Below are 144,179 nucleotides of genomic sequence, written 5' to 3'. Positions count from 1 at the left end.
AGAACTATTGTCGCCAGTGTGTATCACTGACACTCATCTGATACAAGACGTTGTGTCACGTGATTGTAATAATATGTTATCAAGAGTGGCTCTGTTCTAAAATTGCCGTGGCTCAGGGACCTGGTTGTCTCGGGCGAACGAAAAAATGGTGAATATTGCCTAGAGATATCAGCTGATTAAGGAAAAACAACAACTAGTTTCCAAAGGGAGCCATAACTAATGCTTATATATTGAACGAAATTGCCAACAGAGCCATTAATATATTTGCCGACAAGGGAACCGTCATCACTTACTTTCCGTAATCGGAAAAGCTATACACTTACGGTATTAGCTTTTATTCTTTTATTCCTTATTTTCAGTCTGCTCTATCGATCGAAATTCCATACCTGATGAGATACTTGCCGCTACACCATTAGTTGGAATTAGTTACATAATGAGGTACAAATGGCACCAGTGATACGTAATTCGTTTAATACTAAGGTGTAAACGGCATGAGTGGTTTAAATTAGTTTCGTAATGAGTTAATAATTTACCCAGTGGTTAGAATGCGTTTCATATTGAGGTACAGATGGCACAAACGACTAGAATTAGTTTTATACTGAGGTATAGACGCCATCAGCGGTTGAAATAAGTTTCGTAATCAGGTAATAATTTCCCCAGTGGTCAGAAATCCTTTCATAACGAGTAAAAAAAAACTGCACCAGTAGTCAGAATCCCGTACCTAATTAGTAACTGTAAAGACAGCCAGTGTTACTTTTACATCCCTCCTTTTATTAGCGGAATCTACTTGCTCTTTCAACACAAAACAATGTACGTTTCAAAAAATTTGCAATATTTTACTAATTAAATACAATGGTTATTCATAGCTTTCTCTATATCAGTATTATTACGTCGAGAATTGTAGATACGCGTTAATCCGCCATTTTATATATATATATTGTTCCGAGTTAGCGAAAAAGACAGGAGGCCTCGGAAGCGTGCCCCTCCCAAACTCGGAGCAAATCATAAAAAAAACAATCACATGCCACTAGTGGGAAGAGACAAAAACGAGACAAGATTTCGAGTACAAGAAATATAATTAATAGGTGGCAAACATTTCCATGCAAAATACAATTATGCAGCACCACGGTGCACCGCGTAACTTAAAAACTAAATAACAACAATAAATATAATTCCAATAATGACAATAACATAATAAATAAATAATATAATAATAACACAATAAATAGAAATTTGGTCTATAAATAACATATATCAGGTACGGCGGTGGTAAATATAAAATTTTTAACAGGTAAATTTTTTATGAACTGAGGGGAGGAAAAAGGTTGTAGAATTTCTAGGCCCACTATTTTTGAAAAGTAATTTTGTTTCAAGTTTGTAGCCGAAATAAAAAAAAAATATATTTAAAGCCAATTTTCGAAGGAGGCGGGGGCTTAGTTGCCTCCACGAATCCGAATTAAAGATGAAATCCTCCCCTTCAGGTCATGTAACTAACTAAATAAATACTGGCTAGGTACTGGCCCTCCTCCAGATCTAACATCTGGCAGCGCTCCCTGCACCCCAGTCCTCGCAAGTTCAGTATAAGAAGTAAAAAAAACATTTTTAATCCAACCTTGTTCCAGAAGAAATGAATGGGAGCACTACACTCCGGTTGGATGCCGGTCCAATAGCGCTGGCAGGGCGCGGGCATTCAATTTTTCAGTTGTTCGGGCAGACTCGCCGCACCAGTCCCGCTGACGGCACTCACGGGGACCCTGCCGAAAGTAGTCGAGTTAGCCAGCCATGTGGAACGGGACGAGCAGAGAACAGAACGAACACAGTAGCTTCTCCGAACGTGTCTGACCGCTCCGAACAGTAGCCGGTGCCGGTGCCGGTGAACAGCTGGTCGGTAAACTAGTCAAGGTCAACCAGCTGACCTCAACCAAACAGTCCAACCAGGCAGAAAATCAATACTCAGACGGAGTGACTCCCCCACCGACTGACAAGAGTGGCCGAGGTGGGAAAAATAATAGACAAAAATAAATTGTCCAAACTGAGCCCCGGCTCAACCTCCCCTACTAAAAAGGGTACAACCCCAAACAAAACCTCTCCCCCACTGAAAGAAGAACCAACAAGCTCTGGCACAGGAAACGGGAAGTCGAGAACCCTAACAGGAAACGAAGTCCTGAGCAGGAGGCAGACAAAACACGATCCTCCTGAAATTTTGAGAGGCGCCTCTCTTGGAGAAAGAAGAAAATAGAAAGAGAGTAAAACGACACCACAGGGAAAACCAGTGGTGATCAGTCCCCGGACACCCCCGCAGCCGCACCAGTATCCAGAGCATGACCAGAGGTATCACCACGGAAGGCCTTCAGATGAGAAACGTGGGCCTTCCGTCACAACCTCCCCGATACGGGATCAACCAACTCAGCAGTAACTGGGGAGAGAAAACGAAGAATCCGGTGAGGACCTGTCCACCGATAGCAAAGTTTGGCTGCCCGTTTATCCACGGCCGAACTGACCGGATGGGCCTTACAAAAGACAAGATCCCCCACCTGGAAGGGGTTAGCAATACGTCCCTTATTAAATTTTCTCCTCACCCTTTCCCTAGACTGTAGGAGCTTAACCCTGACTGCCTCCCAAGTGTCACTCACATTGGGAGTACCAGGCACTGGAAGAAGACCATCCAGACTCCAGAGATTAGACAAGGGATCAGAAGGAGGACGACTAAACATGACCTGGAAAGGCGTGGAATCATGACTTTCGTGAAGAGCAGAATTGAAGGCTAACTGAAGCCAGCTCAGGTTTTCATCCCAGGTAGTTTGTTCTCAGCGTGATAAGCGATGAGGGCGGCTCTGAGATTGCGGTTGAACCGCTCAGCATGAGAAGGCTCGGGGTAGTAAGGAGATGTCGTAACATGTTTGATTCCATGCCCAAAACAGAAGCGATGAAACTCCCTCGACACGAATTGTGTGCCGTTGTCTGAGACGAAGGTGGCGGGCACTCCAAAATTCTGTAGAAGGCGGGACTTGAGTGCCTTGACGGTGAGCGACGCCGTGGCACTCCTAAGAGGAATCAACCAGCAAAACTTAGAGAAAGCATCCACAGCAACAAGCAGGGAGGTGTTCCCTGACTTGCTACGGGGAAAGGGTCCCACATAGTCAATGAACACTTTCTCAAGAGGCCGCTCCGCCACCTCGGAGGAAAGAAAACCTAATTTGGTATTTTGTGCAGGTTTACTGACCGAGCAAAGATGACAAGCTCGTACTCTACCAGCAATGTCTCTGTCCATACTCTTCCAGATAAACTTATCTCTGATTTTAGCGATGGTCTTGTGAATCCCTAAATGACCGCCCACGGGAGAAACATGGAAATAGGAAAAGACCATCGGTATGAGGGCACTCGGCAGAACAATCTTGGGACCACCTCCGCGTCGGGCACGACAGCAGAGGACACCCTTGGACAAGAAGTAAGGAGAGTGGGCTTCTCCCTCCTGGAGCTCACCAATGATGTTTGACAACTCGGGGTCTTGAAGTTGGTGAGAGCCAAAACTCTCAAAGGCAGCAGGGAAATCCAACATCACAGTCCCACACAACGGTGCTTGAGAATCAACAGGATCGCTGGGTAGATGATACATTCTAGAAAGAGCATCGGCGACGACGTTTTGGGTGCCGCGAATGTGCTGCACCCTGAATTTAAAGGCCGCAATTTTGACAACCCAGCGACCAATCTTCCCGAGTTGTCGAGGATGGGCCAATAGCCAGGAAAGAGCCTGATTGTCAGTTTCCAGCAGAAATTCGGAATGCTCTAGGAACCTCCGAAACTTATCCATGCCGAAAACGACCGCCAGACACTCCAGCTCATAAATAGAAGATTTCTTTTCCTGAAGGGTCAAAGTCCTAGATGCAAAAGCTATAGGTTGCCGAGCACCGTCGAATTCTTGAGAAAGCACAGCTCCTACAGCACAGGATGAGGAGTCAGTCTGCAAGATGAAGAGCCTACTAAAGTCCGGTATTCGCAGCACAGGAGGTTGGATAATTGCCTCCTTAAGCAGTTGAAAAGCACGTTCTTGATCTTCACCCCAAACGAACTTTGCGTCTTTCCTTCTTAAGGCGTTCAGAGGGGCGGCCACCTCGGCAAAGTCAGGAATAAACCTACGGTAGAAATTAACCATGCCTATGAATCTGGCAACACCCTTGGCATCCTTCGGAGGAGGGAAATCCCGAATGCCTTGGGTCCTGGCAGGGTCTATAGATACACCCCTAGACGACACGAGGTGACCGAGAAACGATATTTCAGACTTGGCGTAAGACACCTTCTCCGGATTGACTGTAAGGCCAGCCCTACCCAACCTAACCAAGACCTCCTCAAGATGTTTAACGTGTTCCGTGAAAGACTCACTGTAGACCAGAAGGTCATCAAGATAATTAAAGACATACCTGAACTTCACATCGTGGAAGATGGAGTCGAGCAACCTAGTTAACGTTTGGGCCCCCACAGCTAGCCCCATAGGCACAGATCGGTACTGATACAAATTCCACGGAACACAGAAGGCCGTGAGAGGACGTGATTCCTTCTTCAACGGAATCTGATGATATGCTTGGTTCAAATCAAATATAGTGAAAAATTTGGCCTTACCGAACCAATCAAAAGCAGAATGGAGATCGGGGAGAGGCACTGAGTCTATTTCAATTTTGGCATTAAGTTTTCTTAGGTCAACCACCATACGATGTTTTCCATTAGGCTTTGGAACCAAGAACGCTGGACTGGCATACGATGAGTTTGAGGGCTCAATAACTCCTTGATCCAAGAGATCCTTGATGATACCACGCATAACCTCCATCTTTGGAGGAGCCAACTTGTATGGGTGGGAGCGTACTGGCTGAGTGTCAGTCAGACGAATTTCATATTCAATGAGATGGGTAGAACCGAGCTTGGGTGTGAGGACCTCCGGAAATCTTGAGCAAAGCTCACGGAGAACCCCAGCTTGCTCCTCATCCAAGTGACCGAACGGGTCCCCAGGGGCAGAACCTTCCTCACACTCCACCTCCACAACCTGCGGCGTCGATTTGCATTTATCAGAAAAGGGGACTGACACTCGCCGATTGAATTTGAAATAAGACTGGCCCGCCTGAAGATCCAGCACCAAACCAGTCTTTTGAATAAAATCCGCCCCCAAAATACAATCCATACTCAGGTCCTGGGCCACAAGGAAGCTCCACACCCATGAAAAATATTCAACCTTAAACTTGATTGAAGCCTTCTTCGAAATTGGAAGAGGGGAATTAGAAGCAGTCCAGCAAGTTAAAGAAGACTCCTCGGTGTGCTTCACCAAACCTAACCTTGAAATGGCTTCAAAAAGACGGGAAGAGATGAGGCTACAGGCTGACCCGGAATCAACTAGGGCCTTATGCACTGAGTCTCCCACTAAGATATTGATATAAGGGCACACCGAAGATGCTGTCCTAAGCCGTAGGTTTCCCTTTTCTGCTAGGCTCATAGTGTCCAAACTATTAATCAAATTTTTCGCACAGGTACTATTTTTTTGAAATTTTTTCTTAGACCTCGGGGGAACTTCAGAGAAAACCCCCCTTTGATCTAGTTTTTTGGACCAGTGCGATATCTCCTAGGACACTCCCGACGAGTATGACCTCGTTCACCACAGGCATAGCAGATGGGTGGATGAAGCCCACCAGAGTGATGTGGCCCATCCACGGGATTCTGTACGGCCGTGACAGCCCTGGAGGGCTGGATGGAACGAAGATTGTTCCTCTCCGCCCTCTGCCGGTCAGCAAACTGCACGCTGCGCGAAGCAATGCACAGACGGTCCAGTTCAGAAAAGGTGGAAGGGCGACCAGCAAAAACTAGACGGGACCTCTCTTCAGGATTGAGACCCTCAAGGATGGTGGTGACCACAGTACTTTCGGGGATATTGAGCCTTAAAACCCTATCAGTGTCCCTCACCTCGGCCACAAACTTTGCCAAACTCTCTCCGTTGCCCTGAGGCCTAAAGAATTTCTCCACACGGAGACGTTCCCTCAACTGACCAGGAACAAAGAAATCCAATGCCTCCCTATGAAAATCATCCAGGGTACCACCCCTCTGGAGAACTCGAACCAGACAGTCACCCAAAGGTGGCCTACAAAACGGAGAGATGACATGCAGGAAGCTCGCTCCCTGAAGACCAGGCAAGTCATGCAGTCGCAGGATCTCAGAAAGAAACCGCAGCAAGGCTTCAGTATCTAGACCATCCACCGTTGGTAGTCGCTGCAGCAACGGGGTAAGTGGGTTTGGAAGCTTGTGATACTGAACAAAGGATCCCGTCATCACAGTCCCCAGTCCTCCAGATCCAGCAGGCATTTGGGTCACAGGCCCCCGGGCCCCGTCCACACCAGACACCCCCGACGCCACGCCCACATCAAAATCAGCAACAACTGACCCAGGGATCCGGCATTCACCCTTAACAGCCGCAGCAGAGTCAATCGCAGACAAAGTTTTTTCAGGAGCCTTTGCCCCCTCGTCCCTCTCGAGTACAGTCAGCAGGCCATCAACCAAGGTGACGCGTTCCTCCAACCACTCCTTATCACCAGAACTGGTAAGCTTGGCTCTAAGTAGCGACAGCCTCATATGTAGATGGGTAAGCCGGGACAAATACCTAGCCCTCTCTCGGCCAGTAGGCGGCGACTCCAACCAGTCCTCCTGACTATTCTCAAACGTCTCCAACTTAGCCTCCAAAATAGGCCTCTGCTTCTGGAACGTCAAATCTCTAGGCCAGGTCGTGTCCAGTTCCATATTATCACGCAGTTGCTTCCGCATGGACTCGCAGTCGGAACCCGGAGTAAGCCCACGAGCCAACAACTCAAAATGGAGATCCTCCTTCAACAAGTATTCAGGCACCAAAGAGACAGGCATGATAAATAAATAAATGACACAGACTAACAAGTAACACACACTGACTCGAAGTCAACGACTAACAAAGCAAACAACTAAGGCGACAAGTAAATAACGCAGTGAAACAACACTCTCAGCAGGGTCCCCAGAATTCCTGCCGTCCACGAAACACGGCAGCGAAACCAAAATACCGCAACAAAACACTACGCCGTACCAGAACAAAACCAGAAAAAAAAACAACGATGACAATGTATAACAAAAACACACAAGTAACAATAATCAGGAAATAAATAGGTTCACACACTTCCTGTCGATCGGCGGAAAATAGCACAGCGAGACGGCACAGGCGCAGGAAGTCAAATAACAACTTCAACTCATCCCTCTCACCACCAGTGGCAAAACAAAAACCCCGGGCCCGTAGAGGGTAAAAACACGTAACCACGCTCTGCTACCATTTTGTTCCGAGTTAGCGAAAAAGACAGGAGGCCTCGGAAGCGTGCCCCTCCCAAACTCGGAGCAAATCATAAAAAAAAAACAATCACATGCCACTAGTGGGAAGAGACAAAAACGAGACAAGATTTCGAGTACAAGAAATATAATTAATAGGTGGCAAACATTTCCATGCAAAATACAATTATGCAGCACCACGGTGCACCGCGTAACTTAAAAACTAAATAACAACAATAAATATAATTCCAATAATGACAATAACATAATAAATAAATAATATAATAATAACACAATAAATAGAAATTTGGTCTATAAATAACATATATCAGGTACGGCGGTGGTAAATATAAAATTTTTAACAGGTAAATTTTTTATGAACTGAGGGGAGGAAAAAGTTTGTAGAATTTCTAGGCCCACTATTTTTGAAAAGTAATTTTGTTTCAAGTTTGTAGCCGAAATTAAAAAAAAATATATTTAAAGCCAATTTTCGAAGGAGGCGGGGGCTTAGTTGCCTCCACGAATCCGAATTAAAGATGAAATCCTCCCCTTCAGGTCATGTAACTAACTAAATAAATACTGGCTAGGTACTGGCCCTCCTCCAGATCTAACATCTGGCAGCGCTCCCTGCACCCCAGTCCTCGCAAGTTCAGTATAAGAAGTAAAAAAAACATTTTTAATCCAACCTTGTTCCAGAAGAAATGAATGGGAGCACTACACTCCGGTTGGATGCCGGTCCAATAGCGCTGGCAGGGCGCGGGCATTCAATTTTTCAGTTGTTCGGGCAGACTCGCCGCACCAGTCCCGCTGACGGCACTCACGGGGACCCTGCCGAAAGTAGTCGAGTTAGCCAGCCATGTGGAACGGGACGAGCAGAGAACAGAACGAACACAGTAGCTTCTCCGAACGTGTCTGACCGCTCCGAACAGTAGCCGGTGCCGGTGCCGGTGAACAGCTGGTCGGTAAACTAGTCAAGGTCAACCAGCTGACCTCAACCAAACAGTCCAACCAGGCAGAAAATCAATACTCAGACGGAGTGACTCCCCCACCGACTGACAAGAGTGGCCGAGGTGGGAAAAATAATAGACAAAAATAAATTGTCCAAACTGAGCCCCGGCTCAATATATATATATATATATATATATATATATATATATATATATATATATTATTAGATACTATAAAAGATTAAATATACTATCGAATACAAACCTAATGACCTTGTTATTTTCCAATAAAACAATCGCAATAGTTAGTTTCTACGAATATTATTATACTTTCAAGAAACTAAAAACACAACCTTTCCTGCAATGTTAGGAGTTTTGTATTGCAATTCCTATTGATTGACCCACTAATAACTTATTTGTAACGCCTAGGCGCAGATGTAATTACATCATTATTCGAACTGAACCTTTTAATTTATTGGATAACATCAAGTGCATGTTATCGAATATCACTAAGTACAAAACATTATTACCAGAAAGGTAATAATGTTATCACTATTCAATTCCAGGGATGTGTAAAGTACCGTATAATTCAGTTACATTGAACACTTGGTTTGTACTGCTGTAACTTCCTCCTAACCAGCTCATAACAGACCTGATCTGAGTTATGCCACTACAGTTTCACTTAATATTAACCTGATCAGCTCTCTGTTAATCAATTCAATAGCATGATTTGATACGCTAAAATAGTATAACAACTTGTACAGTGAGTAAACAGTACAGGTGTTTGGAGAAAACATAAAGGTTCTTTAAACAAGTATTCTACAGGTGACTGCTTATGTATTACCAATGTAAATGCTGGTATGTTTCGCACAGAACAAAAATAATTGGCAACAATGTCGACAAGACTCTAGCAAAGAGAGACAATGTTGGTAACACTTCTTGTCCACTTTTCTGCTTAGATGGTCGGTGCAGGTGTTTGGCCTTACTCGTGTTGGCAACAATGTTGACAAGACTACGGGGAATAGCAACAATTTTTTAATATTTCTCTAACACCTTTCCGCTCATATTTTCGGTGCCGGTGTTTAGTCTCAATCGTATCTCATATTTTGACTATGACTGAAAAACTCATAGTATTTTCACACACACACACACACACACACACACACACACACACACACACACACACACACACACACACACACACACACACACACACACACACGATGTTTTTATTTATAAATAATATTATTTGCAAGCGAAAATCATGCTATTGTCTTATACGTCATTACCAAATATAATTTTCTTTAACACTTATTTATACATCGTTTTAAAACATTAATCCCCATGTGTTATGTGCATATTTTTCGAAATTTACCATTTTCGATACAGTATTTATTTGGAACTGGTAACGAAATTTGCCAGAATCCATTAAACAGTTAAATCAAAATGTAAATTTAAATATTTTGATGTTTACTCTCGATACAATCCGCCCAAATTATTTCCTCGAATCTACCGAACGGAGTTTACACTATCTTGCTTCGGAGATATAAGCCTAATTTACTCTATTAATTTATTATTCATTTAACATTCAAAGGCCTGTCACCGACGATAAAATCTGGAGAGAGCCTGGATTTCAGGTACCGAAAAAATATGTGGATGTCAATTTTAAAAATGTTCCTGGAAGCTTTGACTGCAAATTTGCAAACTGATTCGGAATTCAGACCACAATTGTGGTTTTGGAATCGTTTTTTGTAGAACCGCCTCATCACTATCAAATGTTGGAGTACCGACTAGTCGGTTGGTTTGACCTGTCGTAATAATAGAATGATAATAGTAATTCATTGTCATTCTATTATTATAGTCTACTCGTACTAAAGGAACGACTATTGAATTTAGTTGACTGACGACTAGTCATTAATACTTTTTTATATAATAAATTCTTTTCCAAGTAATTCAAACTTAAAATAAAACAGAAAAACCAGCGTTCATGTTTTAGTTTTAGAGTTTCCACAACTCGTTATCACAAACACACTGATTTAGAGTAACAAAGAAATGGAACCAAATCAAGAAATTAGTTTTAACAAATAAATACCATAAACAACAAGGTTCCAATCAGAATATTTGAAATTGTTTACATAGTATTAAACATTTATAGAATTTTACAAAAATACATATATATTTTACAATAATGCGTAAGAAAAGATTTGTATTTAAAAAATAAAGAACAATTTTGGCTCCTGGTTCTTCATAATCATTTTAAATTTATGTAATTGCACAAGAATCTACTCAAAAAACCGTAAAAACAGCCTACAAAGGTTAACAATTGTATTAATTTCCTTATCAAGTCTCCACGAATCATTAATTTAGTTCTTGCAGTTTAACAAATCTGAATTCAAATTAAATTCCTTTTAGAATCTAATTTAAGTTCCTTTAACTGTTTAGCTCGTTACACAAGAGCAATAAAACGTGTCTTTTAAACAGTTTTTTATCTTATTTAAACACATTTATTTCTAAAAAGGTTGTCATTTTGTAAACTATTTTTTTGTTCTTTTATATCGATCCTATTAATGTAATAATGCAAATCGCATGAAATAAATTTGCACAAGAAATTGAACCTTTAAAAATGTAGTCAACCTATCTAATAATTTCTTAGATGTTCCGAAATTGACGAACGGTCATATATAGGTAAATTGATTATAAGCGGATTCACTAAATGCTCTTATAAAAAATTTACTTTATACAAACCTTTACATTAATTTTTCAGAGGAATTTCATAATATAACCTCCATTAAAATCTTTACCTCAAGTGAGTTTTCGTAAAAGAAAAGCATTAACTAATGGACAATTAGCTCTACGGGTCCTCAGCTTTCACAACCGATAAATAAAAGCTATCGTAAAATGAAAAAATATTCGTTTAATCCAATTAAATCGAAATAATTCACAATGTCAGTGAAAAATTTTGACTTCAATATTTCTTAACATTAACTGTAGTATGAGTATTATATTATCTATTATAATATGATTTGGAATATATATGCTTAGATTCTAAATATTCTACATTTTATATGGTTCCGATTTTGAAGTTTGTCATCTGTAAATTGCAGTATGATGTTACGTTCATGTGGTGAGAAACACGAAACGGAGTCACAGAATGATTAACACGAACATGATTCATTTGAAGAGGTCTAATATAAGTATTCTGTATTGTGCTTTACCAGTTCACAATAATCATCACATTGCTTAAATAAAGTAAACAGGTGATAAAATAATAAGCTTTATATCTTAAAATATTGTTTCACCATCAAACGTTTTATTTATCACTTTTCAGAACAAAGGAGTTCTCGGACTTGCTTAAACGTATCTGAAGCTCTCAAAACAATTTGGCGAGAAGGTCAGTTGGTAATGAAACAGATTGTTGACTCAGTAATTCACTCTGTGTTCAAACCCGTCTGCTTAACTGTAATTTGATCTATCCCACCTCTTCTATATAGTTGTTATCAAAGTACGTCAGGGGTTCGTTTATAGCAACTAACTAAAATTAGACGAGTTAAAATTAATACAGAATAAAAGAGACAGATAAATATAATATTAACTCAGTCATATTCATGCTACCACAGCGAATACTGAAAGAAACAAAACTGCCAGATTAAGCAGGCACAGGGAAGGCTAGGGGATGCCTCGAACAGAAAAGCGATAAAAGGACGAACGAAATAATACATTACAAGTTGAAAATTGATTTTATTCCTACCCAAACACTTTTTAGTTTCCTCTAAAACTTGCGTGTTATTACATAAATAGATCGCTTTCATAGTTAACTTGAGGGGGAATTCCATCAAGATATTAATTGAAAGAAGTTGCACTAGCTAACCTACTTGAGCTAACCTTACTTTGAGTTTCCTTATTTATTTATTTTTTTTATTTTTTTTGTATAAAATATAATAATCAAATTCTAATACAGCGGAAAATCCTTTCACATACGTAATGAAACCATTAGCACAGCACAAACATACTATTTTCTCACCAATTTACCAAGGAAATTAAAACGATAACTTACCAATACTACGTCACAGAATGTCACGATATACAAAACCATTACTGAATTACTCGGAAACACTCCCAGCTGCTTTGAACATTCAGAAACACCGTACGTCACTTTGTGTCTGATGCGTCGCGGCGTGCTCGTAGTTCCATGTCGTAAAAGAACACTTTGTATTTGATTCCACAATGCTATGTCACGTTTGTTGTCATATCAATATTTTAAAGCTGTCGTTTCTGTCGCCTTCTTTATATCCTTCCATTTTCCCGTCATGAGATGTCATTCAACCTCACTAATGACTACTTTACAGGAAGTTGCGTTTATAAAGTCTTAGTTTAACTTGAGGGTTTTAAATATCACATTTAATCAAAATAGTTTATCCTACGTTTGTAAAATTATAGCATGTATGTACGTTGCATTTGGACATCAGATGGAGTAAATTTACTTTAAACTAAAACAGAACACCAAATAATGGCAATGTTATTTTAATATTCTATGGAAAAGTACATGGGATAATTATAATTTATCGCCAAGGGAAACATATTTTTTCTTCATTTTATAAATTAAACTATTTATTTCAGAACATACATTGAGCTATACAATAAACTTTCTTTGCTTATTTATTATGCATAGTAACTTCTATGTTAGTAAAGGCACATTAATAAATGTATTTTGCTAAGTTTTATCGAAAGAAAAACTTTTTTTGTAAAACCAAGGCATAAATTTGTTTCTTATAAAACGTTTATTATTGATTTTCGTCGAGATGTGATTTTTGTTCTCACCGGAATTTTCCTTTCACTGTTTTTAGTTGTATAAATATTGGAAGAACTATCGTCCAGCTACAGAAAGCATGGGCATAAATTAAATAGCTGACATTTATTATATTACTTAAACTTCTATATGCTGATGATGTTAACGTTACTAATTTTCTTTGCCACCTGCTCAAGTTGCCTTAATAATAGAAAAATCTTATTTTTAGGTTGGGCTTTGGACTTCACTTGATGTACATCTTACATCACACTTTAAAACAATGTACATCTTGAACTATGCTTAAGTTTATTTTTTCCTGACTCCTTACAGACCATCCTTGGATTAGATTTGAAGAGTCGCTAACTACATTTCAAACCCTTTCAGGTCGTATTTGCGGCATTGCACTCTACTAATAAAGGCTTTTACTTTGATGTACTACTCGAACTACGGTCTCATTTAAGGTATCCTTCTGACTACTTGCAAGCCATCCCCTTGCCAAGACAAAAAATGGTAGTTACTTCAAAAAGTAGATTTGTAGGTGCAGTAATGATGTACCAAGGTTCATTGCGTAACCTCTTATCGTTCGGCAATTACCAAGCCCGTGCAGTAATTTTTTACACCCTGTGTAATTGTTGAGTTTAAAAGACTGAAAGTTGACAATTTAAGAAACTATCTGTGGTTAACTGAAGCTGATATAAAACATATTTATATGTCTGACGGTTCGTCTGATATGTGTCAAGCTAATATGGATGTGGAAAAAATTTCATCTCGTCGTATTTCTATCCCTTTGCTTATCTTAAGGTTTATATCTCCTCCAAAACTAGCGTGTCTGACAATTCATTCCTTCCTTAAGGGAAATTTTCCTATCGTTTTATGTAAAATCAAGTCGTGTGCTTACATAATGCAAATTAGCCCTTGGCTCCTGAATTATTATGTCTTTGGAAGAAACTAATATTAAATAATGCATGAAGGCGAATGATAGAAACCTGCATAGAAATGGTTTTCCTGCTCCCCACCTGAAATTGCCACTGTGTTGTTTGACGTGCTATTGACTTTCAGTCATTAGGTTTAATACGATACGATTGGAACTATCACAGTCCCCTTGTGGAATGATTGAACAAACCCACTCTCTGTTGTATTACCAAATTTTGCACTATGAATGATCGAGTCGATACAATAATCGAATGATGAACCTTAAATTAGTTATAAGTTACAATATTGCAAAAACTATTCGTAAATAAATATCTATCTATCCATCAAAGGAATAAATTAATTAATAAACTTAAAGGGACAAGGTATTTGATAACGACTTTTAAATTACGCTTACCCTCATTCTTGTCTTAAAATGTTAAAGGTTATGATTTTGATGCAGATATACGATTTAATACTAGAACCATGTGGATCTTCTATTATATAAATTTATAGTACCGTAGCTCAATTGGAGGTTGAGGAGATCTGTATTGTGCTAAAACTATTTACTCACTGTAATAAACTGTTTATTAATATTGTGTGAGATCTGCTTATCTCCTGATCGCTTTTGTCGCGTTTTTACAAATTATTATATCGTATATGGGTGTCCAAGTTTCCATTAATATCCCAGAGCAAATAAAAAAGCAGAGAATATATTTTTAATCAACCGGCATATACAAAAATGAACCAGTACTTTTTGTAACTCATGAATGATGTACAGAAGAGTACTGTGAATCCGAAGGAATTGAGACCAATCATCAATACATATTGAAATTAAATGTTAAGGGATAATGTAAATCAATAACAGTTGGGTTATAACAATTATAACACCATGCAGCAAAGAAAGTGTTGATTTGTTACTATACTGAAAAATAAAAGGCAATACAAGTATTTGTGCGTATATATTATTATTTACCGCCATTACTTGTTTAAATAGGAATAGTGAACATTGATGTATTTTAATGATTATCTACAAGTCATTACTTGGTTATTAGGCTAGGGGATAAGCGGAGCGTTGGAAGTAACATTTTTGTTGTTCCTAAGCGACTACTATCTCTTTACTGTTGCTGTGTTTTAAATAATATGTATATATAATTAGAACATGATCTTGTTCTTCCATGAAACATAATAAAACAAAAATACAAGTATTAACATTCTTTTAAACTGAATGTTATTCTTCGTTTGATATTGGCCTGAGCCTTCTAAAATCAGATTATATACATCAAATTATATCAAATACTATCCCTCCACAAAAGTAAATAACATCTGGGAAGACATGGCAAAAATTAGTCACTTGTCTCGGACCAAAAGAACAGCAGACGCTATGACGACTGATCAGACCATCACGCGATGTAATCGGCCAGTGGAGGAAAATCATCTGATTTAACGTCCATGTCCTCAGTTCAACTCTTACTTAATTTGGACAGGGATTACAAATTCAAATTAAATTATTCATATTGTAATAATAATAATTATTATTTCATAATAACGTTTGGTCGCATTTACAGACTAGACGACAACACAATACGACATGGATGACTACGAGCAGACCCTGTCAGAGTTAAACTACTCCCAGTTCAACTCGACCGCCTCGTGGAACCACACCGTACTGCTCCAGTGGCTGAGGAGACACGGTCACTACTACGAGCATGAGCTGGTCCCTGATGAGTGTTTCCCTCTGTTGGACATCCTGGATCTCTTCCACCTCTACTACATCCCCGCTATCATCCTGGTGGGACTGGTGGGGAACCTTCTGTCATGTATCGTGTTCCTCAACACCCATCTCAAGATACAGAGTTCCAGCTACTACTTAGCGGCCCTCGCCACGGCCGACTTTGACTTCCTCGCCACACTCATGATGGTCTGGCTCAACAATAACCTGGGAGTACAGGTGTGTTATTCATTGTTCTAAAATATCTTTATATTGTAGATTTATTCACAAAAGGGCGCTCAGAACAAAGGAATAACGATGACTTGAGGAATTGGTCCAAGACAACAGGATGGTCCTTAGCCGATAACAATAACGTTGAATCCGATTTGTGCTTCTTCTCGCCACAGCATTTCCATCTATTATTAAGATTTTTTGTAATATAATAAAATATTTAATAATTAATAACATTATTACCTTTTCAAAGGAATTAATAACGTGCTACTGTCATTTATGTTAGTGGCATTGTAATGTAAGTGGCAAACTATAAAATACATATAAAATATTACACCATTAACGTTCAGAAGCTCTATTGGTAGAAATTGCATACTAACAGGATGGTCCTAAGCCGATAACAATAACGTTGAATTCGATTTGTGCTTCTTCTCGCCACAGCATTTCCATCTATTATTAAGATTTTTTTGTAATATAATAAAATATTTAATAATTAATAACATTATTACCTTTTCAAAGGAATTAATAACGTGCTACTGTCATTTATGTTAGTGGCATTGTAATGTAAGTGGCAAACTATAAAATACATATAAAATATTACACCATTAACGTTCAGAAGCTCTATTGGTAGAAATTGCATACTAACAGGATGGTCCTAAGCCGATAACAATAACGTTGAATTCGATTTGTGCTTCTTCTCGCCACAGCATTTCCATCTATTATTAAGATTTTTTTGTAATATAATAAAATATTTAATAATTAATAACATTATTACCTTTTCAAAGGAATTAATAACGTGCTACTGTCATTTATGTTAGTGGCATTGTAATGTAAGTGGCAAACTATAAAATACATATTTATAAAATATTACACCATTAACGTTCAGAAGCTCTATTGGTAGAAATTGCATACTATTAAAAGGCAATTAATGCGATAGATATGCTTCAATAGGAAAAGGTTCTAAGTAAAGGTGAATAATAAATGTGTGCCCCGCGTTGATGTGCCAACTGAAAATGTGCCGCATTCCTGGTGTCAAAACGTACCATGTTTTTGCATAAAAGTGTTACTAGATGTATTTCCTCGTTGTTAGTGCCAAATTAAAAGTTTAAGTGAATGTTGGATTATGGGAGTCCTAGGTTTTTGTATGCGAACGGTTATGTTCTGCTTTAAATACTGATAAATTTACATTCCACATTTTGATACCAAAAGATGGTTTTCAACAACTACATTCAAATAAAAAAATATAGAGCAATTTTTAAATATTAAATTTTATGAAATTCAAACATGTGCCACTATGTCAAGTACGTGAGTCACTTGGTCATTATATTTCATGTGAAAAAAAACACTAATTTGGATTGGCCTCAATTATATTTTAATTTATTGTTTCTCACCTTATTTTAGGTTATTCACCTTGGAATAATGGTAAGTCTTTTCAATCAAACCTCAATATGAAATCCTCCTGATGAACGTTACTCACATTGACGAGAATGCCTATTTGCTTTCAATAACTATTTTTTTTTCTTAAAAAATGAAAGTACAACACCAGGAGTATTACAACACTCGCTTTATTAATACATTAAAAAACACATATTTTCGATTTAATTTCTTTTAAAAACGGTAACATTCACAATATTCCATTTTAGATTATACGATTATGTATGATTCTAGTGATCTTCCAAGTGTTAATTAAATTTTCGCTATCAATTAGTAATTTAGTTGATAACACTCAAATATTTTGGGCCTAATACATTTTTATTTAATATCAAAACAAACGTAAATGACAACTACTTTAACTAATAAAAAGGTATCACTGTTAAAATAAATTGCAAGATATACGTGTACTCCTACTATACACCCTACCTGTTCAAGATGCTAACGAAGAAGGAGGCCGAGGAAGGTAGAATAAGCTCCCTTCCCCTTATTATCTGGAACCCATGCCAATATGGTCAAAATCCAACACATCTCATAATAAAATACGAATTTAATTACTTTTAATTTAATTATTTTATTCATTTCAAAATAAATTTATTTAAATTTATAAATTTTCATCTTATTTTTAAGATTTTACGTGGTAGGTACTTTCAACGGTGACTAAGTGTCCATATCTTGTGATTAGACTGAATCCGCCCTCACCTATTTGCTGCAAACATCCACTCGTTCAAATTTCTATTATTGTATTTGTAAAAAATTGTAAACTTAATATTTGTAAATATTGATAACAATGTCGTACAGGTCACACAAAATCGTGTATAGACTCTACGAAACACAGTAAACATAAATAAAAATTAAAATAATTTTAAGTATATCATAAACATTATTATCTGGTTTCGTTCTTGGAAATTCATTTTATAGTTTAAAATTATTTAACTGTTTATAATGTAAATAATTTATAAAGTTAACACAGCTCTCTAGAGTTTCCATCCAGATTTAACGAGGAGCTAAAAATATACAGATTTATTGGAAAATAAAGAAGTTGAAAAATTCCTTTAGAGAATCTTCACAAGAAACAATCCAAGTCCATTTTCATGTATTTTCAATTCCGAGAACAAAGATGTAATAGTTTACCTGCTTAATGTTAGGTAAAGATTAACTGAACAGAATCACAGAGTTTCTGGAGATTTACACAGATTTATTCAAACAATTACGTTTGAGAGTTACTTCTAAAATTTATGTCTTGTATACTAATTTTTTGGATCATTATAAATAGCCTATTACGTCTATGTACTTCCAGATTATTTGTAAGGAATCATAGTGTTTTAGAGTTGTGTCATAAGAAAATTGATGAACAAAATTTATACTTAAGAAAAAAAAAAACAACTTCAAAGTGCTTCAACATTGAGTTTCAGAGTCTTGCAAAAAACAGTGCCGGTTAGATGTGTCGTTTAATAATCGATCAGTTCGTGTGTTTTTGTTGTTGTTGTAAAACTAATAATTCCAAAATAATAAATAATATTAAAACTTTTCATTTAGGGCAATATTGAAACCTTGATATGTGTATATTTCTTCCGATATTACATAATATCGAATACGTATATCGATACCAATAGAAAAATATTTATATTTGTTGAAATTGATAATATCCCAATTCCTTGCACTATAGCTAAAAGCCTATATCTACATATGCGGACAAGGTTTTTATTATCTATGTGTCAAAATATTTTAATTTAAACTTAGTAATTTTTATAAAGCTTTAAAAATTTCAACCGTTGGCCATCTTGAGACGTCATATGGGGGATTTGAGTATGAAATTTTATATTAACATCAAAAAAATGAATTGTACAAAATTTTAATGATGTATAACTACTGGTTTCTGAAGTATAATATTATACAGTAATACAAACAGGCAGATGGTAATTTAAGCACCTCTTACCCACATTTAAATTCAATTGTTTCATTCTATTTACTATTTGTATATACAGCGCTAATGCATCAGACAGCTCTATACTCAGAAACTAAGTTTACTATTATTCATATTGTGTATGCATTATATTACCAACGTTCTTTTATTAAATGACCAATTTGTTTTAAATTTGTTGTTGTTAACCAATTTGTTGTTATTGAGCCATACTAAATATACAGTGTTCAATAAATGTATAAAAATATGGTGGGATATGGTTTCATAGTTAAAAATAAACAAAACATTTTGCAAACATTATGGTCATTTAGCGTCTGTGTTTATTGATTTAAATTGAGATAAGGATTAGTTTAACATTCAAACTGGTATTGATGCAGAGATAAAATTATGTCTTCAGTAATTATATCTAATTAAGTTCACTGTCATACGCCTTAGGGAAGATGTAGTCACTGTTATCTTTACAGACCTAAACGAGTACATCTTCGGGCATGTAAGTACGTTTCAAATTTTCTTTTCTCTATTCAACTCATTACGGATCAAGGCTTTATTTCTTTGAAAAATTATTTAAATTCAGTAATTGTGGTTTTTGTAATTATTTTACCTCTTTTTTACAAATAAATAAGCCACCTTAATCACTTCATGTACTTTAAAGCTACAAATATTCATATATTAAAATAATTCAATATACAGAAAAAAATGAGATGTGTTGACAATTATAGTTTGCTCCGTATTTATTACAGTTTTGATAAAATTTTATATGTTGTGCTAACGAAGAACACTTGAATTCACCATTAAAAGCAATTAATCTAAATGTAGGGCTTTTGTAGAATATTTTTTGACAACACAACCAAATTTCAAAAAGCCTTAAATGTCTCTAATAAGCTGAACTGATGATATTTATGTAAATACATGTTGCCAATATAATTTTGAACGACTGTGTTTTAAAATCAAATTAAAAATGCCACATATTTCTAGGTCGATTATTCTGAGCAGTCCTCTAACGTTCCGTTATGAATTTAAAGCACAAATTTGTCCTCAAAAGGTCATTAAAAACGAAAATATTCCTGTCCCGAGAATGTGATATATCAACAATTTGGCGGCTATCAAGAACCCCCAAATAGCACTAACAGTGAAAATTCTGAAATCCAATCGTAGTCTTTAAAAGGACACTTGATATATGCTTCAAGACAATACCAAAGGCATTCAAGAAGAAAGTATGAGAGGGAAGGTGTAAGCTACTTTTCAGTCACCTTGTAAAGGCGAACGCTGGTATTTTGGCATTCAGACGAGTACAAAGGAACCAAGTTAAAAAGGTGAAGGAGATGACTAAGGCCATTTCATATAAAGGCGTTGCTCTCTCTTCTCTCTCTGTCTGTGACAATTCATCCGGCGCGTGGGTCGGGGAATATTACCATCTTCCTGCTCTTTCCATCTCCACCTCTCTAGGTTCTTACAATCACGTCTGTTGTGCAACTTCTGCTGTTAAAGTACTTGTTAACCTTGTTAGAGTTTTTCCTCTAGAGTTGAGGACTTTTATAAATATTATTTTTTAAATATTTATCAGCTATTAAAAGTATTCAATTAAATCCCAGATAATGTATTTAGAGTTGTTACTCAAATTTTATTACTTTACGTCTTTTGCAAGACTAGTAATACCTATGATTCCTCTAAAACTGTAATTGTAAAGAAATGTTAGTACTAGAGAACAAATATGTTCTGAGCAAGCTGTTTTAGCTTAATTTACTATACATATTTTTCTGCGAATAAATACTTCGTTTTATATCTTGTATTACATAAACAGAATTCACACACAATTTCCAAACCAAGTAATTGTATTTTTAAGTATATTTTTAGTCGATTTTGAGGCAACAGCACTAATACAGTTATTTATAAGTGAAGTCAATGTAGGTTCAAAGGTAGACCTATAAACGTAACGAACTAAGCGAAGAAAAGTATTACAGGTAACAATTGTTATAAAATCCGGAAACAAGTATTATTTTGTTTAATCAATAAACAAATATATTCCTGTACAATGAAAGGTGATATGTTGAGATTCCAACACTCTTAAACCAAATAATATTATTGAAACTTGTAAAACTACAGTAAATAAGTTTTATTGAGACACGCAATTATACAATCCAAATAAAACAGCAATTTGAACAAGTACTATGAAGTTGATGATGATGAAGTTCTGTGAGTGTGTACAATGCTTCAGAAGAAAGATGTACCTGAGAGTGACAAATACTGTGTGATATGTTCCTCGCCAGCAGTGAACTACGACTGTGCTGTAGGTGGCGCTGGTAAATCTCGCTTACAGCTTCGTCACGGCCGGCATAAACTTACAGGTTGTCTGCGACCTGCAGGAAGGCTACCACGAGACGATGAGAGTCATCAACATCATCGACTCTTTCCTGACCTTGATCGTGCCTCTGCCCTTAACCTCGTCATGAACACCCCTATCACTCGCAACCTGATCCGCTTCAGTCGACGCTTCAAGCACCATGGATCGGAGTGGAACGACCGGTCAGACTTTGTTCTGCATCCCTGACACGTGAGTGCATTCTAGTAGAGTGACTTATTTAAGCAATTTTAGGTAAATATGAAACTCCTACTATTTATTTCAATTTTTCGTTTGTATCCTGTTTTATTAAGGGAGGTGACTCTCGTGCGAGAGTTTGCTTCTTCTATAAACAGTCGTTACATAATAGAAACTTGTACAGAACAATTTTGCGATGTGTTACCGCCTCTTAAAAGTATTTTAGTGTATAACAATACTGCATCGTTTATAAGATTACGGAAATTTACCATCGTTAAATGTCACAGAATAAGTAATACACTACGTTTCGAGAACAGGTATGTGATCTCTTCTTCATATATCAAATTTTAAAACTGCGTGCTAAAGTCGAAATTATTCAAAATGATGATAAACACGGTCTACACATACGAACATACACTCGGTGTTTATTTTATCGCATGCTTAATCTATTTTACAATTGAGTCCTGATGAAGATAACTGGTAATATTGCTGGAAACTTTGCGTTCCTTTCATTGTAAAGTTTTATCTCTCTTATAATCAATTGGAACAAAAAATGGGAAATAAGATATAAAAGTTAAGATCATGCCACACGACGTGCCCGTATCAGGATTCGCACAGGTTGTATGGAAAATTTGAGACCTATAGAATATTTCGTTCTCAGAATGTCTTGCGGACTAACAATAATACATGACAAAATTCAAATTACGCTGTTAGACAGAAGAGGAATAGTGTCAGCGTACTGATATGATTCAGTTATGCTCGGGTAAGCTACGAGCGTATATATACTGTGGACATATGTTAAAATTATGACTTTTGTATAATGAAATATACCGCAATACAATCGTTTAAAACCAAAATGCTTAATATTATCCTACAATTATAATGAAATAAATTACGTTAAGATGAAAAAGTGCAGTTAAGGACTAAATATATAATTCAGAGTTATTTCCGTTTTACTAAGCGAAGAAGCCAAGTTAGAATCAAAGATTGAAATCAATTGTTCGATTGCTTTTACAATAGTATTACGTTATTAAGTGCTGTGTTGTATGGCATTATGTCCATGCCTGATTATAATATACAAGCAATACGATACATATCTATGGATAGTGACACAAGCAATCTATCATCCATAAATGTCGAATAACAGAGATGTATAGGGACATTGAATACATGAACAAATCATATGACATTTACAATGTGACAAACACACATGAAACATGTACCGGTACTCTGACTTTTGCACGGTCTGATATACAGTCCTGGTTTATAAACTACACGCAGGCAGTCTAGGACAAAATAATGGATTTTTATTCATGTAAACACTTCATTAAGTAACCATATTGTCAATAAGAACTTCCATAAGTTCGTTGTACCTTATTCACATTACTTTTTACATGTAACAATATTGGAAAATAGCTCAACTTTAATTTAAGTGAAAACCAAACAATTAGAATAAATAAATTATTTTAGTTAAATAGTTTTTTATATGCTAACTTTTATGGGCGATTCAGTTTCCTTATAAAGTAAGGAATTACGGATAGAATGGTTTAGCCTTCTTTTTTTCCTGCTAAATGCCCAAGAAAATATAATTATGTTCCCCGCGTTCTATAGAGGTATAAATTTAAATACATTTTTTAAAAGCAGTGAAATATAAAAACCAATATTAGTATTTAATGGAGAAGATTTGAATTGTATTTAGTGAGTGAGATTTTAAGTACATAATATTACAAGTTATTATACTCCGTAATTGTTCCGTTTAGAGACTTCACGTAAAACAACTAGGAACCTCAGCTAGAGACGATCTTACCACGATATCTAAGGAGTCAAGAAAGAAAATTCGGCGTAATCGTGAGACACTATTAAGAAGGCAAATTTTAATAGGTATGAAACAAGATAATGAATCAATTTAGTTTAAATGTTCTTTAGAATGAGCTATCTCTCACTTTCAGTCATTGAAATACCCAGCGATAGTTCCCTAGCTACTCTAAGCATTGAGTTGAACAATCTATTCATAATTCTAATTCTCGTACCCTTTTCGTACTAAAGTTATTAATTATTAATTTCGTGACATGGTAAAAAAATCGAAGTACTTGAAACTACATCAAGATAATGTGTTTATGGAAGATAAGTGTCAATAAGGGTACATGGTAAACCCAGAATTTACTGTTAACTAGTATACATTAATTAAACCTTCCTTAGAGTTTGAATCTCACTCCTAGCTCCACATGGCTGATTGATTCCAGGTTCCCAGAAACGTAATTGTGAGTGCCAATACCTACAATTCCTTTTCTGTTATTTTTATCGCTCTCGTCTTTAGTTTGCGTTTTATGGTAACAACATTAAAATGTAATTTAAAAGCTCGTTTACAGTAATAACTTTGCCAGTGAACAAATAAAAAGCATTTGTACGTTTGGAATATATATACATAATCCATAAAACGCAAGTATTCATTATTTTATTACATATGTAAATTTAGTAAATATATACTAAAAATTATTAAAAATGTATAAAATATACATTAAAATGTTGGATGAGGCTGAAAGGTAATGGAACTACGTTTGCGATCAGATCTGAGGGCCTTTCATCGCTGGTGTTATTTTAATAAAAATAATTACTGAAACATCATGAACCTCATAACCGAAAGCGATGGAATTTCGTATAGACAAAGTTACTTCGTTCCGTAACTTATCACTAAGAGACTGTTTTTATGTGTGACATGTAAAAGGGTTTATAAATGACAGAGGGTCAGAAGAAGAATTAAAGGGAAATAACAGTAGTGGTACAATATTTTTAAATGCCTTAACCCTATTCACAAATGCACGAAGAATATGTGTTTCGTTTATTTTGAAACTTTAAAGTATTTGTTTGATATTTTTTTTCTGAAAAGGCACATTATGACAGGATATAATCATCGAGTTGCATGACCTAGTTGTAACTGATTCTTAAGCAATACAGACAGATTAATGTAAAACATACACGCGTAAACGGGAAATTGTGGATTATACTCGTGGTGATTCAATCTTCGTAGCAAGTGAAGCGTAACTAAGCTTTGTGAGCATGTAAAATACTATGAACTCTGGTGAATAATAGATTGCTTAGGTTCATTATTGGAACATGTTACCTCGTCACCCGTCCCGGTATAATCCTTTACTGGCTCCAGAACGAGGTTATCTCAACCCGACACCCCAGGCAACTATTGAATTGTGGTCTTTAGAGCTATGGTTTGTCGCATGCTACGTGGTTGATTATCTTCTCTGTGGTTAATTAATCTTATTTGGTAACAACAAAAAATGTAATGACCCAATCAAAGTTACAGTATACGATTAAATGGTAGATTGATTTAATTTCATTTCAAACTTTGTCATGCCACAACTTTTTATTGTATACTATACAAACTTGTATATTGAATAATGAATAATGATGAATAATGATATTTATTCCGTAAGTACATACAAATTACAAATACATTTTCGTCTCGGAATTCCACTAACCATCATTATCCAGTATCGATGGTTAGGCAACAAAAATTAAAAACTAATATTTTAATACCATAGTGAGAGAATCATTATAATTTTAGAGAGACAATTTCAGGTTCAAATCATTTCAATTTTGAGTAAAACTGAAAATTATATGTAGTACTGTACAGTTTTTAATGAGTAATATAACTATGCTTCGATTTTACACTAATTTGTATACTTTACATGTAAAAAATTAAATTAGAAGCTTGGAAATTTCCGTTAGCGAGGATAAAACATTTTTCCATATAACCAAGGAACAAGGAAAAATCTGGGAGTGGCATACTTTAAATCTCATACACTGAGGGAGGAAAAAGGAGCAGGTTGATAATGTAAACAATTTAAACGGTTTTTTCGACAATTTAATGATCCAAAAAGAATAAAAAGAATCTATGCATAACTTTGAGCACTCTCAACTACATTAATATACGCGAAAACTGAAGGGAAAGAATTATTTTTATTTATAAAAACATATTACTTATCGAGATATCATGCGGAAAAATAGGCAGACAGACAGAATTTAACCCCTCCAGTGGTATCCTTTGCTAACATTCAACCATTAATATATACTCTTCTCTCTAGACTAAATAAATTCAACAAAGGTTTATTTGGCTCAGAAGTCTTTTACTCGGATGAATAATTCGAGTCCATATAACTTATTTGTGATTCAAATAATATTCACGCATCCAAAACCGTGACGGTAAATAAGTAATATAAAGTATTGATAGGATATGCATTTTAGTTTTATACTGTAACATAAATGAATTTTAAATAATGAATATTAAAAACCTTTTCACCCCTAACCTTATTTAGGCCTTTATCCCTCAATGATTTTCACGGAAGCGTTTTATGACAACTGTATTAATGTATGTTAGTATTAATTTTGGGTAACCTCATATTGAAACCGTGATAAGTCTTGTAGAACGTTTAAATACAGCTAATAAATATAGATTACAGTAGTATAGTATAGTATAATTTATTTATGACATGTAATAGCATTTTAAAGTCACGCCAATTATGATGTTTTTTTTTAAAATATTTTTGCTAAAATCCCAAAGTAGTTTTAAGAAAAAATTTTAAATTTGAATTTTTGTTCCCTACTTTTAGGCCGCAAAACGACAAATATGCGGAAAAGAACTCAATACATTTCATATTATAAAGATTACACTCTGATTTGCAAACAATTTTGGAGTTATATAAAGCTCCAATCCTAACTTAGTAGAACCATATGCTATAATACTGTCATTGTATGTGTTCTATAAATATATATCTATTGAATTCAAATTAGATTATTTTAAATTAACCACTATTTATAATCTCACAGTTTTTAATAAACAAAAGTATCTATTAAAAGTAATACCTAAACATCAACATAAAGTACCTAATACAATTGTTTAAACCAATGTTTAAATCAAAGGTTTATAAAGTCAAAGTATATTGGAGAATCTTGTGGATTTCAGAAAAATGTCTCTATCAACTTAAAGAGTTGACCTTTGACATTCAGTACTGACATAAAATATTTCCCAATGACAAAATAATTAGTGTAAACTGTTGACACAATGCAGAAGCTAAGTAATCACATTAGCCTTTCTTCAGATAGAGATCATTAATTGTTGGGAATCTATCTCATTTGTTCTATTCATTAGAGTAAAGAGTAATATACTTTAAGCGTACAATTCGACTGATGGCTGTGGTGGATTTCACTTTTATCTCACAGACAATAATTGATTGGTAAACTACTTCCTCATGGTTTGAATTCAATAGTTTTTATTAAGTTTTGTAAACATTTGTGCTTTCTCTAAATAGTTATAAATTCGAAGCCCAACTATTGAATATTTTTTGTAATATTTACATTTTATATGACGAAATATTATACTTTAAAAAGAATAAGATTGATTATTGAATCAGAATCTGGAAATACTTGCTTGTGTGTTCACTAAAATAATCTATAATTCAAAACTCTAAGTCCTGACGTCAAGATAGTGTTCCTTAAATTCAGACTTGAATTTTGAGTAAGAATATTTCGTATGTATTCAGTACTGGGTTCGTTTGGTAACCCATAAATTGAAAATTGAACTTTGAGTTATACGGTACAAGACCAAAAATTACACGGACAGTTAGTATGCTGTATGCCTCACGGTGGCCAAATCTATCCGATACTGGTTGAATTGTGAAACACTGACAGATTAGTATGCTGTATGCCTCACGGTGGCCCAACCTATCCGATACTGGTTGAATTGTGGTACACTGACAGATTAGTATGCTGTATGCCTCACGGTGACCCAACCTTTCCGATGCTGGTTGAATTGTGGTACACTGACAGATTAGTATGCTGTATGCCTCACGGTGACCCAACCTTTCCGATGCTGGTTGAATTGTGGTACACTGACAGATTAGTATGCTGTATGCCTTACGGTGGCCCAACCTATCCGATGCTGGTTGAATTGTGGTACACTGACAGATTAGTATGCCGTATGCCTCACGGTGGCCCAACCTATCCGATACTGGTTGAATTGTGGTACACTGGCAGATTAGTATGCTATATGCCTCACGGTGGCCCAACCTATCCGATACTGGTTGAATTGTGGTACACTGGCAGATTAGTATGCTGTATGCCTTACGGTGGCCCAACCTATCCGATGCTGGTTGAATTGTGGTACACTGACAGATTAGTATGCCGTATGCCTCACGGTGGCCCAACCTATCCGATACTGGTTGAATTGTGGTACACTGACAGATTAGTATGCTATATGCCTCACGGTGGCCCAACCTATCCGATACTGGTTGAATTGTGGTACACTGACAGATTAGTATGTTGTATGCCTTACGGTGGCCCAACCTATCCGATGCTGGTTGAATTGTGGTACACTGACAGATTAGTATGCCGTATGCCTCACGGTGGCCCAACCTATCCGATACTGGTTGAATTGTGGTACACTGGCAGATTAGTATGCTGTATGCCTCACTGTGGCCCAGCCTATCCAATGCTAGTTGAATCGAGACACACTGAGAGGTTAATATGTTCTACACCTTGTACGATGGCTCTAAATTTTCGATGCTGGTTGAATTTTGGTACACTGACAGATTAATATGCTGTATTACTCACGGTGACTGTGGTTCATATACTGTTTCCATTATGACACACTAACGGACGAGTATGTTACATGGCTCACGAAGGCTCTGCTGTCCGTTGCTAGTGTAACTGTGCCTCTCTAAAGGTCAGAATTGTGCAAGATTTTATATTGGCACCAATTGAACGATATTTGACTGACCGGTTCACTTGCTATAAATCGCCAACGAAAGTATATTATGAAATTCAAAGTATATTATTAACTATAGGGCAGGAAAATAGCTTTATAGTGCAAGCGTTATCTCAGTAGATATTCACACACAGCTCTTGTTATAACGACACTATCATAACTCATGCCATCATACAAACGTTCTATCACACAATAGTTAGATAGGTATTTTGTTATTCAAAATAATATTATTTATTAACTTTATGTTGTTAAATTATTTATTATCAGCGAATTATAATAACCTTAGGAGACAAACAGGAAGCTCACAAGAAAATTTTGCCCACGATCGTTTTAGATATATATTTATATATAAAATAGCAATACTATAATTTTTTACACACAGCTCTTGTTATAACGACACTATCATAACTCATGCCATCATACAAACGTTCTATCACACAATAGTTAGATAGGTATTTTGTTATTCAAAATAATATTATTTATTAACTTTATGTTGTTAAATTATTTATTATCAGCGAATTATAATAACCTTAGGAGACAAACAGGAAGCTCACAAGAAAATTTTGCCCACGATCGTTTTAGATATATATTTCTATATAAAATAGCAATACTATAATTTTCGTGGAATTGTAAAATGGTTCCAGCTGACAATATATAGGTATATAGATTGTTAATAACCATAATAATATTTTAATAACTGTTGTGATATTAATTTTTGAGCGAAAATACAGTAACCTTTAGAGACAAACAGAGAGCTTCTGAGAAAACGTTGCCGACTGTAGGATCTCCTACGGGAACATACAGAATACATCTGTTAAAACCCCAAAGGAATTTAACTCTTTAGATATGTATTTCCGTAGAAAATGATATGAACACCAACACATTCGAGTTTCTTTCAATAACAGGACAGTAAGCATTTCTGGCCTCTGTGAACATTATTATGTATTTACATACGTATTTGTGTCCACAATCATTTAACCCAGCTGCAAAGTGAGAGTTATTTTGCGCAGGTAACCATTCATTATGTAAACATTTACCTAAGAGGCCGGTTCGTCCACCAATGCTCTCTATATTGTTTGTTTATGACTAACATGTCATTTTTGCCCATACTTAAAAGTAAAACCAACTCACTTCATTGATGTATTAGATAAACAAGCCATTGTAGTTTACGCAAACTTTGATAAAATTGCTCAGCTAACATTTATAAACATTAAATAATATTTAAAAAAATTACCTTGTCGCAGCATACTCGCAAAATAAAGATTGTATCATTTTCATCTAAACAATTGTATAACATTAGCAATGTTGATTTTATTCTAATAACATAACTTCTTCTTTTAGTATTATATGTTAGTATGTCTAAAATACTAGTCATATTAGTTTGTTTTATATGATACAAGTCAGATAAAGTCAGCTTTAAGTATGAAATTAATCAAGCTAGTTGCTCACATCTCATTGACCATTCAAAACCACGTGACTTTTATACCCGTTGCTTACTCCCGTAACGGCTAGATCGATCCTTTACTAAGATCTTGCCGAACGCATGGAAAAATCTTAAAATTTCCTAATTATAAACTAATGTGAATACTGGATATGGCCATTGTGAATACTTTTCAAATAAACTGATAAAAGGTATTAATCATACAAAGATTGTTTTTATATACGATTTTAGTTTTAGGATAGTTGAAGGAAAACGGAGAAGGTATCTTTTACAAAATATGACAGAAAGTATATTTTGATTTAAAAGATTATAAAAATTTGTATAGTATAAAATTACAACAAACCGATTATATTGAAAACAGACAATGAGTAAGATACGTCTAACATTTAGCTTATACAACAACAATTTAGAGAGGTAAAATGGGTACACATTCGGGTTATTTTCGGTGCACGTAAATAGGGGTGGAGCAGAGGGGAGTCGAACAGAAGCAAGAAGAAAAGGGGGAAAGCATTCTAATATTGTCTGTAACGGTTAGTAAATAGAATAAACGGGATACAATTTTTTTATTATAAAAAATTAGACATTAAAGGTTAAGAAAATTTAAGTTTGATTACAACACAATAAAAATAATTAATTTATTATTACATTGTTTTAAAATTGCAGAGGCAACTAAATTACTTTTATTACATTTAGCTTTATCTTCATTAAAACTGTTATTGGAAAGTAACCATTCTCATATATGCTGTTATCTTATGTTACCTTCGGTAGTTCTTCATAACATGCTTATGCTTCTCATGAGCAAACTATAAAGAAAGCAGTAAAAATTGTAATAGATCCGCATCTAAATATTGTGTACACGACGTATAAATTGATGTATAAACTACTGATAACAAATCTGCAATCTGATGTTCGTGCTGTACTTACGGAAAACACTGACAGTAAAGTCTTGCTCCTTAATATATTATACACATACTAGTGTAATTAAAACATTACAGTATTGATTGGTTTTAATTTTTATAGACGTAATTACAGACTTTCCCTTTATTTTCAGACACAATGTCTACGTTGCAAGCACTACAACGGTGTATCATTACTACAATACACTTAAGGTAAGTATTATTGTATTTTGGTTAATTTGATTCAATAAATGTGCGATTATGAGAAAGGGAAAAGAGAAGCAAACAATAAAATAATTGTTTTTCATTAAAATATACTTACAATCATACATAATCAGGGTGTTACCAAACGCTGTTATTTTAGCATCTTTCTATTAGTAGCTACAGAGACGCAAAGTATCAAATCTAAGTATTGTTGTGGTAAATGAGGCTTTTATGTTCAAGTCCTATCTTAGTATATGTAACAGATTAAGTTATAAATAGACTCCTATATTTACCCTAAAGGTGAAAATTTTAAACACAACCTTACTGACTTCCACAGGAAAAAAGGCTTGTTCTTAGTCAGTCTGGAATTGACAGGCTATTCAAATAGTAAATCTGATTTCGGTTTTTTTATGAAACCCATTAATGTGCTTTATGAATGGGATGTCCTTTAATTAGAGAGCAAACCTTAATTTTTCAAATCTTTTCTAAATATGTGCAAGATTATGAATGAAGCGCGAATTATATACAGATAACTTTGACATTTGTTGTTTTAATAATGCAGTTTGTTTTAATTAAACACTTAATTCTTTTGCTCATTCAGTGTTAAAAATTATATACCAAAAGACAATACATTACTTTTAAACTTTTAACCCATTTATGCCCAAGGGGTCGTTTTTGACCCACGCCACGATATATTTTTTTAAAGATTCAATTGGTATAGTTTTGACTCGAGCAGTCAGTGGCCCTGTTCTATAGTTCCCCCTAAACACATGCCAGGCACAGCAGTCACGGTTATTTGAGGTTATGTTTGTTTCAGTTCATTTTCTGTAAATAATGAACCAACGATCTTGAACATGACTAAAAATATTGCTAGGTAAGTGTAAATCTAAACCCTTTTTTTAGAAGTTGTGCATGCCACAGTGTTCTTAGATGATGTGAAAAACAAGTGTTCAGTTTAGATGTGTCAAATTATTGACAGATATGTTATAAAATTAGAACAAAATCCGATGGGCTGTTTTTGACTCCGTGGGCGTTTCCACTGCTATTTGTCACTTTCGTTGCAAATATGGTTTAATTCGTTTTCCAACAACTACGACTTCATTTTTCTGCTTTTCATATCGGTTTATAATGTAATCACAATAACAAAAATTGTACAAATATATTTAACTTCTTGTCTAGTATACCTAACCTAAATTACCTAAAACAAATGTATCTATCTTACCCAAACAGTCCTAACCTATTTTACTCTAACCTTACTGTAATTATCTAATTTATGTTTTTCATTTTATTGTTTCAGATGACACTTGACAGTGGCAGAAACACTTGAAGTATTGGAGGAAGAAAGCGAAGTAGGTGGAAACCCAACAATATTTATTACTCCACCTGAAGACGCAAATAGTGCTGATACAGACTGTGACTTGGGAGACGAGAATTGTAATGATCCTAATAAACTGAGCGGTTCACAGCTCGGTTCACGTTAGTAATACTAGCACTGACTTTGTAGCCAACATTGATTTGCCGTCCACCAGCCAGATTGGCCCACTCCCTCCAAAAGTTCGCAAGGTAGGAAAGGCCAATAAACCCGATTGGAAGTGGAAGAAATGTGGCTTAGTCCAAAAGTTGTTATTACAAAACATTCTGAAACACTGCCCATGACATTCTCAGATGAATCCCATCCCGTTCAATTTTTTACATCTGCATTAACAGAGGAAATTGTTGATTCCATTGCACGGCAGTCTGTGCTTTATGCAGCTTCCAAAGGTGTATTTAACTTATGCATTTCAGTTGATGAATTATACAGTTTTTTTGGTATTTTGAATTTGAGCGGCTGTATGTACCGTTGCCACGTCGGAGGATGTTTTGGGAGGAAAGTGATGATTCCCACAACATTCTTGTTTCAAAATCCATGAGAAGAAACCGATTTGAAGAAATATTTCGTTTTCTTCATTTAGAAGACAATAGCAATCTTCAAGAAGGTGACAAAATGGCCAAACTTCGACCCCTTATTGAATTACTCAATGAGCAGTTCATAAAACTTGCACCCATAGAAACTAATTTATCAATTGATGAATCTATGATTCCTTACTTTGGTCGGCACGGGTGCAAGTAGTTCATTCGTGGGAAACCTATACGATTTGGATTTAAGGCCTGGGTTCTTGCTCAAAAACTAGGTTATTGTATGAGTTTTGATGTTTATCAGGGCCGAGACCAAAGAAAGAGTGAATTAGGCTTAGGTGAATCAGTAGTTTGTGGATTTGTTGAAAAGTGAGTTTCCTGGAACAACATTTTCTTTGTACTTTGACAACTTTTTCACCAGTGCATCTTTGGTTTCTCGCCTCGGTAAGTTGAATTTTGGAGCTACAAGTACTGTGAAAACAGAACAAATAAATGCCCTTTGATTGAGAGAAAGGAAATGAAAAAGACATGCAAGAGAGGTGACTTTGACAATTACGTGTGTGAAGAAGAAAGCGTAATTGCAGTGCGGTGGAATGACAATTCAGTTGTCACTGTCATGTCAAATGTAACTGGGGTTCACCCCCTCCACAAAGCAAAGAGATATTCTTTCACAGAAAAAAAGAAAATTGACATTTCTCAGCCAGATGTGATACAAAATTACAACTGTCACATGGGAGGCGTAGATCAGCTGGACAACAATGTCTCCAACTACCGAATTGCAATGAGGAGTAAAAAATGGTGCATGCCAATTTTACTTTGGATGCTTGACATTGCAATGAACAATGCTTGGATGTTACAAGGAATCAGGGCCTCCAGTTGGATAATTTGAGATTCAGAAGACAAGTTGTACAAGGCTTACTTCAAAAATATGGAGCACCTCCTTCTGTTCCTGGACCATTCCCTCAGAGGAAACTTCGAACTTCAGTGAGTGAAACTTCACGTAGTGACCCAAAAAATCACTTGATTGTTCCCAACCAGCCTCGTCGCCGTTGTGCTGTTTGTAAGAGCAAAACGACGAAGATCTCTCAGCGGTGTGCTTTTCCAATTCATGACAAATGTTTTGTTAGCTACCACAACTGACTTTTTTTGCAGCCCTCTAGTTCAACTATAAATTGCGTGTTGTATTCATCATACTTTTAAACTAAGAAATCAAACATGAAAATAATGTAATGTTATCTTACTGTACTAAACCAAGCTCTTGTCAGTGTCCAAACCATTTCAGTATGTGCAACTTATAATTTTGAATAAAACATGTTGCTTTCTCAAAATTATGTGTTTTAGATGTCCATGTGCCCACGGCGTCGTTTTTGACCCATGCTATAATTAAACAAATATTGAGTATAACAATTGTTTAAACTTATTTTTGTGACTAAACTCATGTAATTAACAACATATTACAATGCAAACAAATTTTGAGAAAAAAATAGGTCTGCGCATTTCTGGGCGAGTAACGTCTTTACAATATTTTATACAAATAAGCAGTGATTCTTGGTGGATAGTTATAAGGAGAGTCAAACAATTGAATTACTAGATGAGAAAACTTGATATCTTTACACTGATTATTAATCAAGAATCCTGCCCCTAGTAGTTTGGCGTACACCGAGCTGAAACTTTGTCAATGGGATCACCAGAACTACTATTTGTGACACAACACATAATTTGGCAACATAATATACTTAATATCAAAGGCTAATTTCACTTATGTTTCGTCAAAGAGTAGCTTTTTTCAGTAAGGGTTTGCAATTAATTTAGAGTAGCTCGTGAAATAAATGTACTATTCAGAGAACGGTCAACATTATTAATTTAAATAGGCTTTGTATGAAAAGATACGTAGAATTTAATAAGTAAGCTACACTCATAACTCGGTCGTTTTTATCAAATAATAAATGATTATTAGATTCTCTTTTTATCGAGATATTAAAATGTACTCTTGACCCAAACCATAATAAAACATAGGGATAATTGGAATTCATAGATACTCGATGTTTGTTTTTCATTCAAATATTCCTAAGCTCTTTACTGCTAACAACTTATTGAGAAAAGGATGGTCCCTCGACTCGATAATCTAACTGTACGAGAAAGCGAGCTATTTAAACAGCGAGTGGCATATTTGTAAATTATCTAAACTAAGCTTTTGTTATGCTTATTGGACGAATGAAATAAACGTTCGGCAAGAATCTTTATTTTACCAGATAACAGGTAAAATAAAGGCATTGTTAATAATTCTCACTTATTAACAATGCTTAGTACTACGTATTGAATGTACAAATTACACATAACTACTTATTTAGAGGTGTCCAATACGTACTACAATATTTAATTCAATTGGTTGTAAGCAGGCAATGAAAACTGATAACCCCCGATAAACGGACAGTTAATGTCCTGTCTGTTTTTACACTAACCAGGCGTTTGTCATATGCAGGCAAGAAACTTATAACAACGCAGATGTTAAACCCACACTTTTCCGCAGAGCTATTGTGAAGTCAACAGAGTGCTTCCATTGTTTTTTAAGAACGAGTTAACTTTGAGCGGTTTTCAAGAAAATTATTAAAGCGTCGATTAGGACTGTAGTGCGGGACTTTGTAGTCAATGTGCACTAAATAACAAAGTTTTTCATTAAATCGATAAATGAAGTTTTCCTAATTATAACATTTGTCCGAATAACATTTGTCATTCGCGCATTTTTTTTTTAAGTTAAATTAAGGGGTACCAAAAGGTTAAAATGGGAATTTAAATTTGTTGCGTATTATGTCGTAAAGATTAATACAGTACGCCCAAAATAAACAGATAGATATCATATATATGTAATAGTCATATGCATCAGGCAACGAGATAACTCAAATTGATAACTTTCAGTCTCATTATCTTGTTAACATTAAAGGAGCTCCACCCACTTCAAAAGTCAATCTGGGCCACTTTCAACACCAATATAATACATCTGCGGTTAGTAGTGATCCTGGAAATCTTTCGGGTTTCAAAATTTTACTGACACACCGGATATTGTGGTATTCAGTAAAGATTATACCGTCTGGTATAGACCATCCAACCGAGAACCCGCCTGGCTCATATAATTCAAATCTTACATTTTACTATTCAGTAATGCTACAGTTGACAGATATACCTGTTTTCGCTTTCTCACTTATACAATAACACAGATGTCACAGAAAAATAATCAACATAAAACGCCAATAGGTAAGCGACTTTAATTATTCAGTAAAATATAGAACATCTAAAAATAATAATGTAAAAGAATACGTATGTAATTCCCCGATAAAAGAGACCATATCTGAAAAATGTAGAAACAATTGGGCAGCTATCACAAACCAAAACAATAGCACGAACAGTGAACTTTTTTTGAAATCCAATCGTAGTCTTTAAAAGGACACTTGATATACGCTTCAAGACAATTCCAAAGGCATTCAAGAAGAAAGTATGAGAGGGAAGGTGTAAGCTATTTTTCAGTCACCTTGTAAAGGCGAACGCTGGTATTTTGGCATTCAGACGAGTACAAAGGAACCAAGTTAAAAAGGTGAAGGAGATGACTAAGGCCATTTCATGTAAAGGCGTTGCTCTCTCTTCTCTCTCTGTCTGTGACAATTCATCCGGCGCGTGGGTCGGGGAATTATACCATCTTCCTGCTCTTTCCATCTTCACCTCTCTAGGTTCTTACAGTCACGTCTGTTGTGCAACTTCTGCTGTTAAAGTACTTGTTACTTTGTTAGAGTTTTTCCCCTAGAGTTAAGGACTTTTATGAAAATTATTTTTTTAAATATTTTATCAGCTATTAAAAGTATTCAATTACATCCCAGATAATGTATTTATAGTTGTTACTCAAATTGTATTACTTTACGTCTTTTGCAAGACTTGTAATACCTATGATTCCTCTAAAACTTTAATTGTAAAGACATGTTAGTACTAGAAAACAAATATGTTCTGAGCAAGCTGTTTTAGCTTAATTTACTATACATATTTTTCTGCGAATAAATACTTCGTTTTATATCTTGTATTACATAAACAGAATTTACACACAATTTCCAAACCAAGCAATTGCATTTTTAAGTATATGTTTAGTTGATTTTGAGGCGACAGCACTAATACAGTTATTTATAAGTGAAGTCAATGTAGGTTCAAAGGTAGACCTATAAACGTAACGAACTACGCAAAGAAAAGTAATACAGGTAACAATTGTTATAAAATCCGGAAAAAGTATTATTTTGTTTAATCAATAAACAAATATATTCCTGTACAATGAAAGGTGATATGTTGAGATTCCAACACTCTTAAACCAAATAATATTATTGAAACTTGTAAAATTACAGTAAATAAGTTTTATTGAGACATGCAATTATACAAACCTAATAAAACAGCAATTTGAACAAGTACTATGAAGTTGATGATGATGAAGTTCTGTGACTGTGTACAATACTTCAGAAGAAAGATGTACATGTGTGATATGTTCCTCGCCAGTAGTGAACAAGGACTGTGCTGTAGGTGGCGCTGGTAAGTCACGCTTACAGCTTCGTCACGGCCGGCATAAACGTACAGGGTGTCTGCGACCTGCGGGAAGGCTACCACGAGACGATGAGAGTCATCAACATCATCGACTCTTTCCCGACCTTGATCGTGCCTCTGGCCCTGATCATCGTCACGAACACCATGATCACTCGCAACCTGATCCGCTTCAGTCGACGCTTCAAGCACCAAGGATCGGAGTGCAACGACCGGTCAGACTTTGTTAGGATTAGATACATGTATACATAGAGTAAATAATTTGTCACATCACCATTACATTATCCCCAACACTAAGTTATTACATTTTCCTCTTTGTTAGAACGTTCCTCTGTAGGACAAGGTTCCTCTATGGTATAAACGCATGCTATCTTTTCAATCTCTAGCTGTATGTGTTTGTTCTCTAACATAACCTAAGTGTGTTATAATCATATTATGTCCGTTAGTAAATAGAAATAAAATAGGTTTTGCTAGGGATCCCTAATATATATATATATATGGATGTTAAGGAGCGGATAATTTAATGCGATCTTCTCTGGCTGGTATCCTTCAGGCATAGCCTATCCTGAAAAGTTGGACAACGGGTGGAAGGACCTAGGCCAGGATTGCATTTATGTGTGCTAAGTGATCTGTTGTTGTGTGTGATTAGATTTACATTGTTCTTTGTATCATGGATAGGAATTTATTAATATCCCTGAAGATTTCAATGTCTGTTTGTTTCAACAAGTCGATTAATATATTTCTTGAGGATTGTATATTTATTGGACTTGGTGGTTTTTTTTATCTTGAAACAGTGTTGTCTCGCATAATTGTACTTGGGACATTCCAATAAAACATGTTCTGTTGTTTCAACTTTTGCCATTGTGCAGTTCAAACAGAGTGGAATTAAGTATTCTTTTATTTTGTACAAACAAGAATTTACATTTGCATGTCCTAGCCTTAGTCTGCATATATGACTAATTTCCCTTCTGCTGAGATTGCATGTTTTAAACCATGGGTATCTAGTAAAGTAGTTTTGTATTTTTTTAAACCATATAACCTTAGGTGATTGCTGAATAAGGTTTGTAAATTGTTTTCCATATATCTTTTGCTGGTAAGCTTTATAGTCTTCAATTGGGGCTGGTAAATGTGTAAGATTTCCATTACATGAGGCATCTTTGGCTAGCTTGCTACAGTCTCATTATGTTTTATTCCCACATGTCCCGGATTCCATTGGAAAATTATGTTTTTATCTGTTTCTACCAAAAGGTGATAAATCATAAGGACAAGACCATCTTCTTTAAACCCCTTACTGCAGTTTTCTAAAGCTTTAATGGATGCCTGAGAATTAGAGCATATCAGAACAATGATGATGTTTAATGTAAGTACGAGGGCTATTCGGAAAGTAGATTACGTTTTGGAATTAAAAATTAACAAAGTATAGAAAAAAATGTATTATATACATTTGAAAGCCACACTTTTCAACATAGTCGCCATTCAAATTTAGGCACTTATCATATCGATGGATGAGCTTGACAATGCCTTCCTCATAAAATTCTGTCGCCTGTGTCTTCAACCAGTTTGTAACTTCTTGCTGCAGCTCTGCGTCGTCGTCAAAACGCTGCGTTGGTATTTTGGCATTCAGACGAGTAAGTACAAAGGAACCAAGTTAAAAAGGTGAAGTAGATGACTAAGGCCATTTCATATAAAGTGTCTTCTCTCTCTGTCTGTGACAATTCATCCGGCGCGTGGGTCGGGGAATATTACCATCTTCCTGTTCTTTCCCTTTCCACCTCTCTAGGTTCTTACAGTCACGTCTGTTGTGCAAGTTCTCCTGTTAAAGTACTCATTCAACTTGTTATAGTATTTCTCCTAGAGTTGGACACTTAAAAAAAATAATTGTTTTTTATATGTTGTCAATTATTAAAGTTCTCAATTACATCCCAGGTAATGTATTTCGCATTGTTATTCAAATGCTGTTACTTTTGTCTTTTGCAAGACTTGTAATACTTAAGATACCTTTAAAACTGTATTTTTATGAAATGTTAGTACTGAACAACAAATACAGTCAGAGCAAGCTGTTTTCGCCTAATGTATTATACATATTTTACTGTAAAAAAATACTTTTTTCCTTGTATTACATAAACAAAATTCAAACACAATTTCCAAACTAAGTATTTGTATTTTTAAATACATGTTTAGTCAATTTTGAGGCTACAGCACTAATTTAGTTATTTATAAGTAAAGTCAATTGTATAAAATAGTATCCAGGAAATTATAACCTCTGTGTTTGATGTAGTTATAAACAGGATGATCAACAATATTTTTATGAATTAATTCTTTGGTAAGAAATTGGTAATTTATGTTGACCTTTTTGAAACTGTATCCAGTACAGTAGTTTTTATAACATTTATTCTGAATGAATATTGGTTAACTGCAATGAACTAACAAATTAGTTAGTTAAATTCACTTTAAGTCAGTTATTGAAGGAGGTAAATCTTAGTGTTACAAAAACTTTGATATATACCGTGAAAATGTGTCGATTTTGTGAGTTATGTATAATGAAATATACTGCAACACAATCCGTTCATAACAAAAATGCTCAATAATATCCTACAATTGTAATCCTTCGAAATGAATTAAATTACTTTATGGTGAAAAAGTGCAATTAAGCACTAAATATACAATTTGCGTCATTTTCTCTTTATTAGCCGCCAGAGCCAGTTTGAAACGCAATATTTCGATCAAATGCACGTTTGCCTTCATTATAATATTACATTATTGAGTTAAGTGTTGTATGGCAGTAGGTACCATATCTTTATGATAATCAAGCGATACGATAAATATCAATGGATTGCGATACAGTGCAATCTATCATCCATAAATGTCGAATAACAGAGATGTAGAGGCATTTATGGAGGCACTATGCCATACACACATGATACATGTAGTCTTTGGCTTGTACACGGTCTGCTATACAGGTATGGTTTATAATCCACACGAAGACAGTCTAGGGCAAAATACTTGCCTTTTATTCATGTAAACACTTCATTAAGTAATTATATTGTTAAAAGAACTAGCATAAGTTTGGTTGTACCAAATTTATATTACTTTTTACATGTAACAATATCGTACTAAACATTTTTAATTATTAAATCGTGTGACAAGGTAAAAAATCAAAGTAAGAGAAACTACATCAAGGTGATGTGGTTATGGAAGATAAGTGTACAACAGTTAAATTATAATTTAAGTGAAAATCAAACTAATACAATGAGTAAATTATTTTTGTAAAATAGTTTTTATATTATGCATTTTATTATGAGCGATTCGGTAGCTTTATAAGTAAGGAATTATGGATAGGATGATATAGCCTCCTTCTTTTTCTTGCTAGAGGCCCAAGAAAATATATGTTTCCCTCGTTTTATCGAGATTTCAATGTGGATAAAGTTGTTTTAAGCAGTGTAAAATAAAACTAATATTAGTATTTAAAGGAGAAAAGTTGAATTTTATTTGGCGAGTAAGATTTTAATTTTAATAGCTTGTAGAGAGGTTTCGGTACATTGTGTCCACGGAAAACAACTAAGGGTCACAGCTGGAGACGATCTTACCATGATGTCGAGGAAGCCATAAAAGACAATAAGGCGTGGCTGCGAAACACTATAAGAATGCTTAATTCGTCGCTGGTGTTAATTTAATAGAATTAATTACTGAAACGTCATGAACTTCATATAACCGAAAACGATGGAATTTTGTATAGAAAATTCACTTCATCCGTAACTTATCACTAAGAGGGTTTGTAAATGACAAAGGTTAAGAATATGAATTAAAAGAAAATAACAGTAGTGGTACAATAAGAAGATGTTTTTCGTTCATTTTGAAACTTTGTAAAGTACTTGCTTGATAGTTTTTTTTCTGAAAAGGCACATTATGATAGGATTCAATCACCGAGTTGCATGTCCCACTTGTAAGTCATTCAAGCAAAACAGACAGATTAATGTAAAACATACACAAGCAAACGGGAAATTGTGGATTATACTCGTGGTGATTCAATCTTCGTAGCAAGTGAAGCGTAACTAAGCTTTGTGAGCATGTAAAATACTATGAACTCTGGTGAATAATAGATTGCTTAGGTTCATTATTGGAACATGTTACCTCGTCACCCGTCCCCGTATAATCCTTTACCGGCTCCAGAACAAGGTTATCTCAACCCGACACCCCAGGCAACTATTGAATTGTGGTCTTTAGAGCTATGGTTTGTCGCATGCTAGGTGGTTGATTAATCTTCTTTCAATCAACGTAACTGAATACCAACAATTCAATAATTGTAGATTGATTAAATTTTTTTTAAATTTGTCATGCCACAACGTTTAATAATCAGTGAGAGAATCACTAAAAGTGTAATAATACTACTTTAATTCATTAAGGTTTTGAATAAAACTGAAAATTAGATATAAAAGACTATACTAAACCGCCAACTGAATTTCATAGTATATTATTAACTAAAGTGCAGGAAAAAAGTATTATAGTGCAAGTAGATTTGAATAGTTTTTCACACAAAACTCTTTTAATAACGACACTATCAAAACTCATGTAACCGTGCAAGCATTGCGTCAAGCAATATTTAGATAGGTTGATTGTTGTTCAAAATATTATTTGTTAACTTTCTGTTGTGATATTAATTTTATGAACGAAATTACAGTAACTTTTATAGACAAAAAATAGAGAGCTTCCGAGAAAACGTTGCGGAATGCAGGATCATCTAAATCTCCTACGGGAAAATACAGAATACATCTTTTAAAACCCCTTAGTAATTTAACTCTTTAAATATGTATTTCCATATAACATTATAAGAACAACAACACTTTCGAGTTTTTTTCAATAACAGGACAGTAAACATTTCTGGCTTCTGTGATCATTATGTATTTACATAAGTATTTGAGTCCACAATCATTTAACTTAGGTGTAAAGTAAGGTTTATTTTGCGCAGATAAACATTCATTATGTAAACATTTATCTGGCCAGTTCGTCGACCAATGCTCTCTATATTATTTGTTCATAACTAACATGTAATTTTTGCCCATAATTAAGAGTGAACACAACTTACTCCATTGATGTATTAGTATATATAAAGTATGATGTATTAGTTAATACAACTTTGATAAAATGGCACAGCCAACATTTAAATTTGATCATGACATCTATTAGTAACTACAGAGACTCAAAGTATTAATTTTAAGTACTGTTGCGGTAAACTAGCCTTTTATGTTGAAGTCATATCGCAGCAAATGTAACATATTAAGTTATAAAAAGAGTCCTATATTTACCCCGAAGGTGAAAATTCGAAACATACTCTTACTGAATTTCACCGCAGGAAAAACAACGCTTGTTCCTAGTCAGTGTGGAATTTACAGGTCATTCAAATAGTAAGTTTGATTTCGGTTTTTGTTTATGAACCCCATTAATGTGCTTTATGAATGGGATGTCCTTTAATTAGAAATCAGACATTGATTTCTTCAAATATGTTCATCAAGTATGTGCAATATTATGAATGAAGCGCGAATTATTTAACAAATAACTTTGACATCGGTTGTTTTAATAATGCGGTTTATTTAAATTAAACTGTACCGTAGTCGTAACGATTTATGCTGAATCGCGGTAGGAAGTAGGCTCTTTGTTAACTAGACGCGGTGCGTGGACATTGTTTGTTGGTTCGAGACCGGTCAATCAGCTGATCGTGTTATCTACGGTGATACGTTCCGAACCTGTTGGGTGGAGAGAGGGAGCGCAGTCTTAAAGTTTCGACGACAGGGTGCAGACCTCAGTAGAGAAGCAGTATTTCTTCCTCTAATCCTATAGTTTGGGATCTAGAGTAATTCTTTTAATCGGGTGTAAATTCAAATCAAGTTTTAATTTTCTTTAGTGCGTTTTTAGTTTCCTATCAGCCTCCATAGTCTTCAAAGTAGTAAGTCCCGTACCAGCGTTTAGTTAATATCTTTTATTTTATTCTGTTGTGATTAAATTTGTAAAATTTCCCATATTACAGAGTCTGAGAATTAATTAAATTTTTTGAAGTATTGTGAATTAAATTTTGGTCGTAAAGTTAATATCAAGTTTTGTGTTATTTTGATTTTGAATATTTTGAGAAGAGAACTTTTTATTTTATTTTGTTAATTTAAACCATTTTTGGAGAAGTATACATTTTTAGTTTCATTTTAATTTGAATTCTTTTGATCAGACTCTTAATTATATTTGATCGATTGTGAGGATTTTTTGAAGAAAATCAAATCTAAAGTTTGTAAACTTTGTTAAAATTTTGGCGAACTCTAATTCGGAATAAATCAAGTATTTCCGAAAAGTTGTTTTGATTTATAGAGTGTTAGCTCCAAATTAATATAATATATGTGCTATAATAACGGTACAAAACATTTAATTTTTTTTGTTTACTTATTGTTGATAATTATATATCAATAACCAATACATTACTGTTTAACTTGTTATGCCAGTGACGTCTTTACAACAGGTTATAGAAATAAGCAGATTGATTCTTGATGGATAGTTATAAAGAGAGTCAAACAATGTAATTACTAGATGAGAAAACTTGATATCTTTCCACTGATTCGTAATCAAGAATCCTGCCCCTAGTAGTTAGGCGCGCGCTGAGCTGAAACTTTGTCAATGGAAGCACCAGAACTACTATTTGTTACACAACACATAATTGGGCAACGTAATATACTTAATATCAAAGGCTAATTTCACTTATGTTTCATTAAAGAGTAGCTTGTTTCAGTACGGGTTTACAACTAATTCAGAGTATTTCGTGGAATAAATGTACTATTCAGAGTACGGTCAACATTATTAATTTAAATAGGCTTTGTTGTAAAAGACGTAGAATTTATTAAGCGGCCTCTACTCATTACTCGGTTGTTTTTATCAAATTATAAATTTTAAAAGATTATTTATTATATTCTCTTTTTATGGCGATTTTAAAACGTACTATTAACCCAAACTGTGATAAAACATAAGGATAATTGGAAATTCATACATACTCGATGTTTGCTAACGACTTATTGAGGAAAGGTAGCCCCTCGACTCGAAACTCTAACTGTATGAGAAAGCGAGCTATTTAAACACCAAGTGGTACATTTGTAAATTATCTGAACTAAGTTTTGTTATGCTTATTGGACGAATGAAACAAACGTTCGGTAAGAATTTTTATTTTACCAGGTAACAAGTTGGAATTAACGATGCTTAGATTTAAGTATTGTATGTAAACACTAAACATAATTACTTATTTGGTAGTGTGCAATACATATTAAATTATTTTCTTTAAAGGAAAGCATTACACATTAAATTATAACGCATGTTAATTATGGTTATTGTAAGTAAAATATAATACAGCATGAAAAGTAATGGAAATGAATACAGGTAAATTAACATAGTACTACTTATTAAAGTAAACGTTTTCAATAAATATATAATTTAAGACTTCTTTACATTGTAATGCAGCACATGTTGTAGGTGAAGATTTGCATATTGCGTGAAATATGTTAATTACTGAGGTACAATAAAGTGTCTTAGCTAGTAATATTCAATATTATTGCTGTTTGGCACTTTATTTGTGAAGGACTTTGTAGAAAGGAATACCTCTGTTTATGTAGAAATTCTAAAATTCGATAAAACTTGTTTACAAAGATACTCATTTATTACTTTGAAACGTGGAATATCATGGCATGACCGAATACTGTGCAAGTAATGAATATAACTAAATGAGATGCACCTATTTAGTATTGTTGTTCTGTATATTTCGCTCGTTTTGAGAATTGGTTGTAACCAGGCAATGAAAACTGAGCCATCTATATCACGAATTGCGGCCAACGCACGCACACTAGCACACTTCCCGCACTCCACTACATGAATACATGTATCAAACTCGATTTGTGTTGTAAGTGCCACGTGGAGTTTGGAGTGAGCTGTACTCGGTAGAACTGCAAGAGGGGTTGGCTAATTGTGCTTGGTGGGGAGGGACCGTGTCATCCATCCCTAATAGCGCTTCGTGCCATCTGTACCGGTCTTTAGCCCTGTATCTGAGGTGGCGTGGGATCTGCACAATTTTAGTATTAATATTAATGAAGTGGCTGATAAAGCCATCACTGAGTACAAACGTTATCTTTGATCTCCTAGTTAATTCGGACACACCAGAAATCTTCATTAATCCTTATATGAAAAAGGAACGCCAAAAGGATGTATTACAGCGTAGAATTTTGAAAATCTATCTATGTTGCACTAAATATTCCCTAACAATTGTCTTAAAGTATATAAGAACATCAAACTCCAAGATCGCTCCCTGTCCAAAACTCGCGTTCCGTGTCCCAAAATACATAAATAATGTCCGCACATTTTTAAGAAAACCTTATACCTTAATAAGGCTTATGAGATAAAATAGCACTGTCATTTGAAACTAATTTTTAAGCCATCTCATACTATACGTATAAAATACACCAGTAATTAGTCTTTAAGTTGCGGATTTGAGTCAATATAATTGTTTTTAACTAGCTATCTTGCAATTACAAAAATAAAAATTTTCCTGATGAATCTTACATATGAAATTTCAGTAAATACATGCAAAAATATGACGTTCCGCGTTAAGATGTGTATGCAATGAAAACAAACACAGCCAATATGTCGGTAAGCCTGTCGCCGCCAGCTCGTGTTTGTCTGTCGCGATTACATTAACAATGACATGTATTGTACCGAGCTGATTACTGGTTACCAAAACATCTTGCTTATGATGATTATTGTTTATCAATAACATAGGACCAGCGATTAATCATGTGGTGCCAAAATCTAGCAGCTAGATCATAGAACATGTGCTTCAGTATTATTACAGCTTCGCGAAAAAGGTAGCTCCCAAGAATGGTGTTATCGAGGTGAAGAGTACAGGAAAAACTATCCATGCTAGAATTAATTTTTCAGCCTGTATTCCAAGATCCAGATACAGCATACAGCGGGTTAACATCGCTTGATGTAGGTAATACGACGGTGTAAATACGCGGTCTTGTACGTGAAACGTATTAAGCCTTGAATCCAGCAGATTATTCAGCTTAAGTTATGTTTTGTTTTTTATACCAACATACTACTCTTCCCCAATGTACCTAATGTATTCTCTGACAGGTATTTGGTAATCCGATTCATATATTATTTTGGTTATTTAAACGCAAATGAGACGGAAACGTCCAAATACAATTGAATTTTAAAAAGTAAGAGCTCTGTGGTGGATTGGTAGCGCACTCACCCGGCGAGTGCGAGATCAGAGTTCGAGTCTAGGCGGAGCAAGTACTTTTTCTGATTAAACTTTTACTGAAATTTACCTCTTTTGAACTTAATAATCTGATAAACATTTCTGTTCTGATGAACATCCTTTGGGGTAGATTTACTCTGTACACAGAGTCTAATCCACATCCTGTTATGTTAGGAATTTAAAACTTGCTGCAGTTGTAGCTTAGACGATGAAATTTCCAGAAAATATCTGAAAGCTGGTCAGTTTCCATTTCTAATTACTCTAAAATATTCACAATGGGTGGCCACTGACCAGTGCACTGTTTTCTCCCAAGCTCTGTACCGGATAAACCCAAAAAACGCTCTGGAGTTAAAAATATTGCAATTTTCACGTGTAGACTCTTACTTGAGGACCTTTAGTGTCTAAACCGCATGTTACAAATGAAAACAATATTCTATAATCTATAAGGATTGGAAATAACGTGATCTACTAAAAAATTTCCGGTGACTTTTTGCTCTATCTCTATTGGTTAAGCCGCAAAACGCTTTTAAATGCACATATTTTGTAGTTTTTATGTGAGAATTTTGTTTTTAGACGCGGTAGCTTTGTTTTTAGCGTTAGTAGCTTAAATATTAAATATTTTATAACTAGACAATGATAAGATCTACAAATAAGGATAATTAGCTTTTTTAGTATATCCTTGCGTAAGTCCAAAAACGCTCTCAAACTTTGTCGTGAATTGGTAATCTTAGGGGGTTTAAAGTTTTGGGCGACCACAATTTGTAGAGCTCGGTTCGGAATTTTAGATTAGTCCGTGTAATAATAGTCAGTAATCACCTGAAAGGCAGGAATTTCTTCATGGAAGTTATTCTAAAAAAAGTGAAAAGGACTGACCAGTACAGTCTTTCCTACCAAGATCCATACCGAGAAAATCAGAAGTCATAGCTCAAATCCGAGGTGAGCCGAAGGCAATTATATATATATATATATATATATATATATATATATATATATATATATATATATATATATATATATATATTACTTGGGTCACGGAGTGTTCAATACTACTGTTTTTCTTGTAGTATGCTAATCTACGGGGTAGGCCGCTTTCTCTTCCGATATGAGGGGGAGGAGAGTTTTAAATTATTTTTTATTTATGCCATATGTATTTTAAATTGTCTTTCTGTATTTGGCGGTAAAAACGTTTATGTTGACATGTATAGCAAATTTCTATAAGTTTAACTAATAATAATATCATCATTATACGACAAGTTTACACAATAATACAGTTATTGCACTCATTCAGCGTATTTCATCAGTCAGTCTTCTCAGTAGGAGTTCCAGTAGGATCTATCTATTCATTTTTTCCGATTATTAGAATCGCTTTATTTTGTAATTTGAATACGCTACTAAAAGTTTACTGTTTACGCACATCCCCCACAAAACAAATCTGTAGGAAAGGTGTTAATAAATCAGGCCTATGCCATTATTAGTAAGAATAAAAACTCAACTCTGAGTGTTTGGAAAAATCCGACATTTAATTCTCAAGTGAACTCAGCACTCATGCTTGCCATAACATTGAAGCTACTTTTAAACCAATTTTTATGTTTATCTTATGTTATGTTACTAGTCTAAAATAAAATCAATCTAATTACAATTACTTAAGTCTTTTAGTAAAAAACATCTCCATCTGATCTGATTGTGACTTTACCTTTATCCTAATACTCGTAGAATGAAAACGTTAATCCACTTACATTGATGATGATGCGACGAATATTTATTACGTAACGTGTCACGCTAAACGTTATTTACCAGTTAATATTTCTTTAATTTCATGAGATATATCTGGTATAAGTGACAATATTAACGTTTATATTGCCCTTGTAAAAAACCTAATATTCTGTAATAAACAGTTTCCAATTACATTCACGTGACAAAACGTGACCTCGTTGCTAACGCGCCGCCTCACGCCATATAATTTTTTCCAGTTAATAGAGTTTCATAAATGAAACATCGCTTTAACCTGTAAAAATATTCATGGTTTATTTATCTTAAAAGATTTCAGAACAATGCAGAGTTGTGAGTGTACATAGCCATCATTTAAAAGCAAAAAGAGTAATCAATGGTAACTTTTAATTCAAATAACATAATCGAATTCAATTTTGTGCCTAATTTCATTTTAATGTCTGCAAGATTTTGTGAGAACAGTGATTACTGACAATACGTAAATTCACTCAAGCAGTAATGTTATTTCAATCAAACATTTGTTCAATACTATGTATCATTAAATTTCAATAAGTAACACGACCAGCAACAAAGATACAGTATATGTTATACTTTCCAGAAAAGATTGCATTATACAGATAAAGTATATGGGAAATTTACTTACTTTATAAAGTTGAGAAACGTGGAAAGGAGTGAGAGACGATAATTTATGGTATTTTAGTATTCACTTTGATCATGTCTAATCAAAGGAAACATCGAGAGATTGATCTAAAGCCACTTGAGCTTGTCCCATCAAATGCCATGTGGATAGATAGATTTGCAGTGTGGTTGCAGGATATAATCATGTAAAGTTCTGCTGTAGGATAACACTATTTACACATTACATTTTTCAATTAATAATTCTGTACCCACCTATACTAACTTAAAAGAGCTTCATTATCCATCAATAAAAATAATATTTGTGCAAATGTGTTAATTCAACAAATGAAATGCACGTAAAAATTTTTCAGAACTATCAAAGAGCGTAGTTTAAAAATTTCAATTTAAACATAATGATATTATTAACGTTATAATCTTTAATCGTTACGATCTGCCTGACTCCTTTGCGTATTCAACTCTACCATCAACTAAATGAATGCTGGAATTTCAATTTACAGTTTTAACTAACTAAAATGTGATAACTATGTTTTATTTTACAGCACAAAATTACTGTAGCACATTTATAATACGCTGAAATAATGTAATAGTATTGGCAAACTACTTCAACTGGTCTAATATTTCGTATATTAAGCTAATGCAAAATTATCTTTAAAGTCGACAACATTATTAATCTGAAAAAAATATTAGCGTTAAAAATAAATAAATATCTACTTAAAATGTAAATTAAAATATGTAATATATTTTAAAATAAATATAATAAACTTAATATAAATGATAATTACATCTAATCTCATTTTCCCGATGGAGATCTTGAATCTTTGTATCTCTTTAGAATATACTTAATAATCTATATTAGTCATATATTTGTTTACACTTTTTGAAGCTGAAATACCGGCTGAGTGTAATTACTGTGCTTTGGTAACACACTTATTATATAGTTATATGTCTCTTAACCGTCTAGACAAGATTTCCGTAAGGTAAAAATCCAACAAATATGTTACCAAACGAACGTCCACTACGAGGTGCTAGGTTTGTGGTAATACCATCTTAAACAGTTATGAGATAAACCAAATAATTATTTTACCGCTAGAAAAATACATTATTATAATAAGTTATCAATGCAAAATAATTTCTGGATAAAATTTTGCGTACATTCTATAAGAAATCTCATTCAAATGTAAAAATTCTCCATATATATGTATATATATATATATATATATATATATATATATATATATATATATATATATATATATATATATATCTTTAAAACGTATGGTATCACTCTCTAATGTTACAAACTCCTTTATATTATACAATATCTGTGACACTGAAGTGTTTTAAACGAGTTTTATATTTCGGCGTCTTAGAAGAATTTAACATATTCTTCTAAGTTTTTTCTTCATTCCTGCCTGTGTTAGCAGTTTAAATTTTCTTATATGCGTTCATCTCAGTCAAACTTAATAGTTAAATGATTCCAAATTACTAAAGACTTAAATTTAACGCGAGGGGACTATATTCAGAGCAAACTGAATGTTATAGTTGTCCGTAGTCAACTCTCGACCAAGGATATATTTCTCTTAACTTTGATTGGTACATGTATTCCAGCATAGAGTGCGGGTGGGGGGGGAGCAAACAGGTTGTTATAGTTGTCCGTAGTCAACTCTCGACCAAGGATATATTTCTCTTAACTTTGATTGGTACATGTATTCCAGCATAGGGTGCGGGGGAGGAGCACACAGATTGTTATAGTTGCCCGTAGTCAACTCTCGACCAAGGATATATTTCTCTTAACTTTGATTGGTACATGTATTCCAGCATAGAGTGCGGGGGGGGGGATCAAACAGGTTGTTATAGTTGTCCGTAGTCAACTCTCGACCAAGGATATATTTCTCTTAACTTTGATTGGTACATGTATTCCAGCATAGAGTGCGGGGGGGGGGGATCAAACAGGTTGTTATAGTTGTCCGTAGTCAACTCTCGACCAAGGATATATTTCTCTTAACTTTGATTGGTACATGTATTCCAGCATAGGGTGCGGGGGGGGAGCACACAGGTTGTTATAGTTGTCCGTAGTCAACTCTCGACCAAGGATATATTTCTCTTAACTTTGATTGGTACATGTATTGCAGCATAGGGTGCGGGGGGGGGAGATTACATGTTACACAGAGTATCCAATCTATTACGTAATTTCTCCCTAGATAATAACTACACTACTAAACTACCAGTTGTTGTTTGACGGCCAACTAAAAAAATGATCTTTCCATTTAATTACCCGATTATTTGGCTATCTATGAATTATTTCAAAGCAATCTCTTTGTAATTTTGGAAAAAAATATTATAAAATACCTTTGTTTTGGTCTTATCAATATAGAATAAATTGTGAAATTATTTATCAATTATTATTATAGACCTTTTGAATATTTTTTTTATTTCAGAGGTAATTCTTGATCTACTTATGCAGAGGAGGAGGAAATTGTATGACATTAGTCACGTATGATAATTAATTTCCAATTTATTTATTTATTTATTAACGGACAAACCATTTTACAATAAATTACACAATAGCTGATACAAGCGATAAGGCAATAAAAATACAAAAAAAGAATAAGTGTATAAATCGAGAGAATGCGATACAATAACATTATGAAGCTTATAAACAACAAGATGTAAACAAAAATATAAACTATTGAAACATAAACAATGAAACTGCAAGACGTGTTCTGCAAATACAGCAATTAACTAACAAAAATCAGATACTAACAACAATACAATATATATAATAATAAATACCAACAATAATAAACTATATAAAAGTGCAATAACAGGAATAAATAAAATATAATAAATATATAAAAGCAATGAGAACTAATATTAACAGCTAATAATATACTATAATACACTATACTAATAATACTATTAATATACTATTCTCTCGTCCCTTTCCATTTATTCTAACTTAACCATTGTCTGTCATTTGGATGAGTTACTTACTGAAATGTGTAAATAATGCTGACAAAATTATCAGAATAACTATTTTACTTCTGTGATTTTTCATATGCTCGAAAATCTCTGTATTCACAAAATCTTACAGATTTTGCAATGGTATTTGGAACAGACTTTTAATTTATTGTTATGTTTGTAAACTTTACCATTTGTTACTCTTTTTAGTTTTGATATAGTAGCTATGTATTATTTAAATAAACCGTGAAAATTTTTCTGATTCTTGAGATATTTTACTTCTGAAATTCTAGTAATTATAATTAGAAATTGTGTTGGCGTAAAGCGTTGCGTTATCAATACACCCAAGTTGCATTATCATCAGTGTAAGTGGAATTACTTATTCATATTAAATTATTACGTATAACGGTAAATTAATAAGATAAGAAAATTAAATTTAAAAATTAAAAAAAATTAAAAAAAAATTAAAAAAAGACTTTAATAACCATAACTGTAGGTTGCATTTTGTTTTACATTCATGTTAACACAAGAAACGGGAATTTAGTGTGTCTGTTTGTGTGCAAAAGAAAGTTAAATTACAATTTTAATTTATCCCCGTGGAAAAATTTGGATTATGTGTGGATATGAGTGAATTAGTGCAATGTTTTGAGCTTTCGCTAATATTTCACTAAATTAATGTTTTTTATGAGTCCACGCCATGCATTGGTAACATTAAAATACCAAACACAACAAACCATAATGTATGATTAACCAAATTGAGTTATATAAAAACATGTTTAGGAGGAAGAATTTCTATTTCATCAGGCAGTATAACGATGGGATCATACACTGAATAATCTCAGTACAATGGACGGCACACTATTATACATCAAGCACCAAGAGTGTAAACAAAATGTGTAAAGAAGACTATAGTAAGAGTTAGTAAATGTTTAATTTATGTGGTTTAAAGTGGTGTAAGACACTCTAGAGAAGAGTCCCCATATGCCACAATTTGTCAAGCAATGTCATAAGCACAGCCAAATGCTTGAGAGGAGATCACTCACAAGTTAGAGTCAGTTATTTTTGTTTTAGTGTTTAACTCGATTGAAGCAAACGTAAATATCAGTAAATATCCATCTATAAATATAAGCTATCAAACAAAACTGTCCTTATAAAAAAGAATTATTAACGGGGCTTGCCAAGAGGAGTGAGTATTGATTATCACTTAAACGTAACAGCTGAGTCACCACAGTTATAATACCACATTTTTGTTTAAGTGCCCTCAATAAAAGCTAGCGTTCTCCTAAAATATTATTTTTTTATATTTTATACAGTTATATTTTGACTATTCTAATATGTGTAGACACTCGAAAATTCATTTCTTTTCAACGTTCCTACGGAATAATTTACTCAACACACAAAATTAGTAAAACCTGTATACGATTACGAGTATGTGTTAATCATTGTTTTCTACAACACATTTACTTTAGGAGCCATAACTACTCAAAACCTGTCTATTTTTAGATGATCGTAAATAATATTTAAAGATAACATCCTTGGTACACTCTAGAAAAAATGTTGTAGAGTAATATTTAATTACATGTATAATATTAAAAATGCGTACGCAATAATATACCATTTAGGTACTAAAATAAAGAAAATGAAATTACTATCACGATCACAGGTTATTTCTTGATAACTTTTTAAAATATTACGTTTAATTTAATTTTTTAGTTCAAATATGGGGATTAAATTTTAATCATAGTGACAGAGACAGTAGAAGTATTTTCCATATTTACAGTTCGTACGCTCCTTAAATTACAAATGGGGTGTAATGAAAAACTTGACTCGACCAAAGAACTCCTCATGCATAGAATTGAAAATTTAACTATTATTTATTTAGCTTTTGCATTTTATACTACTAACTATTTCTTTTCGAAAAGAACTATTAAAAATTATTCAACAATATTAAATACAAATATTTGTATGTGCAATGTAGTAAACTGAACATAAATTAAAAATGCCTTAGAGAAGTTTACAACACCTGACAGTCTGTACGAATATAATCCCAACTTAGTATGAAATAACTTTATTCTAATATACGAACTTTGTTCTAATATATATACTAACTTGTCTCTCTCTCAGACCTACATCAAATTTTCAATATAATTCACACCGATACAGTTATATATACTCACAAAACATCCTTTAGTACGATGATGAATGTGACCAATAGTGATCACTAAACATTATAACTTCACTTAGACAGATTCCTAAAAACATCTATAACTCCTTACATTATGAGATTGATAGGAGTTGTTTATCGTTAGGCTAAATTTGACACCAAATACATACTCGTACGTAGCGGACGTTTTATATTATCCCGTATACTAAAACTCTACATTAAACCAATACTAACTTTCGTTTAGAGGTTCAGTGGAAGTATCCAATACTTAATCAGTCAGTGTTTAAGTTCATACAGTGACGTTTTTGTGTGGTACTCTTAATTAAACAGTGTAGAGGTTGAAATGTTTGTTTCAAACGTTTACTTTAAAAACATACGTTTGAGTTCGGTTTGGTGGCCCGCATTTAACCGATATTTTTTGGCACTAATATATTCTGGCAAAATAAAATCCTTGGCAAGTTTGATGTATATTTTGGCTCAAATACTGTATTAATATTTGTTCTATCTTCCACAACAGTAAACATCAAAACTGATGTGAACTATCGATGATTTGAGTGTTGCCTGCTCGATGGTTTTCAAAGAGCTGTTTTTTTTCTATTTTACACAGCTAATATTAAATAAATTTTAAATCATTGTATTCACACATATAAACGTATTAATTGTAATTTTAAAAGATGAATATTGTAAATCGTATTGTCTAGTCGTCCTCAAAATGTCATTTTAGGAAGTATTCTCATGTCAGACACAACAATAGTCTTATTCTTGAAGCTAAATTCTTCATGTGGCTTTGTAAGTAGTAATTCATTTTACACCATTCCAGGTATGACGTTCCCCAAAACTTTCCTCCCCAAAAGTTTTCTGCCACAATGTCTACATCGTGTTCCTTTTGGGCTTTTAGTCATTGGACCAACATAATTTAGATTGACATTTAATAATACAATGGTCACTACACTATCCTTATAACGATTCCTTCTTGCAGATTTTATAAGCTGACCGATATGGATATTGGTTGAAAGTTAAAATTTAAACTAGTTCTCACACCTGCACCAGTGGCTACATGCCTTTCAACTGTAACTCTTACACCATACTGGAATAAAAAACACAAAATAGTATACCCATATAAAAGAAGCAATATACTTCACCCACTTTAAAAGGAACAGGACGAACTCTTCTTTGTTTAAAGTTGACTTTTGACAATGAAAGCATGTAAAATATACAGCCGTATCTTTTCGGACAGTTGCCATTGTTCAGTAATTTTCGGACAGTTGCCATTGTTCAGTAATTTAAGGAATCAATAACTGTACCACGTTAATCAGATGGTAGTTATTTCTTGTAATAGCAAATGCCCGAAAAACCGTGTCTTAACTAGTTACATGTTTAATGTAATTATTAACACATTACACGTTAAAAAAACCTCAGCATATGATGAAATAACGATTGTTATGTTTCTAACATCACTAGTCCTCTTAATAAGGAATAAGAACTCATTGGGTTTACTTGAGGAGAAAAAAATATCATGCCATTGTTAAGGATTAGTAACTGACTCTCCTGACTAAATGGCCACAAGCACTAGTTTACGTTCATAATGTTCTCCTCTCTATTGCAAAATTATACATAATAAATAAATAGTCTGATTTAAGTTCTTCCCCTCCACAGGAATATTTTCTCACTACAATACAATACGTTTCTGTTATAACAGTTCTACATATAAATAAATATATATATATATATATATATATATATATTCTATAAGAAACTTTTACTACAGAAACGTATTGTACTGTACAGAGAAAATGTTCTGAGAAAAAGTCATATAATATACACCAACGTTTTATAATTTATTGTGGGCAGCCCAGTATGGTCTTTTAATGACTTAAAATCAGGTTTATAATATAGTTATAACACTACAACGGCTATAAAGGTCAAATGAACGAATAATAAATCTTCGAAACCTATAAAAAAATATACGCATTCTGGATTGTTTGGCGGTAGGCTATTCACCTACTTTTTAGTCATTACCCACTATTTTCATAGAAACACAGAGGGGGACTGTTCATATCTTTCGATTATTTAATTTTTACAAGGAGCCCTCGATAGGATGCTGCATTATTGAAAGTAATATATTTATATAGAATTCTAAAAAAAGTGCGGGTGCGTGTGAAAGGGCTCCGTCGCGACGTCCAACCTCCCAAGCGGTGCAGGGCGATGTGGATCCCAGAGCTAATGTATCCAAAAGCGATCCGGAAGTGAAAAATTGTAGACACTAATCATCTTCAAGTAATGTGAGTTCAAGCAGTACTATTGTAATAGTATAAATATTAGTGGCCATTTATTTTTTTAGACTGTTGCTCAATCTTGTTCATCAGGATGTACAAAATTATTGTGATCTAAAAAGTACATTAAGCAAGTAGTAATTAATTTAGGTAAAAACAGAGTTTTATTATTGTTACAATTAAATTTTATGAAACATGATAATATCACAAACGATAATATTTACAATTGGAATTATAACTGCGCCATTTTAAATTTATTTTGAATTTTAGTTAAGAAAGTATTTAATGAGTTTATTCGATCTTATACAAGTGTTTCATTTCATTTTCCAAGTTTATATAGTGATTGGCTCACTTGAGACCTTAAATGGTTTATTTTGTTATTTTACAAATTTAGTTATTCTTCATTAGAGAGAGTTTTTGTGCGTTTAATGTTAAAATCAACAAAACCATAGCTAACCTTTACATGTATTACCTTATCCTATATTTCAAAATAACCAACCTATCTATGAACTTGTCATACTCGCATCTTAAAGATCTCACTGTAACACACGCTTAAACTTGGATAAGCATGACAAGGGAGCATGACAGGATTACCCGAGAGGCGTGCCCACGCTAAGAGGCGTCCTACTTACCTTCAATACAGAATTCAAAAACAGGAAAATGTTTATTACTGTTCTTTAATTTTACTACCAATAACATACAAATCGTAAGTATGGTCAGTATGAGGCAAAAGTATCGATTGTAGATAGAGATCCATGTCACTGCTATCAACTGGAAGATGATGCGGGCAATTAAATATAAGCAATATATTGAAATAATACAGTAGGTACCCTATACTTTTAGTATCCTAGTACACTTTATTGTTCATTTCTATAGACGCTAAATTGGTACGACCCGTGGAGAGGAAACTAAAGTTAATAAATTAAAATATGAAAGACACGGCTTAAAGTACAATATTCATGGGTTTGAGAAATGGAGAGTGAGGCAGGTTATAACAGTCTGTAACCATTGGGGATTTGTCACCAGTACAAAAGATTTAGTCTTTAGACTTCGCGATTTCAAGTGCGCTGGCTTTGTTAAAGTGGTAGGTCAGTAATGGTGACTAGGCGATGAAGTTCAAGATAAAGTTCATGAGTAAGTGAGGTCCATGAGAAAGTACGTTGAGTCCTTAGATTGGAGTTAACTATGTCTTTGGTTAGCGAAGTATTTAGGTTGTCACAGCTCAGACTGGTAATAGACACGTGGTGAGTGGGGAAGAGCTGGTTAATCTACGGACTTACAGAGTAGTGAACGAGAAGAAATATTTTTAAGTTAAATGTAAGAGATTTACTTATCATGAATCACTGAAAATCGATGTATCTCTAGAACAAGAAACTGAATGTGTAGTATTTTTTTTAATTTTTAATCATTGTAGTGTACTTTACTACTATTACAGTAGAGACCACGTTTTTTCAAAATTTGACACTGATCGTCTTAAACGTGGAGGCCGAGATAATTCTCTATAAACAAAATAAGATCCTTAAAAAGGGGGATAACGACTCGTTCTGCAAGATCCCAAGGTAACGTACTACGAACGTTTCAGGAGGACTAACGTGTCACGTGATTTACGCAGCCAATTACAGAGCACTAAGGGCCTGTGATTCGTAACAGGCATCGTCTGATTCTCACACGTTTGGAGGTTTAATACTTTTTTATACGTAAAACGTTTGTAAAACATAGTATTATTAGTCAAATTACATACTACACCCCATTATACAAAATGATCACGCATCGAAACATAGCCAAAATTTATGTCAGATAAATGAAGCTGTGCTGTGTTTTACACAAAAACACTTTTATGTGTTAATGAACAGTTTGTTTATTTTAGAGAATAATAATTTTATGCGTATAATAAATGTAATAATCAATTACAAGTAAAAAATTAGAACTTATTTCAGTATTTGAATTTTTTTGTATTAACATTACTTAAAGTATAAGAGTCGTATTAAGCAATTAAAACTTTCGTGAATGACACGAGTAATTACTTCTAGTAATCCAAACTTGTAAGAACATAATTGCCTGCCCTTCCAAAGCGAAGGGTGAATAACGATTTAAACATCGTAACAGTTCAGTAGTAGTCGTTTTTTACTACTTTTTAATTTCAGTGGCCATAGGTGATGTTATCTTTTCTACGTGCACTTATTTTCACCATTTAAGGCTTTACAAATTGGGCGCTTGTTTCCTTGCTGTCATGATAACAAAAAATATGCTAAACCACTTTGTTTTAAATGGCTATTACAAATTAGAAAAGTTAAAGCCATTAATATTTCTTTCTAATGCCTTAATATAGTGGAAATACGTAAATAGAAAGACTAGTAATACTGTGCCCACTGGATCTAGAAACAGATTCAATAACAACTATGAATCAACTATTAATATATATTTAACTGAATAGAAGAAAAGTATTTAATTTTCAACAGAAAAATCACTTACGTTTTTTTTTAAAGGAGAGGCCGATCTCGTTTTAATCCTTATTCTGTCCGTCCTCACGGGCCACTGGCCTGTGCGAAGATCTTATCGTCGGGTACAAGTTTCTTTTGCCTAACCAGGTGTTATTACAAAATGCCACTTTCAAAGTGAGGAATAAATATTTATGATTCTGGAGTTTTAATGCCAGAAAACTCGAGGAAGCCAAACTTACGAGAAATACCAAACTTTGTTCTCCTCTGATATTGTGATTTATATTTCCAGGAATTCTTCAACCAGCTGTAGTATAATCAATCTCTTTCTGATGTTATTGCTTTCTGAACCGGAGATAAAACTGGTGAATAAAGAGGAGAAGAAAACAAGAGGAACATTATCTATAGTTATATTTTAAATGAAGAAAATAATAGGAGTACTAAATAAAACATTTAACTAATTTGACAATTTATGATTTTTTTCGTAAATCACTCATGAAAAACTCTACTCCAGTATTATACAATTAAACAGATAAATACAAATAATCATATTCACAAATGTATTAAGTAATTAAAATTATTCAATTTTATATTTCTTGCTTCAATAATACCTTAACTTTTAAAACAAAAATAAATCTTTGAAATTTGTGAACTTGTATATATTTATAAAAAACGTTACACATGATGTATTTACTACTGACTATATTTGTATAATTGTAAAATATGTAATCCGTCTTAACAGTTTTCTGATTTTTACTACCTGATTTTATGAAATGCTACAGTTTTTCAAAATATTGTGCATGAAGTTTAATTATGTACCTACTACGCACCTATGAGTGTGTATGGTATTTTAAAATATCCAATTTTACATTTTAAAATGTATAATCCATCTTTGTCTGTCTTTCAATGTTTCCAAATCAGAACGTATTGAGAAACTAATTATTTTGCTATTGACGTAGGAGCAAAACAATTTGATATAGGTAGGATAATTGATGGAACATTGCGCTTAACAGAACTAACAGCTTTGAACTAAGAATTAATCCAATAACTATACTTCAAAGGCTAAAGGCATTGCTTCCAAATTTAGATTTGAAATTCCAGATGAGTTAGTTCGTCCAAGTTTGAAGGGGGAATGAGAATGAAAGTGTTAAAAGTTAGCGCCATGTCTATCATTCCTAATGAGTGTCCTGTCTCACCTTGAATAAAAAAAAATTGTAATTTAATCTTTATTCGTACTCGTAGTTGAGATTTTAATTCAACAATATAAAATACTTAGCAATTTTAACAATGTTTGAATTCCAAGCAGACGAATTGTTTTAAATAGAAGAATGTAAAAATAATTGTTATTACTTTGAGTTCAGAATGAATTCAAATGCTTTTCCACGGAGAAATCCGTACAACAAACATAAATCAAATTATTATAAAATATATAATTTTATAATAATTTGATTTATGTTTGTTGTACGGATTTCTCAAATTATTATAAAATATATAATTTTATAATAATTTGATTTATGTTTGTTGTACGGATTTCTCCGTGGAAAAGCATTTGAATTCATTCTGAACTCATATATATATATATATATATATATATATATATATATATATATATATATATATATATATTGGTTTATTCTTGGATACGGAATACACTTCTCTTTTGAGTTTAATATTTCCTAGGCAAAGTAATATTGTTAAAAAAATACATATTGTGAAATCATAGGCAATTGATGTATTCCTTGAAAATATATATTTTGAGTGTTAAAGATTTTGTTTTAATCAATCATTATTGTTTTTTACAGTGGATTGAAAATAATATAATTTGCCTTTTATTGAGAGTCTTTGTACAAACTATAAATTAGTCAAAGAGCGTTTTATGTAACTTAACAAATGAGATTACATAAAAGTCTCTGAGTTCAGTTGCCTTTAGTGTAAGATGACAGTCCCGTTTCTCGGTTTATTTTGCTAGTTAACCTTTAATAAACTACCTTCGTTCAACTTTCTCTCAAAGGACGTTTCTCGCATTTACTTATGTATTGAAAATGTAATTGTAGCCCTGAGGTTTCAACTATGATTCAGCAGTTCGGACTTCTCCCAGACTTTTTGTTATAAATAAATATATATATATATATATATATATATATATATATATATATATATATATATATATATATATATGAGTTCAGAATGAATTCAAATGCTTTTATAATAATTTGATTTATGTTTGTTGTACGGATTTCTCCGTGGAAAAGCATTTGAATTCATTCTGAACTCATATATATATATATATATATATATATATATATATATATATAACAAAAAGTCTGGGAGAAGTCCGAACTGCTGAATCATAGTTGAAACCTCAGGGCTACAGTTACATTTTCAATACATAAGTAAATGCGAGAAACGTCCTTTGAGAGAAAGTTGAACGAAGGTAGTTTATTAAAGGTTAACCAGCAAAATAAACCGAGAAACGGGACTGCCATCTTACACTAAAGGCAACTGAACTCAGAGACTTTTATGTAATCTCATTTGTTAAGTTACATAACACGCTCTTTGACTAATTTATAGTTTGTACAAAGTCTCTCAATAAAAGGCAAATTATATTATTTTCAATCCACTGTAAAAAAAACAATAATGATTGATTAAAACAAAATCATTAACACTCAAAATATATATTTTCAAGGAATACATCAATTGCCTATGATTTCACAATATGTATTTTTTTAACAATATTACTTTGCCTAGGAAATATTAAACTCAAAAGAGAAGTGTATTCCGTATCGAAGAATAAACCAAGCATTATATGGTTAAGTAAACTGTACATTAATAAGTAGAATATACTTACAAAGTAAAAGAACTTTAAAATTATTTATTTCTCAGTTATGGACGAAACAATTTGTTATCATCAATTTTCATATCGAATACAATTGTTATTCTGATCACAAAGAATGACGTAAAATAAACCATAACAGACTACAACGATTTGTATTTATGCTACTAAATATGCGATGAGAAACAGTAGTCACCTTGTACATTTAGATTCACGGAAGTCACAGAAGTAAGGCTGCAGATTTTTAACCGAGACGTTACTGATTAAATTCCCGAAGAATTTAAATAGGATAGGATTAGTTTTTTGATAAAATAAAAAGAATTATTCTTATCAATTCTGTTTTACAAGATAACTTTTTGTAAAATTCCACACTTTATGAAGCCACAATGTTGGTGCTTGGCGAAGGAAAATAATTTACTGTGATTTTCTGTAAAATTATTACATATGGTTAATATAAAATTCATAAGTTTAACGCTGTCGTAAAATACATAATAATGTTGGAAAAAAAATAAAAGAGAGTAACACAGAAAACTGTATATCCTAAATGCTTTCCATAAACCTTTATCTTAAAGGTTTTTAACTACTTCCTGGTGATTAGAACTACTATTTTTGTATTATTAAAATGATAGTATTTTACTTGAAGCCAGCAAAAAGAATGAATGTAAGAATTTCCTCCGAGACAATGTAAACTTCAGATTTAGTACTCATTTTAATTTCACAGCGTAAGGAGAAGAACTTACATTCGTATAAAAACGTATCTATTGTATAAAATGTTATAAAGACTTCAAAGGTGATTTTCTTTCATCTATGATAAAGTGACAAACTTTGGTTGGCTAAGCGGTTGCACTACGATTACAAATTTACACATATAGTCATTAAATATAGTTTTAGTTCAAATTATGTTTTGCACATTTCGTATAAAATTTCTTTGTGGAAAACGATATTTATGTTTTGTATTATTATTAATGCTCAAGCAAATCACTAATTACTGTAATACGTAAATAAAATATCTATGAGCACGTTGTAGCTTTAGGCAATAAATTAAGGGAAGGGAAGAATTTAGATGAAGCATTTAATCAATTTCAGTCTTAAGCAATTCCATACATTCCTTGGAAGCCCCTTCATCGAGCCTATGCGAGCTACAGCTGGATCGTTTAAGGCATGCTAATAATGTTTATAATATAGCAATAATAGTTCTATATTATAACATATTATTTTAAATTAGATGGCTCCTCCTATCGTTCTCCAAGTAAACTTTGAGTTAACCCTTAAAATTAAAATCTGTTTAAAAGGCTAAACTAATTGAAATGGAATCTTAGTTCTGACTAAAACCCACAATTTCATATTTAAGTTTTAATTTCGATATATGCTCCAAACTGAGACTTTTGGGGATGGAAGTAGTTTTAGAAAGTTTAAAAAATGTAAACATAGGTAATGTTTTACAGCTTTTTAGAAATATTACTATTAATGTTGGCACAGCATTCTTTTTATTACGAATAGTCTTATCTACAGGATGTTTCCAATAAAACTGTTTTATACTTATTTTACTATAACTACTTATTTTCTTTCATACTTTTTCGAAAAAAATTAAATGTGTTCTAGAACTTGAAGACTTTAGTTATTTGAATCATATAAAATAAAGGTACATATTTCGCAAAATGTATTTAGTAATAAAGATATTGCGTTGATTTTTTTTTATTTCACAGCGTCCCAGACACAATTTCCGTGACATTGTATATTCAATATGCGATGTTACCTACAGAGGTATCATCTTACTGCCGCTATATACTACCACAAGCAGGCATCAATGATAGTTATGGTACATGGTCCGTTGGAAGTCACGAACTTTCAGCCTGTTGCAACCAGGTTTGGTAGCATGAGATGATAGTATTTGTTCTATAACAATGACCGACTTACTGCTTGCATATAGCCACGAACTTACAGCCTGTTGCAACTAGGTTAAATAGCATTGCTTTTAGTGATGTTGTTGATATTACTGATTGCTGCTATACTTCAGTGAGCTATAATTTAGTAATTAGGTAAACAAGTTTTTATATATACGAGTAATGCTAATTTATATTTAATCCTAAATCATATACTTTACATATCATTTTGTTGTGTATAAGGATATGAAGGAGGAAATAATAGTGACTAAAGTAAAAAGAATGTAATGAAAATCTAATCAATATTTAAATTGTGATGAATTACAGTACACTTGTCACGTCATTTAAATTTAACTGACCTCAGATAATGAGAAGCATGTTTTATAAATGTAAATAAACAACCGTTTTCCAAGAGAAAATACAACTCCCGTGAAATGTTGACGTTGCACGGCCCCTGAGTAAACATTATATTCAGTCTAAAAGCACACGCCACTAAAGTATTACTAGCTGAATTCACGTGCTGTACTTCGCGATCAAAACGTAAACTTGTTGCTCTTAATGTTTTATGTGTCAAATAGTACTGTGTATTGAATAATGTAATAAACGACTCAGTCATTATTGTCTAGTTTTAAAACCTCCCTGTACTCGAAAATGTTGTGCAACCTCTACGACGCAGAATCACCAGACGGTTAGGAGATGTTACTCGGAAGCGGGCCATATACTACTGGCCGTAGGTAAAAAACACGTACCTCTTAAATCCACTCTAGTTAATAAAAACGAAACATTTTTTACCTTTTTTAACTGTAATAGAAAACAGAGTTGTACAGAGAACTGCAGTCTTTAAAGTTGAAACTGATAATATGACGGAATCTTGGACATATCTTCATATGTCCACACCCAGTAAATATGGAAGCAGTAGAATATAAAACTTTTGTATATGCATATCCTAAATCAACTTTAAACATACAGCAATGGGTTCTGTACAATATGATATACATATATATAAATATATATATATATACCATATATATATATATATATATATATATATATATATATATATATATATATATGGTAATTCACTCATGAAAGTACCAATTAATCAATATATTATTGCAAAAAATATATATTTAAGTAGAGAGGCAGTAAGTTGAGGAGAGCATAAATTTAACTAGAAACATAATAATAAAAACTGCGTGAACGGTATTTTTATTTTAATTATTTCTTTCGAATACCTTTATGACAAATGTCTTTAAATTGCTATTTATTTATTCATTAAAAGTTCTTATTGAGAAGTGTTAAAATTTTTACTTTCATTTTACATTATAAAAAGTCCTTTATTTTGAAGTCAGTGAAGTTTTGCTTTATTTTATTAGGAAGTAATAAGATCCACGAATATAATTTTATACTCGAGATTTGGATATAGTATAAAGAGAACGTATTTATTGCAACTAAAATTTAGAATTAAGAATATAAAATATTTAGTAATTTTTGTTACTGCTGTTTATGTTATTTGTTTTATTAACGTTGGTTCTAGAACAAAAATAAATTGATCTAATATGTTTCTTTTTTCAGCTTTACAATTGTCCAGCAGAAATGTCGCATCCACAAGATCGCAGCAAAGCATCACCAATATGTTTTTTGTCGTATCTTCAGTGTTCGTACTACTCAATCTGCCCAGGTAAGTCATAACAATTAGTTACATCTTTAGTACAAATAGTTTCCAGATCGGTTTGTGACACACATTTCCAAATCTATACTTAAATTAGGCTGTACACCATCAAAGGTGTAGTATCATCAAGTTTCAAACTAGAAACATGAATGAATAGGTTTATAGAATTAGGCTTATATTTTTAACGTGACCGTCTAATATCTTTATCATTGTAAGTTCGCTTGTTACAAAGTGTTTAACTTCTACATAACTCTGTGAGGTTATTATAATATAATTATTGTAAAACTAAAAAATAATGTATTATTCTAGTTTTGAATTTTTACAACGTCTAGCCTCCGATGTGCAGTATCTCAGGTTTAGAAAATCTAAAGCAGTTGTAATTTGTCTGAGACTTCATTTATGTACGTGCATTGCCGTTTTCGCATTTACTGTACGTCTCAGCAGCTAAACTTTCACGGAAGAGCCCGTAAATTTATAATTTCGGTCACATTATTCTAAAAGGTTTTCAAATTAAAGAGTATAATTGGATTGATTCCTATAGCACAACGTAGTAGACATTTGAGTAAGCTTGTTCAGTTTGAACTGACATGGTGTAGTGGTGATAAAAGGTCTGTAAACAGTGAATATCTTATCTACGAGTATGTACTGAATAAACCATGTGTCACTTTCAACTTAGTGATTCAGCAATAATATTGCTTTTGAAGTCCTGATATTCTCGCTTGAATTATTTGTTTTCCAATTAAAACGAAATAATAAATATTTTTTTAACCCAGTTCAGGGAATAACGTTGTATTAGGAAAACCATAGAAACATTGCCCATCCTAACCAATTTCGAGTGCACTCGAAATGCTGCCGTAGTAGGAACAAATCTTTTTGGATTTGATTTAAATTACACAGGAATTCTTAAATAAACGTATGGGATTTGGAGAGAAAATTAAAAGTAAGAAAGGAGGTAAGGACAGTGGGAATGAGTACAAAGATTTGCATGGTCGAAGGGACTAAACACAGTGAAGGCCTGCTGCGCCGTCAGTCGAGGCTGGAGATACGCCACGAAGTCACGCTATGGAAGCCACTGCGCCTCCAGGACTTAGACAAATACCTGAGGGTAACACCCTAGACATTAAAACCGTCAGTCCCGAACCAGAATATATATAGGTATATATACTGTATATATATATATATATATATATATATATATATATATATATATATATATATAGGTCTTATACAGGTAAGGATATCCTGTGTGCAAAATATATTACAATAAAAAGATTTCTTCCTACTACGGCAACATAAAAGAGATCTGAGGGAAATTCGTACTTGTTCTTATTTTTATCAACTCGTAGCGCTCGTGTGTTGTCACATGATCCCTGAGATTCGTTGAAATAGATAGCGTGTTTTGTTTCCTAACATCACTCTGACTCGTTATACCGTTTGGAACACTTGCACTTGAGTTTGCTTGCTAATAATTATCATGCTTAAACTAATACTGATACTCCAGAAATCTGCTGTGCTGTGTTTTGCTTCAGCGACGTTCATAGCCAGATCTCTTCTCAAGTCCTAAAGTTCAATCGCATCAAACCATTCGCCATACTGGACTGAGGCTGCTATATTCCGGTTCGGGACTGACGGTTTTAATGTCTAGGGTGTTACCCTCAGGTATTTCTCTAATTCCTGGAGGCGCAGTGGCTTCCATAGCGTGACTTCGTGGCGTATCTCCAGCCTCGACTGACGGCGCAGCAGGCCTTCACTGTGTTTAGTCCCTTCGACCATGTAGATCTTTGTACTAATTCCCACTGTCCTTGCCTCCTTTCTTACTTTTAATTTTCTCTCCAAATCCCATACGTTTATTTAAGAATTCCTGTGTAATGTAAATTAAATCCAAAAAGATTTGTTCCTACTACGGCAGCATTTCGAGTCCAGGGAGTGATCTTCTGGTATTCCTCTAAGTCCTGGCGGCAGAGTGACTTAGCGTTTCTTAATCAAAAGCCCACCTCCAACCTCGACTAAAGGACGCAGCAGGCGGTCAGGTGTTGGACTGTGAGGTGATTGCAAATCTTCTCCACCATCTCGATGGGCAATGTTTCTATGGTTTTCCTAACACAACGTTATTCCCTGAACTGGGTTAAAAAAATATCATATTATATATATATATATATATATATATATATATATATATATATATATATATAATTTCAATAAACATTGACTCACAAAAAGTACTCGCTCCGCCGGGAGTCGAACGCGGATCTCTCACTTGCCGGGTGAATGTGCTACCATTACACCACAGAGCGATTACTTTTTCCGATTCAATTATTTTGTATTTTGCCGTATCTGTCACATATGCGTTTAAATAAGCAAACTAACATATGATCGGAAGACCAAATACCTGTCAAACGACTTTTATTTACATTAAATTGTATAAATGGCAATAGCCTTATTTAATTTCAATAAACATTGAATGACAAAAAGTACTCGCTCCGCCGGGAGTCGAACCCGGATCTCTCACTTGCCGGGTGAATGTGCTACCATTACACCACAGAGCGATTACTTTTTCCGATTCAATTATTTTGTATTTGGCCGTATCTGTCACATATGCGTTTAAATAAGGAAACTATATATATATATATATATATATATACCATCATTAATTTTGTAATTTTACTTTACACCGTAGCAGCTAACACCAGGAGAGCCCGTAATTTGAAAATTACAGTCACATTATTCCAAAAAGATTCTAGAAAAGTAACAAAACATGCTATCTATTTTCACGAGTCACAGGGATCATGTGACAGCACAAGGGAGCTACGAGTTCATACAAATAAGAACCAGTACGAATATCTCTCTCAGACCGCTTTTTCGTTGCCGTACTAGGAAAACATCTGTTTCATGTTATTTTAAATTACACAGGAAATCTTTACCTACACATATGTGATATGCATACTGGATTAAATATAAGAGAGGAGATTAGCCCAATGAGAATCGGTACAAGGATCTATATGGTCCAAGGGACTAAACACAGTGAAGACCTACTTGTTATGTGTTGAACCAGAAATCATGTGACAGCAAATGGAGGCTACGAGTAGATGGAAATAAGAAACAGCAGGAATTTCCCTCAGATCGCTTGTTTGTTGCCTTAGTAGGAACAAATCTTTTTGGTGTTAATTTATATTACATTTGAATTCCTTACCTACATGTATAGGATTTGGAGACTGCAGTACAAATAAGAGAGCAGATGAGCACAATGGCAATTAGTTACAGGATCTACGTATTCGAAGGGACTGAACACAGAGAAGATGTACTTATTATGTAGGGACCCAGAAATCATGTGACAGCAAATGGGGCCTACGAGTAGATTTAAATAAGAACCAGTAGGAATTTCCCTCAGATCGCTTTTATTTTGCCTTAGTAGGAACTAATCTTTTTGGTGTTAATTTACATTACATTTGAATTCCTATCACAACGGGGTATACAGTAGGGAAAGCTTGTTCAGTTTGAACTGACATGGTGAAGTGTTGATAAAAGGTCTGTGAACAGTGCATCTTATCTTATCTCTGTTCTATATAAACAGTGCATCACTTTAAATTTAGTAATTCCGCAATACAATTAAGTGCTTTTAATATCCTGCTTTTCTCTCTTCATTTATTTCTTTTTCAAATAAAACGAAGTGAAAAATATTTTTTAAACCTAGTTCAGGGAATAACGTTGTTAAGGTACGCCATAGGGACAATGCAAATCGAGATAGTGGAGTATATTTTCAAACACCTTACAGTTCAGAAGGTTTGCAGTCGGCCTGCGGCGCCGTCAGTCGAGGCTGGAGACACGCCACGAAGTCACGCTATGGAAGCCACTGCGCCTCTAGGACTTAGAGGAATACCTGAGGGTTACACCCTGGACTCTAAAACCGTTAATCCCGAACCAGAATATAGCAGCCTCAGTCCAGTGTGGCAAAAGGTTTGATGCGATTGAACTTTGGGACTGGAGAAGAGATCTAGCTATGAACAAGGATCTTGTGACAGTACAAGGGAGCTACAAGTTGATAAAAATAAGAACCAGTACGAATTTCTCTCAGACCGCTTTTACGTTGCCGTACTAGGAAAACATCTGTTTGATGTTAATTTACATTACACAGGAAATCCTTATCTACAAGTATATGATGTGCAGACTAGATTACAAATTAGATAGGAGATGAGCCCAATGAGAATTAATACAAGGATCTACATGGTCCAAGGGACTAAACACAGTGAAGACCTACTTGTTATATGTGGACCCAGCAATCATGTGACAGGAAATTGGGGCTATGAGTATATATAAATAAGAACTAGTACGAATTTCCCATAGATCGCTTTTATGTTGACGTAGTAAGAAAAAAATCTTATTCCTGTTAATTTGTATTACACACAGGAAAATCTTACGTTCATGTATGGGATTTTGAGATTAGATTAAAAGTAAGAGGGGAGATGATCACAATGATAATTGGTACAAAAATCGACATGGTCGAAAGGCCTAACACAGTGAAGACGTACTTGTTAAGTGTGGACGCAGAAATCATGTGACAGCAAAAGAGGGCTGAGAGTAGTTGGAAATAAGAACCAGTAGGAATTACTCTCAGATCGCTTTTATGTCGCCTTAGTAGGAACAAGTCTTTTTGGTGTTAATTTAAATTACATTTGAATTCCTTACCTACATGTATAGGATTTGGAGACTGGATTAAAAATAAGAGAGCAGATGAACACAATGGCAATTAGTTAAATTATCTACATTGTCGAAGGGACTACACACAGAGAAGACCTACTTGTTACGTTTGGACCCAGAAAACATGTGACAACACATAGGGGCTACGAGTAGATACAAATAACAACCAATACGAATTTCCCTTAAATCCCTTTTAAATTTCCGTATTAGGAACAACCCTTTTTGGCATTAAATTTCATTTCACAGGAAATGGTTCCTCACATGTATGGGATTTGGAGAGTGAATAAAAGTAAGAGAGGAAGTTTATTTAAGCTAATTTTGTATACTCCACATTTTTTCCCATTTCCACTTCGTTTAGAATCACACAAAATATTTGGAAATACTTAGCCAGCCCAACCTTTTTGACACACACACACACACACACACACACACACACACACACACACACACACACACATAAGTTCCATTAAGTTGAAGAAATAATATGTACCAATACTAGAGGTTCCGGGTTCCAATATCTAAATTTTCAAATATAAACCTGTGATACGGCACATTTTATAAAGGTCTAGTCGACAGAAATATGTTTTGTGAAGTTTGTTTTCAAACAGTTTTACTTTTTCTAAACTGCGATCCTAATCATTAAAATATTTAGGTTTAACAAAATCGCGGTATTTTCTATAAATCTCTCAATAAAATAACGAAACCAACCAGGAAATTTTCAATATGCTATATATTTCCTTCAATTCGATGTGACACATGATCATACATACTAGAAATTTTCCCATAGCAAATATTTCTATTTTAAAAACAATAAAATGAGCTTACCTAAAAAAACATTATTGGAACGGCATATTATCCTGTACATAATTTTGAAGGTCTTGGAATGCAGACTTGTAACATACAATGTAACTGTAGGCTTTCACCGTTTAACCCAAAAGAGCCGCCTACGCGATCAATGTATAAGACATCCCTCACTGCCATCCATCTCTTCTCTATCCCTCATTTACATTGCTATTTTCAGTCTGCCCATCATCCATCATCGTTTTACAAAACTGAGTTAAACCCTTGATAAATTATTCAAATAAACATCCCTTAACCAATTATCTGAGTAATAATGTTTACTTCTTTGTCTCAAATCGTTTTGCATCAGTTGCGTTACAGCTAGTAGCGGTTTTTACGCTATTTTAAGAAAAGTATGTAATAAGAAATTTAACTTGTAAACTTGTCTTTAAATAAGGTCTAACATTTAATTTACCTTAAAAAGCACAATACCAGATTCTCTCAGATTCTTTATAAAAGAACATTGTACATACAAATCAAGGAAGACTGCTTAAAGTTTATCCGTTTAAACTTTCTTCTTCCACAGTAATGTAATGGGGTTGTTAAATTTTACGACCTATTTATACAAGCAGATGCAAGACCCAAGTCCTTCTACCAACTTGCTGTTAATTGTAATTAATTCTTAGCTAAAAAAATATAAATGTATGCATTAAATGCAGCCAACCATTTAACTACGTATTATTTTTTATTATTTGTTTAATTTTTACAGCTATCACAAATAAGTAGGCTTACGGCCTACAAAACCTTGCTCTTGTGAGTTTATGTAACGTCATGTGGGAGATACTTTGACTACAAATTTACAATAAAAAATTTAAGTAACAATTTATTGGGACAGTGAGAGTTGAAAACTGTCTGGAATGTACCAGCCAGGTTGAACGACCGCGTCCTAACGGCAATTGTCAACCCTGAAGACCAGACCGTGACAACCATATCCAAACTGGCAAAGCACTATATATAGTATGAACTTTCTCGACAGTAACACCACACAGGTACGAGCCAGAAAGCGATACCACAGGTACCAGTGATAACAGTAACACCACATCGGTACGAGCCTGAAAGCAATACCACAGGTATCAGTGATAACAGTAATACCAAATCGGTACGAGTTTTCACATGTATATGAAATAAGATCAATATTCCGTTTCTTATTTGTTGTATACATTAGTTTTAGGCACGCCTGTTGCGGTACAGCTACCCTTCTTGTGTGGGAGGAGCCCGTAAAACGGAACTCAACACTGCCCGTCAGAATTAACTGTAGCCATAGGAACATTATTGTGTATATATTTGTATTTGTAAATAATTATTTTATGATGGAGCATGTATAAGCCGTTTAATGTATCGATTAGTTTAATAATTTTTTATCTAAAAAGATTGTAAGGGTTGATTACTCTTGGAAATGTCATAAAAACTTTTGCATAGTAAATAATTATTAGTTAACCTCAATAAATGTAGTATTTTGTCCTGTGGTAGTCCTAGTAAGTAGAGGGAGATAATCTCAATAAATATAAGTGTTTTTGTTAGTGCTATTCAGAATACTACACTAAGATTTTCCGTGCAGTCCAAAGCCTTAGTTGACAACACTAGATTCAGTGTATGGTGTTAGGGAGCCTTATTAGTATTTCCTTGGGAGCAGGAAGTCCTGTTCCTTGTTGGAGCCCTGCATTATCTACTGACCTACAACAAGATGGCGCCCTTACAACACCGAGCAAACTTAAGGCAGGAAGAATACTAATCTTAGGTACCCTATGCCTTCACGGCTTTCTGTCAAGGACCATCCCCATCTCCACTGAGAACATAAAAACCGGACATTTGCTGATTTCCCAGGGGAAAAACGTAGCATCACACGTACACGGGACACAGTCATACTAATATCTTAGATCTCTATTAACCATGATATAGTGGCGTGTTTTGAATTAAATTGGGACAATTCGCTGTGGAAGATCTGTTACTCGGCTAAAAATAGTCGTAATTGACAATGGTATTAATTTACAAAACAATATATTACAAACATGTAGTTTTATTAAATTAATTAAATATTAAACAAATATATTATTCTTTTAAGTTCTTATACTTTTTTTAATAATATTAAATAAAAATCATGTCCATTAAAAGTTGATTACAAATAGCCTAATATTCCTACTGTAAATGTTTGTTTATTGACACGAGATGTTCAAAATAATTTCTACTCTTTCTGTAGTAGAGAATTTATTGTCCCATATTGTAATGCAAGAAAATGCTCTTAGGAATAAGTTATTAAGAAGGTCCAAATCACAATATCAATAGTATGTGATTTTCTAACCAGCTCGTACACGAACATAAATGATTTCTCTCTGAAACTATTGTTTCAGTACCCACACATTAACACTGCAAGTGAGTAGCTAGATGCTAAGGAAGCAGACCTTTGTAGAAATAAAACGTATTATATGCAGATAAACCAGTAATCAAAATAATGTTTGAACGTAGAAAAACAACTTTTATCTTAATATAAATTTAGTATAAACTTTGGCAAGCCACTTTTCGAGATTAATGATGAATTCAGGTTTAACATAATACAAATACTAGGGCACGCTGTATCTGTTTTAAACTTATTTGGTGCTTCATCACATCCTAAATTATAGTTGTTATTAACGTTCTAGCTGATAAATAAGATATTTTATGGGAGAAAGGTAGTTAACATGTGGTTGCTTAGAATTAGAAGAGTGGTTAATTTTTTCAAAATTATTAAAATTACTTGCGGGTTTATTGAATACTACCACTTACCTTACATCTTATCAGACCCAGATAATTTTACTCCTGCAAACCCTATGGTAACCCCAATTCACATTCAGCCTGAATGATACTTCTTATTTGCATATGCATCCTTATATTATATTATTATTAAACATTATTCTCAAAAACTACGTAATACTTTAAGTAAAATATAAAAAGTCTTTTAAGCAATTTTACATCCCCTCGGACAGCCAAGAGAGAAACTATGTCAGTAATGAGATATAAACTTTAAAGCGCTCAGCAAAATACCATAGTTGGACATGTACCATAACAAAATTCTTTCATGTCTACTAAAAAATGAATTTCATCCAAAAGTTAAAAGTCCACAAATTAAATATTGCTCGAGATATCTTTTCAAATAATGTATTTAGATTTTTGTTCATTAAATTACGTGTCGTAGCAGTTTTTAAATAAAAGTTCCGGTGAGCTAAGGAGAGTACTACAACGCTAGAGTGCGCTAAATAAAATCTTGTCGCCGATTTTTAACGTTTAATTTCCATGCTTTTTAGTTTTACCCTATGAATAAAAATTAGTCACATGTTGAAATCTACAATGATTGGATTCAGAATGTTTATACATTTATTTATTCTGCAATTATCTTGTTGGAGTTATTTGATATAAGACTAATGTAAATATTTACGCTTAGCCAAACTCCATAGAGTGTCATGCATTATCATCAGCCTTAGTGTTGCAAATACAAAATTTCGAGTCCACAGGTCACTTAGCTTTTTAGATATCTTGCGGACAGACAGACAGATTGATCGGGTTCGGTAAAAAGTTCAGCCAATTAAAACTTGTTACAAAGCACATTCTTTGTGTTGGCGGAGAGCAGCTATTACCTTGATATAAATAAAACTTTTGAAAAATTTCACCTTTAATGGGCTTAACTGCTGAAAATGTTACGAATAACAATCTCAATGTTATTACTTAAAATGAGTATACAGGTTAAAGAATTATAGCAAGAAACCCTAAAATAGTATACGTTCAGTGTACGTATTTTGGAAATTAAAAATATAAGAAATACTCTTATTACTTTTATCGAGACATGTAAATCATTCAGAAAACACTCTTATACTTACTGTAATAAAATATAAAAAAGTTTATGCAAGAAAACTGATAGTGTAACTAGTTTTATTGAAAAGCAAAGAGAGAGGTAAATACGTTATTTTCCATTACGAAAAACCAGTGCGAACTATCAGACTATTATCAAACCATATACTCACGTCCTGCATAGAAGTAAATGAATATGGATAACTATTCTTATTTTTTAATATCGATTTTCTTTTACTTTGTCTCTTTAAAGCTGCTTTAAAACATATAGTTGTTCATTTAAAAAAGCACAGCACACTTGTACACAACTTTCGCAAGCATTAAAGATGTAATTAAGCGAGACTTTTTAATGTTCGTGTATATTACAAATGTTAACTTTGTTTGAGATATTACTCACGAAAACCCTTTATAAAAGCCTATTTTGGGTTTCGTGAGAACGTATAGAAATTTTTGTATAGAAATATGTTTCCCACCTTACAATATTACGTTAATGATATCACAGAATAACGTTGTAGTTTTAAATCAATCAAGATAGTAAAAGCTCAAACTTTGATTGTGCACTAAGGAAAGAAAAATAAAAGGTATTTAAAATCACCTAAAATACGTAAACACAGTCTGAATTCACGCTCTCAGAATGTTTAATAGAATTCACTGAATCTATATCAAATACAAACTTTAAATAATTATTAAATGAGAAGTTCAGACCTTCCACCACATCATTCTATCTCATTTAAACTAATTTCAGTAGTTATTGGATTAGGTAGTATTTCTATTATTATCATAATAAGCTGAGCAAAAATGTGTGTGTGTGTGTGTGTGTGTGTGTGTGTGTGTGTGTGTGTGTGTGTGTGTGTGTGTGTGTGTGTGTGTGTGTGTGTGTGTGTGTGATGCATTCAATACGTTTGAAATACATTTATTTATTTAAAACAACTATAAATTGAATGCTATTTTTTTTGTAAGTCACTCGAATGAGTTTAAATATGTTGGATATGAAGTAAAATATATTACGTGCTAAAAATTTTGTCTTTTTATGTACTATCTTTTACGTCTATCAACAAAAGTTTTATTGGTATCAGTATTTCCTTTTTTTATAAAAAATTGTTAATGTTTTTTCCTTGCTTAAAACTGAGGTGTAGGACTAACAATGTTTTTTGACCAGTTGTGTTATTTGATTAAACAGACTCCGCTTAATTAACGAGAGTGCTGCATTGTGTGTTTAGCCAGGAGTTAAAAAACTGTAAGCGAGTCAAGAAACTGCCCCTAATCTCTTTGCAAACCGTAAATTCAATGCACTAATCACCTCTCTTGAGACTCTAACTACAATCGTGTGCACTACTCTTGCAGACATAATTACTGACAAGTGCCTGCAAACATAATTATTGATACCACTACAATACACAACTGCACCGTGCACTGGGCCAGGTCATGAATTAATGCTTAGCTTGTTAATCTAGCTTTCTAACCATTGGATTATGCATATTGAATTGTCTGTGTTGTAAATTTCCAAGGTAGAAGTATAAAAGACTAAAAAGCAAGATACGTAAAAGTAAAGGAAGAACTCAGGTATTCTAAACTTATATAGGATTTTCAACCTAAACAAAGTACATTGCAATAGTTTATTTTTTTAACTCGGCACTTACAAAACTTCCAAGACACTTAGGGAAAAAATTCTCGCAAAATAAGGGGAAATAACCTTAATGGAGAAAGTTCATAAAATATAGTAAGTCTTTTAGGCAAAAAAATAAAGCCAGGTTGTATACTCGCTTCGATATTCTGACTTTAATCCACGGACAAAAAAATATTGCATAGATATTCCGCTCAAGAAATATATTTTGGTCAAAACTCGAACTAACAGAATCCGATAAGTTATATTTAGATTATTTTAAACATTTAACACAGCATTGCAAAATTGTCCATATTGGTAATGCTCAATTGCTTTTTATGCCTTCCAAGAAAAATCCCGTTACTGAAAATATTCGTAATTAAAATATCTTGAAATAGCTAACAACAATTTGTTACAAGTAAGACTAAATTAAAAATACACGTTTTAGAGAAAACGTTATTTAGAGTGTAAGGTTACGATTCAGATCACCACAGTAAGATATTCTTAATTAACCTTTTATCTGCAGCGTGATAAGCTACTAGTCTTTGTTAATCCAAACAACTTTGAGTTCTTACTACGTTTACATTTGTTATGCTTGATATCTAACAAATTTTTATTATTTATTTCACCTTAGTATTTATTTATTTTTGTACGAGAAAATCTTAGATAATTGTTTGTACAACCCTTATTATATATATATATATATATATATATATATATATATATATATATATATATATATATATATATATATATCAGTTCGATACACTACTGTAATTTGTTCTCACATCTCTCCCTAAATAGCAGATATTTTATCGGCTCTACTAGTGCTCCTTTTGATATATCAAGTGTATAATGTAAAAGGAGCTCTATTTGAGCCGATTACATATCTGCTATTTATGCAAAAGACTTGAGAACAAAATTACAATAGTGTATCGAAGTGGTATGAGTTAAAGACCCAGGAGGGTTCCCAATTAAACCGACATAAGCTGGACCAAAATGTTAGTTGAATGCAATTTATCTGAAAAAGTCACTGGTTATGTAAGATTTAGACCAGAAATATTCATTTCAAAAAATAAATTAACATTTCAAATGTTAATAAGGGTTGTAAAAACAATTACTACGACCTCAGAGATCTCCAACCCAATGTGTTTCGTCCATTCGGTACAAGTATACGAGGTTATATCTATACTACTCTAGCTGTAGTATACAATGAAAAGTATTACCAAAAATAAATTTGAATATTATAAGTGAGATGTATGTATATTCGCATCATTTTGTTCTGAAAAAGAACTCACAATCTATTACTCCATGTACAACAATCAGCCACATACTCATAGTAGATGTTACGAGTGGCGATGGGCATCTAGAGAATCTTGATCTGTGTATTTGTAATAAGAAAGTGAACTCAACACAAAAGCATAAAGCCGCACGAGCTCGTTTGCGTAATCTGGTCTCAGAACCCAGAATACAATGGATATATCTCAATATTGTCTGCAAGACGGATATATCCTTTAATATACTCAATATTTTGTTATCAGTAACCTTCCGTTTATTGTTCCGCTATATTCTCTTTGAAAAAATATAATTAAAGATTTCAATAGGTTGACGCTTGATGAATTGTTTCTATCATTTCAATAGTTTTCATTGTAACAATATTATTATATTCAACTTTGTACCAGCAAGCAAATTTTATTATCCGATAAAATTTTTAATCTTGTTATAATTTTCATTAAAGCAGAATCAAGTAAGTTATTTGGTTTTAATACACTTTAATTATGATAAAGATGCCGTTTATAGGGTTTTTATTCCTGTCAGGCTTATACGAATTAATACTTTCTAGGAAGTAGCAAAATAATCATATTGATCAAATTTACGTTTCCATCATTTGTTTCATTTAATTAAACTGTTTCCAAGAAAACGCTGCATAATTACGTCAAGGCTTTGTAATTTAATTATCGTATGTCAGGTAATTTTAACATTTTGGCAACTATACGGTGTGTGATCCTCTGATGATTCTGTATTCCTCCTTTGTCGAGATTTAAAAATATTGTGCATAACAGGTGATAAAACATTTGTTGTTTATGATATCTATTCTTTATTATATAATTATATTATTGTTTCCTCTTACCAAACCAAAAATACTGAAATATTTTATTTAAAAAGTACCATACAACTCTATATAGTATTTTGGGATGGATTAAAACTGCCACGATGTAAATAATGCATTGTTATTAACAATTTTTATTTTAGTTTTAAACTTTTTATTTTGAATAAAAACAGCCATATCCATAAAATTGATTAAGGTTTACTGTTATGGATCCAACATACTCATTACAAAGGTCTATAAATATATGTTTATTGGAACAAAAGAGCTATTTCAAATTTAGGGTCGAAAATATAATTAGTTCAAATCAGTGTGCTAGTACAAAATCCGGAAATAAGAATTATTCGCAATTCTGTTCCTCTTGTAGCAATTTCTTATCTTCTTAACCCTGGACACAGAAAAACACATTTCATGGTGTACCTGATACATGATGTATAGCTACTACCGTTTCTAAAATGCCATAGGACTTCATCGTATTACATCATAAGTGATATCAATAAGAAAGCTACGGTCTTCATCTTCAGGATTGCTCCACCATGGTCTAAAATAGTACAAGTGTTAGAAGGAATTTTTCGGAGAAATTAAAGGTGAAGTCGTGGGTAAGTGCTAGTATACTAATAAGTGAGTGTATTAAAACCAAAACAAAACATTATGTAATTATCTTTGCAAATACTCCCACGACACCACAGCCATTTGTACTGTATTGTATGACGCTTGTACAACTACATTATTATAACAAAGCCTTGACGTCACTGTGCACTGTTTTCTTGGAAACAGTTTAATTAAAGGAAACAAATGATTGGAAAATGTAAATTTGATCAATATGACTTATTTGCTACAAATATTTTATGGGATGTGCTTGCTGGTACAAGGTTGAGTATAATAATAGTATCAAAATATTATTATAATATATATATATATATATATATATATACACATATATAATAGTATATATAGTAATAACCTTTTTGATGGTTATTATTCAGCCAAGAATTTAGTTCCAAGGATGTCGGAGAAAGATAATACTAACCAGTAAGAACTAATAGGGTGGTGAATATATATAAAAAATATATAATGCAACTATATACCAGTACATGCTACAGCAAAAGTAGTGCTGTATTTTAACATAACATGCCAGAGCTGTAATAGTAAATTTAATTTAACAAGTTTGCTACTAGAAGTTGAAATAGGGATGTAATATAATTCTCAATATTAGATAAATGTATGACTAAGCCACATGTATTCATTGTGCTTATAAATGTTAATAAATACATTATTATTATTTACTGTAATTGTTACTGCAAATAGGATGAAAATAAAATTAAAATAATTTAGTCCGATCTAATTTTAATTACACTACCATATTCAAAGCCGCGTTTACACGGCAGTTTAAAACATAATGGTATGCAAGTTCAGTTTGAAATTGTTCAAAACAAGACTTGTAAATTTGTTATATGCTTTTTCTAATATATAATTAAATCCTCAGGTTGCAAACAGAATTTTCTGTCTCTACTATTAATCGTTGTAAACCTTTTTAGTTACAAAATTGATGTGTACACGCGCCATAACAATACATCTTAAAAATCCGGTCAAGATAGAGGACTTCCTGATATCCTGAGGCGTGTATATAGAATTGTATGTTCCTTTCTTTATTAGGATAATAGAATAGGATAATTAGGTAGGACCAATGAAGGTCTAAACGGCCATTTATGAACAAGACCTGCATTTCTTTAAGGAACTACTTTCCATACTTCCCTGATCATGACTTACGTTAATGTGTAAATATTTTATCCTCCTAATCCAAAAAACTACAATTGATAAGTTCAACGTTCCAACAAAGTTTCTTTTACTGATCTCTGCTATGTTCTTTTCATATCCTGAGTTTAATTTGTCTGTAATAAAATATAAGGTTTGCATATACTGCTATTTATTTGATATGTGAAATATAACATAGAATAATTATTACACTGGCCCGAAAAGGCCATACAATATTTGAGTTGTCTTTTAGTTTTTTTCAATAATTTAATTTACGAAGTTTCATAAAATAGCTTATATATACTTGCGAGCCTTTAATGCCATTATAGGTACAATCAAGGGAATGTGCACTCGTTCACTAGTGGACTGTTAAAGGTGTAAAATATTCCTGATGACTGTAGTAAACATAGTTTGTGTTTGTGTTAGGAGAGAAAATATTATTTTGACCGTCCACGTTTATTGATTCTTTGTCAGTACCTACTTTCCTTGCTTTTCCCGCTTTTTTTTATAATGATTTTTGAACAGAAACATAACGTTCGTTTTGTTTAAGCACTGTTTTATTACATATAAAACAGGCGAAAAATTCGTAAAGTTTTAATTCTTTAGTAATTCAACGAAGAACATTTTACCACACATTTGATACACCCACAAAATACATTTACAGTATCCTGCTGTATAATTTTATTTAATTAGAACAGAATCATTTTTTTATTAATAGAAAACAGAAACCTATCTCAGAGTCCTCTCGACTCGGAAGGTCGTACGTAACTCTTAGAAAATCCCGATCTCTGGGTGCCACAGCATCTAAAAGAACTAATCTCTATACTTATACGTATAGGACTCCTACTCCCTTTGAGCTTTAGCTCTATGGAATCTGCAAACTCTTGAAGTTCTCACTCGGTTGAAGCTTATATGAGCTTTTAAAATATTACGGCTAGAAATAGTGTAGCTCTAAGACTTCCAGCACCCTCGATGATCAGAATCATACAAATAATATTCTAACTAAAAATTAACGAACAAACAAAAAACCTAATTGGGATTGGTTATTATTAATCATACACCTTTATTGAGGAGTACTACGGATAAATATTTATTCGCGCGAACTAGAATAACAGGTGGATTACAAATATTCCAAAACCAAAACAGTTCGAACTTTTTTTTTAGAAATATGAGCAAAAATACTAAAATTGTAGAAAGTGGCACTTTACGATCACAATAATTTTGTGAGAACGCGCCAAGTACCAACACTAGATTGGTTCGCGATTAACGTAATGGCATAAGAGCTAATACACAATGTATAGGTATTCAACCAGGTTTTTATTTTAAAATAAAGGAATTTTTTAAAGAAATAAATTGATCATCAGCAACGTAATATTTAGTGGAGAACAAAATGAGAGGGTATCAAATGGGTTAATAAGAAACTATAATTTTGTAATATTGACCAACTGCCAAACAAATAAATAATAATTATATCACTACCAAACAACTAGATAAAACACTTTAAGTCGTCACTTTTGCTGTCTGTATATGGTTAGCTATCGCTCATGTAACATTTATTTATGTATCATTTCATATTTAAATCCTTCTTATACCTTCCCAATTCGACATTTAGAGAACTAGCGTGGCTAATGGTTAAAGTCTTTCATAGGGGGAACTTCTTACTCAATTTAAAGAAATCCAGTTTGCGTGCTTATGCAGGGGTTTCATTAAATAAAAGTCTATAAAAATGTTATGAGACAAATAAAAATATAGTATTTGTACCATGAATCCGATAGCTCAAAAAATTTTGTTTGCCTTTATTAAAACAGCTGTGCTTGTTGTTATACTAACTACTAACCCCATTCTTCGAAATAAAACTTCAACGTTCTGTTTTCTGTACAAGCCATATTTTTTATCAAGAAAAGTTAAGCGGGTAATGTTATTATTTGAATTAATATCAGTGACTTTATTACAACTGGCATTTAGAAGAACCTTTAATAAAAATTCAACCCACAGACATTCGGCGTTGGAGTAAGCAATTCACATAATAGTAGATGAATTATATAGCAAAGTAGACCTGTAGGCCACTAAACTCAAATGAAACAGTTGAAACAAAAGTCTAGCTTCTATAAAAAATAAATAAAATCCTTCACCAAGCAAATTTTTACACTAAGAATGCTATTTTTGAATTGTACGTTTAGTCAACATACATTACAAAATTATTTTTTTTTACAAAATAAAGCAAAACAGATGCGAACAAACGAGCGGTATTTATTGCTTTTATGTTGAATCTAATAACTGAAAACTAAACATTTTTTAATAGTGTTCTTTTTTTATAAAGCCACGTTTCATGTAATAAGAGTGTGTTAATAAGCACAAGGAACAAATTTGGAGATCTCACCATCCTCATGAAACTTTTGAAAAGGAAAGAAATCCGCCAAAAGTCACCGTTTGGTGCGGTCTACTAAAGAACAAGTAATTAGGTGGTTCTTTCCTTGAACGAATATCAATGGAAATGTGTACCTGGACATGTTAAAGACTACTTTTTTCTTCAAAAAGTCGAAATGGAGAATACCTGAGATTTTATTTTCAGCAAGAACGCCTCCAAATTACAAACCCATTGTTCGAGATGCCTTAAATGTTACGATCCAAACATGTATTGGTAAAAGTGGCCCTATAACATGGTCTCCAAGGATTTAGTCTTGCTGTGTGATTCTATGTGACTATGTGGTTTTTCCTGGGAACGTGTCAAAAACGTAGTTTATTCTCAATTTGACTCACCTAAGAGAACAAATCACACAAGCAATAACTAATTTAACAAGAAATGTCGTACAACATATGGATGATCGTCTGGATATCTTTAGAGCAAAGAATGGTGGCCATATTGAAGTGTACTAAAATAGGAATCTGTTTAATGTCAGTACTTTATAAATGGTTTAACTGTAACTCTTCTTGTTTTAATTGTATTTTAATAATTAAACAATACTAATACGAGATTTTATGAAAACTCCGTAAATTGGCTCTCTTAATAAAATAATTTATCATAAGAATAATATGATTTTTTTCTTTACTTTTTTAGGATCTTTCTTATATATACGGAATGATTTTTCCAGTAAAAATTACAATTTTGATGTGGCATCTAATTTTAATTATTATTTGTCTTAGTAGAACGAAGGTAGCGAAATGTCTATGTACAATTCCAGTACATGAAACACTCTGTAATGTGTTTGAAATTCAGTCATCTATAAAATGTTACAGTGAAGGTTAAACCGAGAGAAGAAACACACATCTGGGAACGGATTGGTGCAGTGAGATTGTGTCATGAGTTTCCCGAGGCTTGACATTGCCATCGCCCCTGGGATAAATCTCTGCCTTCAAAACCCAATACATTCCGCAAAAGAGCCTTCTGTTAAGTGCGCTTTATTTCTGACACCATCAATGATAACATGTTACATCGTAAAGTAGAAAACTGGTTTATACTTGTTCGAACCAGTGCAATGTTTACCAGTACTACCAACCTCGCAGTAATAATTAAACATATAAAGCATTTAATAAATATATTTGAAATATTTTAGAATGGTTACCTACGCATGGGAAATAGTATTTAAACAATTAAATTTATATATAATTGACAAACTAAAGGCTATAAAATTTGGTCACAAATTTGGGCTCTTATCCCACTTTTTTAACGATGTAAAAAAATATTTGAAATATTTTAGAATAATTGATACCTACGCATGGGAAATAGTATTTAAACAATTAAATTTTATATATAATTGACAAACTAAAGGCTATAAAATTTAGTCACAAATTTGGGTTCTTATCCCACTTTTTTAACGATGTGAAACTAACTGAGTAAATCAAACGCATATCTTAATATAATATAAAAACGTATTTATTACAGAACAATTGTATGAAGTTCTGAAAAACATAATATCTTTCATACACCCGACTTTGTTGTGGATTCGGCTAATTCCTTTTGTAAAAGATTTATTTAAATCCGAGGTTTATATAAAGAGAAGATCTCTGATTCTATCATGCAAAGAAAGAGATAAACTGTATTTTACGCTTGGATCTACTCCACTGTAAATAATTAACAAGGAAAATTATAGAGAGGGATAAAGACGTAAAAGATATATACTGTTTCATATTCTTTGTAAATAGAACAGCGAATATGCGACTTTTTATTGTGCTAATCTTTCATCGTCCGTTGTAACAAAATAATCTAATTGTTTTGTGTTTCAAGACATAATATATCACGGACGACATAATACTGCTGGTTCTTTTATTTACTGCAATACGTAGCAGAGTTTATTTATATATTCACATTCAAACTGTTTAACCAATTATAAACAAAATTATGGTTGCCTGTAAATTCGGTTTTACGGGCGAAGATTTTACGTGACAACGTCTTTTTCTCGGTAGAATATTTATTGATATGAATATTATTAAATTGCACAATAGGAACAAGGAATTGAATGAAAATAAGAATTGCACAAATTTTAACTATAGAAATATATTTTGTTTACTAAAACATTGTACATAATTTGAAATTAATTAAAATTTGTTATTGTAAATGGTAAAGTTGAATAAAACATTTACTAAAATTGGAATTTGAAATTCTTGCTAAACACAGTTAAATTCTAACTCCGCGCGTGGTGATTGGTCGATTTAGTTCGTTTGTTTGGTCGCACTGTTATGACAGGTTAGAGGTTATAATTTGTTATTTTAAATGTTTGACTAGCAATACGCGCTGTTTCTTCTCAATCGACTGAATTACGATTGATTGCAGAGTGATTTAAACTAATAATTTACTTAACACTATCAACATTTGTCAATAGTATGACATAACCTATAAACTCAGTTTCTCAACTTTTGTGTCAATCTAACAATTAATCAATCAATCATAGTTTACGATAATGAAATATCAGTGTACAATTATTTACCTTTATTGTTGTAGTTGTTGTAAATGACGAATCTAAGCATTCCACATTTTCACGAATAAACATAGTTATCTGCTTTATCCCGTGCGGCGGACCCACTGGACGGGCATCGTAACGTTACCGGGCGTTACACTTTTTCATGAGTGACTCCGAGCCGCAACCTAATTTAAGACGTTGTCACGTCAAAAGGTTTCCATAATGAATTTAAACACCAGTTCGGAGACACGTGATATGACCAACACCAAACTACTGATCAAATTGTAATCCAAGTAATAACAATAGTAAACAGTATTAAATCGATAATAACAACAATACAATGAGAATAACAATAGTAGTATACAATATGTTCAACAAATTACAACGTGATAAAGCTATAACAACATGCCAATATCAAACAAAAAAAATGCTAAGTTAACAATAATAATAAATACAATAGTGATCAACAGTTTTTCCACATCAACGCCATGCAACATCTTCAACCATACCCAACATTAAATTACACGATGTTTTTATGATCAAAAGTATTAGTTAGTACATACGAGAGCGCGCGCGCGCGTGTTTGCTTATGCAGTGCACACACAAGTTCCAGCAGACCTGGCAGAGTTCCCTTGGCGCTAAAGCCCCACCATGGTACCATTTACCATAAGGAAGTGGAAATTGATGGTGGAGAGAAGAGCTTATATTTTGTACCCAAAGGATATTGTGCAAATTACTGTTGATTTATATTTATTGAGAATAGCAATTACTTTATTTTATATAGTTTAATGTACAGGTGTAGGATACCAAAGTATTACTGTACATCTTACGAGTGTTTTGTGTAATATTGTATAACCGTGTCACCTCAGTTTTTACTAATTATTTAGTTGTCTAATATTTGTAACCTCCTGGGCTGGATATTTTCGGGCGGATATTTAAGTTAGCAATTGTACAATTACATATAATTGAATATTGTTATGGGAACGAAGTCAGTCATAAAAATGTACTAGTAGCTGTACAAAATAATTAGGCTTATATTTTTCCGACTGTAGTTTTGAGTACTGTGTTAATTGGATAATAATTTACTCGAACTGGTGTTGAGTGATATTTGAAAAATTTAATAAAGATGCGGGGGGCTGCGGGAGAGGTTTGTACTGCCTGTAGTTTTGATTTTTCTGAGTTTCATTGCACAATGCGTGCTTAATTTTCTTTATTTTTTCTCTGTTTGTAGTGTATAGGATAGGATGGATAAAACAATCGACTTTTTGGATAAATGTACAAGGATTGACTGCCAGATTATATGAAACAAGATTTTTAGAGTCGGAAAATGGGATTAAGATATTCTACTTAAATATCAGGAGTTTTTATAAAAACTTCCATAATTTATTGATTTATTTACAGGGTATGAATACGAGATGGAACCTTATTATACTGGGGGAGAATTGGCTCGGACGATGTCGGAGTGTAACTTGAGGGCTACAATCTATATAAAACATTTAAGGTGAAAGAAGGAATGATGGTGTGTTAGTATTTGCGAGTGAGCGCGCGCGCGCGCGTGTGTGTGTGTGTGTGTGTGTGTGTGTCGGTGCGAGAGAAGGAGGTGGACGCCGTGTATTGACTCAGCCTGGATTTTATGTACCGGGTGTCCAACGAAGAGGCCTGTCCTATTCATGAAATAGGTTTAAAAATATTCTGTAAAAATTTCAGCTCATATTGTTGAAAATAATTGTGGCATTTTGAAAAACTATACTTTAAAAACAGTAAAAACTGTATTTTGTGACAGTAGCAAAAATATTTCACGTTTAACTTAGGATAAAAAGAGCTATTTAAAGGTAAGTTAAAACACTAATTTTAGAAAATTTATAAATTTAACACAAAATTGGCCGACCGTTAGTGAAGCCTATTTTTCAAGAGGCTAATAACATTTTCATTTATGTCTGCCTGTCCGCACGATATCTTTAAAACCTATGGAATGGTCTTTGGCTGAGCGTTGGCTAATATCTTTACATTGACATTATTAGTAACCATGATGGAATACTAATAAGTTATAGTGAAAATCGATAGTTTTTTGCAATATATTTTTAGTACTCCACGAGTAATTTATTCACAGTAAAAAGTACATGCATTTCCAAACTGAATTTTTAGTTCCAATTCCAGGAAGATGGCGGTTGAAAACGTAATCTTCTCACATCAAAGAACACTGTTTGTACGAGAAAGAAATAACAATAAAACAAGCGAATTTTCAGATTAACCATTTGAATGTTTTCACTGGAACAGCTGATATGCTTTATAACAGGCATTACGGTCCAGTAATCATATTGGTTAAATCTAGAGTCATAGTTTTGTACGGCGAGGGACTCCTATTGTAAGATATTTGAGTTCTTGGAAGGTCCACAAAAGAGGATATTCCCCCTTGTACTATTTCTATTCATACACACCTTTGTGGGAGGACCAACCTTAGATGGGCATCACAGTAAATACATTTGCTGAACGTATTAAAATACTATATTTAACCGGTAACTTAATGATATTAATTATATCTTGTTATGTTTTTACATTTCCCAGTTTGCAATTTCTTCTAGGTTTGTTTCCTACATATATGGCTGTTATTCATTAAGACACGTTACATTTTAAATAAATTCAATATAAATATTTCATAACAAAAAAGTAATAAACTAGTTTAATGAATAGTCGTTTGGAGAATCAATCACTCACTCCAAAAAATAACAGCACTCTCTTCTGTCAACGCTTTTTACACATTAGACACGGTCACTGCGTTTTACTAACCTTTTACTGTGACGAGTACTAAATAGTAGTATTGTATAATTGTTTTAATGAAATCCAAAATGTCGCTGGCCCGGCCGATAAGATGTTGTTAACATTTTACTGTTTGACATTGTACGAATTATAACTAAATCTTGTTATGTTCACTAAATAAAATTCCAACATGGCCAGGCCTGCGACAAAGATATGGTAGTTATCGTGTTCACAATTATCTAAACTTTAGAACAAACATTATTGTAAATGACCTGACAATTATAAAACACTTTTTTGTTTTGCACTCTAATGAATAATGCCCAATTATATAGAACGATTCGGATTATAGAACTTTCATAACAAATAGAAACTTCTATGTTTGAACACTAACAAGTAATCTAAAAATGATTTTTAGATCATTTTTATTACAACATTACCGAGAACATTAACTAATTTTTATAACATAAAAATTGGCATGTACAAGAAGCTTCTGGTTAACTAACTTAGGGATTTGAGAAGGGAGGCAACAGAGAGCGTTATTGCGTCCAATTACAGATAGAAGTATTTTTTATCTAAGGCCCTCATCTGTTGTACCAACCTAGGCCCTTTACTTTACTCTACTGCATAAGGAGCAGGGTTTATGTATGTATGTATACGTACTCGTATATGCATGCATTTATGTGCATGCTTAAAAACTTATCAGCAATTTAGGTCGAGCTTTTTTCAACGACTCGTACCAACGCACAGGCTTGCCTATGCGGTTTTCCCTATATTTTCAAAAACTTGTTTTAATGATATTTAAAAAATTTTTACAGTATAATTATTACAAAAAAAAGAAATTAAAAATATTTATACTATAACACTCACTAGGTGAAATGAAGCAAAAGATGAAACGTTATATGTTATTGCTCTACTGTCAACAACCTCTTCCACTCAAGGAACGCTATTCTAACGTTTCTGTTAAGAGTTTTGTTACACTCTGTATATAAGACCATTTGATCAAAGCAATGTAGGATTTTATTATATATAAAAGAGGGGCATTTGAACTCTTGGTTCCTAGCGCATCAAAGTAACATTATTTCGCACCCCTGATTCCTTTTTTAGGAACTAAAATTCCTAAAATGATTCCTTAATTTGAAAATAAATAGGTTTTTTGAATTTGAAAAAATTTAAATTTTGTGGATTGTGCAGAAAAATAGCGCGTAAACTATGGGAGGTGCGGTTGCAGCAGACAAAATTTGTTGCGTATGGTAGTGGCTAGTGAGGGTGTGATGTAATTCTAATTTATGGGGTTGGAGATGGAACTGACGACAGTTTCAAAGTTTTGTTGGCGGTTGGCGGAGACGTGTGCAAGTCTACATTAACGTATAAATGAACATAAACATATACGGGATATAACGTCGAAGAAACTGTATGAAATCGATAAAAATAGAGATCAACAGATATTCCAAGTTATAACGAAACCGGGCCATTATTTCGCGGAAGTAAGCGTTATCCACACAGGAACTCGTTGCATAATTAAAAAAGCGTGTAATAGAACCTAAGTTTGATTAACAAACATCCTTGCAAACCAAGCACACGTGGATTCTGCGTGTACCTAGTTCAATTCTTAGTCCATATAGAATCAGATATGTGCAAGTATAATCAAGGATGGGTGCTGAATGTGAAAAACTAATTAAAATTTCATTACTGTAATTAAAATAATTCCTAGATCATAATTGGAAAAATATAAGTTATTACTATAAGTTACTTTCTTAACTATACTTTTCTAGACACATTAAAAATAAAATTTGTAATTGCAAAATTACTCCTTGTGAATATCTAGCATATTAGTTATGACTACTTTGCATAAATTAATAACTATATTGTTATGTCATTTATACGTTTCTTTCCTCTCTTTACTTCTTTTTGACCTTTATTTTGTACGTATTAATACCTACCACACCTGACGAAGAGGATAGATTCCAATCCTCGAAACGATGTGTTATATTTTTTATAACCTATAACTATGGCAATGTTGAAATCTTGTTATCTTTTCAATACCTTTGGCTTGGCCCCAACACTAATTTACGAAATTAAATTATATAATTATTTAGATTAATAGAATTATATGGAAAACAGTTACGTCAAAGCTTACTGCGTACAAAATGATTAATATATTGCATAACATATTTGCAGTTACATTTTAATGTGTCCATTTAGAGAGCAGCAACCACAACGTTTCAAAGTGACATCAGTTACATAATTTCAGTACACATATTCTCATAGAGTATAACGTAGCCCAATGTAGTCACTAATCATTAAATCTAATTGTAACTAATATTGCTATTTAGCATTACATTTTTTACAACTAATCGATTCAAGATTCGAGACTAACATTGGTATTGTGATATTATCTATTACATATCCTTACATTTATGAAACTAATAATACTATAATTGGGGTTTGAAATAATTAACATGTAACTATTTTTTGCAATAAACGGTTACACATTAAGTTGTGGAATTACAAAATTTTGAATAATTATTTAGATAGTCAATAATTAGTTAAATAGTCAATTGCACAATGTTCAATTAAACGTGGCCTTATCTCCTTTTGTCTTCTCAAATGTTAAATGATTAGCTACAAATGATGTTAGCTATACAATGATTAGGATCCATCTTATTAAAACAATAGTAAAGGAACATTCGTGGATTTAAAAATACATTTTGTTTTAAAACAATGAATTAAAAATGTTAAGAACCTTAAATAACTCTGAAAATGATAAACATTTTGCAATGTCTCAAATATAGCCACACTACCATGTTGTAATCTTTAAATTAATTCACAAATTTAAAGATTGACACATTTACAAAGAAAGTATCCTAGCAGACAGTCATTCACGGCAGACAACTAGGCTCATCATTGAAAAAATGTCCTAAAATGTTTAAGTAGGATACCAATGCAATCTTAGAAAGATTGTTTCTAGCATAATAATCTCAGTACAAGATTAAGTATAAAAAAGATTACGTTGGAATAATTTCAAGAACAATTAACATCAATTGACGTAGACTTAGAAACAATTGTAAGTAATTTAGGAGAAGTCTTAGGAGCATACAATCAATATGTTGTTTGCATTTCTCTTCGCTTTAACTAAATACAATTAAATGTAGAAAAGTGAAGAATCTACATTAGGCTTTAAATGGCTGTTTAAAATGATCATATACCTTCTATAAATGTGTATAATTCAATAAAATTTTCTATTTCTACCACAGTTTTAATTGAAAATTAGATTTCAGGAGGAAACTCGTTCCTGTAATAAACGGTTGATAGTTATGAAACAGGCCACCAATGATAACATTAATAATAATAATAATAATAATTCTTTATTGATGCTACAAAACAGATATAATCCAATAACATTGCAGCATTTAAATACAAATAATTTTACAATATTATATTATTAAAGCTCGTACGTATAAATTATTTTTAGCAATTTTAATAAATAAAGCATACATTCAGTAATATATTATTGAAGACATTTTAAACAAATGGTAACACAATATAAGATAATGAATTTATAAATAAATTAGGACATAGTCAAACCAAGCAAAATTTAAATTAGTTTCTAAAAAATTTCAATATTATTGTACACAAAAAATTCTTGTAAATTTAATAGTATACTTTAAGCTTATCCAATGTTGATTCAAAATACAATTCAAAAGCTTGTTCAACATACAAATCAGGTAAAATCACTCTAATTCTGCTGACAAAAGAAGCCAAGGTCGACGAGCATAAATCAATGTTTTGAGGTAGAGTATTACCCAGGCCGCATCATAACATTGACAGGAGCGTGAGCCCCCCGAGACTGGTGCGTGCAAACTGAGGACTGAATAACGCTTGGGACTCTGGACGCGGGCCGAGGCACAAGGAAGTTAAGTTGAGATAGGAGTTCACCACAATCTATTCGACCATTCATTAACTTGTGTAAGAAGACAAGCATACCCAAGTTCCTGCGTTTATGGAGGCTGTGAATGTCAAAAAGCGATAGTAATTGAGAATAAGGTATTAAAAAAAGTGTACACTCCAGAGCTTTGAAATACAAGAACCTCAAGAACTTCATTTGAAATATGTTTCAATCATATGAGACAGGTAATGTTGATGAGGATACCAAACACTAAATCCAAATTCCAATTTAGAACTAATCAGAGAATAGTATAGAAGTTTGAATGTGTCAATATGTCTAATGAAACTGCCAGATCTACATACAAATCCCAGGGTTCTATAAGCCGATTTGCATGATTCAATGATGTGTTGAGAAAAGTACAATTTTTCATCAAAGATCACTCCAAGACCTTTAATTTGGGATTTTTGAGATAAGAAGTTATGTCCAATATGATAGCGAAAATCAATAGATCTCTGGATACGCCTGGTGTACCGCACCACTTCGCACTTATTAACATAAATTGCAAATTATTCTGACTCCAAACCACCAGGCGATTCCAGGTCACTCTGAAGCCTAATAACAGTCACCTAGAGAGTTAATTTCATGAAATATTTTCATATCGTCGGCATAAAGAAGAATCCGACTATTTTGAACACAACTAACGACATCGTTAATGAATAACAGAAAACAATAATGGACCCAAATTTGAACCCTGAGATACACCCGATTGGACTAAAAAAACTCTTCAGATAAACAATCAGAATATTTTACCTGTTGTCTTCTATTGTGAAGATACGATGAAAAGAACTGTACCAGGTCGTTTGAAAACCCAAAGTGATTCAACTTGTTTAGCAACTTTAAATGATTAACCTTATCAAAAGCTTTCGAGAAATCTGTATAAATAACATCTACCTAGCCTCCTTTGTCTAAGGAAGAAATGCAAAAATTTGTAAAACTAAGAAGATTGGAATTAATTGATTTTCCTGGGAAAAACCCGTGTTGATTGGAGTGATATGAGTTTTTTACATGATTAAAAATTCGGTTGTACAAAATTGACTCAAAATATTTTGGCTGAGAGCTAACTGGTCTATAATTTTTTATATCATTTTTGGAACCTTTTTTGAAGATTGGAACGACCTTTGTCAGTTTCCAGCGTTGAGGGGAAAACATTGTGAGATAGTGACAAATTAAAAATATGGTGTAGAGGTTTAATTAGAAAAATCCGAACAACCTTTAAATATGAAGGAAGGAATGCCGTCTGGACCAAAAGATTGCTTTGATTTAAGTTTTTTAATAGCGTGAGAAATTTCACTCTCAAGATATGTTGGTAACAGTAAGACAGCTGATATCAGAAGGGTCAGGTGAACTGAGCGCACCGCTTATCAGTTGATCCAAGGTCAGAGTTGAAGAATCATAGACGGACTTGAAATACGCTGCAAATGCCTTCGTTCTCTCCTCATTCCCCTCCACCTCCGCCCCGTCCAGTGTCATTGATGATACACAATTATCATTCAACCTTAACTTCCTTAAATTAACTCCTAAAAGATAAGGGATTATTTACTATATTATCTTCTAAGTGTGAAGTGTAATTCAAAAAATCATTTTTTAATTAATTGTTTTTGATTCAGCTCTGATTTGTTTATATTCGTTCAACACATCAATGCACCTCAATCTTTTATACAATCTTCGTTTTTTTTCTTTTGTCCTTATACTTTTAATTGTATTGTAAGAAAACCAGATAGGAAAATTTACTTTTCTTATGTTGTGAAAGTGGAACACTCTTATCAATTGTCGAGTACAGAATATTATAGAATGAATCCACACTATTTTCCACATTGCAGCTATTCACAACAGATTCCCAATTAATATTTTCAAATGAATAATAAAGTTGTAAAAAATTAGCTCTTTTGAAATTATATTGATTTTTTCTGTTGCGAAACATATGACCTTGTTTTGTATTAGAGCTCTCTTCCATTTCAAAATCTATTCCCAAAACAGGATGATATAAATCTATTCTGACCAGAGGGGGCTCTTCACTAACAACTACGTTTTCTATATCAGTTAAAACCAAATCTAAAGTCCTGCCTGAACAATTAAGAATATTATTCTTTAAAACTAAGATTAAACATTTCTGTAAAAAAATAACAACCGTCTACAAGCTTCTCCCCCTCCAGCTAAATTGAACAATGGGACCAGATATAGGTAAATTAAAATCTCCCAAGATGCATAGTTTCTCATTTTTAAAATTATATTGTTCTAATTTTTCGAAAAATGAAGTATAAGAAAATAATGCAGAGTTTGGTGGAAAATAAACCAAGCCCAAAATGACCGAAACAGTTTTTTGAAAAAGTTATCTTTATCCAGACATTCTCTCCCTCAGTTTCTAAACTAAACAGCCTACAAGATCTAAAACAGTTTTTTCACAGCAATTAAAACTCCTCCACCTCTAACACCCAAACCAATTCTGTCCTTTCTATATAAATCATAGTCACTTGTAAAAATCTCAGAATTTGTTGATTGATTCATTTAGCCATGTCTCAGTAATTGCAATGACATCGTAATTATTTCCTATAACACCTAGCCTGAATGCTAAAGTTTTTGTCCTGAGACCTCTTACATTCTGATAGTAGAAACTTACATTTATTAGGGCTATTCATAAAATAATTTAGATAATAAAAAATAACAATAACAAATGTTCAAACACAACTTAGGTAATAAATATATAAATTATAAACAATATAGTTTAAACTTTGAATTACATAACAAATAAATTAATAATAAATAATATGCAGTGTGACACACCTGGGTGGTAGAAGCGGCTGAGTTTGAAAGCGAATGTTTATCACTGGGGTAGGTTGGTGTTGTTTTATGGAGGGTTGAAGGCGTAAGAGATCCGTTTCGTCCTCGATTAGAACTGCTGGTCCCTTTTCAGTCTTCCGGAGATGAATTTTTCCTGAGCTGGTGATCCAGGCAAACTTGTACCGGTTGTTCTCCTTGAACCTGCGAACCGCTGCCCACAGGATGCGAGTCTCTCGTGACATTGCCAGGTTCACGTACACAGTCTTCTCACTTGACAAGCCCAGGTTCGATGCTGAAAATCCCCTCTTCTGAATGGCTTTGCGTCTCATTTCTTCCATGTCAATTCTTCGACAGAACTTTGACGATGATCCCTCTCGGTGTATTAGGATTCTTGATGTTAGGTGCCAGTCTGTGAACAGCATCTACCATACTAGGTTCCAGATTAAACCCAACTACTCGGGGCAAACCTTGGTGACAACTTCAAGGATGTTTTCAGACTTAGTTTCAGGCACCCCCTGTATATCCAAGCAATTACTTCTCGAGTACTGCTCCCCCGAGTTTAACACGTTTTTTTTCAGGAAGCTTACTTCTTTCTTCAAAGAGTTTATTCTCACTTTTTAAACTATCCAGTTCTTTGGTTTGTTCATCAAACTTTACACAATAACTTTGAGAGGAAGCTTTTAAATCACTTATTTCATCAAAACATAAGTCCACAGATTTAGTTTACGTCTTCCTTGAACTGCTTGATGTCGTCCCTAATGAAGATTAATATCCTCCTTCAACGATGAATAATCATTCTTAATTACCTCCATATCACTAATAATTCGGTCCAGTTTGTCTTCAATGCTTTGAAAATCGCTTTGAGATCGTGTACGAGCTTTATCAGACGGTAGATGCATGTTGTTGACAGATGGAGTTACGTGACCTTGAACTGCTACAAACGGCTAACCTCACTCACTATTACTAAACTACACTGACGTGCAGAACAATCACTAATTTTACGAGATTACAACTCAGATAAGCAAAAGTAAATGTTTGAATGTGATTTAGTAGTGTTATCAAAACTATTAATCCAGAAAGAGTAGTTTAAAAATCACATAAAAACTCGTAAAAAACACTGTAAAGTGAGAGCCGAAGTAACGTAGGTTTACTACAGTTGCATGACCCAACGCGTAACATTGCTTCGTTTAGTCGATATAGAGCCCAGGTGTCTGTTGTTACACCCTGGATAAATGACTTACCTTGCACCATTAAAGAACGTCATTAATACTACTATACTGTGCGCAGATGACTCTAGTTTATATCAAAATGTTAAAGAAAAAACGTATGCGAAATATAATTATGTAATGATCAGAGAGTAATTAGTCATTGGTTTGCTAGAAATGGATTATTACTGATCAAATATAATATATTTAGTACATTTATACCCATAGTGCAACACATCAAATAATAGTGATAGTATTATTAATTCACATCAAATGAAATATTAATATTCTACATTAATAGTTTTGTATATTGAAAGCAAATTACATTAAAATGGCATGCATTTATGCATGTTAAACCATAATCTGCTTTTAGTTTTGATTAAATAAAGTATACTGTACTTCGACGAATAATGATAATCAACCAACCAATTGATCTAATGTGAGAGATTAAGATAAAAATGTTTATGTCGTACATCACCATATTACCCCAGCCCAGATAATAGAGGAAAATGGAACACTCAGTGTAACTATTCAAATGATCCCTGTGTCCTTATAGCTAAACTAGGGTGTTACGGCTTAAACAGTCGGTATGATAGTTTAACTCGTATCAGCACAGATAACAAAGAGAGATACACTCTGTATAACTATTCAAATGATCCTGTGTCCTTATAGCTAAACTAGGGTGTTACGGCTTAAACAGTCGGTATGATAGTTTAACTCGTATCAGCACAGATAACAAAGAGAGATACACTCTGTGTGACTGTTCAAATGATTCCTGTGTTCTTATAGCTAAACTAGGGTGTTACGGTTTAAACAGTCGGTATACTAGTTTAACTCGTATCAGCACAGATAACAAAGAGAGATACACTCTGTGTGACTGTTCAAATGATTCCTGTGTTCTTATAGCTAAACTAGGGTGTTACGGTTTAAACAGTCGGTATACTAGTTTAACTCGTATCAGCACAGATAACAAAGAGAGATACACTCTGTGTGACTGTTCAAATGATTCCTGTGTTCTTATAGCTAAACTAGGGTGTTACGGTTTAAACAGTCGGTATACTAGTTTAACTCGTATCAGCACAGATAACAAAGAGAGATACACTCTGTGTGACTGTTCAAATGATTCCTGTGTTCTTATAGCTAAACTAGGGTGTTACGGTTTAAACAGTCGGTATACTAGTTTAACTCGTATCAGCACATATAACAAAGTGAGAAACACTCTGTGTGACTGTTCAAATGATTCCTATGTTCTTATAGCTAAACTAGGGTGTTACGGTTTAAACAGTCGGTATACTAGTTTAACTCGTATCAGCACAGATAACAAAGTGAGAAACACTCTGTGTGACTGTTCAAATGATTCGTGTGTTCGTATGGCTAAAGTCGCCTTCGGCTCGCTGGGAGCTACGCTCCCAGGCCCCTAAGCGTATTTCGGGAACAGGTCCGAGCATTCGATGAGGAATCTGGGTGAGTTTTTAAAAGAAATAATAATCTTGCCGGCATTCTTTTCCTTAATTATTTTTGATAAGATTATGCCATAGTTATCGTGGGAGTAAATAACGTGAAAAAATTTAATTTACACAGGTCAATCAGTTCTCGAGATATCGTAAGGGCACTTAGTTTCAAGGATTAAGACCGATTACTGTGTTCATACAGAAATACTAGGCTGTAATGGGTTAAAAATTGGTGAAATACATTATTTTATCCACATTATTTTGGATTGTGAGAGGCTTTATGTTAAGAGAAGTGCCCTATTTGGAACACCAATAGCGGGGATGAATTTTCTGTCAGTGGGAAGAAACTGTTAGATCTCGTCAAAGGTATAGGTTATGGCAGTTCCTACAAAAGGAATCAGGGGTGTGAAATAATGTTACTCTGAAGCGCTAGGAACCAGGAGTTCTCATGCCCCTCTTTTATATATAATAAAATCTTGCATTGTTTTGATCAAGTGGTCTTATATACAGGATGTAACAAAACTCTTAACAGAATCCTTAGAATGGCGTTCCTTAAGTGGAAGAGGTAGAGAGTAGAACAATAACAGATAACATTTAACCTTTTTGCTTCATTTTACCCAGGGAATGTTGTGGTACAAATAGTTGTAAATTTCATCAGAGACAAACCTTTTTTATATCTATCTCATAAGAATATAATAAAATATATGTATAATTTTTGTTCCATTGGAGAAATAATTCATTAGAAAAGTATTATTACTGGCCCCCTAGTTTTTGTCCAAGTAGAAATGGAAAGGCACAAATAGTGATACAACAGTATTTTTTCTCGAATTATATTTTTCTAAGGTTTCTGACACACTTAAAACCAACCGGGTCAGACACGAAAATAAATTTTAAATCAGCGTCTCCTAATCACATACCGGCGGTGACTTTCAGAGTTTTTATCTAGTTGTTTATTATGTATGTGGAAATTGACTCTAGGCTCCTATGCCTAATTTCCGTTAATTAGTTTACAAGTTTCGCCGTGGAGGAATTATTTAAAGTCCGATTTATACCTAATTTGTGTAAAATTAATCGTTTGGTTAAATCTCGACGCACTTTAAGCAACTAAAAAAACATTGACATTGACGAAAATCCTTTACCGGTTTGAAATCGAATCAGCAGTTTTCGATTAGACAGGTGATTCTCTTCGGTTTGCTCGCTTATGAGACAAAGTAAGTTTACGACGTAAGCGGTGTGAGGGAGGCATAGTTGCTCCTAAGAATTTTAAAATGTGAAAGAGGATCTATTGTTCAAAATCTAAACAAAGAGTATTACACTCTACAAAAACTACTTTTATTACGAAGTTATGAGACCATAAGCAATTATATAAATAACGTTTTATTAGCTAAGTAACTTAATTGAAGCTGTCGAAATAATTACAAGTGGGGCATATAGTTGAAGATAACTTAAAGTATTTGTCAGAAATGTATTCCCGTCACTTACTAGTCTTCAAAACTAAAAACGATACATTTAATAATCTGATTAAAACTAAGATGCATTATATAAATGAATAAACAATTCTAAAAAGTGTAACTTATAAGTTATTATTTGTGTTCAGTTTTCATAAAATTGAATTATATACCACATTTACAGTTTTAATTGTATCAAAATCAAATCTGCAGGATCAAAGATATTATTGATTACGTACGTAGAATAATAAAATGTATTTATTCTTCCAACAAAATTACACCAGTAGTGCAATTGAATAAGTTATAAGGTGTATTTAAAGAGTATAGTCTTAACACTAACAATATTTATATACAATAATAATATAATCACTAATAAAAATAAAACAACGAATAATTAACAAATACAAATTAGTTAACAAACAATCAGAAAAATATTTAAAAATAGGCAAAAACAACAATAAATAATTAAATTTCAAAATAAGTGACAGTCAAAAATTTTAAAAGTGTACAAGAAAATAACAACCATATGGAAAAATAAAAAACATTAGCCAGCAACAAGCAAGAAAAGATAAATAATCAGAAGCATGCAAAAATTATAATTCATTATTGATTCAGATTTGTTCAATTGAATAAATAATGAAGAAATCTATACAGTATGTCCAAAATGTGGTATAATATTTTACCATTTTTATATTATAACACTTTAATCATTAATTTGACCAAAAAGAAGTTTAAGATGCGCTGAGATGTATATATGGTTCACTATAAATAATCTATAAACAAAAACTTGATGAAACTATCAAATTTAGTCATTATAATATGGTTTAATCATTACTTACATTCTCTTTATATATTCCCTTTTTATTGTTATACGTACCTTTTATAACGAGGTAGGAGTTTTCGACTCTATATCGCTAATTGTCTTCGCTAAGTCTGCATGTAAAAATTACAAGCCTGTAGAATATCTCATTCTTGAGATGTTCAAAATATTTCTTTACCGCATAATGTATGCCTGCGTTTAAATAGACAGGCATACATTATGCGATATAGAAATATTTACATATCGCGGCACACCAAACAGAAATTTTGTCAGTCTATTAAGTGCTTCAATGACGCTCAGCCAAATTCCATGGTCCGACATGAATCATCTTTCTTGTATACACAAAGATAAAGTTGCAAAATTTAAAACCTATGCATAATCATTGCCGAAATAACTTACCAGATGATAGATTTATATTTTTGTTTACTGAGTCAGGTATCATATCAGTGTTAAAGAAATCAAAATGTAAGGGATGGTACTAAAACGCAAGAGTGCGATGAAATAATATCCTGTCATTGACAAGATTTTACTTTTAATAAGATTTTCATTTGACACTGACTCTACTTTTCCTTTTTACCGAATAGTCTTAAAGTGTATACGTGTCAAATTAAACTCATATTATAAAGCTTAGCTTGCTACAAATTCTATTAATTCAGTTATTTTCCGGTTACCATCACGGCCACCCATAAAACCAAAGTAAAAATATTTGGTAACGCTCAGCCAGTTAGTTCGTCTTCGACATGTCGTGCGGGTAGACAGATAGAAAGAAATGAAATATATCCCGCCTAACAATCGTCCAGTTATTTGTAACATGAACATTCATTCAGAGATTTATTATCGTTACGCTCAATTCTACGTTAATACAGTAGTTCTATTTCGGAAAAACTCCCTAACGTAAAAATTATAGTATTAGATCTAGCACCGAGAGCTAATTAGCATTGTGTTAGCACAAACTAGCTGGTCGTAGAATCAATTAAAACAGTAAAAAAAAACGTAAAAGTAATGAATCATCATTCACGATAGTTATCAACTCAGACTTGCACAAAAGTGTGCCTGACAACGACGGACTGTTTTCTTTATAAAGACTTCTCCAGGTATTAAGAATCAATTTAATTTTCACAGTAACATTTTCAAACTTATTTCTTTAGTAAATGTTGTACTTCCATTATGGTAACAGAAAGGACGTGTATTTTTCTAAGCACCTGTACCGATAAGTGAGATATTTCCAAAGCTCCTTCCGAGTAAAGTTAAAACACATCTTACAGTGTCATTTAACTTGTGGTTACGGAAATGAAGCAGATCTAAAAGTGTATGACTACTTTTAGAAACCGTTTAAGAATTAATAATCGTGACTTTTGGAAAAAGAAAGGATAAGTTTTTAAAACTCATATATCTCTTGCTGAATATCTTGAAGTGTGCTTAAAGTAATACAATGTGTATTTTATCGCAAATATGTTTTATGATGATAGGTGTTTATTCTTTATTAAGGTTATATTATTCTGTATATCTATTCTCTTCAATCTTCTACTTTAAAAATGGATGTTATCGTACTATGTAAGAACTGTATACACAGTTTATTTATATTACATTACTAACAGTAGATTACACTATTCAATAATAAATAGGGTTGACGCCCGACAATCATATAATGCTTTAAATATCCTTTATCTTAATAATTAAACAACTGACGTGAGGCTCAAGCTGAATTGTAAAACGGTACCAGATCACGTGATCAAGGTAGGTGATCGAAAGATCTATACCACGTGTGCTTATCAACATGTCGCAGACATACCTCATCTACGTTGCTAGAAATCTCTCTATCATTAATTTTGATGTGGGAAAGCCACATCTTGTTGCTCAGTGAAATTTGTATTGTATATGAAGAATCATTGTGATGTAGTAATTCTTAATGCAGTAATAATTCTTCAGTACTTTACTTAAATTGGTACATCAGTTTTCTGTTGGGAAATTTGTGTTTAATTTCATAAATAATGTTTGTCAGAAAAAGCTAGTTTCGGAAGACAACAAAATTTTGGACCATTCAGTTCAATCATTTAAGTGTTTTATTGGTAGAGATCTGAATAATAATGTACTGCCTTTTTATGATCAGGCCCAAAGAAAATCTATTCATAATAACGTTAAGAACCTTTATAATATATTTGATATTTATTTACAAACATTTACTCTAACAAAATCCGTTCCATTATTTTAAAGATATAAATATTTTAACATAAAATTTGTTTTCTTTTTTCAGTAGTTTTTGAGAAGATACTACTTCAAAAATACAAAACTAATAAAGAATAATCCGTAGCATGATACGGGATTAGGTCCCAATGTGAAAGGAAAAATAGCTTGTGGTGTTACAAAAGCCATCAAATATTTATTGTTTGTTCATTAAATCTGAACTTTACCGATTAACTGTTTGATATATCCAAACTACTAGAATGTTTTGTAAGGTATAAACCAGAACGTGAAATATATGAATTTTACGTGTTTAATAATTATTAATAAAATCTAAGGTCCAAGTTTTAATTCAGTGGTTTCATATATATATATATATATATATATATATATATATATATATATATATATATATATATATATATATATATCGTTTCCATAATCTATAATACAATAAAAGACCACGAGTATGCAGAAATAATTTAACCATTTTAATATGATACTATTATTTCGGCAGAAGTCCGAATGCTTACTGTTTACGTATCGACCGACAACGGTGAGGAAGAAGAGTCAACATGTCAGACATGAACTGCTGCAAAGTCAACACCTACTTGACATTTAGGTCACTTTAGCCATTGAATATTCCGGGTATTCTGGTTCTATGCTTTTACCTAATCAAAGACAACAAATCATCAGTACTGGAAGTTTACGAATAGGTTGCTGATGAAAAAATAAAGTAAAAAAAATGTGTTATTTTACCACGCGAAGTTAAACTTGAGTAGGCTCTCTGACCCAAAGGCATTAATGCGACTTCGGAACCACCACCAATGACCGGACAGGCGGGCTGCTAGCAAGGACAGGATCGCTCAGCGGATAACCATCCAAGCAAAAGCCACGCCCCATGTTGTTTGACTCGGTTATCTTGCGATAACCGCTACAACCACTACATTGCGCCATTGTTAAATCTCAAATAGGTTGAAACCTATGTACACGGTGAGTCAAAAGTATGGATAATCTGTAATATATATATTATATATATATATATATTATATATATATATATATATATATATCATTATATATATATTATATATATATATATATATCATATATATAATATTTTTTCTTCAATAAGAATAGAAAAAATAGAAACAGAAAAAAGATTAGAAAGTGTAAAATTAAACTATCCCATTCGGGGCCATTCATATCTAGAATGCGATCGGAATATGGTCTGAATCAACAACAACAAAAATTGGTAGAACTGCCAAAAGATTGGTTCGAGGAAGTCGAAATCAGCCGAGCAAAACCACCTTTTGTTGTTATTGAGGTTGATCAAGAACTAATCTGTAATGGACTGATTTAGACCAGCAGTATTTAAAAAAAAGGTCCGTTTCAATCAAGACAAATCAGAGAGTTGGTAGCTCAGAAGGAGCACTCTCGGATGTTCAAATTTCGACCATCTTACTTTGGACACTAGAAAGGACATGTCGTCAATGCTCCAAAGTCACTGCTTCCTACAGATGGACAAATGATTACACATGAAGGGGAATTTGTGCTTCCTAATGAAGCATACATTGGTGAGCACATATTTAGGATTGTGTGAATCTTTGCTAATTAGCTAAATATAAATCAACATTCTACACTTCACTGTGACTTTTTTGTGAAATTTAAAAAAATCACTGTTTATTTGTTAAATTTTTATAGGTACTACACCACTAACATTTGAAAAATATAAGGATTTTCAAGATCTGAAAATTCTCTGTGGCAAGGAAGCTAGAGAGTTTTTTGGTCGCCTACCGAAAATGGAACCAGGGGAAAAAAGGAAAAAAGAAAAACCGGCAGTAAAATATGAAACATCTACAATCCAGTTATATAATAGCTGTAAAAATAATATAAGGTTCCTTTTTGCTACTTGAGACTATTTGGAAAATTATTTTAGTTTTTTTTTACAATAAACTGTTATCTTCGTTTAAATAATTTAGTTCACACATTCCTCCTTTTTTCCTCCTAAAAACAAGAGTTAACCTACTATTTATTTTTTTTTTATATAAAAGATATTTTTATGAATAGCGAGTTATATTAATAGTAGTAGCAAACATTACAACAAATCATATTAAAAAACTAAGAAAATATGAACGTATCTGTAGGCGTAGCATCAGATTTAGACAGTAAATCTCAATTCCGGAAAATGTGAAAAATTGACATTCCCCCTTTTCCCGCGTGACACTGCAGTTGATTTTTGTTCTGTTTTGGAGTCATATGCGTAAATTCGTGATTCATAACCTGTCCAGATATTATACACATTTAGCAAATTAAAACATTCATTTCAATGGACCAGTTGACGCAAACAGTTTTTTAGGATTGGTTTGGTTATGCGGGATCTCACAGGAAAAATTTTATATATTTAGTATCTTGATGTCACAATCTCACATGTCGCATGACGATCTTGTTTCATTAGTTCAAGTACAGCATCGATACATATTTTCAGGCTACAGATTTTATTAACCTTCACTGATATCGTCCTGGAGTGATTATCGGCCACGTTTTAAGTAATTGTGCCAGTTTTTTACAATGATGTAAATGGGACTTGGTCGCGATATAATGCATTGTGTTCATTGATGTGATAATCTTGACGTGACTTGATAATCCACATCAAAAGTTATGAAAAATAATTACACGAAAGTGTTCTCGGGTCAATTCTGTTATTTTTACTCAACACTGCACTTTCATATTTACTGCAAATAACACCAACAGCATTCACTGCAAAATGTCGTAGTTGAGGTTATGTTCAAAATTGTAAAGTTTAAAACAATGAATAAATGAATAAAAGCACATTTATTAATTTTCTTCATAGATACAAAGATCTCAACATACATGCAAAAACAAGATATGATCTCCACATGGGTGTAGCGTGTGTTTGGAGATAGAGACGTGATCAGCAGCATGAATATGTACTCATTAACATAATAAGTCATGTAAATCTTCGTATGGAAAAAAAAACGTAATGACAACATGAAATGCAACTTATGTATACTCGTAATATAAGAAAAAACAAATACATCATAGCTACAACAAAGCAAGATGACAACCAGATAACAACCGCAGAAATGATAATGTGATAATAGATGACTAATAAATAATAACAAGAATATAAACTTAATTTATCTAAAATAAAAACATTATATCGGTTTATTAGGAGGCTTGGAACCTCTCACACACTTCTACACTCACGCCACACATAACCAACATAAAATCTCTCTCTCTCTCTCCCCCCCCCTTATTACCCCTTTACTTTTATCTCCCTCATCCTGTCCCTACATTTACCACCATCAAAAGACACTCTATCAACACTCAATCCTACACAGTTACAACGTCATGACACCAACCCACTGTCAATGCTTCCGATGAACGAACATAGGTTCAACAATTAAGCTAATGTGCATATAAAGAAGTTATAAAATATTCTAACTCTCCCTTATCTATTTTTAGTAGCCATAAGGTTACTTTCTTTTTATAAGTGACGGATTTGTACACGCTTGGTAACTTAAGGCAATCTGGTAATTTAGGAAAAATTTTATTTGCAATGTAGTGAATTTGTGCAATTGATACACTTCTCTAATTTCGGACCAATAATCCCAGAGGACACTGCCAATCTGGTCGAGAAACTATGGCTTACTTGGTTGAAAACATGACTGTGGTTTTTGAACAGATACATTATAATGTTTCTAACATATAAATGTCTGACGTTAAAAACCTTAAATTCATCAAATATCAGTTCTGAAGGATAAAGACGACTTTTTTCAAGGCAGCTTTAATAATTGCTTTTTGGACAATTTCTAATTGTAACAGCGAGCTCTTAAATGTCCCACCCCAAGCAATAATTCCGTACTGCAGAATAGATTGTACGAAAGCGTAATAAGCCATTTTTAGTAAATCAAATGTTAATATATTACAAAGTTTTTTTTTTAAATAAAAATTTGTTTCCTCAACTTACTTCTAAAATACTGGATATGAGCTGTCCATTTCAACCGATTATCAAAAAATACTCCTAAATACTTGTACTCAGATACACTCTCTACACATTCACATGACATACAGCCAGCCACTCCGCCACAAGTGTGAAGCCTCAGGTGTAAATTGTCCGGATCATGACCTATCCGAAGTGCCACTGCCATGCACTTTGTTTTTGTTTACAACGGAAATGTCAACTGAAGCCTGGGAAAGGTCTGTTCTGCAAGGCCAAAAAAATAAAAAGAAAAACTAGTATGAAGTTTAACAGCCAATAAATATAACCAGTTTTGAATTAGAAAATAACGCGGATAGTTAATTATCAAAACTGTAATATACACTGCTAGCTGGCTGTGAGGTCTCAGCCTAACCTACACTCTGGCTCCGAGTACAATGTGGTTATAATGTTTCCAAATCCATAGATTTAATTGTTACTTCTAAAAACCAGAAGTGTGCCATTTCTTGGAATGTTAAAACACTGAACTGAGTAGGAAAGCTATAAGTTGCACACTACTTATAATTGTATCTGGACTTATTTAATCCTTCTAGATTTTGATATTGTTTATTTGCTCTAGTCTTGGTGACTACTCGGTGACATAGAATACATCCAAGATAAATCTATGCTAACTTTAATTACTGACCCAATCCTAATTATTTTGACTGTTGCAAGCAAGTTACTTAGCTAATAAAACATAATTACTTATGGATTCATAGCTTGGTGGCACAAGCAGTTTGTTTAGAGTGTGATATTTATTTGGTTGGACGTTGAACATACAATCCTGTTTCATATAAAACAATTCTTATTATTATGGAACAATTATGGCTCATTGGCCTTTATGTTTGTGTGTTCAATCTAATCAAACAAGCACAGTGCGTCATCTCTTCCTACCATCATTTTATCAGTTCATTTTGGTATTCGGCTAAAAAAGGTGACAAAATCCCATAACCCCCCCCCCCCCCCAAACAATTAACCTTGTAACCTTATGCTCCCAAGAGCGAGAAACCCAAACGAGAATAACGGGACGATAGTTGATTCATGTAAAGTCCGGTAAACCATTGCTAATTCGCTTTTCGTCAAATCCCACAAGCCAGCAAACCAAACGGTAATAATGAGAGGATAGTAGGTTCAGACACAGTCCGCTACTGGCTAGTCGTCAAAGCTAACTAACTATCAAATCTATTTACGTTAGTTTCAAAGGTTTGTTTGCCTATTAATCCCGCTTTGTCAATTAAGCAGACAAACTGAAGGGAACACCAGTCCAATCACGATGAATGCTAACTGGATATCTGGCCGGTAACATTACCTACCTATCCAATAGAGTTGACTAAAAGTTTCTCCTACAGTGATGTTCATTTGTCCAATACAAGTTTGAATCAAACATTACATGATGGATTTCTAAAACTACTTTCCCGTCAAAGGGATCCTAAATTTATGAATTCTGTGGAAAGTAAGAGGACTTTGGTATAGCAATTTGTAATATTGACGAGATTACATCTAAGGAGCGTTCTTCGTGTTTTTGACAAGTTGTGACATTTTTGAGGTGTAAAACATCTGTTGAATATTCAGATTGTATTTATCAGCGTTGAAGGTTTCTGTGGTCATTTTGTGACAGAACAAGAACCAAGATACTACGGGATTATTTATAATCTTAATTTAATTTATAAGTAAATTGAATATGATATCATCTTCACGTTCTTCCTAAGAAAATTGTATGATATTATAGTGTAAATTGAAGAGTAAAATAATAATAAAAATCACAGTAGTGTAATATTTATCACAATTTATAACTTTTGTTCTCTTTACTCGTTATGTTTTCAACATTTTGTTTGAATATTAACAAGTGAAATTAATCAAGTTGTTTAAGGATTGTAAATTTATTACAATAATATTCAGATAATATATAATCTACTAGTTTAGATAGCTGTAAAAAGATGTTCCCAAGACGCAACCGTGGTCGTACGATATTGTACATTATTCAGTATCTACATTTACATTTAACACACTACAACCATATCCCTACTGCATACTTTATACCTCTGTATTCCCTATACTTCTTACACATTTAATTTAATATCATCACATTAGCACTATGGAACAAGTTTGGTATAGTCCACAAATTGAAATAAACGTCATAAAAATTATGCAGTATTAAGTTAATAAATGCCACAATGTTTAGTCAGACTTTTTATTTTGTTGACAAACTTACGAAACTCACGAGTTCTCATTTTATTTTACTACTGTTGTTACTACATTATCAATAATTTAGTAGCACAATAATACGTACTTACCTTAGCGATCGATTTTCCCTTTAAAGTACTATTAGGCCTAAATGACGATTTTTTAAATGTTGCCCGGACTTTTAATTACATAAAAAATGTATTACACAAAGTGTCCTGTCTGACAGGACCCTCAGAGTAAACTCTGATGGAATCGAAATCGAGTTTTTTGTTCTGTAACTAACGAGTGGAATTAATTTAGTGGTTAAAGGTTTTAAATTTCATTGCTATGATATACTGATAATAAGCCTAGTTTAGAGAGCTGTCCAACTAGGCACAAATATAGTTCTCGGCTTCTTGACTAACAAACATCTTAGTCATATACTGAAATAATTGCTGTATGTAACACAGCAAGAATAAATACATTTATAATACAAATCACTACTAAAAACTAATTATCTAGTAAATCAGTTATTATAAAACAAGCAGTCAACCCAATTTTGTATTGAATAATAAATTTCATTTGCTTCATAATGACATAATACACACTACAAGAAATGATCGATTGTCATGAAAGATATGCTAATCTCCTAATTAATGTCAGAAGAATAACAAAACATTATGTTTAAAGAACAATTTGTGAGTTCAGAGAAAGAAATAATTTTTGTGAGTACTAATTAAACACACAAACTTCTCTGCAATATTTCTTAATATATATGTTGAAAAGGCAAACCCCTCACGCATCACTAATTCTCCAATTACCCGATATGGGGTTGCAATTCCTTTGAAAACTATATTTTGTTCATTTTATTTTAAGTGTTCATATTTCAATAGGCCTACATATGTTTTTCTTCGTTTATATAATTTACATGTTTATTCAAATTATAGTGTTAGAAAGCTTAAATGAGAGTACCATATTCAATACCCACAGTAAAATATGGAGTATACATGCACGTATCTGATTCCATATGCACCTGCAAATGAACCTTATATAAACGTGTGAACTGTAATCAGAGATGTGTGTTAATCAGCCTTTGTATCTCTAAAAGAGTTTTGAATTAATAATTTTCCACTTATCGTAAATAAAGAAACCAGCAGTATTATGTCGTCAGTGTTATATTTCTCTCGGGAAAATTCACATATTCGTTTTTTTGTAACGGATGATTAAAAATAGTACAATTAAAAATCGTCACATATTCACTGTTCTATTTACAACAAATTTAAGACAAGATATTGTATTCTATGATTTTACCAGCCACTACATTTCTGGGTTGTCATTGTTTAAAATAGAGTAGATCTAAACATAAACTAAAGCTTTTCCGTTTCTTTGGTAAACGGAACCGAATGTATAAAATCTGCAAGATTTTTTATGAATCCCTATGAATGAGTGAAAACACTGAAATTTTATCATAGGAAGTTCATTTATTTTGAATTTAGATAGTTAATTATCTTGTTTTGGTATGGATATATGAGTAATAATATGTCATATGACATATGAGTGAGGCATATGTCTACAATTGTGTACTTTTAGAGTTTAAAGATTTAATTGAAAATCTATGATGGCTGTGTGTTATGTCTGTTGAAACATAACCTAAACAAGAAAATAATTGAAGAAAATAAATTATAGAGTCGAGCTTGTAAATTGAATGGTATATGGACACAAATTTGTAAAAAACTTATATACAATTTTGCTTGTCAATAAGCATTACTAAATTTTATTGTGTAAATATGATCAACCAAAGTTAACGTATCATTTTTACAATATTTCATTATTTTTAGAAAATTCTTAAATATGCTTCATGGAAAAGAGAAGCTCATCTCATTGTTTTCTGTATTATCCAAAGAGTGAGGTTGGTGGTACTGATAAAAAGTACACACCGAGCAGGTATAAACTAGCCTTTGACTTCACAAAAAAGTGCACGTAACAGAAGGCTCTTGTGGGGAATCTATTGGGTTTTGACGGCAGAGATTTATCCCCAGGGGCGATGGCAATGTCAAGTCTCGGGAAACTCATGACACAATCTCACTGCACCAATCGGTTCCCAGACCTGTGTTTTTTCTCTCGGTTTAACCTTCCCTATAACATTTTATAGCTGAGAGAATTTGAAACGTATTACTGATATTGGTTCCATGTAGAGGAATATTATAATTATACTACATTTTAACTAATTTTATTTCTACCTTTGATTTTATTCTACCTATGAAATGAAGAAAGTAAGAGCTCAGACTGCCATCTATTGAGTAAGAGATTTATATAAGCTCGTCAAATATTTGAACGTTTACAACTAAAAAACATGGAGCAGCCCTAACGTCGTATCAACTAAATAAATAATCCATCAGACATATGCTTGCCTCATCTGTATGAATTATTTAACTCCTGTGAAACTAATAAAATCAAGAGTTCTACTAAATCAACTACTCTTTAATTTGTTCATAGTAAAATAAATCTTGAGCTATTAGTGAAATTATCGTAACGTAGAATAAAGGCTAAATTGGTATATGGCGCGTTTTCACAAAAATATTTATATTGTCAGGTACCAGTCTACCGTTTCAGATTTGTATATCGCCTACACACATTTACTGTGCACTTTGGAAGATCTCTTGTGTTGTTTTGTAATCTAAGCTTATTCATCTTCAATAAGGCTGTGAGATAAATAATAAACTGGTAAAACTATTTTATCCCGGGCAATAACGTATAGTTACACTATTGCATGACTTAGAACATCAAAACTAGACCTCCTAGAACATCTGAATTCCTGGCAGCATTAGTTTATTTTAATCTCTACGCTTCGTCGGATTGAGAGTTTTAAGAGATCGCGTCATCCACAAGATTGAACCTCAAAGAGGCCAGGACTTTTTACAGTGGATGGTTTTTCCAGAGTCTAGGGCTCCTAACGATCTGAATTTTCTCACGAAAATTCTGAGAATGGTAGGTTACAGGGGTCGAGAGCCCCTTTAAAACATAAACATATGTGCCATAGAACGTAAGTTAGAACCCAAATAACGTACAATTATTTGGTTGAAAATAGTTAAGTTAATTTTATGTCGCTGGTAGACCTGAAACTGTGCACCATAAAGGGTTACACCAAATAATTTTACAAAAATATGATTATTTATTTATGAACTCTTTCCTTTTTAGTTTATTCTATTTCCAACAATGAAAATACTCAATTTTTCCCATATAAAATATTATAGTTGTAGGCATCTAAAAATAGTATATTTAGGGTCTAACAGCTGTGTGTTAAGCGTAATTTTGGCACGTTGAATTATTAAACAGTTAAAATTAATCAATAATTTTTAGACGTCTTACAAGAAACGAAATGCAAGAACCGCGTATATTATATACGAATTTATAAAAAAAGACTTTACAAAGGATTTTTCTGTTTTATTGGACTTTAGTGGTTTTAGTGAGGTGAATGTGAGCTGACAGTGTTTAATGGCTTTTAGAACTTTAAAGCTTTAACTTCGGTTGCTGTTGAAACTTCACCTCTCACCTGTCACAACTTTGCTGCCGTGTGATGTACAACAAATATTAAAAAAGAGGGTGCGTGCGACTTATTGTAACCCTGAAAAACAAAATCAACGTTTTTTAGATTCAGGTTAAAATTTAATTAATTTCATGTTAACAATAACAAATATTCTTAACATTTTCAATGTAATAAACATATTTTATCTTAGGGTTAAAGTGTTAACTGTAACGTTTTGTCTGGGAAAGAAGGTAAAGTAAACGGTATTTTATATATTGCATCTACATACATGTCCCAATAATTTCACCAGTAAAATAACAAATTATATATGTGAATAATGATAACCAGGTGTTAGTTACAACTTCAAATTTAATTTTACCTGAATATTTTTTTACTTAGTCTTCACATTTTTAATTGTAAGAAGTAGTTTCTTCTGTATTCTGCAAAGTTTATATAAATTAAGGCAATGAGAAGATCTCACAACAGGCAATGAGAAGATCTCACAACAGGCAATGAGAAGATCTCACATCAGGCAATGAGAAGTATGAAACTATATACTACAAATATGTAAAATACCGTTTACTTTTCTAACGTAAGGAATAAAAATAAATTTTAAAAAACATAAATGAAACATGCATCGTTTTATTAAATGGTACAAACAAATTTTATCACAATAAATCTTTAACATTTTCACTGAACTTGGTATATTTTAATGTCCACAAATTCTCTAACTACAGAAAGTACAACTTGTCACTAAACCGATGACTAAGCACAGGCGCTGGAAAGTAAACTCTAACTTTCCCTACAGTGTAGCCGAGAACTTTATCAACTGTCACGGCAAAGTTTCATGCCTAAGGGATTCGTTCTGTTTAAAAAAATGGCTTATTTCGGTCGGTTACAGATTATATTTGTCTTTTTTTAAGGAGCTTTAATTTGTATTCTGACCATCCTCGTGGACCTATGCAAGGATCTTATCAAATAATCACGTGGTCGTCGCTGCAGTGAAAGACCGATGGTATTGATAAAAGTTTCCACGTTCGCAGACAGGATTTAAACCTGCGCTAACTCTAACTTCGATTCAAAGTCCGACGTCTTGGGACCGCTCTAGTCGCTACTCCCAACAACAAAAACTTCGTTACTTATCAACATAGTTACATTTCAATCGTGAAAATTTAGGTTTGGTATAGTATTTAAAGATTGGTTGCTGATTATAAATTTAAATTTGATACATTTGTATGCGTACCACATCCACTTTAAACAATCCGAGTTTAAATAGGTTCATTTTTGTTTCTTTATGATTATGTACAAAATTAAGATTGGATTTTAGTAATGCATACGAGTTCGAAATTTTCAAATACCGTCCAAATACTTCAGTGGCTGTATTTTTTATTGTTTATCATGAAGAATGACATTGTTAATAATTCTTTTGGTTAATTAAGAAAAAGGTACATCTTACCAATTACATTATTTCTGACCTGTAAAACAGTTTCTTCGGCTATATACACATGTAATTTCATTTTTACGTAATACATCTTTATATGTCAATTCAGCTGATACGATACTACTATTTAAGCATCTATAGAGAGCCTACTATAGAAGATAATGTTATTATAAGGTTAAATCATATTGGTCGTAAAACTTGAGGAACAGTTCGTATGTCCACATTTTTTTCACAGTAGGGCGTTCGTTAGTACTTTTTCAAATTAATTTAATTGTGAACTAAAACATTAAAAACACGTGTTTTAGTGTATACCATCTATAAGTTACCTTAACCTGAATTTTAAATTTAAATATATTAATAGTACTGTATAATTTAGTATAACTTTAAAACTCTAATTAAAAGATCTGTGTACAATTGTCCTAATCAAAAGACTTCCTAACATTACTTTAGTGATTAGTTAAAAAAAGCTGATCCCTTTTTAAGCCTATCCTGACGGCCTTCTTGTTCTTCTTAAACAGGACAAGGAGAGACGATACTTTAACATATTGATGGTACTGTATGAGCGAATAATGTAACTGTCACATACACGATTTGAAATTGCTCTATTTTTAAATCAAAACAAAGACCTGCGCCTTAGACCGTGCGTATTTGTTTGCTTCTTTGTTTAACTAACGAAGTACAGTGCGTAAAAAACTGACCGACAATTTATAAATATATTTTTCTTACAGCTGTTATGTGAGACGATTTACATTTTTGTGATTGTTGTATTTACCAAATAAAGTAAGAAATAAGTCAATATCATGAATCTTCTTTTCTTACTTGTTCATTATATAAAATCATTTGTCAAGAAATAAATAATTATATATAAATAAATTTGTCTACCAGCCTTTAAGTAAGGAGTAGTGGAATGTAGAAAACGAGAAAGGAATCGGCAGGCGGTTGTTACGTTAAGGCAACATTTGAGTCCCCAGGTATTGAATGGAACACAAGAAGATCGTCTAATAAAATAAATGTTTGACAAAAAATAAATAATTATGATTAAATTCCTTGATTTTATCAAAGTAATAGCAAAAAGGAATGCAAAGTCGTTAGTGCGGAACGGAGGGCGCGGCGCAGTTTGTCGGTAACGAGCATCTATCACGGTAATGGCCAGTTTGTGGATTCCCCGGAGAAATGACGTTAAAGTTATTTTAGGCGTTGGAAGAGATTCGTAAAGGATTTTAAAAACCAATTCCAACATATTAAAATATTAACAAATCGTAAATATTTTATTATATTGCCTTTTCAAAATGTTAATGCCAACCAAAAAACATTACCCTTATTTCACGTACTTTTGTTTATCACTTACAATGTATCACTTAAAACTATATAAATTGTACCTGCTAACTTGTAACTTCGGAAATTCCTAATATACATTCTTATAAAGAGGGAACGCTAGTTAACATTCGGCTGCACATATGAGGCTCCGCTGTTAAAGTGGATATAAGGTTTAAAATAGCGGAATATATCAAAACTAGTCTCAAATCAACAACTGAATCAACTTCAGAAAATTATATTTTAGTGTCTCAGTGCTAATGAATTATAAAATGTAGGATCATCTGTTAATACTGATAGTTTATATTCAATCTAGATTTTTCTATAAGAAACAAACACTATCAAGACAATTCGCTAGCTTTGCGACTATAAAATCCAGGCCTTTGAACTAAAACATTTATTGATTTGAGACCAGTTTCTACTTGTAACTCGGTTTTAATATTTATCTCAATGATAAACGCGGACCCTTAAATATGTGGTTAGCAGCTCAATAAGACGTTAGACACAAACTTGACAAACTCTACACTGAGAATGCCATATTTCTTTACCTGATCGTGCTTGACGAAAATACATCATAGCTTCAATATCGAATTTCTCAGAACTTTAATACTTGCAACTACAGTATCAATGATTGTTTATAGCAATACTTCACGAGCACATCAAATAAGGAAGACTATTCACTATTTGTGTCACAGATAAACGGGTCGTAACTTATTTTCTAGCAATATTACACACAATGGTACAGACCGCGATAGCTGTCGTGGAGTGTGGTGAGGGGGAATGAAAAGGTCCCCACTTCCTCTCAATAGTCAACTCTATACTGCGCATGCGCGGTTTCGTGCTGGATGGTTCGGTCTGTACCACCATGCATTCCGTTGTAACATTGTACTCTACGCCCATCAATCAACTTCTCAAGCTGGATCGTGAAATGTGGACCGTCATGCCTGAGAAATATTATAAATATATACTGTACATCGAAAGAGAAAAATAATTCGATTTATGAATAACTAATTCCAACCCTCCTAAATAAGGCACACGTGTTCTATTGTCATCTCGTCCTTAGGGCAACGTGATTTACAGATGAAATTGATTTATTATAAAACAAGTGAAGAGACAGATCACAAAGAAAGTTAAAATTAACTTGCTCTTATTGCTTTGTTTGAAACGATAGTAGTCGAAATATCACTTGAGTGTGTGATCCCAAAAAGGTACTCGGTTTTTTTATGTGAGTAACGGATACCAAACGGTTAACCGATCTCTTTGTGACAAAGAATCTCGCGAGGGGACGTACGTCTAAACAAAGTAGGATTAACAAAGTACCAGTTGTGGCGTGATCCGACTTCGTTCTTTCCAAAACTCATTGGTGGCGAAGAAGCCATTGAACTTTGAAAATTGCCGTTTGAAACTGGCATCCTCTACTTCTTCGTATTTAAAACACGCTTATTCATTCATCAAACAATGTATTTGGTAAATGTAGTATCAGTTTTACCATAGAACAGGATGGGGATGTTAACAATACATATTTGTCTAAACAGACACTTACAGTGACAGTAATAGACAGTATTATGATCGCCAAAGTACATACACAAATACAATAGTTTATCAGCTTTATGAGCAGAATGTACTATAATCTGTGTTTTTCAAGTTTGAATTGTGGTATTATTAAAGAAAACAGGTACAGTGGATCCGGTTTTAAAACTCTACATCAAACATTTTAGTGAAAAGGTTTCCAAACATTTTAACAGTTAAAAGTAGCTATCAAAAACAATACACTTTGTAACTTTAACGTTTTGGATTGTAAATTACAATATTAATATTTTTTTCCTGGATTTCTTTAAAGTGAATTTTGGTACATGTTCTTATTTATAAACATTTCCTTACCACAAAAATATACATATATTTAAGCTCAGATTGCATTTAAGTGCTCGATTGGGCATATACAAATGTAAGTCTGTATTAATATAATTTGAAAGTAACATCTTTTAAGAATTCTTATATTTAAAGTAAATTCAAAGTTCGTTTAATTTTGGTAATGTGTTAAGATTTTGGGACATCATAGACCAAATTCATGATTAGTTTACTTGCAAGTTTCGAGCCAAATAATCCTCTGTGGAAGTTTCTCAGGATTATCATGAAACAGAAGTTTGTTATTGTTCCATACATTGCTGTGCACCACAAACCATTAAGGTTGATGGTGGTACTGAAATTGAGAGGTAAAGTTTCAACGGCGATAAGAAGTAAAGTTCTCGAAGTTATTACACACTGTCAGCTCTGATTCACCTCACTAAAACACGAAATTCGACAGCCAACGAACAAAATACATTGTAAAGTACGTTTATGTATAGATATATTGATACACCTTTAATTATTTTGTTTTTCATAAAGGGCGTCCGAATGTTTAAAATCGTTTAAATAATTGGTTAACAGTTTTAACATGAAATCTAACACACATATGACTTAAGAAACAACTATTTATAAGTCAAAATGCGACAAAAGATTGTTGATTTTTTGAAACTTTCGGCCACTGGAAATCCAGCTTCTGAAAGAACCTGTCTTCTAAAAACTTCTAAATGTAAATTATGGGATCTTCTGGTTTTCTGAAGTTCGTTGAAACTTTCAGCCTACAGGAAATTCCGGTTAATATAAAGGATGAGGCATTAATAGTCCTGTCTCCACTCCGCTGGAAACTTCCAGCGTAAAGAAGCTTTGGATCTACGATACGTTTTTCCGTTGAGGAACACAGACCCATAGAACATTCAAGTCATAAGAAGATCCAGGCCACGGAAACCATACAGAACTAACCTTCTACATGCATTCAGTCTGGGAGAGCTAACGACCTCTGAATAACAATTCAGAAAGGCTAGAAATCCATTCCCTTAGTAAAAAAGGCATTCAGAAGCGTCACTTAAAGTTTTTCTACATAATATATCTCAAGTTTAAATGAAACCCTTATCGTCATAGAATTTACAGTGTAGTTATATCTGAAAGCATTTATGACCTTCCACAAACGAATCCATGCCTTTTATATAGTCATCCCAATAAATAGCCTTATATTCCTTAAATTCTTCACATTTTTTCAGTTTCTGCCCATCCACTGATCCCTAAGATTTCTACAATGTGAGCCTTTAGGTTTTAGGCACTTCTTAAGATATTCACAAACTATTAAGAAATGTAATAATATCTATTTCAAAATGCGTTCATACTAAATTTGATTCTAAGCGAATAAATTATTACTAATGCATGGTAATTACAAAGAGTTCTATTTTAACCTATTTTAATTCATTCCGTTGCAAATGGCAGCAATAACAAAACTAACCTTACCCCCTTGTTCCTTGGATCGTTACGGTTTTTAGAATCTTGATGGCATGTAAAAAATGTATTCACACTTTTTGAAACAAAAAGTACACACTTATGTACGTGTATGAATTGAAAGGCTGCATGAATTCTAAACGCTTATTGCAGAATAGTTCAACAAAACAGTTAGCGAAGTGATTATTAATATATACATTTTCTGAAATATAACACAAATCATAGAAAATTTAAGTATAATATTTTTCATATAAGCTTTTAGTTCAATTTATATAATTTTCAGAATTTTTTTTATTTTCAATTGGGTTTAAATTTAATTTAGAAATGAGAATATTTATTATTTTGAATTTCATTATTTATTACATTTACAGCATATAAGGTTACGGTACAAATTTTAAGCAGCATAATTATGGTACTTTGCAACAATTGTGTGAGAACGCGTCAGCTACCGAACTACCATTGGTTGGTGTGAAAAAATAATGAACATGCGATACTCGTAATTGCAAATGATTGTACGGTTCAATTGAACTATTAAAATAGTATTGATTTACGGACGCTCTGAATTGTTAACAATTATTGTGAATAATTCGTTGTAATCATGATTTGAATAATAAACAACAACATTAATATTGAAATAGTTTAATTTATTTATATAGCAATGTGTAATCCCTTGCTAGGTAGGTATCGGTCACTTGTGTTGTTTTTCAATTATGCGTGGTAATAATAATTATTTTATAACCATTCTGCTGATATTGTGGTGGTTAATTGAATGACAGTACTCTCTAAGCAACTCGTGTTGTGTTTTAGTATCAGCTGTTTTAAACTAAAAAAGCACTCTTATAAAAATCTATTGTAAATTTGGAAGTCAGTGCAACATCGAAGCCAGCTATCGACGGATAGAAAATGTTTAAAAACAAATAATTTGAAATACCTAAAATGACCGTTAAAATATCAAGAATTTGACGTAAGTATATTCTTATAATATATTGCACTTTGGTCATGTTTAAATTATATCAAACTTACGTGATATAATTACATGAAGACTGTATCAGTAATAGTACAATATTTATTTTACACGTTTCAATATGTATTTAACCTCAGAGAACTTAAAGTAGTTAAAAGTTACTCTACAGTATTCCGTACATGAAACATTCTGTAATGTGATTCGAATTCAGTCAGCCAGAAAATGTTACAGGGAAGGTTAAACCGAGAGAAGAAACACACGTCTGGGAACCGATTGGTGCAGTGAGATTGTGTCATGAGTTTCCCGAGGCTTGACATTGCCATCGCCCCTGGGATATAAATCGTTGCCGCCAAAACCCAATACATTCCCCACAAGACTGTTCCGTTAAGTGCACTTTACTTCTGACGCCATAAACGACAATCGAGAGGAGTGTACGATAGAACCACTCTGAGACTGGTTATAATAGTTCTGGAGCCAAGAGCCAACTTGTATTGTAAAAGAACACAATCTAGTTTTTCTTGAAATAAATAGAGACATTTAACCTAATTGATCGTCATCTTTGATAATCTTTTGGTGGAGGTCGAAACGTGAAGTTATAAAAGAGTTAAAAAAATGAAACGATGTTTTCCAGCTTGATTAAATTTAAAGCCAAACGTTATACACGTAAATGAACGATACATTAGCGTCAGCTAACTAAATACAGACCTTTTAAGTAGTGATATTCATGTCTTTAATCTAGTTATACATATAACTTCTATTTATGTGTTTGACGAACCGTCAAAAACTTGAAGAGGCAAGAATCACCAAGGCTGAAAAAGGCTATAGATGAAATAGATAAGTGCCGTCAAAACGCTATTATATCAAAAAAAAAAAAAAAAAGAAAAAGCGGAATTCTAGGGGAAAAAACTGTTGGAGAATGAATACGAACCAGGAAAAAGATACAGACATACCAGCGTATTGAACCATCGTCATATTCATTGAGGAAGATTGGTTTTGTATTATTTTATTATTTAACATTAAATTTAATTACTGAAAGTTTTGATTTCTATCACTTATGTACCTGCTAATCAAGAATCACTATAAAAGGTATTTCTAATCTTTCTACCTTGTAAAATATGTTAAGGTGCATATGTTTATCCGATCTTTTGGAAACATATTCAAAATTAATTTTTTTAATTACTGATTTTTTAAAGCGTTATTTAGGCATTTTCGAACAATTTAAAAATGTAGGAACAAAAAAAATTAAAATTCACCGGGTGAAACCCTTATGTGTAATTAAAAAAAACTAAATGAAGATTGTAGTGATGTCTTACATAGTTTCTGTAAAACATGCACGTAAACTTCAACAAATTAACAATAGCCAGATAGAACCATCCAACTTCCCTTAATTATCACAGAGTTACTTGCATATTTATTTCATCGTCTACACGAATACTGAACAATTTTCAAAAATATTCCAACTGACATTGACAGGATCCCCCTATTAATCAAGTATTAATCATTTGAACATCAGCTTGGTAAGTGCCGCCTCCAACGTTTTATCATGTCCAGTTTGCGTGAACAACGATATGCGATTAAGGTTTGTGTTAGACTCAACAAAACTGCGACTAACACTTATGAAGACATAAAGCAAGCTTTTGGGGATGACGCAATGTCTCGTGCTTCCTGTTTTCGCTGGTTTCAAAGATTTTAAGGAGGGAAGAGAGGACCCAGAGTTGCAGGGAGGAGATGGTGCCCTAGTTACTGCTCTCACTGAGGAAATCATCAATACAGCAGCGGCAATGATCAAAACCGACCGACGTCTGACCGTCAGACAGATTGCTGAACTCCTTGACATATCGGTAGGGTAGTGCTCACACAATTTTAAAAGATAATCTTAACATGTCTAGAGTGTGTGCTCGTTGGATTCCTCGTTTACTCACACCTGAACAAAAACAAAACCGTGTCGATGTTTGCCTTGAGTGGAAGCGGTTCGTTGAAGAAGATAGGGATTGGTGGAAGAGTGTAATCACTGCTGATGAGTCCTGGGTTTATCAGTATGACCCTGCAATGAAAATCCAAAGCACTGAGTGGGTAGAAAAAAATGAAGGTCGCCTGAAGAAAGCTAGGGCAACCAAATCTGCAAACAAAGCAATGGTCATTACTTTTTTTGACTATAAAGGAATGGTGTACACTCATTCAGTTCCACGTGGACAGACAATCAATGGAGGACTATTACAAACAAGTTTTGGCTACATTAATGAATGATCACACTTCTCGAAAGCACATTGTGACAGAATATTTGGCCAAACGAAACATTAAGGTCGTGCCCCACCCACCTTATAGTCCTGACCTTGCGCCCTGTGACTTTTTTTGTTTCCTACTGCAAAAAAGGAATTAAAGGGACGTCGTTTTGATTCGGAACAGGATGCAGTAAAGGCTTTGGAGGTGATCCTGAAGAACATGTCAAAGTATGGCTTCTCTAACGTTTTCCAGACATGGCAAAGGCGCTGGGACAAGTGCATTTCACTTAATGGGGAATACTTTGAAGGTGAAAAATTTGATGTAGATCAGAATTAAATAATAAATGTTTTATAGACACAGTCTCAATCTTTATTGAACAACCCTCGTACTACTATTTCAAGGGTTTCTCAAAGCAAACTTGTGCATGAAATAATTTCGCCCAAGATTTCTTTTAGAAAAAGGGAGGTTTCTGTTTTCAGCTATAGTTGATATTCGCAATGTTTTGGTTACAGTTTTTTTGTGAAAGTTTTTGTAACGTTACAAATATTGTAATGATGAAAGATATTGAATTTTATGGAGGCTATAATGATCAAGTAATACGTTTTTGAAGTTAAAACCTTATAAACCGACAGAAACATAAATGGAAGTTCTTTCAATTTTGACGACGATAATTAAAAAAATTCCGCCCATATCGAAACAACTTTTATGCGACAAACGCTCTCACATTTTTATTGGTTACTAAAACACATTTTATTGTAACACTTTTATGCCTTTGATAGCAAGGACAATAATGTTTCAACGGTCGAAATCTGAAACATCTTTATTGAGGGTTTTAAAATATTTTAACACCAATAAATTTCAATAAACTTCTTTAGAAAGAGACTATATAATGCTTTGGTAAGATTTGTTTATTTTTAACCTAGTTTGTAATTATGTATTAGGTTAGTTCTTTACCTGAGGAAGATATCAGATTGCAGATCTGGAAACGTAGTGTTTACTGATTTCTTGTTTCACTGAACGATGGTAAATGTCCGGAAAAATCCTGTTTCCTTCACTATATTTAGTGTTATTATATTCAACAGTTAAGGCAATAAAATTAAATACTCTGAAATACCACTATAAATGTTATTTAAAAACCAGTTTTGATGACATACAACTGATTACTATTGACAAGTTAACGTAAAGAATCGCAGTTAGACTTATGCATTTTTTAATTACAGCTTTTACTTTTGCGTATCTTATTATATAACTCCAAATTACTGAATGGCGAAATGTATCAAATTCTCATAACGAGACAGCAATAACACATTGTTTATATATAAATTGAACTTGTTTTATATACTGTACAGTCATTATTGCAGGTCAAGTTTACGTTGCTTGTTGTTTAAACTGTATTAATAATAAAATAACAAACACACCATATGTATATATATATATATAATATATATATATATATATATATATATATATATCAGCATAGATTATACTAATTCGTTAGTTTTTACTGTCTTGCAGAAACAAGTACACTGTACGAATTATAATGCAAATCAATCATCCATGAGGACGGACAATGTTTTATTTTTAGAAGTCCACATAGTAATTCAAATTTATAACATAACTGTATTACCGATTAACCAATAAACTTACTTAAACTTTGTATTTGCCTCTATAAAAAAATGTCTAAAAAACTAAATAAAACGTGTACCACACACCGTATTGCAAAAAGCAAACTCAATTTGGATTCTAGCCGGAGGATCGGTTCATATAAATACTCCATTAATCTAATGATGTTTACTTTAGCCACTTGCACCCATTGTAATCCAATTTATCCCAATAGGTACGTAACAAACTAATTGCGCCTTGGAAGAAGTACGTTTTCTTCATTGAACTGACAAAAGTGTCAGCCTAGTCGCCAACTCAATAATTTTCTCCTAAGCTTGTTTCAAATTACTGCCATTTTACAGCAAACTATTTGTCACCCCATTATGTCGTATCGGATAATTATTCTCAATAACCCAATACCATGGGGGGGGTGGGGGGGGGGGGGGGTGGGGGGGGGGGGGGGTGGGGGGGGGGGGGGGTGGGGGGGGGGGGGGGTGGGGGGGGGGGGGGGTGGGGGGGGGGAGTTAGCGAAGCCTTTTACTGGAGGTGCTGGAAAATTTTCATTTCTGTAAGACTGTTCGGACGATATCTCGAAAATAAACTGACCTATACAAATTAAATTTCGCATGAAGCTTCATTCCTATATAGGTTACCCTGAGTTGTACAATGGTACATTTTACTCCATGTGACGTGGCCGAGCGTTAGCTACTATATCTTCATTGCTCTTATGGGTAACCATTATAAGCAGAATAAATACATTTCTTAACTAAAAAGTAAAATGTTAAATACCAGTGTGTTCCATTACTATTTCATCACTGCTCTAAAACGTAAGTTAATGAAGAAAAATGTATATGTATTTTTTGCAAGATATCTCGAGAGTGTCAACTCTATAGACGTTACATTTTGCATGGAATTTTATCACAATAGTAGTTCTATCACTCAGTATACTGACACAATTTCTCTTTTGTTTTACGTGGTTGAGAAATCTCCCGTAGTGGTTCAGAAATTTGCCGTAGGGGTTGAGAAATACCGTAGCAACCAGCCTTCGTCGCAAACTACGTCCGTGCTTTGAGCGAGAGAGCGGCAAGTATCGCTTACCGCACATAACTTTGAACAGCTTATTTGTAATAGTCTTAACATTATTCTAAACCCTTTTTTTGTTGATGGTAGTTGTATACTAGTGACTTTTTATAATAAGTACCGTCATTAGTAATTAAAAATAAATTACATCTTCAGTTTGCCGATTGTACCATTTTAAAATCTTTTATTTGATCACTTTTTTATGTTACACTTTTATATAAACTTCTACTTAAATTGCCCAACTATGGTAGAAAATTATACTAAAAATTTAATAATAAAACAAATAGATTTTTATCAAACGTGTTTATATAGATGGCGATGGAAGTTGTGTATTAATGCGTTTAATTAAGCTTATATCGTATTTCAATAATCAAACGTACACAAAAACTGTATGTCTACATCCAACGTAGGGAACTATAATGGTTTTTTAAATAATATTTCACTTGATGTTCGTTTTCCATCTTCGTGTTACAGAAGAGAACATTACAATTTTTGTGTATATAAATTAAATGAATAAACTATGAATAGTAATTATAATCAAAAACGCTTTATTAGCTAGTAAATGTTGAGCTGATATTAAAATAATCTCGGGTTTGAAAATATAAAGAGAAAATCAATGCCAAACAAGTTTTAAATAACCTTCAAAATCGAGTATTTTTACACAAATTTTACTTTAAATGGTGTTTGGTAACACATATCCCATTATCTAAGTTACTTGTTTAGCTCTTTCCATTAAATTGTATTATAAAACTGAAACTGCATCCAAGCGATAACAGATATAGGGTTTACCCAGCCCTTTGTACATATAATATGCACTCATTGCATTACTTTGAATATACAATTTTGAGGATAATATCCTAATTTTCATTGTATTATTACTCGTAGTTATTGTTGCTAGGATTAACAACTAGAGCACAAAGAAACCACGTTAATTTTCTTCTTTGTCTGGACCAAAGATATAATTTTGTGGTTATTGCTAACTTTTACAGTCCAATTCTTCTCTTTTACTACTTTCATGTTCATTATACAGCTGTAAACTAAATATACAAAAATTGAATAATTTGTAACGGTAAACACTGCTAGACTTCTTATCTTTATAAAATAATTTTATAAAAAGGATCCTGAATGAAATCAGCATTTATTTTTACACAAACCAAATTTCAGGTAATGTTACTAACAAATATAGAATGCACAACATTTAAGCATTAATTAATAACAGTTTTTTTAATTGTCTAAAGGAAATATAATATGTGACATTGCTCACATTTACAGTACACTTTTTCTTTTTTATAACAGTTAAAGACTGTTAGAATTCATTTATGAGACGTTTTTAAAGTTATAAGAAGCGATATTCGTCATTTCAATATTTCATCTTTTCCCAGGCCAGTTTCAGGTATTGTTTACAAATAAATATCATATGCACTTCAAATGTTTAAGAAATATACAATTTTAATTATCTGAATTTTCAGGACCCAAAATGCAATTTTGATTTTTTTTCACATTTACAACTGTATTTGTCTCTTAGGCCATTTCCATGTGCAATTTACAGTTTTAACTTGAATATACAATATTCACAGCATCTGCATAAGGTAAACAATGTTAACCCTTTTACTTTTATAAACTAATATCGTACTTCATCATTTCGAGGTCACTGGCCAGTTTGAGGTGCTGTTTTCAAAACACAATGACAACACAATGTGTACAACACATGTTGAGGCATTCATTACTAACAGTTCCTGACATGTCTAAACTAAAGGTACAATATGTGATATTGCTCATAATTGGAGTATAATTTTCCAGTACTATATTTAATTCAATTATAAAACTCGTTTTGATAATTATAAAATTTAGTATATATCTTAAACAATTTTTCTTCAAACAATACCGGGGAAGTGAAATAGTAACAGCAAAAGTTAAGCCAATACTCGCTGTCTCTTTCGCCCAAAGTGAGAAATGCTACAGTAACTGTATTATATTTTTAAATCGCTACGGGTCGCAGAGATACCGGTACTTGTCATTCAGAAAAAATACTAAGCATGAGTATTATGTTTCATATATTCTGCCCTCCTAAGCGTAGAAGACGTATCTCAATTTTTTTCGATTTTTCGTTTTTGACGTCTAAGTAATGTTGGGGAGCTAACCCATCTTTTTTCCCTAAGCGGAAAAGACGTATCTCACATCTAAACAGTATAAAATCGATAAAAAATAAGACCTATCTCAAAATAACATGAAAAATCCTAAGCATTTTAGCAGTATCTCAATTTCCTAAGCCAACAAGTCGCATCTCAGAGATACGACTTTTCCGCTTCACAACTTAGAAATAAAATGATTGTCCTTTCCTAAACAAAATAGTCGTATCTAGAATATACGTCTTATTTGCTTAGGAGACACTGATGCTCACAGTGGAGAATGCTGGGTAATCAGCTGATGGCTGTGTTGTTTTAATTGTGTCAGTAACAGTTTTGTTGGTTTCACTCTTCAGTATACAGGTAAATATAAATTGCAATACATTTTGTCCTCATCTTAAGTTATTAGTATTATATTCTTTGAAACAAATTTCCTCTTCTTAATTGTGATTAAACATAAGCTTAATCAAGCTTACTCAATTAACAAACTAATAGGTTATTTACTCAAACTTTAAGAGAGGTTATGTTGGGCAGATACTTGTTTTCACTTTAGAGGCAGTAAAATCTACGCAAGTAATTGGTTTAGAAATGAGTGTTGATAGGCCTACAAGTTTACTAGATAGTTAAGGTATTAAGATTTAACTGTTTTACATTTGTTAAATGATATATATATTTAATGCACTGGCTTGCAGTTGTCCCGTTAAGCAAGTAGGCCTACTAACTTACTTCTCAGATTGAAGCCCAAATTTTACCATTTTTACTATGCAAACTTATACTTTTCTAACCTACAAATCTAAAGACCCTAATGGATTCGGTAGCCTAGCCTAATTTCTTGTTTGTTTTAATTGATTTCTAATTGTTCTGTTTATTTCCAGCCCAGTCATGGAGGGATCTAGAGGGAGAAAAAATGCTTATATGGCAGCTCTGAATCAAGAAACGAAAAGGAGTTTTGCTGGATCGAGCAGGCAAACCCCCTTTAAAAAGAAAAAGAGTGATGATGATGACTACATCCCAGACTTTATGTTTGACAGTGAGGACTCTATATCTAATTCATTGGAAATTGAAGGTACGTCTAGTATTAAGGATAAGGAAGATGTAGGCCTACAAATTAATTATGAAAAAACCTTATTGAAAGTTATGCCTCAACCACCTACATGTACACAGGTAGTACTTAATGAAAATGAAAATCCAAGTATAATTTTGAACAATGATAACATTACCAACAGGGAAGCAAACAACTTAGTACAGCTACAACCTCTTCAAACAGTTTGCAACCGAAATGACCAATTTGAATGTGTTACAAAATACCAAGCCATCTGAACCAATACTGAGAAGTGGCAGTGCAGTATCTGATAAACGCACAAAATAATGTTCTTGATTATACAAAAAAGGGTACATTAAGAAAGAGAAAAAAGCATAATGTTTCTCTTGAACAGAGAAAAATAAATAAATTTAAGTCAGTTGTACTAAAACACAATGTTAAACCTGGTTGCAACAACACTTGTGTACATAAGTGCACAAGCAAATTCTCTAATGAAAGAAGACTAGTACTCAACTCAGAATTTTGGCAAATTGAAGATTCCACAGCTAGAAAATCATTCATGTTACACCCATGTGTCAACTATTTCTGTTAAGCAGAGAAACAGTGCCAAATGGGAAGGAAACCGATTTTAGAAGAAACCAAACATTTAGGTATTCGCTTAAGGATGAGAACGGAAAATCTCAGACAGTCTGTAAAAACGTTCTTTTTAAGTACCTTGGGTTATGACAAGAATAACGACAGGGTATTACGAACTGCACTAACTTCAACAACCTCTGTAGAAGCAAAAAAGATCAGAGAGGGTCAAAGGAACCTCATAACAAAATCGGAGAAGAACCAATCCGAAATCATATAAATTCTTTTGGACCAACAATATATCTCACTATCGGCGAGAACATGCCCCAAATCGCTTATACCTATCGAGTGATTTGTCTTTTACTAAAATGTACAATGACTATAAGATAAAATATGGTAACACGTGTTCCTATGAAAAATACCGAACCGTTGCCAAAAAAATGAAGATATCGATAGTAAAGTTAGGCCATGAAGAATGCGAATCGTGTGAGGAGTTTAATTTACACAGTAATCCACACACAAAAGAAAATTTGGATGATACTATGCAAAATTTGCCAAAATTGGAAAAAGCACTATGACAAAGCACCAAGATCTCGATCTGTTTATGTGGCTGATAAGGAGAGAGCAGAAGATTTTGATTCCAATTATATACTGTGCAGACATGGAAAAAGTTATTATGTTGCCACGTCTGGATATGTTTTAAGTCAGCAATATTTACACACAGAATTGTGGCATACAATGAAAGGTTTTGTGTCTGTAGGTAAAAAAACAAAAAAAAGTCTAATGTATTTGCTGCCGTATGGCATGAAGGTGTGTTTGGAAGAACAAAGGATGAATTGATTAGTACATTTTATCAATTTTTGTTGTATAAGCGAGATACAAGACAGATCACTCTGTGGCTGGACAATTGTTCAGCTCAGAATAAAAATTGGACACTTTTTTCATTCCTCTTTTTTATTATTATTAACTCTCCTGAAATTAGTACCTCACAGATCATCCTACGATACTTTGAGCCCGGACATACCTTCATGGCAGCAGATTCTTTTCACCACAGAGTTGAGGTATCCATGCAAAGGATGGGTAATAAGTTGTATGATTTTGCAGATTTTTTATACAAGCCGTGAAAAAGTGCATTTCCAAAATGTGAAGTACTTGCCATGGACTTAAAACACTTTTTTTTATGGAATGACATCTCGTCACAATATAAGTTAGGCCGTATTCAACCTAGGCCGTATTTAAGTGAAATGGTCGAAGTCATCTTCACTAGAGGAGCACAATCGGTTCAGTACAAAAATGAATTTCCTCTGATACTGAACATGTAGAGCTCAACTTTTTGAGCACAAAGTATAATAGTCAAATCAGTGCTTTACCAAAACCAAAAAAACAGGTGAAAGTAAATGGTATTCCTGCAGAGAAGAAAAAAGAACATTCTAAAAAATATAGGAGGTGTAATCGAAAAGAGCAGACCCTTGTTTTGGGAAAATCTCCCAGAGCCATAAAAGATTTCCGTATGTGGCTAAGATGCAAGACTATTTTGTGTTCAGATTTTATAATTAAAATTATTTTTGTGTTAACTTATGGAATATTAATATGAATAAAATAAGCATTTTATTCTTAAATGTTTGTTTTTTATTTACCTTTTTAAATAAAAAAAATTAAATAAGAAATGCAGCCATAGACAAAATGTTCTATATCAATGCTATTATTATTGTTTTCTTAATTACTACCTTTTTTTAATAAGATACGACTTTATAAACATAACGGTACGGCAGATTTTTACTAAAGAAAAAAGACGTATCTCACAAAAAAGCATAAAATTAGTGAAAATTTATCTAATTAAAGATAGTAATCAAACACAGAAACATAAATTAAATAAATGTAGTTAAAAAAAAAATAATTAATTTAATGAATAACTGGGTGAAAATAATCATTTTACTAGATTGCTCTTTTTCCGAAAGTTATGGTTTTATGAGATACGTCTTTTTAGGCTTAGGAAGGGCAGTATTGGCCGTTACAGTTGAAATATCAAAATAAATCAAACCAATCCGATCGATGATGTAAGGTTCGACTTCGAGTGTACTTTCAGTTTAAAAAAAGTATGGATATAAGACAATCACCCGGCCTTCCGGTCCGCGCGCGAATTTAGATTAGAATTAAAACTACAATTACAATTAAAACTAAACAAGAGAACAAAAGTTTATAAAATCTAAATAATATAATTATCAGAACCACAAGTTAGATAACCCAATCCTAATTATAATGTATAAAACAAAGTATTTAGGTAATAGCACATACTAAAAACGTTACTGTATTTATGCACTATACAATATAAACACTCAGCCACGCACACACTCTACATATCATATATATATAGACAAGGTCTTAGAAATGCTAGCAATTTTAGAGTTCCTAAACCTAATGTAACTTTTTATACAAAAAACATTTAATTATACAGGACCAAGACTTTTCAATAGGTTGCCGCAAAATATAAAAAATATTACAAAAGTAAATAAATTCCTTAGAAGTGTTAAAACCTGCTTTTTAAGTATGGACAGAAGCAACGTTGAGTATCTGTTAACTATTATCCAATAGGTAATTTGTTTTTTTCTTATAGTGTATGTTACTGTGGAACGTAAATATGATAGTGTACTAAGTTTCTTTAAAATAGGCGTGCTTCAGTATATAAAATGAAACCTTTATTATTTGTTATTTTGGTTTGGCGGTTTGTGGAGATGTTTAAACATATATTTTCTTTACAATAAGTATATTCTGTTTATTTTTAATTTCACGAAGGGTAAGTTTGAGTTTTGTTAATTGTGTTTGCTAAGCCATAAAGATTGTAACAATAAATTAATTTATGGGATTAGAAGATATAGATAGTTATAGTGTCTGCAACCGCAAATGAACTCTTTATTTAAATAAACTTATCTGGTGGAATCCCTCATCAGGCTTTGCCTTTGGGACCCTATTTTCCTAATAAAATTATATTTTATTTGTCATAATAGAATTTTATATTATGTTAGTATACATATGTAATACGCATATGATTTTGTGTTGATACTTATATTTGTGTTTTTTTTAGGAAATAAATAATTTTTATTTATTTATTCATATATATATATATATATATATATACATTTTTAGTATTTCTTAACCTGCATTCTACAGTTGGGCCATACCACATTGTACAGTACATTACAATCCTGCGTTGTTCTTATGCCCTGCGGGTGGAGTAGAACGCATAGTCCACAAAAGGGTATATGGTTGCTGGGTACAATCATACATGTCCTTACGTTTAATAATATGGTCTACCTTGGTCTGCCACAGTTCCTATATCCTTATGGGTGTTAAGCACGTGGTGCAGGTGGGTCCCTCCTGGTCCGCCACAGTCCCTATGTTCTTATGTTTCTTAACCAAGTGTTGCAGGTGGGTCTCCCCTGGTCTGCCACAGTCCCAATGTCCTTATGTTTGTTAAGCAAGTGGTCCAGATGAGGTCTACCTTGGTCTGCCACAGTCCCAATGTTCTTATGTTTGTTAAGCAAGTGGTGTAAATGAGGTCTACCTTGGTCTGCCACAGTCCCAATGTTCTTATGTTTGTTAAGCAAGTGGTGCAGATTGAGGTCTCCCTTCGTCCGCCACAGTCCCTATGTCCTTATGTTTCTTAAGCAAGTGGTGCAGGTGGGTCTCTCCTGGTCAGCCAGAGTCCCAATTCCTTATGTTTGTTAAGCAAGTGGTGTAAATGAGGGCTACCTTGGTCTGCCACAGTCCCTATGTCCTTACGTTTGTTAAGCAAGTGGTGCAGATTGAGGTCTCCCTTCGTCCGCCACATTTCCTTATGCCCTTATGTTTGTTAAGCAAGTGGTGCAGGTGGGTTCCCCCTGGTCTGCCACAATCCCAACATCAACTTCATAAATGTCTTTTAAGCGATAAAATTGGTCATCAATTGCCTTGGACGCAGTCATTTTGATCAGTAATCTCAGATGCTAAATAACAGGCACAAATAAATATTATTAATTCAATCTTAAATATGAATTAAAATACATTTTACTAAGTTCTTATGGTGAACTATAATAAATTAGCATCTCAATAATTATTATTCGTTGTCTCATCTTTAATTTAAAAATTTAAGTAATACTCAATAATTTCGTTAACCTTACCATGGATTTGACCACGATTGCAAACTTCACCCTCACCTCGACCACGGCAACGGGGCTGAACAGCACCGTGGGCAAGTCATTTTGCCTCCCGTACAGTATTGAAAACTGTACGTTCTGTTCTACTAGTTTTCAATATTCCTCAGCTCATCTGCAAAGTATCATAGAATTTAAAATGTATTAATAATATGATAAACAAGATATATTTAATATCTTTACTTTGGCTACTACTAAAAAGTCTCATTCTGATGATCTGAGTTTTTTTGAATGCTTCTTGATGATTGTCAGTCCTTCGTCTTTGACGAAATACTGACAGAAATTTAGCATAGTTTTATATTGCATAAAGTAGTATGATATTCTTTTGGCATCTATAACCGTTTGAAACTGTTCTGGTGTGTAGGCACGCCTATTAAATATAATAAATTGATTTGGAATCAATCAAAAACAGATATTTCTTGTTTATTGCCGCGTATTTATTTATTTATTTATTTATTTCAACGGTTCCACCATTTTTACAAAAGTAATTCAACAAATCAAGTACTTAGCAATCAAGATTACAAATCATAATCAATATACACAGTCTTATGTAAGCTCTAACTTGAACAACATAGGCAATAACAGAGTGATATACTATAAATATAAATAACAAAAAACAACAATAAATAACAAGGAATAATAACAATACAGTAACAGCAACGATAAATAAATAGTTGACCAATGCTATAACATTAATAAAATTTAGAAACTCAACAATATACTATCAATAATTAATACAATCGTAGCTGTTAGTTACTGTAAGTGGATCTGTTTAAGCATGTGTTAGGTGTTTACATTTAATAATTTGTTTTTCAGGGTGTATTTTGAATCGTGAAAAAAGTCGATGTGCGCTGCCTCGCTACCAGTTTTAGAAGTCTGCATATTCCATGGTTTGATGCATAATATGTGGGCCTAAATCTTCTGCAGAAAAAGTGTCTTAGAGCGGGTACCTCTTGGTATAGAGAAGTCTATATCCGACACTAGATGAGGGCAGTCGAGGAAGCCGTTCACCAGCCTGTACAGGAATAAAATATCAATATATTTTCTTCTTTCCTGGAGAGGTTGCAGTCCATATAGCATCTCAATCTCAGCGACGGGGGTTGCAAGATAATTATATCCCAGTTTGACTCCAAGAAGTCTTAAGCAACGCACCTGTACTCTGTTCAGCAGCACAATGTGGCCTGCTTGATATGGAGACCAAACAACGGAACAGTACTCCAACAAAGGACGCACAAGAGTCTTATAGAGGATAGCCAATGTAGAGGGGGATCTGAAGTCTTTGCAAGTTCGGGCAATAAACCCAAGCATAGAAGAGGCCTTATTTTGTAACATGCATTATGTGTTCGTAAGGGCTTAGGGAGGGTGTCATAATAACTCCGAGGTCCCTGACTCTGTCTACTATCTTAAGAGGGGATCCATTTAGAGAATAGTCAAAGGGCCTGGCTGTGTTGCTTCGAGTGTAGCTGATGACAAGACACTTGGCTATATTAAGCTCCATAGCATTTACTCTGCACCAGTTACTTATCCTGTCAAGGGAATGTTGGAGTTCCTCTTGGTCATGAGGAGATGTAACCCTGCTGAAAACCTTAATATCATCAGCAAACAGAAGAAACTTCGATGATATTGCACTAGAAATATCATTGATAAACAGGTTAAAAAGCAGTGGGCCCAGATGAGATCCCTGTGGTACACCTGAGGGGACAGAGAATGGCAAGGACGTACCTCCATCATACTTGACTATAAGAGTACGTTCCCGCAAATAGCTACTCATCCAACGAAGCAGAGGTCCCCAAATGCCATAGCCTTCAAGCTTTGATATAAGTAGACTGTGATTAATCTTATCAAATGCTTTGCTAAAATCTAGATATATGCAATCTACCTGTGAGGAATTTGCAAAAGCTGACATTATATATTCCTGAAAACATCAGTAGATTGGTTGTGGTAGAGCGGCCCTTCAAGAAGCCATGTTGCTCCAAACAGATGCGACTCTTGAGTTGAGAATATATATTGTTCAAGATGATACTTTCAAACACCTTAGCGAGAGCAGACTGTATCACACAATGGGTCTATAGTCTCTTATGTTCCCTCTATCTCCAGACTTAAATATTGGGATTACATAGCTCTGCTTCAAGTTTGATGGAAAGACTCCAGAAGCAAGTAGAGGCCTGAAGAGAATTGTTAAATGAACTGCAAGTATTGGAGCACACTGTTTTAGAACTCGTGGTGGTATATCATCCGGCCCAGCACTCTTCCTGGATATGTGTATGTTTATGTGCGTTCAGTATAAAGTGTAAGGAGCAAGTGTAAGGTATAGGTTTTAGTGTATGATTTAAGATTCTTTGTTTGTATTCAAACATATATAAATGCAATTGACATCGTCAGAAAATGTATAATATTAGTATAACTAGCCAATATCAAATTCCTTAATTTCTTGTATTAAAAATTTTCCAATAAGCCTATAATAAAATAAATAAATGAATAAAAACTAACGTACAACTACAATAAATAAGCTCACAACAAGACAACACCAAATAAAATATATAAGAAGTAATAACAGAGAATAAAACAAATAGCAACTAAATAAATGTGTAACGGTGGCCTAAAAACTGACAGAGGACAAATGCTCATTAAAAGACTTTGTTCAATCAAAAATAATGAATAAATTTTAAACGAAACAATAAATTTAATATAAATACAATAAACTAAACTTTTATTTCACTTTTGTCCCAGGACAAATATTTGTCCATTGAATTAAAGCGTTTGTCCTTCAACCTGGTACTAATAGAGCTTTTAAAATTATCAATACGTTATTCATGCGTTATCAGATAAGTTGTTGAACAGTTTAATTTCCGTACATAAATTACTTTTCGTAGTCTAACATTTATAATATCTAGCTTGCCATTGTTCCTTGTATTATAATTTTGTATATTTTGTCTAAGCTGATATATTTCTAAATTTTGTTTACATTGTAATAAACATACTTAGCATATACAATATATAAACAAATATACATACTTGGGAGAGTCATAATTTGTAATTCTTTGGAAAGGAGTTTGCAATATGTCCTGTCAGATAAACCTTTAGTATATTTTAACGCCTTTTTTCCCATACAAAAGCTTTTTGAGCAGCGGTACTATTTTCCCATAACAAAATTCCATACATTAAAAGTTAATTTACGAAGGCATAATAGGCTGTCATGAGCATATTCATGCTAACACAGAGTGTTAATTTTCTAAGTAAGTAGATAACTCTTGCCAAGTTTTTACACATCATTTCTACATATACATCCCAGCTGATCTTAATTACCAAATATATTTCTAAACGTTTTAAATAATTAAAATTTAAATCATTATAATTATTTCTATCAGTAGAGAAACATATATTCTCTGTTTTATCACGGTTTACAAAAAGAGAGCTAGATTATAACCATTAATTGCATCATATTAGACTTCTACAATTTTTCAGTATCTGGTTAATTCTTGTATTCACACTCACTAGGATGCTGTCATCAGTATATAGAACAGAATAACATGGTATATTTTGTGCAAAGTCATTCACAGCCACTACAAACAGAAAAGGCTCTCTAACACTGAACCTTGTGGTACCCCTATTGTAACATTTTGAAGATCCGATTCGTCTGTACCTTGTAAAACCATTTGTTTTCTACCATTGATATATAATGAGAAGAGCTTCAATTCCTCACCTAATTTATGTGGAATACAATCACAAGCTTTAGATAAATATATCTAGGTAGCTGAACAAACCATTTTATTTTCAAATGCATTAAAGCTTTACAAACCACTGACTCAACAGCTAGAATTTTATTACGGTTAGGTAAAAAGCCAAACTTTTATTTACAAATTTACTCCTTGTTTGAAAAATTAAAATATAATTGATTCTTAATACAATACTCTAATACCTTGCGACAAATTAGACATAGAACGAGGTCAAGTTCCGTTATTTCACCCCATGTTTTTAAATCGCTACTATAGCCACGGAATTGATTGTTTGAGGTGAACTAATCATTTCAACTTATATTTCTGATCAGCCCCTCTAGAATTTTATATTTTACTGATAGGTACTATCTCGAGGGATGTTTTTCTTTTATTGACATCAGCGCGGGGCAGCACCGAAGCCCATCCATCACATCTGGTCCTACGTAGATAAGCTAGGAGCGGAAATCGTACAACTGTTCATTTTGGATTAATCCTATTCTTTGTTATTTGCCACCCACTATTTCATCCCTAACTTCCTACCTTACCATGGCTAGTCAATGATGAAGTTTTGTAAACATGGATCGTGTTTCTGAAGGCGCAGGACTTAAATTTGGATCTAAGTGATACCATGTTAACGATGGATTTTATTTTAAAGTCTCAGATAGTGACGTAAGTCGATTGTATTTCAAGTGTGTAGAGGATTGTCCCTGCAGGGCGACCATGCCGTTGACGTCAGAGAAGAATACTTGCGTTACTCATAAGAAGAGTTGGTCTCAATCACGCTCCTGACTTCAACTGGCCCTGAGGCGCCGCTCTTCGCCAGACGACGTGCACGGAAGACGTGACTAAGTGTGGGGTCTTTATTGACGGAGAATGTGCCTTGATAAGTGTATTTATTGAACAACTAACATGGTGTTGTGTTATATCCCATGTAAAATACACTATGTTACCGAATGATAAAACGTTTATCAGCTAAATGATGTCTTATTATTTAGGAACTTAACGATTTGAATTGTAAGTGGTAAACAAAGGCTAACCAACCGTGAGAGGCTCTTACAGTTTTAATTGTTTAGCTCATATCTTCTATTCTAGTTTTTATTCTAAAAAGAACTACCATATTTAATAACACCAAAAGTTATATTCAACATTAACCCTTTCAGTCCCACTGTCCATGTACATGGACATCAACTTTAGGATTTTTTTAAATTTTGTTAAACTACTTTTATGCTGTTAAATCCCACTGTCCATGCTCATGGACCTATAACCTATAAACTAGTTTTGTTGTCTTTGAAGTTCATTAGTAATGTTATTTTGGTTGACGTCAAGGGACAGCTGATGTTGTTGTTGACATAACCTCAATAAATTTGGAAGTAAAACAGCTGAGTAAATTTTTCCATATAAAAATACATATTTCTTGAAAGAAAAACATAAACGTAATGTTTTGATGTGAAATACGTGTATTTATCTTTATTATAGTGGTTTCAGGAATTTTCCAAATATGGGTGTCCATTTACGTGGACACTGGGTTTTGCTTCAAGTCGGCAGGGGCATTTAAAAATTAAATGTCTTCGATTTAGAAGGCCTTGGAATAGTGGATTTGTGATTTTTTGGTTACTGTAAGGGCGAAACTTCCAGTGTAAGTGTACAGTTTTAGGTTATGACAATTGGACTGTAGTAAATATGGACAGAAATAATAAAAAGTTACGTTCATCAGACATTTTTGATTTAATTGAAAATGGAAATTTATCTGAGCTTGATGATTTGAGTGAAAATGAGAATGAAGATGAAGCAGAAACTATCCCTCGCATTAGACCACCAGAAGATAATGAAGACGATGATATTGCAGACATTTACTTCCTGAATGATGAGATAAGTGATTTATTTTCTGATGTAGCCGTAAGTAACGAGATAACTTTGGAGAGAACATCTCGTAATTCTAGTATTAGGCCTATTGACGGTAATCATATGCCTAGTACATCAAGGGGTACTAATAACACTCTAGGCCTAGGCTTACCCAATCAAAATTCAGATAGGCCTATCGTATTACCAACAGTGGGTACACCACAACAAACAACCAGACCTGATCCTTTAGAGGATTTTATTCTAACAGAAAAAGATAATATTTGTTGGGTGAGAAAACCTTTTCCTAAACCAATTTTTGAGGTTATTTCTGTTTTAAATGATGAACAACAAGCTGTAGGCCTAGATGTAGGTGAACCTATATCGTACTTTGAAAAGTATATTACATCTGACATCATTGAAAACATAAAAGAAATGACAAATAGGTACGCTGTTCAAAAAGGCCATACATTTACAAACCTAACGGTAAATGAAACAAAGTATTTTCTTGGTCTTCAGATTGCAATCGGGACGATAGGATTTCCTCGCCTACGTATGTATTGGGAAGAAAGCTACAGAATTCCAATGTTTAGTAGTATGAGTAGGAATAGATTTTTTTCTATCCGAACAAATCTACATTTAATAGATAATTTAGATATACCCGAAGATAACACAGATAAGTTTGTGAAAGTAAGACCAATATATGAAGCTGTGAAAAAGAGATGTCAGCAACTTCATGTAGAGAAATGTGTCGCTGTAGATGAACAGATAGTACCATTCACTGGAAATCTCAGCATGAAACAATACATAAAAGGGAAGCCAAACCCGTATGGGATAAAAATTTATTGCCTATGTGGTCAATCTGGCCTTCTTTACGATTTCATATTATATCAAGGTCCAACCACAGAATTTAATCCACAACTGTTGGAACGATTTGGGCAGTTACCCTCTGTCGTTTTGCAACTTGCCATAAACAATCTTCTAACAGAGCCACACTGTCTATTTTTTGATAATTTTTTTGCATCCTATAATTTATTTGAAATATTACGGGATCTAAACATTCAAGCATCTGGTACTATCCAGTTGCCTAGGTTTGGTCGTGTCAACAAAAAGAAAAAATCTGACACACGACCACCACTTAGACCCTTAGAAGAGATGAAGGCAACAGGACGGGGTACATGTGATGAAATATGTAGTGCTGACAATAAAGTCGCACTAATTAGTTGGTTTGACAACAAACTTGTCAACATGGCATCTAATTTTATTGCCTCAGGAACTCCAGTTACTGTTAGAAGGTGGGATAAAAAGGAAAAAGAGTATGTTGAAGTAGAAATGCCTGAAATAACTAAACTATATAATGAAAACATGGGAGATGTGGACAAGTTGGACCAGCTGCTTAGCTACTATGGGACATTCATAAAATCAAAAAAAATGGACACTGAGAATGATTACTCATGCTATTGATTTAGCAATAGTTAATTCATGGTTTGAATACAAAATTGATTGTTAAATGAATAACATTGAAAAAATAAATATTATGGACTTACTAAAATTCCGTACTAGTATAAGTGACCACCTTATAAATTTTGGACAAACAGCAACCATAAGGAAGAAAAGGGGAAGGCCTGCATCCACAGAAGACCTCCCTTCACATTCTATTTCAAAGGAAAGGACCAGGGTAGAAGTCCAACCCTCCAAAGCCATGCGTCGAGATACGGTAGACCATCTGCCAACCCATGTCTTTTGCACAAAGTGCCAAGTACATTTATGCCTTTTGTCATACAGAAATTTTTTTATTATGTATCACACATAAAGTATGTCAAATTATGATTTTTTATCATCTAATTTCGATGTTTTTGCAATTATGTTTAATTATTTGAAATGTAAGGGTATAATAATAATAATAAAATATGTTATACTTCTTGTAGAATTGTTTTGTGTTATTTCAAGCCTCCCATTTAGTCATTTTTTTTAAAAAGGATACCTTTCAATGTGACCACTTAAAATTTAAATGGTGGCCCCCTTTCACTTTCATATAGTCCTACTGTCCATGTAGATGGACATACCCAAAAGATCAATTTAAAAAAAATTTAAACTAAAAATTACATATGTGTGTTCAAACAACCCCAAAGAACAGGTTTTTAATGAAAAAGATTTTTTTGGAAAAAAAAAATAATTCGGGACTGAAAGGGTTAACTAATAAACATTTGACATATATATTTTCCAAATATTATTGTCGCATTCTTAATTACCTTTGAAAATTTGTTATAATCATTGAACGATTGTTTCCTTTTAATCTTTAAGTACTTTCGGGAATACTGATGTTTTCTTGCACATAGTATTCCCTATACTGTCCAAGCACAGCTCATAATTGCATACTTTCAAAAATCGTGTCATGGTTCCTTGGATTGGGCCAGTTGTGCAGGAGGAATGATGAGGAGATTCCAAAATATCTGTAAACATCTCTCTTTTGATTATACACCTTTAGAAAAGGCTGTTAGTCAATCCAATCCCTGGAGAAATAGATTTTGAGATCTGGCGTCGGGTGCATTACCATGTTTATTAGGAATCCTAGAAAAGCTTTCATTTATGTCAGATCTATTTATGTTCATATATTTCCATGGCCATTACATGGATCTTTTCCACATTAGTGTTATTTTATTCGCATATGAACTATTTCAGAGATGAGATAATGTGTAAAAGCTCGAAATACTCAATGAGCGAAATGGGATTTAGTCCTGGTGGTGGTTAACCTGAGTTGCTTAAACATTGAAAATCCATTCTCTCCAAACCTCCTCTTCTCCACTGATTTCCATCTCCTCCTTCTCTAAATTTTCGTCCAACAGTTCTTCTTCAAATAATTATTTTATTGAGTTCCTTTTTCGTCATCTGGTATCTGTCCTTCATTTCCAACACCACTCAAGTTCGTCGTTCATCAATGCCCCGTAATCTTCACCTCATTTAAGTCAACTTCATTTTCATGATCTGAAATAACGTCATTATAATCAAAGATAAATCCTATTCAATAACATTTTTGGTATCATCAGAATTTAAATTACCGTCTTTATCGATATTAATACATTTATCCAAAACACATTAGTACACCATAATTGAAAGAGAATAAGTATATTTCTATGACAAGATCAGATATTGGAATAAAAAGAGCTAATATAACAACTAGCTAATATACACAAGTTGGCAGCCAATAAGACTTTAAAATAAAATATGTAAAGATGTAAAAATGGTGTTTTAAAATATATATTGTTCTAAAGTATTTTAACTGCTTATTTTTTCCAACACCTACTTGGTTTCCAATTATTAGATTATTGTTTGGAGAAGACACTGGCATCACAAACTGTTTCTTTTCCAAATATGTGGTATAGAATGTACAAGAGTTGTAAGCAGAAGGGTTTTGGTTTGAAATTGTTTTTAAAGACACATTAAAAATTAAAACGCAAATATTTATGCACAGCAATATTGAATTTTATGCTGTTTCTACCAAATTGTATTTAATTGTTGCATTAAACGGTTTTTTACACAACAGTACAAATTTATGTAGTTGGATCTTTTTAACGCCCATTATATATATATATATATATATATATATATATATATATATATATATATATATCCAACTATTATATATAATAAAAACATCCATACATTTATACTGTTGTGTAAAACATCGTTTATATGCCAACAAGTATGATAACTTATATCTCGAATACAATTATAAACTGACAAGTTTGCAATATTATCGATGGTATTCGGTGATTGAGAATAATTATCCGACACGACAAAATGGGGTGACAAATAGTTCGCTGTCTAAAGACAGTAATTTGAAACAAGCTTAAGAGAAAATTATAGAGTTCGCGGCAAGTCTGACACTTTTGTCAGTTCAATGAAGAAAAAGTAGTTTTTCAAGGCGTAAGTAATTATTACGTATCTATTGGGATACTACATTATATTTCAATTGGTTCAAGTGTCCAAATTAAACATTATTACATTAATAGAATATTACATCTACTGATACAGTGTTTAGAATTCTCATTGAGTTTTATTTTTAAGTATGGAGTGTGGTATACGTTTTATTTAGTTATGAACATGTTTTCAGAGAGGAAATACACAATTAATTTTAATTTGTTTGCTATACAGTGTAGTCATGAAAAAAATTGGAATTACTATGTTAACTTCTGATTATTTTAGGGTAGCGAAATTTACTGTAATGGATTGCGAGTGATCTCATATAATGCTTTTTTTAACTCAGCAGTCTGTGACTGTTGACTGGAAAGACTGGAAGACTGGACAGTCCAAAACGACTTCTTAAAATCCATGAAATATATATATATATATATATATATATATATATACAGTATATATATATATATATATATATATATATATATATATATATATATATATATATATATATATAACCCAATTCTTAGTGTCAACCGCCGTATATGATACATAATTGGCAGCGATAATATCAGGAACACCATATTCACACGATTAAGTGAAGTTGGATAATTGCAATTCTGTGCGGGCTAGAAACAATTTGCATAATTCCTCTAGTAAACTTAATCTAGAATCAATCATACAAAATTTTGAGAAATTAACTTGGCTCTTCCAACACCATCTATTTACTCATACAAAAATTTTTCATTCACTTAAATTGAGTAGGAAAATACTGAACCGGAAAATATATCGACATGTAGATTCTTGTTTCCTATCTTGAAAAAGTAGTAGGGTTATATGCTGTTTTCTGCTGCAGCTCCAATAAATACCTGAACTAAATTACTCTTTGTACGTTTTAGTGTCTTCTGCAAGCTTTTATCTTTATTTATTCACCAACAGCATACGCCATTTTACATTATTACAAAAAGCAAACAAAGATGGCTAGCAAATTGTATCAAGAATTATAAATATTGGTAATAATAATAATATATATATATATATATATATATATATATATATATATATATATTTAACAAATTAATGAGTGACGACAATCATATAATAAGGACAAGTAAAGAAAGCAAACAATAACTGCAATACTTGAAGTGCGAGCAAATAACAAGAAATTAAATACACAACGGTTGCCAAAGTAAAACTTAATAATATACAAAAAAATCAACCAAAGAAACCTATCAATAGATTTTTGAAAAATTACATTTTTTCTGACCTGGCTCTTTTTAGTCAGAAAAATAGTTTAAATAGCGTATAGTATTCGGAAATATTTTTTCCATTTTAGAACCTAAATTGTAAAGACCGGAAACACTGTTTTGGTCTAGAAGTTCACAAATAATTCTACAAACGTGTCGTGTTTATACAAAGTACCCATCTACTCTTTATTATCATGTATGGACAAATCTAACTCCATAAATCAGCCTCACACGAAAAAATCAAATACAGAATAAAAGTTAGATAAGGTTCTAATTCTAAACACAGATAGAGGTGGTGGCCAGGTCATTGATCACAAACTGCTGCACAGTTTTACTGGGAAACGACTCTTCGATGGCGATTAATCTCTTCACCGTCCATTGATGTTCGAAATGCATTGTTTTGCAGTCTCGCTTCACAATGTTCGCTCATATAGTGTAACGGCGATCCAAAGGCTTGTCAAGTTCATTGAATTATTTCTACTGTATTCCAGAAAGCTGTTATTACATAGACTGGTTCCATCTCGATTGACCATCTGTGTATCGTATTTCTTGTTTTATGGTTGTACCCATTGGGTCAGATAATTAATCAAATTATGGTTATATACTGAAATGGCATACATGTGGAGCATCAATTGATTAGAATCCATTAATTATATTATACTAATATAATATATTAGTTAGTAATTATGTGGTAATGATCTCATTGAATGCATAACCTATTACGTTATTTGCATCTATTAAGTTATAAACATATAAATAATTTGCTGTAGAGAAGAAGGGGTTTAGACAAAATTTAAAGTATAAGGTTTTAAAATAAAGTAGTAATATAATACTAAGTTCAGACAAATCACTAGTTTCCTATATAATTTAAAACGAATTAAAAAATACAGTGCTAAAGCATATACTAAAGCTTGTACTAAAACGCATAGAGCTTAATTTACATTGAGAGTTCAAATAACTGTTGACAAAGAATCAAACCTTTATAACTAAGATCTCGTCCTTGAAATTTGATCTTCTCAACCCATTATATACAATCAAATTGGAATTTGAATTCAAGAATACCCCATAAAAGTAATTGATGGCTTATGGTTGCTGATAATAAAACATATATTTCAATAAGGAGAAATTATAATGTTTTAAAATTCAGTAAATTGTCTCTTTAATACCGACATATTTTATTTTGGCAAATGGTTTTAGTAATACAAAACAAATTAAAGAAACCAATTATATAATATTTGTGTTGCAAACTAAATAGGAATATCAACCTACAGGGACGTACCGGTTGATTGCCATAGTTAATGTCTAGGCCAATTTGGATACAGAACACTCTGAGCTGACCCTTCCGTACATTGCAATCTCGACCCGGGCTCTCCGTGATCCTCTTAGTCTGAATTACCATTTTGTTGTAAACTAATTAGGAATATCAACCAGTACGTGGATGATCATAGTGTTGCCAATAGATTGTACTTAATGCATGCATTTTGTCTTCTCATTATATATTATAGTCATTTTTGTCATCACATTGTTTGTTTTAGTAATTTCCATGCACTATATTACACTAATATAAGTTTTTTTGTGTCAGAAGATCATGTAAAGGGTTACTACGTATTTATCTTATAAAATATTGGTAGTTTTCTAGCTCTTTGGACACATATTCCAAATAAAATTGTAGTATTCAATTGTTGTGTGTGTGTGTGTGTGTGTGTGTGTGTGTGTGTGTGTGTGTGTGTGTGTGTGTGTGTGTGTGTGTGTGAAATTTATTTATTTCGGCTTAAACTGTTTTCAGGAAATTTAACATGATAAATAGGTTTATATGATTACAATAAACATAAATATAACCAAAGAAAATGAAAAAAATAATGAATGAATTATGTAGAATGGTAAGCGTACGATTTTATTTGATAAATTAACTTTATTGGTCTTAAATTTAATTTATTTGGAAATTTAGATTTGGTGACGAGCTAATGGGCTTGTTTTATGGTTTTAAGACTGTTTGTACTTAAATTGTGTTATGTTTTTCTAATTGGTTTCACTGAATGCGTTTCTTTAAAATTTAAATTATGCTTTAAGCCATGTGCTACTACAGGTTGCACTGTATTTTTATGTTTATATGAATACCTATGTCCTGTCGTCCTTGTTCTAAGAGAATTTATTGTTGAG

Source organism: Homalodisca vitripennis, chromosome 3, assembly GCF_021130785.1.
Source record: "Homalodisca vitripennis isolate AUS2020 chromosome 3, UT_GWSS_2.1, whole genome shotgun sequence".
NCBI lineage: Eukaryota > Metazoa > Arthropoda > Insecta > Hemiptera > Cicadellidae > Homalodisca > Homalodisca vitripennis.
Note: the sequence above shows the minus strand (reverse complement) of the source record.